Source organism: Tinamus guttatus, unplaced genomic scaffold (assembly GCF_059628265.1).
Source record: "Tinamus guttatus ecotype Peru unplaced genomic scaffold, ASM5962826v1 Tinamus_guttatus_pri_ptg000349l, whole genome shotgun sequence".
Lineage (NCBI taxonomy): Eukaryota > Metazoa > Chordata > Aves > Tinamiformes > Tinamidae > Tinamus > Tinamus guttatus.
In genome coordinates, this window is record NW_028288883.1 from 11,996 (window position 1) to 147,382 (window position 135,387).

At 60.8% G+C, this 135,387-nt stretch overlaps 7 protein-coding genes across 14 annotated transcripts in view; 4 read left to right on the forward strand and 3 right to left on the reverse strand.

Moving 5' to 3' along the window:
- IL18BP (interleukin 18 binding protein) overlaps window positions 1-3,541 on the forward strand; it is a 3,611-nt gene extending 70 nt beyond the window's left edge. The window contains exons 2-5 of the mRNA XM_088529823.1: window positions 154-216; window positions 1,860-1,982; window positions 2,058-2,187; window positions 3,385-3,541. Of these exons, the coding sequence (XP_088385949.1) occupies window positions 154-216; window positions 1,860-1,982; window positions 2,058-2,187; window positions 3,385-3,541 (473 nt within the window). The remainder of the gene's footprint in view (window positions 1-153; window positions 217-1,859; window positions 1,983-2,057; window positions 2,188-3,384) is intronic.
- A 6,749-nt stretch (window positions 3,542-10,290) lies between these two features.
- ART1 (ADP-ribosyltransferase 1) lies at window positions 10,291-11,463 on the forward strand. Its single transcript, XM_088529816.1, has 3 exons — window positions 10,291-10,970; window positions 11,249-11,287; window positions 11,364-11,463. Exons 1-3 carry the CDS (start codon window positions 10,295-10,297, stop codon window positions 11,441-11,443), a joined length of 795 nt encoding a protein of 264 aa, XP_088385942.1. The 5' UTR covers window positions 10,291-10,294; the 3' UTR covers window positions 11,444-11,463.
- Window positions 11,464-16,976: 5,513 nt separating this feature from the next.
- On the reverse strand, window positions 16,977-19,316 carry CHRNA10 (cholinergic receptor nicotinic alpha 10 subunit). 4 transcript variants are annotated; one of them, XM_088529820.1, is made up of 4 exons: window positions 19,179-19,316; window positions 18,118-18,227; window positions 17,514-17,910; window positions 16,977-17,437 (listed from the first exon to the last, which is right to left on the reverse strand). In XM_088529820.1, exons 3-4 carry the CDS (start codon window positions 17,788-17,790, stop codon window positions 16,977-16,979), a joined length of 738 nt encoding a protein of 245 aa, XP_088385946.1. In that variant the 5' UTR covers window positions 17,791-17,910; window positions 18,118-18,227; window positions 19,179-19,316. The 4 variants fall into 4 exon arrangements, with proteins under 4 accessions (XP_088385946.1, XP_088385945.1, XP_088385944.1 ...); XM_088529819.1 differs by having other exon boundaries at window positions 17,514-17,907; window positions 18,118-18,272; XM_088529818.1 differs by having other exon boundaries at window positions 18,118-18,272.
- A 3,771-nt stretch (window positions 19,317-23,087) lies between these two features.
- NUP98 (nucleoporin 98 and 96 precursor) lies at window positions 23,088-56,903 on the reverse strand. The gene is made up of 32 exons (XM_088529824.1): window positions 56,803-56,903; window positions 56,057-56,158; window positions 55,787-55,966; window positions 55,048-55,187; window positions 53,942-54,049; window positions 53,148-53,331; window positions 52,088-52,251; window positions 51,288-51,428; window positions 50,687-50,774; window positions 49,096-49,188; window positions 48,450-48,590; window positions 47,474-47,607; window positions 46,878-47,065; window positions 45,984-46,100; window positions 45,146-45,450; window positions 43,900-44,013; window positions 43,131-43,269; window positions 42,617-42,794; window positions 42,178-42,342; window positions 35,401-35,568; window positions 34,513-34,666; window positions 33,555-33,972; window positions 32,090-32,319; window positions 31,165-31,434; window positions 30,585-30,742; window positions 30,229-30,372; window positions 29,176-29,318; window positions 28,048-28,269; window positions 26,714-26,955; window positions 25,835-25,989; window positions 25,068-25,179; window positions 23,088-23,315 (listed from the first exon to the last, which is right to left on the reverse strand). Exons 1-32 carry the CDS (start codon window positions 56,873-56,875, stop codon window positions 23,104-23,106), a joined length of 5,382 nt encoding a protein of 1,793 aa, XP_088385950.1. The 5' UTR covers window positions 56,876-56,903; the 3' UTR covers window positions 23,088-23,103.
- Window positions 56,904-60,143: 3,240 nt separating this feature from the next.
- PGAP2 (post-GPI attachment to proteins 2) lies at window positions 60,144-69,519 on the forward strand. Of its 2 annotated transcripts, none has more exons than XM_088529821.1 (5): window positions 60,144-60,325; window positions 62,193-62,445; window positions 64,588-64,694; window positions 69,205-69,313; window positions 69,383-69,519. In XM_088529821.1, exons 1-5 carry the CDS (start codon window positions 60,161-60,163, stop codon window positions 69,511-69,513), a joined length of 765 nt encoding a protein of 254 aa, XP_088385947.1. In that variant the 5' UTR covers window positions 60,144-60,160; the 3' UTR covers window positions 69,514-69,519. The 2 variants fall into 2 exon arrangements, with proteins under 2 accessions (XP_088385947.1, XP_088385948.1); XM_088529822.1 differs by having other exon boundaries at window positions 64,588-64,682.
- Window positions 69,520-71,856: 2,337 nt separating this feature from the next.
- On the reverse strand, window positions 71,857-72,459 carry RHOG (ras homolog family member G). The gene has a single exon (XM_010211478.2). The coding sequence runs from the start codon at window positions 72,449-72,451 to the stop codon at window positions 71,876-71,878; it is 576 nt and encodes a 191-aa protein (XP_010209780.1). The 5' UTR covers window positions 72,452-72,459; the 3' UTR covers window positions 71,857-71,875.
- A 10,299-nt stretch (window positions 72,460-82,758) lies between these two features.
- Window positions 82,759-134,846, forward strand: STIM1 (stromal interaction molecule 1). 4 transcript variants are annotated; one of them, XM_088529827.1, is made up of 13 exons: window positions 82,759-82,767; window positions 97,416-97,546; window positions 101,752-101,866; window positions 104,728-104,839; window positions 106,381-106,496; window positions 112,048-112,225; window positions 117,052-117,229; window positions 122,581-122,748; window positions 123,937-124,037; window positions 124,395-124,630; window positions 125,703-125,783; window positions 128,316-128,715; window positions 134,287-134,846. In XM_088529827.1, the coding sequence occupies exons 2-13, from the start codon at window positions 97,499-97,501 to the stop codon at window positions 134,834-134,836; spliced, it is 2,283 nt and encodes a 760-aa protein (XP_088385953.1). In that variant the 5' UTR covers window positions 82,759-82,767; window positions 97,416-97,498; the 3' UTR covers window positions 134,837-134,846. The 4 variants fall into 4 exon arrangements, with proteins under 4 accessions (XP_088385953.1, XP_088385954.1, XP_088385951.1 ...); XM_088529828.1 differs by having other exon boundaries at window positions 128,316-128,382; XM_088529825.1 differs by lacking the exon at window positions 125,703-125,783.
- Window positions 134,847-135,387: the final 541 nt, after the last annotated feature.

Genomic DNA, 135,387 nt, shown 5'->3' on the forward strand with positions numbered 1-135,387 from the left:
CGGGGGGGCTCGGGACAGCCCGGGGGTGGGGGGAGAGGGGGGGTCTGGAACGGGGGGGACCCCCGGGGGTCCCGGGACACGGGGGGACCCCCGGGGGTCCCGGCCCCTCCGCAGCCCCCGGGGGCTCCGGCCCTGAGCCCCGTTCGGTCTCAGGGCTCCGCGTGCGGCTGCTGCTGCCGCCCCTGCTCTGCTGGGCCCTGCTGCCCCCCGCGCCAGGTGAGCGACGTCCCCTCCCGGGACCCCCTGTCCCACCCGGGACCCCCTGTCCCACCCGGGACACGGGATCCCCTTGTCCCCTCCCGGGACCCCCTGTCCCACCCGGGACCCCCTGTCCCACCTGGGACACGGGATCCCCTTGTCCCCACCCGGGAGCCCCTGTCCCACCCGGGAGCCCCTGTCCCACCCGGGATCCCCTTGTCCCCTCCCGGGACCCCCTGTCCTACCCGGGACACGGGATCCCCTTGTCCCCTCCCGGGACCCCCTGTCCTACCCGGGACACGGGACCCCTTGTCCCCACCCGGGAGCCCCTGTCCCACCCGGGACCCCCTGTCCTACCCGGGACACAGGATCCCCTTGTTCCCACCCGGGACCCCCTGTCCCACCCGGGACACGGGATCCCCTTGTTCCCACCCGGGATCCCCTTGTTCCCACCCGGGACCCCCTGTCCCACCCGGGACCCCCTGTCCCACCCGGGACACGGGATCCCCTTGTCCCCACCCGGGACCCCCTGTCCCACCCGGGACCCCCTGTCCCACCCGGGACACCCTGTCCTACCTGGGAGCCCCGGTCCTACCTGGGACACGGGATCCCCTTGTCCCCTCCTGGGACCCCCTGTCCTACCCGGGACACGGGATCCCCTTGTCCCCACCCGGGATCCCCTTGTCCCCACCCGGGACACCCTGTCCCACCCGGGACACCCTGTCCCACCCGGGACCCCCTGTCCTACCTGGGAGCCCCGATCCTACCTGGGACACGGGATCCCCTTGTCCCCTCCTGGGATCCCCTTGTCCCCCCCCCAGGATCCTGCTATCCCGCTGTCCTACCTGGGACATGGGATCGCACTGTCCCCTCCCCAGGATCCCACTGTCCTACCCGGGATATGGGACCCTTTTGTCCCCCTCCGCCCTGGGACCTTTTTGTCCCCCCCGCCAGGTTCCCCCCAGGATCCTTCTGTCCTACCCGGGATATGGGATCCCGCTGTCCCCTCCCCAGGATCCTGCTGTGCCCCCAGGACCCCACTGCCCTATCTGGGATACAGGATCCTGCTGTGCCCTCCCCAGGATCCCACTGTCCTCTTATCAGGACCCCACTGTCCTATCTATCTGGGATATGGGATCCCATCGTCCCCACCCCAGGATCCTGCTGTCCTATCTGGGATATGGGATCCCGCTGTCCCCTCCCCAGGATCCTGCTGTGCCCCCAGGACTGCCCTATCTGGGATACAGGATCCTGCTGTGCCCTCCCTAGCATCCTGTTATCCTATCTGGGATATGGGACCCTGCTGCCCCCCCAGGACCCCACTGTCCCCCTCCCCAGGACCTTGCTGCCCTATCTGGGATATGGGATCCCACTGTCCCCTCCCCAGGACCCCGCTGTCCTATCTGGGATATGGGATCCCACTGTCCCCACCCCAGGACCCCGCTGCCCTATCTGGGATACGGGATCCCGCTGTCCCCTCCCCAGGATCCCACTGTCCCCTCCCCAGGACCCCGCTGCCCTACCCGGGATATGGGATCCCACTGTCCCCTCCCCAGGATCCCACTGCCCTCTCTGGGATATGGGATCCCGCTGCCCTATCTGGGATATGGGATCCCGCTGTCCCTACCCCAGGACCCCGCTGTCCTCTCTGTCCCCACCAGCCCACGGGACCCCGCTGTCCCCACCAGGACCTGCCACCGCAGCCCCCGCTGCGTCCCCCGGTGCCACCGCCCTGGAGCTCAACGTCACCGTCCTGGGGGACCCGTCCGAGCCCCCCCGCCCGGGTGAGCGTCGCCGGGGGCCGCGGGGGGTCCGGGGCCACCCCGTGTCCCCCCGCGCTGACCCCGCTGCGGCCGCAGGCGCCGGCGTCACCGTGTCGTGCCGGGCGCGCGGCGGCCGCCCCGGGCTCACGCTGCTCTACTGGCTGGGGAACGGCTCCTTCGTGGAGCGGCTCTACCCCGACGGGGCCGTGCGCGAGGGCGCCGTGCGGTGAGTGCGGGCGCGTGGGGCTGCATGGGGCTGCAGGAGGGTGCATGGGGCTGCATGGGGCTGCAGGAGGGTGCATGGGGCTGCGGGGCAGCAGGAGGGTGCGTGGAGCTATTGGCTGCAGGAGGGTGCATGGAGCTATTGGCTGCATGGGGCTGCAGGAGGGTGCATGGGGCTGCGGGGCTGCAGGAGGGTGCATGGGGCTGCAGGAGGGTGCATGGGGCTGCGGGGCTGCAGGGCGCATGGGGCTGCAGGAGGGTGCATGGGGCTGCGCGGCTGCGGGAGGCTGCATGGGCCTGCAGGAGGGTGCATGGAGCTATTGGCTGCAGGAGGGTGCATGGAGCTATTGGCTGCATGGGGCTGCAGGAGGGTGCATGGGGCTGCGGGGCTGCAGGAGGGTGCATGGGGCTGCACGGCTGCAGGAGGCTGCATGGAGCTATTGGCTGCAGGAGAGTGCATGGAGCTGCAGGAGGGTGCATGGGGCTGCAGGGTGCATGGGGTTGCGGTAGGGTGCAGGGGGCTCTAGCTGCAGGTTACAGGGTACGTGGGGCTGCAGGAGGGTATAGGGGGTACAGGGGGCTGCACGGGGTTGCACGGTGCAGGGAGTTTCGTGGCTGCAGGAGGGTGCATGGAGCTGCAGGAGGGTGCATGGAGCTGCAGCATGCATGGGGCTGCAGGAGGGTGCATGGGGCTGCAGGAGGGTGCATGGAGCTGCAGCATGCATGGGACTGCAGGAGGGTTTAGCGGGTGCAGGGGGCTGCACGGGGTTGCAGGGTGCATGGGGCTTCGTGGCTGCAGGAGGGTGCATGGGGCTGCAGGAGGGTGCATAGGGCTGCAGCATGCATGGGGCTGCAGGAGGGTGCATGGAGCTGCAGCATGCATGGGACTGCAGGAGGGTTTAGCGGGTGCAGGGGGCTGCACGGGGTTGCAGGGTGCATGGGGCTTAGTGGCTGCAGGAGGGTGCATGGGACTGCAGGAGGGTGCATGGGGCTGCAGGAGGGTGGATGGAGCTGCAGGGTGCATGGGGCTGCAGGAGGGTGCAGGGTGCATGGGGCTGCAGGAGGGTGCATGGGGCTCTAGCTGCAGGTTCCAGGGTGCACAGGGCTTTGGGGCGCCCCTGCGCTGCACCCCAGGGCTGAGGGGGGGTCCCCCCCGTCCGCGTCCCCGCCGGGGTGTCGCTCACGGCCGCCTCCTGCGCAGGGAGGAGCCGGGGGCCGCCCTGCGCCGCGAGCTGCACGTGGGCGCGTGGGGCGCGCGGGCGCTGAGCACCAACTTCACGTGCGTGGCGCTCAGTCCCTGCGGGCACGCGGCCCGGCCCGCGCGCTGGCCGCCCGCCTGGGCCCCGGGCCTGGGCTGAGCCCGCGCACCGGGCACGAGCGGCCGCGTCCCACGCCGGGGACACCGCGGGGGACCCCCCGGCTGCGCCCGGAGCACCGGCCGCCCACGGTGCCTTCGTCCTCACTGTCTCCATCGTCCTCATCGCTGGGCCCGTGGGGAGCACCGGCTGCCCATGGTGCCTTTGTCCTCAGCGTCTCCATCACCACCATCGCTGGGCCCATGGGGAGCACTGGCTGCCCACGGTGCCTTCGTCCTCAGCATCTCCCTCGCCACCATCGCCGGGCCCATGGGGAGCACTGGCCGCCCACGGTGCCTTCGTCCTCAGCATCTTCATCGCCACCATCGCCGGGCCCATGGGGAGCACCAGCTGCCCACGGTGCCTTCGTCCTCAGCATCTTCATCACCACCATCGCCGGGCCCATGGGGAGCACCGGCCGCCCACGGTGCCTTCGTCCTCAGCATCTTCATCACCACCATCGCCGGGCCCACGGGGAGCACCGGCCGCCCACGGTGCCTTCGTCCTCAGCATCTTCATCACCACCATCGCCGGGCCCACGGGGAGCACCGGCTGCCCACGGTGCCTTCGTCCTCAGCATCTCCATCACCACCATCGCTGGGTGCACGGGGAGCACCGGCCGCCCACGGTGCCTTCATCCTCAGCGTCTTCATCGCCACCATCACCGGGCCCATGGGGAGCACCAGCTGCCCACGGTGCCTTCATCCTCAGCATCTCCATCACCACCATCACCACACCCGTGGGGAGCACCGGCCGCCCACGGTGCCTTCGTCCTCAGCATCTTCATCGCCACCATCGCTGGGTCCGCGGGGAGCACCGGCTGCCCAAGGCGCGGAGGGAAGCGCTGCCGCCCGCGGGGACGTGTCCGTGTGTCCGGCCCGTGTAGCTCCGTGCGGGAGGGCGGCCCCGGGCAGCCCTTCCTGGTGCCGGCACCTTCCACCCAGTGGCAAATAAAGAGCAGGGAACGGCCCCGGCCGCGTGTGCTGCGTGCGCGGGTGCACCCGGAGCGGGGACCTGCAGAGAGCGGGGACAGCGGCCAGGCACGGTCCATGGAGGAGCCTCGTGCAGCCAGGGCTGCGCTGGAGACTCCTGTGTGTCGCGGCCCCCGGGCATTCCCGGCAATCCGGGTCCTGCGTCATAGAATGCTCAAGGTTGGAAGAGACCTCTAGGGATCACCCAGTCCAACCCCTGCACACGCAGGGTCACCTAGAGCACGTGGCACAGGACTGCGTCCAAGCGGGTTTGGAGATCTCCAGAGAAGGAGACTCCACAACCTCTCTGGGCAGCCTGTTCCAGGGCTCTGGCACCCTCACTGGGAAGGAATTTTTCCTTAAGTTCCTGTGGAACTTTTGGTGTTTCAGTTTGTGGCTGTTTCCTTTAGTTCTGTCGGTGGCCACCAGTGAAAAGAGGCCGCCCCATCCTCCTCACTGCCTCCCTTGAGGTACTTCTAGACACTGCTCAGGTCCCCTCTCAGCCTTCTCTTCTCCAGCTGAACAGGCCCAGCTCCCTCAGCCTCTCCTCATAGGGCAGATGTTCCAGGCCCCTGATCATCCTCGTAGCCCTGCGCTGGACTCTCTCCAGCAGCTCCACATCCCTCTTGTACTGTGGAGCCCAGAACTGGACACAATACTCCAGATGTGGCCTCACCAGGGCTGAGTAGAGCGGCGGGATCCCCTCCCTCGACCTGCTGCAGACGCTCTTCTTAATGCAGCCCAGGATCCCATTGGCCTCTTGGCCATGAGGGCACACTGCTGCCTCATGGTCAACTTGTTGTCCACCATGACACCCAGGTCCCTCTCCACAGAGCTGCTCTCCAGAAGGTCGGTCCCCAGCCTGTACTGGTGTCTGTGGTTATTCCTCCCCAAGGCTTCCCGACATCCTTTGGGCCGGCAGCTCCCAAGGAGGCTCCTGCCCGGGAACGCAGCCCTGGCTGCGGGAATGCTGCCGAGCCTGGTTAGAGCCATGGACTATTATCCCTACATATGGGAAGAGAAGAAGCGGTGGCGCGCAGCCTGAGGGCATTGACAGGGACTCTAGGGAATTGGGGCAGACCCTCGGGAACTCGGGCACGCAGGTCATGTTCTCTTCCGTTCTTCCCAGTGCAGGCAGCAGTATAGAAGGTTGGATACCTTCTATATCACAAGAAGGTGATACAGGAGGATACAGTCCATCAAGATGGGGCTCCGTGGCTGGTGTCACCGCCACAACTTTGGTTTCTTTGGGAGCAGGAAGCCTTCCATGGCACCGGGCATGATGGAATCTGATGGGATCCACCTTTCCCAAAGCGGGAAGAGAGCCCTGGGACACGAGCTAGCCGGGCTCATCGAGAGGGCTTTAAACTAGATCCGAGGAGGACGGGGGTATCATCGGGAAGCAGGTTATGGGGCAGGCGATGGCCTGTCATGCCACTGGCAGCCACCTAACTCCATAGGCTCTGAAGGGCGCCCTAAGCTTGAAGAAGCTAAATGACAAAATATGAGAAGTTCTGAAGGCCACGTGGTCATGTTCCAGCTGGGGCAGCTGGAAAGAGAGGCCAACTCAAATGCCTCTATGCAAACACATGCAGCATGGGGAATAAACAAGGAGAGTTGGAGACGTGTGTGCGATTGCAGGGCCATGATCTCATTGCAGTTGCTGAGACATGGTGGGACAGCTCTCATGACTGGAACAAAGCCATGGATGGCTTTAGGGTTTTCAGGAAGGTGAGGTGGTGGAGCTGCTCTTTACGTGACAGAGCAACTGGAATGCACAGAGCTCAGCACAGGGGAGGACAAAGCGCAGGTCAAGAGCCTGTGGGTGAGGATTAAAGGGCAGCCAACAGGGGCGACACTGTCGTGGGCATTTACTACAGGCCTCCTGACCAGGGGGAGGAAGTGGATGAGGCCTTCTACAGGCAGCTGCAGCAAGCCTCAGGATCCCAGGCCCTGGTCCTTTCATGGGATATCAACCACCCTGATGTCTGCTGGGATGATCTCACAGCTGGGAACAGACAGTCCCGGAGGTTCCTGTAGAACATTGCAGATGATAACTTGTTGATGCAGATGGTTGAGGAGCCAACAAGGCGGGGGGCGCTGCTAGGCCTGATACTAACAAACAGAGATGGTCTAGTGGGAAACGTGAAGGTTGGGGGCAGTTTTGGCTGCAGGGACTATGAGGTGTTGGAATTCACGATCCTGTGAGGAGGAAGCTGGGGAAGAAGTAGGATTGCATCCCTGGACTTCAACAGAGCTAACATGGCCCTCTTCAGGGAGCTCCGTGGAGGAATCCCCTAGGTCAGGGTTCTAGAAGGAATAGGGGTCCAGGAGAGTTGGCTAGTATTCAAATACCACTTTCTCCAAGCTCAGGATTGGAGCATTCCTATAAGAAAGAAGTCAAGCAAGGAGGGCAGGAGACCTGTGTGGATGGGCAAGGAGCTGTTGGGTAAACTTAATGAGAAAAAGAGCCTGTACGTAATGTGGAAGAAGGGCCCGGCCACATGGGAAGACTATAGGAACATTGTCAGAGAATGCAGGGATGGAACAAGGAAGGCCAAGGCCCTTTCGGAGTTAGAGTTAGCGAGAGATGTGAGGGGCAGCAAGAAGGGCTTCTATACAGACATCAGCAGCAAGAGGAAGACTAGGGAAAATGTTAGTCCCCTGCTGAATGGGGAGGGCACCTTGGTGACAGGGGCTGCAGAGAAGGTCGTGTTACTAAATGGCTTCTTTGCCTCAGTCTTTACTGCTAAGGCTAGTTCCCATGAACTACAGAGCCCAGACACAAGAGAGAGAACCAGGAGAGAGGAGCACTTTGCACTGGTTGAGGAGGATTGGGTTAGGGCTGATTTAGGCAAACTGGACACCCATAAATGTATGGGCCCACATGGGGTGCATCCAAGAGTGCTGAGGGAACTGGTGAGGCTCATGGCTCAGCCGTTCTCCATCATCTTTGAGAGGTCATGGAGATCAGGGGAGGTGCTGGAGGACTGGAGGAAACCAACATCACTCCAGTCTTCAAAAGGGCAAGAAGGAGGACCTGGGAAACTACAGGTTGGTCAGCCTCACCTCCATCCCTGGGAAGGTGATGGAGCAGCTCATCCTAGAGACCATCTCTAGGCATGTCAAGAAAAAGAAGGTGATCAGGAGTAGTCAGCATGGGTTCGCCAAAGGGAAGTTGTGTCTGACAAACCTGATGATAGACTTCTAAGATCACCGAATCCCAGAGTGGTTGAGATTGGAGGGGACCTCTAGAGATCATCTAGTCTAATCCCCCTGCTCCATCGGGGACACCCAGAGCATGAGGCATCCAGGCTGGTTGAAGATCTCCAGAGCAGGAGACTCCACAACCTCTCTGGGCAGCCTGTGCCAGGGCTCTGGCACCCTTAAAGTAAAGAAGTTCTTCCACATATGGATGTGGAACTTCCTGTGTTTCAGCTTACACCCATTACCCCTCTCCTGGCATCGGCCACCACTGAGAAGAGCCTGGCCCCATCCTCCCTACAATCACCCCTCAGGTACTGGAACAGGTTGATCGGATCTCCTCTCAGCCTTCTCTTCTCCAGACGAAACAGGCCCAGCTCGCTTATTCTCTCCTCATATGACAAATGCTCCGGTCCCTTCAGCATCTTCGTGGCTCTGCCCTGGCCCCTCTCCAGCAGCTCCAGGTCCCTCTTGTCCCGGGGAGCCCAGAGCTGCCCCCAATGCTCCAGTGCGGCCTCCCCAGAGCTGAGCAGAGGGGCAGGATCCCTCCCTCGCCCGCTGGCAACGCTCCTGCTGCAGCCAGGAGCCCATTGGCCTTCTTGGCCACCAGGGCACGTTGCTGCCTCATGGGCAACCTGGTGTCACCCAGGACTCCCAAATCCCTCTCCGTGGAGCTGCTTTCCAGCAGGTCAACCCCTAATCCGTGCTGGTGCCTGGGGTTATTCCTCCCAGGGCAGGACCCTGCACTTGTCCTTGTTGAACCTCATGAGGTTCCTCTGTGCCCAACTCTCCATCCTGTCCAGGTCCCTCTGAATGGCATCACAGCCCTCGGGAGTGTTGGCCACTCCTCCCAGCTTGGTGTCACCTGCAAACTTGCTGAGGGTGCCCTCTGTGCCCTCATCCACATCATTGATGAACAAGTTGAAGAGCCCCAGGCCCAGGACTGACCCCTGGGGGACACCACTGGCCACAGGCCTCCAACTAGACCTGGCCCCATTTATCACCACCCTCTGGGCTCTGCCATCCAGCCAGTCCTCAGTCCACTCATCCTGAGCTTCCCTATGAGGATGTTATGGGAGACGACGTCGAAAGCCCTGCTGAAGTCAAGGTAGACAACATCCATGGCTCTCCCATCACCCATCCAGCCGGTCACCTCATCGTAGAAGGCTATCGGGTTCATCAGAGACGACTTTTCCTTGGTGATCCTGTGCTGACTGCTCCTGATCACCTTCTTCTCCTTGACATGCCTAGAGATGGTCTCTAGGATGAGCTGCTTCATCACCTTTCCAGGGATGGACGTGAGGTTGACCGGCCTGTAGCTTCTTGGGTGCGTGCAGCACAGCATACACCATGGCACGCACCATGGCACACAGCATGTGCCGTGGCATGCAGCATGGCATGCAGCACGGCACGCACCATGGCATGCACCACAACATGCACTACAGCATGCAGCACGGCACGCATCACAGCATGTACCGCAGCATACAACATGGCATGCAGCATGGCATGCACCACAGCATGCAGCACAGCAGAAGGCACGGCATGCAGCATAGCATGTGCCATGACATGCACCATGGCATGCAACACAGCACAGAGTATGTCACGCAGCACAGCATGCAACACAGCATGCACCATGACACACGCCATGGCACGCACCACAACATGCGCTACAGCATGCAGCACGGCACATACCGCAGCATACAGCATGGCACACAGCACGGCATGCACCATGGCATGCAGCACGGCAGAAGGCACGACATGCAGCATAGCACACACCATGGCATGCAGCATGGCATGCACCAGGGCACACACCACAGCATGCACCATGGCACGACCACAACATGCAGCACGGCATGCAGCACAGCATGCACCATGGCACATACTACAACATGCAGCACGGCATGCAGCATGGCACGCACCATGGCACGCAGCACAGCATGAACCATGGCATGCAGCACGGCACGTAACACGGCATGCGCCACAGCACAGAGCACAGCATGCAGCACAGCATGCAGCACAGCATGCGCCATGGCGCTCAGCCCAGCGTGCTCTACCTCGCTGCACCTCAGCTGCCCGTGCACTGGCAAGGGGCGCAGCGGCCCCGCTCTGCTCCTGGACGGCCCCATCTGCGCTCCTGTCTTCAAATAAATCCATGGCGATGCAGCAGGAGCGGGGCAAGGCCAGGAAGGGGCACTGTGGACCCGGGATTCCCAGCGGGGCCGGTGCCATTTCCCATCCTGGAGCCTTGTCCCGCATGTGGACCCATTTCCCACACCTCACCTCCCTGCTCCTGGGAAGCACCCTGCTCCGGATCCCCGTTAGGACTTTCCAGGTGGCGTTAGCAAGGGCAAGTCCCGGAGCTATTCCGGGCAGGGTATAAATAGCCCTCGAGGATCAGGTCCAGAGGGGGTGGACCGGGGCCGGTGCGGCTATAAACAGCGCGGGCCGGCACCGCTCATGGCCCCGGTGCGACGGCCGCCAGCACCCCGACATGCAGCGTCATGCGCCGGCTGCTGCACTGCTGCTATTGCTGCTGGTGCCCGGCGCGGCGCAGGAGCCGCCGCAGGAGGTGCCGCTGGACATGGCCCCCGACGCCTTCGACGACGAGTACTGGGGCTGCGCCGGCGCCATGGAGGCCGAGCTGCCGGCGCTCAACCGCTCCGAGATGGCCCGGAACGATGTCTACGCCAAGGCCTGGGCCGGCGCCGCGGCGGCGCTGCGCGAGCGGCGCCCGTCGGGGCCGCGGGGGCTGACGGCGGCGCAGGAGACGGCGCTCATGGCCTACACCATGCAGGGCCCGCTGTACGGGGACTTCAACGCGGCCGTGCGCGCGGCGGGCGCCTCGCCGCAGCGCTACCGCGACGCCTTCCACTTCAAGGCGCTGCATTTCCTGCTGAGCAGCGCGCTGCAGGCGCTGCGCGACGCGCGGCCCCGCCGCTGCCTCCGCGTCTACCGCGGCGTGAGCGGCCTCCGTTTCGCCGCCCGGCCTCGACAATCCGTCCGCTTCGGCCACTTCGCCTCCTGCTCGCTGAGCGCCGGCGACGCGCGGCGCTTCGGCCGCGACACCTTCTTCTCGCTGGAGACCTGCCACGGCGCCCTCATCCACAACTTCTCCTACTTCCCCGGCGAGGACGAGGTGCTGGTGCCGCCCGCCGAGGTCTTCCAGGTCACCAACGTGAGCCGCAGCAGCGGTGCCGTCTTCATCGAGCTCCGCTCGCAGGGTCTCAACAGCTCCTACAACTGCGAGTTCCTGCAAGGTGAGGCTGCAGGGCGGCGTGTTACAGCAGTGGGCTGCATGCTGTAGCATGATGCAGCGCAGCACGGTGCAGCTCGCTGAAACAACACTGCTGCGGGCTGCAGCGTGATGCAGCATGCATCACGGTGCAGTGCGTTGCAGCACTTCGCTGCATGCTGCAATGCAGTGCAGAGGGGTGCAGCTCCTTGCAGCGCACCGTGCAGCTCCCCTCCTGCACCGGGGCAGCGTGCGGGACGCGCTGCCCCGCTGCTCCGTGCACATGGTCGCTTTCTTTGGCAGAGAAAAGATGCGAGGTGCGGCCGTGCGTGTTCAGCACAGGTAAAGGGACCCGACTCTACGGACCCCGCTCTGCACCTCGTTGTCCATCACTGACCCCCTGTTCCCACATTCCCAGGCTGGAGCAGCCCCGGAGGATCCCAGCAGCTCTGGGTGCTGCTGCTGGCACTCAGTGCTCTGATGGCAGCAGGACGCTGATGACATCTGCAGCCTGGCACTGTGACAACAAGTGGCTCAGCAGGAATAAATATCCCTGGGTATTTTTAATTGGTGAGCGTGTGGTCAGCCCGGCTAGGGCCATGCTGAGCGCGTCCCGGGCCATGGCTGCAATAAAGATCTTCCTTGGGGATGGTGGCGTCCAGATGTGTTTGCTGATGTGCCGGTGGTAGCGAGGGCGCAGGACAGCCCGGGCCACCCCCTGTGTGCCCGCGGCAGCCAAACCTGCCGAGTGTCCCAGGACCAGCACCCTTGTGATCTGCACCCCGTGCCCGTGCAGGCAGTGAGGACCTGACTGCATCCGTCCTGCAGCTCTGCAGGGACCTGGGGCTGAGCGGGAAAAGGGGGAAGGAGCAGGGACAGGGGATGAGCAGGGACAGGGATGAGCAGGGACAGGGGGATGAGCAGGGACAGGGAGATGAGCAGGGACAGGGGGATGAGCAGGGACCAGGGGATGAGCAGGGACGGGGGGATGAGCAGGGACCAGGGTATGAGCAGGGCCAGGGTATGAGCAGGGACCAGGGTATGAGCAGGGATAGGGGGATGAGCAGGGACAGGGGGATGAGCATGGACAGGGAGATGAGCAGGGACGAGGGGATGAGCAGGGGCCGGGGGATGAGCAGGGACAGGAGGATGAGCAGGGACAGGGGGATGAGCACGGACAGGGAGATGAGCGGGGACGAGGGGATGAGCAGGGACCAGGGGATGAGCAGGGACAGGGGGATGAGCACGGACAGGGAGATGAGCAGGGACAGGAGGATGAGCAGGGACCAGGGGATGAGCAGGGATGGGGGGATGAGCAGGGATCCAGGGATGAGCAGGGACAGGGAGATGAGCAGGGACAGGGGGATGAGCCAGAACCCGGGGATGAGCAGGGCCAGGGGATGAGCAGGGACCGGGGGGGAACCACAGCTCGTATGGAGCAGGCAGGAGAGATCGTGATGCCTAGGACTTTGCGGCAGGAGGTTCCTGCTGATCACAACACCCCCGGCGGGTCTTTGCCAGCCTCTGCAGACACCTCCATGACGCTGACCATGCAACACACACATCCCCGCTCCCTTCCCGTTCGCGGGTGCCTCCAGCCCAGCACCAAGAGGAGCAGAGCACCCTCCATGCTGAGCTGAGGACAATGAGGCCCTGCGTTTCCCTGCGAGGTGTCCACTGGGCCATGGGACGCAGCGGGCGGATGGCAGGGCACACACCAGGTTTATTCCCCGTTCTGCTTGCTTTGCTCCCGCCTGGGATCGGTGTCATGCCCTCGGCATTGCGCTGGGCCGGGCCTAGCTCTCCCACCGCCCAAGCTGCCCTTCTCATATGCCCTTACCCACCATCTCCATCTCCAATGACCTGGATGAAGGCACAGAGTGCTCCCTCAGCAAGTTTGCTGATGATACCAAACTGGGAGGAGTAGCCGATACCCCAGAGGGCTGTGCTGCCATCCAGAGGGACCTGGACAGACTGGACAACTGGGCGGTGAAAAACCTCATGCAATTCAACAAGGCCAAGTGCAAGGTCCTGCACCTGGGGAGGAATAACCCCAGACACCAGTACAGGCTGGGGACTGACCTTCTGGAGAGCAGCTCTGCAGAGAAGGACCTGGGTGTCATGGTGGATGATAATTTGACCATGAGGCAGCAGTCTGCCCTCATGGCCAAGGCCAATGGCATCCTGGGGTGCATTAAGAAGAGCGTCTCCAGCAGATCGAGGGAGGTGATCCTGCTCCTCTACTCAGCCCTGGTGAGGCCACATCTGGAGTATTGTGTCCAGTTCTGGGCTCCACAGGACAAGAGGGATGTGGAGCTGCTGGAGAGAGGCCAGCGCAGGGCCACAAGGATGATGAGAGGCCTGGAACATCTGCCCTATGAGGAGAGGCTGAGGGAGCTGGGCCTGTTCAGCTGGAGAAGAGAAGGCTGAGAGGGGACCTGAGCAGTGTCTAGAAGTACCTCAAGGGAGGCAGTGAGGAGGATGGGGCGGCCTCTTTTCACTGGTGGCCACTGACAAAACTAGAGGTAATGGCCCCATACTGAAACACATAGAAGCCTTCTCCTGGTGTCAGTTGTGACACCAGGCCGAGCAGCTCATCCACCTGTTCCCAACTCGCACAGGGGTTGTCTCTGCTGCCCCTGGTAACACTGAGACACTCAGGCAATCCCTGAGGCCAGAGGGCTGGACCCCTGCATGCAAGTGTGGCAGCTTGCTCTGTGTTGCCACAGTGTTTCTGGTGTTGTCGGTCTGCTAAGTAAGTCCAGACCAGGGCTGCGGAGGGTTCTTCGGAGAGGGCGATGACCACAGGGAGAGTCTTCTCCTGAGCCAGGAGGAGGACTGTGCCCTGCCTGTATGCCCTGCTAGCGCCAAATACTGCACTAAGAGCAGCACTGCACCTGACTGAGGAGCCACACGCTGTCTGAGGGGCCACGACCTGACTGAGGAGCCACAAACTGACTGAGGGGCCATGACCTGACTAAGGAGCCATGACCTGACTGAGGAGCCACGACCTGACTGAGGAGCCACGATCCGACTGAGGAGCTATGACCTGACTGAGGGGCCACGACCTGACTGAGGGGCCATGAACTGACTGAGGAGCCACGACCTGACTGAGGGGCCACGACCTGACTGAGGAGCCACGACCTGACTGAGGGGCCACGACCTGACTGAGGAGCCATGACCTGACTGAGGAGCCACGACCTGACTGAGGAGCCACGATCCGACTGAGGAGCTATGACCTGACTGAGGGGCCACGACCTGACTGAGGGGCCATGAACTGACTGAGGAGCCACGACCTGACTGAGGGGCCACGACCTGACTGAGCGGCCACGAACTGACTGAGGAGCCATGAACTGACTGAGGGGCCATGACCTGACTGAGGGGCCACAAACTGACTGAGGGGCCACGACCTGACTGAGGGGCCACAAACTGACTGAGGAGCCACAACCTGACTGAGGAGCCACGAACTGACTGAGGGGGTCATGCACTGACTGAGGGGCCACGAACTGACTGAGGAGCCATGACCTGACTGAGGAGCCACGCACTGACTGAGGGGCCACGACCCGACTGAGGGGCCACGACCCGACTGAGGAGCCATGACCCGACTGAGGGGCCACGACCCGACTGAGGAGCCACGCACTGACTGAGGGGCCACGCAGTGACTGAGGAGCCATGACCAAACTGAGGGGCCACAACCTGACTGAGGAGCCACGACCCGACTGAGGAGCTACGACCTGACTGAGGAGCCACGCAGTGACTGAGGAGCCACGAACTGACTGAGGAGCCACGACCTGACTGAGGAGCCACGCACTGACTGAGACGTCATGCACAGGGTGGGACCCAGGCAACTGGCGACTTGCCAACGTGATGTCCATCTACAAGAAGGGTCACATGATGAATCTGGGGAACTACAGGCCTCTCAGCCTGACTTTGGTATTGGGGAAAGTTCTGGAGCAGATCATCGTGAGGGCGATCACACAGCCTGTACAGGACAACCAGGGGATCAGTCCTGACCAACATGCGTTCATGAACGGCAGGTCCTGCCTGACTGACCTGATCTTCTATAATCAGGGACCCACCTAGGGGGTGAGGGAAAGGCTGTGGATGTTAGACTTCATTAAGGCCTTTGACACTGTCCCCCACTGCCTTCTCCTGGAGAAGCCGGCAGCTCCTGGCTTAGACAGGTGGACTCTGCGCTGGCTGAGAAACTGGCTGGATGTCCAGGCCCATATAGTGGTGGGGAATGGAATTAAATTCAGCTGGCACCTGGTTACGAGTGGTGTTCCCCAGGGGTCAGTGTTGGGGCCAGTCCTCTTTCATATGTGCATCCATGATCAGGGTAAAGGGATTAAGAGCCCCCTCAGCAGCTTGGAGGAGGACACCAAGCTGGGAGGAAGAATTGATCTGCTTGGGGTCTGGGCAGGCTGTATCGATGGGCTGAGACCAGACATATGAGTTTCAACATGACCAAGTGCCGGGCCCTGCCCCTCGATCACAAAAACCCCATGCAGTGCCACAGTTTTGGGGCAGATTGGCTGGAGAGCTGCGTGGCAGTGAAGGAGCAGGGGGTGCTGGTCGACAGGTGGCTGAATATGAGCCAGCAGTGCCATGGTGGCCAAGAAGGCCAAGGGTGTCCAGGTTGGTATCAAGAACAGTGCGGCCAACAGGACCAGGGAAGAGATCGTCCCCCTGTACTCGGCACTGGAGAGGCTGCACCTTGAATACCGTGCTCAGTTTTGGGCCCTGCACTACAAGAAGGACCCTGAGGTGCTGGAGCATGTCCAAAGAAGGTCAGCGAAGCTGGTGAAGGGGCTGGAGCACAGAGCTTATGAGGAGCGGCTGAGGGAGCTGGGGTTATTCAGTGTGGAGAGGAGGAGGCTCCAGGGAGACCTCATCGCTCTCTACAACTACCTGAAAAGAAGCTGTAGTGAGTTGAAGGCCAATCTGTTCTCCAGAATAACTACCCATAGGACTAGAGGAAATGGCCTCAAGTTGCGTCAGGGGAGATTCAGTTTGGATATTAGGAAAAAAATTCTGCATGGAAAAAGTAGTCCAGCATTGGAACAGGCTGCCCAGGACAGTGGTGGAGTCACCATCCCTGGTAGCGCTCAAGAAACGTGTAGGTGAGGCATGTTTAACAGGATGGTGTTGATGGGTTGTGGTTGGACTTGATGATGAAGGTCTTTTCCAACTATAATGATTCTGTTATTCTGTGATTACAGCCATCACCCCAATTACCATCACCACCACCAGCATCTCCATCACCACCAGCATCTCCATCACCACCATCACCGGGCGCGCGGGGAGCGCCGGCTGCCCAAGGCAGGGAGGGAAGCGCTGCCGTCCACGGGGACGTGTCCGTGTGTCCGGCCCGTGTGGCTCCGTGCGGGAGGGCGGCCCCGGGCAGCCCTTCCTGGTGCCGGCACCTTCCACCCAGCGGCAAATAAAGAGCAGGGAACAGCCCTGGCCGCTTGTGCTGCGGTTCCCGGCGATCGGATCCTTGCATACAAGGGCCAGGACACATGGAGTCACATGGAGTGACACAGGTCTGCAGCAAGCACCAGGGACCGTGGGGTGTGAGCAGGCACCAGGGGTGTGAGCAGGGACCGGGGAGATGTGCCAGGGACCGGGAGGATGAGCAGGGACAAGGGGGAAGGAGCAGGGACAAGGGGAGGAGCAGGGACAAAGGGAGGAGCAGGGATGGGCTGGTTCCTGCTGCCTGGGGCTTTGGTCCCGCTGACCCTGGATTTTCACCACCCCAGGAGGATCCCTGCGGGCACCTCCATTCCGGTGCCCGTGCGGCACTCGCACCTCTGCTCCCTTCCCGTTCCTGTCCGTAGTGCAGCCGAGCACCCTCCGTGCTGAGCTGAGGCCACCGCGTTGCCCCTGCATCGTCCAGGATGACCCAGGAGGCCTGGAGGTGACATGGGACGCGGGAGGCAGAGTGCGGGGCACACGCCAGGTTTATTCCCCGTTCCGCTTGCTCTGCTCCCCACCGGATCTGCGTCACCCCCTCGGGATCCTGCCGTCGTCACACGGCCTTGCCCACGATGAGCGCGCTCATGAGGAAGACCATGACGAAGAAGACCCACATGAAGAAGCGGTCCATGACCTTGGCCACCCTCTTCCAGTCGCTGGCGCGGCGCTGGGCCGCGCGCTGCTCGCGGAAGCACCCGGCGATGTAGCCCACGCTGCTCAGGAGGCTCCCGTGGGGGCAAGTGCAGCCCCGTGCCCCGGCTCGCTCCTCCGCCCTGCCCGTCCCATTGCCGGTGCCACCGGGCTCCTCCGTGTTGGCTCTTGGGGGACGGGGACCCTTGCAGCTCTCGCCCACCTCGTAGACCAGGAAGACGCGGGCCATGTAGTGCAGGATGAGCCTGCGGGCCCAGCGCGGCACGGGCCGAGCGCCGGGGCCGCAGTGGTGGATGCTCATGACAAAGATGGTGAGCGCCGTGGAGGCCGTGATCATGGTCATGGTGGCGATGTAGTACTTCCCTGCGGGGCGGCAGCGCGACGTGACACGGAGGCCGGGGCCGCGCGCCCCGATGCCCCGCGCCCGGCCGGTGCTCACCGATGAGCGGCACGCTCTCGGCCGGCGGCATGCTCTCCGCCACCAGCAGCTGGAACACGGTGAGGGCCAGCAGCACCGTGACGCCCAGCGAGACCTTCTCGCCCGAGTCGGCCGGCAGGTAGAAGCCGAGCGGCGCGAGGAAGGAGATGAGGATGCAGGGCAGCAGCAGGTTGAAGATGTAGAAGGACGCGCGGCGCTTGAGCAGCAGCGTGTAGGTGACGTCGGGGTAGGGCTCCGAGCAGCAGCCGTAGGTGACCACGTTGCGCGTGGCCGGCATGCCCAGCACCTCCCACTCCACGTTCTCCACGAAGTCCGTGAGGTCGCCCGCCTCCAGCCGGTGGTGCAGGTCCACCTGGTTGCCGTCGTAGGTCCAGGAGCCGAAGGTGAGGCGGCACTGCTGCCCGTCGAAGGGGAAGAAGGACACGTCCACCTTGCAGGAGCTCTTGGTGATGGCCGGCGCGTCCCACACGATGCGCCCGTCCGAGCGCAGCACCACGTTGGTGTCCGTGGGGCCGCTCAGCTGCTCGTCGGCCCTGCGGCGGGAGGGCGCCCGTGGGCCGGGGGTGCCGCGCGCGCCCCCCGCTTTGCCACCATTGCCACCCACTTGTTGTAGAGGACGATGTCCGGGCGCCACACGTAGCTGCTGGGCACGCGGATGCTGTCGATGCCGCCGTAGGCCTCCTTGTCCCAGGCGAGGAAGGCGTCGAGCCAGGCCTGGCGCACCCACAGGTAGGACGTCAGCACCTGGTTCCGCTCGTCCTGGCGCGGGGCAGAGCCGCGCGTGGGCGCCCGGGCCCGGTCCGGACCCCCGGGGTGCCCGATGGCGCGCGGGGACGGAGCGGGGACAGCGGGGCCGGGGGGCTGAGCGAATCGGATCCGTCTAGGCTGTTTGGGGAGGTCTGAGCCAATCTGGGGACGTTTGAGCTGGTTTGGGGGCATCTGAGTTGGTTACTTAGCAAAATTACAGCAAGTTTGGGGCATTCTGAGCTCCTCTTTGGGCTGGGGGGGATCTGAGCTGCTTTGGGGGGTTGTGAGCTGGTTTAGGAAGTCCAGGCTGCTCTGGGGGCCTGTGGTGCCTTTGGGGGCTCTGAGCCGCTTTTGGGGCATCTGTGGCAATTTTGGGGGGTTCTGTGGTGCTTTGGGGCAGTCTGAGCTGGTTTGAGGGGTTCTGTGGTGCTTTTGGGGGGGTCTGTGGTGATTTCGGGAGTTCTGAGCTGGTTTGAGGGGGTCTCTGGTGCTTTTGGGGGGTTCTCTGGTGCTTTTTGGGGGGTTCTGTGGTGCTTTTTGGGGGTTCTGTGGTGATTTCGGGGGGTTCTGTGGTGCTTTTTGGAGGGTCTGTGGTGATTTCAGGGGGTTCTGTGGTGCTTTTTGGGGGTTCTGTGGTGATTTCTGGGGGGTTCTGTGGTGCTTTTTGGAGGGTCTGTGGTGATTTCAGGGGGTTCTGTGGTGCTTTTTGGGGGTTCTGTGGTGATTTCGGGGGGGTCTGTGGTGATTTCGGGGGGTTCTGTGGTGCTTTTTGGGGGGTCTGTGGTGATTTCGGGGGGGTCTGTGGTGATTTCGGGGGGTTCTGTGGTGCTTTTTTGGGGGGTTCTGTGGTGATTTCGGGGGGGTCTGTGGTGATTTCGGGGGGTTCTGTGGTGCTTTCGGGCGGCCCGGCTGCCTCACCATGTCGATGATCTGCGACAGGGTGATCTGCAGGGTGACGTTGAGCGCCCGGTCCGTGTCCTCCACGGGGCGCAGGGCGCTCGAGTAGTTGTCGAAGAGGTCGTGGAGCAGCTTGTAGGCCAGTCTGCCCTGCGCCGCCCGGCAGCCTGCGCAGGGCCGGGGCTGCGGCGCCGCCGGGACCGGCACCGGGACCGACACCGAGACTGACACCGAGACGCAGCCGCCCGGCCCGGCCCGGCCCCATCCCTGTCCCCATCCCCATTCCCGTCCCTCTCCCCATCCCTGCTCTCCCCATCCCCATCCCCGGCCCTGTCCCCATCCCCGGCCCCAGGCCTGGCTGCATCCTTGTTTCCGTCCTCATCCCCATCCCCATCCCTGTCCCTGTCCCTGTCCCCATCTCTGCTCTTCCCATCCCTATCCCTGCTCTCCCCATCCCCATCCCTGTCCCCTCTCCCCCCGTCTCCGTCCTGGTCCCTGCTCTCCTCATCCACGTCCCCATCCCTGTCCCTGCTCTCCCTGTCCCCATCCCCATCCCTGTCCCCATCCATGCTCTCCCCATCCCTGTCCCCACTCTCCCCATCCCCATCCCCGTCCCTGCTCTCCCTGTCCCCATCCCCATCCCTGTCCCCTTTCCCCCCGTCTCCATCCCTGTGCCTGCTCTCCCCATCCCTGTCCCTGCTCTCCCTGTCCCTGTATCCATCCCCGTCCCCTCTCCCCCGGTCTCCATCCCTGTGTCCCTGCTCTCCCCATCCCCGTCCCTGTCCCCATCCCTGTCCCTGTCCCCGTCCATGCTCTCCCCATCCCCATCCCCACTCTCCCCATCCCTGTCCCTATCCCTGCTCTCCCTGTCCCTGTCCCTGCTCTCCTTGTCCCCATCCCTGTCCCCATCCCCATCCCTGCTCTCCCCATCACCATCCCTGTCCTCTCTCCCCCCGTCACCATCCCTGTCCCCACTCTCCCGTCCCCATCCCCGTCCCCATCCCCGTCCCCGCTCTCCCCGTCCCCGCTCTCCCCGTCCCCATCCCTGTCCCCGTCCCTGCTCTCCCCATCCCCATCCCTGTCCCCACTCTCCCCATCCCCATCCCTGCTCTCCCTGTCCCCATCCCCATCCCTGTCCCTGTCCCCATCCGTGCTCTCCCTGTCCCCGTCCCTGCTCTCCCCCTCCCCATCCCCATCCCTGCTCCCCCTGTCTCCATCCCTGTCCCTGTCCCCGTCCCTGCTCTCCCTGTCCCCATCCCCGTCCCTGCTCTCTCCCTCCCCATCCCTTTCCCCACTCTCCCCATCCCTGTCCCTGTCCCCATCCCTGCTCTCCCATCCCCGTCCCCACTGCAAGTTTCACGAGCGCTATCGCGTTTCGCGGGTCCCGCAGGGCTCCCCGGCCGCCCGGGCTTTGCGGCTGAGCCAGGGGCAGCACCAGGGCCCCTTCCCGTGCCCAGCGACCCGGGGAAGCGGCCGCGGGCGCCGCGCGCTCACCTGGGGCCAGGAGGGCGCCCGCCGCGCACAGCGCCAGCAGCGAGCGGGGCAGCCGCGCACCCGGCGCCATCCCCAGCCGGCCCGGCGCCCGCGGGGACTCAGGCGCCCGGCGCGGGGGACGTGGCCGGCGGCCCCGCGGGGTGCCGGGACGTGGGGATGATCCGGGATGTGGGGATGCTCCGGGATGCGGTGATGCTCCGGGATGCGGTGATGCTCCGGGATGCGGGGATGCTCCAGGATGCAGGGATGCTCCGGGATGTGGGGATGCTCTGCAGCTCAGGGATGCTCTGGGACGCGGTGGTGCTCCAGGATGCTCTGGGATGCAGGGATGCTCCGGGATGTGGGGATGCTCCGGGCCACGGGGATGCTCCGGGATGTGGGGATGGTCCGGGATGAGGGATGCTCCGGGATGCAGGGATGCTCCGGGTTGTGGGGATCCTCCGGGTTGCAGGAATGCTCTGGGATGGGGGATGCTGCGCAGCTCAGGGATGCTCTGGGATGCAGGAATGCTCCGGGATGTGGGGATGCTCCGCAGCTCAGGGATGCTCCGGGTTGCAGGAATGCTCTGGGATGGGGGCTGCTGTGCAGCTCAGGGATGCTCCGGGACGTGGGGATGCTCAGGGATGCAGAGATGCTCCGGGATGTGGGGATGCTCCGGGATGCAGGAATGCTCCGGGATGGGGGATGCTGCACAGCTCAGGGATGCTCCAGGACGTGGGGATGCTCAGGGATGCGGGAATGCTCTGGGACGGGGGATGCTCTGCAGCTCAGGGATGCTCCGGGATGTGGGGATGCTCCGCAGCTCTGGGATGCTCTGGGACGTGGGGATGCTCTGCAGCACGGAGACGCTCCGGGATGCGGGGATGCTCCGCAGCTCAGGGATGCTCCGGGATGTGGGGATGCTCCGGGATGCAGGAATGCTCCGGGACGGGGGATGCTGCACAGCTCAGGGACGCTCCGGGATGCTCCGCAGCTCCGATGCTCCGGGACGCGGCGATGCTCCCTCCGCCGAGAGCCGCCCGGGCGCAGGTGGAGCCCTCCCGCGCGCAGCGGCTCCCGCGGGACGGGGAGGGATTTCGTGCCTCCGTTAAGGCCCCGGGAGCAGCGGGACGTCAGGGCCGGCGCCGCGCGGCGTCTCCAAGCAGGGGAGCGGCTCTCCCGGCTTCTCCGAAGGGCCTGTCCCGAGCGGCCCCCAGCAGCGGGGGCTACCGGGGCCCACAGGGGCAGCGGGAAGAGCCGGGAAAAGCCGGGGCTGGAGCCTCCTGTTTCCGGAGGCAGCTCCTGTTTCCAGGCGGTGAATTATTCATCCCGCAGGCGCTCGGGCCCCGCGCGTGCCAGGTGGGGTTGCAGAGACGCAATTACCCTAATGGAGCAGCCGCCGCGGTGTCACGTTCCGGGTGCCGGGGCTGCAGGTGGAAGCAGAGCCCGGCTTCCCATCCCGGCAGGTGGGAACGGGAGCCCAGGACACCGCGTCGCTCCTCCCGGCTCCATCCCTTCCCTTCCCACCTCCCTACAGCCCTCAGGGATGGACGGAGGCTCCACGCGCTCCCTGTGGACCCTTATCCCAGGTTTGGCCCCCTTCAGCGCATGAGGAAACGCTTCTGCACGGGGAAGCCTCTTCTCCAGAGCAGCACTCTTTAAAAAGCAAGGAAAACTGTGGGAATACTATAAACATTTTATTTATTGTTTTCAAAAAGACAGGAAAATAATCTAGAGCATTTATTTATATTTTTAATAAAAACCTTTACATAATCCTCATGCATAAAGACCTTCACAGAGCCGCCGTGGAGCAGGAGCGGCCGCGGCGGCTCCGCGCGTCCCTCCGAACCGGGCGCAGGGGACGGGCAGGCGCCGGGGGGCCCTCGCGCACGACACGGAAGCTGTGGGTGACACGAAGCGACGCGGGGGACGGCGGCGCATGCAGCGCTGCAAGGGGCCTCGGGACGGTGCCGGGCACTAAGGCCCCACTCGGGAAGCAGCTTCCTTGTGTTTCGGCGAGGGACGACGGAGCCGCGAGCATCAGCGCAGGCAGAGGACGCAGGAACCGACCCCGCTTCAAAGGGGGTCTCGTCTCCTCCGCTGCCCCCAGAACAAACTTTGAAAATCAACCTGTGTCTGAACGCGGTGCCGGAGGCTCCTTGGTTTAATGGCCCCGTTAGCGTCCCCGAACTGCCCTCCCCGGCCTCGGCGCTGCGAGGAAGGAGCCCGAGCGCCCACGGTGGCCCCCGCACAACGGCACCTGCAGGCGGCTCTGCAAGAGGCGCTTTATTGAGTCGAGCAAAGTGGGTGGGCGAGGGGCGCCCACGGGGGTGGGCAAAGACACCCGCGTGGGCAACGGGCTGCAGCCCCCAGGCACCTCCACGGAAAAGCTCCAGGGGCTGCTGCCGCGGGGACGAACGTCGGCCCCACAACAAGGGTAACTCAAGGAGAGGGGCGCGCGGGGCCGCGCGCCTCACTGCGTCTCCACGGCGAGCTCGCGCAGGTAGGACTGCGTGAGGCCGCGCAGCTCCTCCAGCGCGTAGTCCTCGGGCAGCGGCAGGCGGCCGATGTGCGGCGCCAGCAGGCGCAGCGGCACGCGCTGCACGTCCGCGTCGGCGCCGGCCTCGGCGGCGCGCTGCAGGCTCAGCACCACGCGCAGCAGGTTGGCCGTGCGCTTGGCCATGTCTGCGGGGAGCGGGGGTCAGCGCCCGCCGCGGGATCGCAGCCTGCGCGCGCCCCACGGTCCTGCCCCACTGCGCCCCACGGTCCTGCCCCACTGCGTGTCCCTGCCCGCCCCACGGTCCTGCCCCACTCCATATGAGCACCCACCGTGCACCCCATGGTCCTGCCCCGCTTCGGGTGCCCTCCTGTTCTGCATCCGCTCCTGCCACGCGCCCCACGGTCCTGCCCCACTCCAGGTGCCCTCCTGCTCCGCATCCCCTCCCGCCACACGATCCTGCCCCACTCCGAGTGCCCTCCCGCCGTGCACCCCGTGGTCCTGCCCCACGGTCCTGACCCACTCCGTGTGAGCACCCACCATGCACCCCATGGTTCTGCCCCACTCCAGGTGCCCTCCTGTTCCGCATCCGCTCCCACCGTGCACCCCGTGGTCCTGCCCCACTGTGCCCCATGGTCCTGCCCTGCTCTGTGTGTCCTCCTGCTCCGCGTCCACCTCGCGATCCTGCCCCGCTTCGGGTGCCCTCCTGCTCCGCATCCGCTCCCGCCGTGCACCCCATGGTCCTGCCCCACTCCGTGTCCCTGCCCGCCCCACGGTCCTGCCCCACTCCGTGTGAGCACCCACCGTGCACCCCATGGTCCTGCCCCGCTCCGGGTGCCCTCCTGCTCTGCATCCGCTCCTGCCACGCGCCCCACGGTCCTGCCCCACTCCAGGTGCCCTCCTGCTCCACATCCCCTCCCGCCACGCGATCCTGCCCCGCTCCGAGTGCCCTCCCGCTCCGTGTCCACTCCCGCCGTGCACCCCGTGGTCCTGCCCCACGGTCCTGATCCACTCCGTGTGAGCACCCACCATGCACCCCATGGTCCTGCCCCACTCCAGGTGCCCTCCTGCTCCGTGTCCGCTCCCGCCGTGCACCCCACGGTCCTGCCCCACTCCGTGTGAGCACCCACCGTGCACCCCACGGTCCTGCCCTGCTCCGGGTGCCCTCCTGTTCCCCATCCGCTCCCGCCGTGCACCCCGCGGTCCTGCCCCACTGCGCCCCACAGTCCTGCCCTGCTCCATGCCCACCCTGGGGTCCTGCCCCGCTCTGTGCTCCCTCCTGCTCCGCGTCCGCTCCTGCCACATCCCATGGTCCTGCCCCACTCCGTGTGAGCGCCCACCGCGCGCCCCATGGTCCTGCCCCACTCCGTGCCCGCACCGGGGTCCTACCCCACGGTCCTGTCCCACCGTGCCCCATGGTCCTGCTCTGCGTCAGCTCCCACCACGCGCTCCTGCCTCGCTCCGTGTGCCCTCCTGCTCATCCATTCCCACGGCACATCCCGCATCCCACGCGTCCTCCCACTGCGCGCTTGGCCTCCTCTCCCACTCCAGTGCTCCATATTCCGTGCTCCCTCCCGCTCCAGCGCTCCCTCCCGCTCCGGATCGCTCCCCAGGGGACTCCTACAAGCTCTGCCTCTGCGGGGCAGGAATGTGACCAGGGACACAACAGGGGAGCTTTGAGCAGCCGCCCGGGCCTCGTCCTCGTCTCTGCGCTCAGAGCTCCTCTACGAGAGGCACCAGCACCGCCCTCGGGCCGGGTTGGAGCTGGGACGCCGCGTGGGGACAAGGCCCCGCACTGCTGGGCAGCCCCGATGCCAACGGGGCAGCAGAACCGCCCGCGAGCTCCGAGCGCAGCCGGCTCCGCCGCCGCAGCCTCCCCTTCCAAGGGGCACGGGGAGCGGCGAGGCCCGGGCCTCCCCGGAGCCTCCGCGTCGCCCTACCTGACTGAGCCAGGCGGTCCTTGGCGCTGCGACACTGGAGCTGCTCGATCCTGCTGCACAGCGACGTCACCTTGGTGTGCAACCGCTCCAGCTCGTACGCGGAGCAATCCAGCTGGCGGCACAAGGGGAGGACGCTGGGCCAAGGGAGGCCAAGGGAGGCCAAGGGAGGCCAAGGGAGGCCAAGGGAGGCCAAGGGAGGCCAAGGGAGGCCAAGGGAGGCCAAAGGGAGGCCAAAGGGAGGCCAAAGGGAGGCCAAAGGGAGGCCAAAGGGAGGCCAAAGGGAGGCCAAAGGGAGGCCAAAGGGAGGCCAAAGGGAGGCCAAAGGGAGGCCAAAGGGAGGCCAAAGGGAGGCCAAAGGGAGGCCAAAGGGAGGCCAAAGGGAGGCCAAAGGGAGGCCAAAGGGAGGCCAAAGGGAGGCCAAAGGGAGGCCAAAGGGAGGCCAAAGGGAGGCCAAAGGGAGGCCAAAGGGAGGCCAAAGGGAGGCCCTCCGAGCTGCCCGAGGCTCGTGTCTGAGTGTGCAGCGCTTGGGGGGGAAGCGCTCATGCTTCTCAAAGCGGATTAAAGGGAAAAGGACCCTAAAGGCAGCCCCGTTGCTCGTCTCCTTCCCCCCGTGGCTCCGGGGGCACCCGGAGCTCCACGGCCTTCCCTGCCCACCAGCACCCACAAAACGCCCACGACGCCGAGCACCAAGGAAAGGGTTTCACTAACAACAGGAGCCCAAGGGTCCGAACTGCGGGAAAGGAAGGCCAAGCGCTTGGGCCCGTTACCTGCTGAATCCTGTCGAGCATCTCGGTCACGCGGATGTAGTCGAGATAGACCAGGCCGGCCACCTCCCAGTCCTGAATGAGCGCGCTGCGTTCCGGAGGGGAGAGGTCCTCCAGGAATCCCTTCAGGTAGCTGTAGTTCTCATTAATAATGGCATCTAAAGAGAAGGAACAGGTTAAGAAGCCCCTCTGCTCCGGAACACATCAGTCATTCCCATCGGGAAGGGGAACAGCCGCCGACCGCCTGTGCCCACGGGGCCCCTTGCACCTCGGGGGCTCTGTGGGAAATGCCCAAGATCCCAAGACCATCCCACTTCCGAAGCAGGGAGAGCAGCAGGACGGGGACCCCGTGCCCCTTTCTGCCCTTCTGGGCCGGAGTTGCCTCAAGGGACATGAGGAGGGTTAAGTCAGAGCCCTCAATGGGGCAACGCGAAGCCGTTCAGGATTGGCCCACGACTTGTTATTGAATCATAGAATGCTCAAGGCTGGAAGGGACCTCTAGGGATCATCCAGTCCAACCCCCTGCACACGCAGGGTCACCTAGAGCACGTGGCACAGGACTGCGTCCAAGCGGGTTTGGAGATCTCCAGAGAAGGAGACTCCACAACCTCTCTGGGCAGCCTGTTCCAGTGCTCTGGCACCCTCACTGGGAAGGAATTCTTCCTTAAGTTCCTGTGGAACTTTTGGTGTTTCAGTTTGTGGCTGTTTCCTCTAGTTGTGTCGGTGGCCACCAGTGAAAAGAGGCCGCCCCATCCTCCTCACTGCCTCCCTTGAGGTACTTCTAGACACTGCTCAGGTCCCCTCTCGCCTGCTCCTCTCCGTGTTGTCCCCTTGTCCCTGTTGTGCCAAGGACAGGCCGGGGAGGGGAAGGAGCATCCTCACCTGAGGCCAGGTGCCTGACGACCAGCTTGTGGCACTGGTTCCAGTGGCCGGCCCTGAAGAGGAACAGGGCCTCCTTGTGCGTGTCGCCCTCGGCGCGCGCCCGCACCGCCTTGGCCTCGTGCAGCCACTCCGGGGGCACGCGGAGCCGCTCCGTGAGGAACGCCTCCTTGGCCCACGACTCCGGCGTCTCGGCGGGGACGCAGTGCCGGCTCAGCAGCTCGCGCACCGCGCGCTCCCGCGTGCTGGGGACAGGGGACAAGGCGTGAGCGGCGCCGCAACGCGGGGGGACCGCGCCGAGCCGGCCGCCCTCCCTGCTCCGAAACGCGGGAACGGCTCTGGAATGAACTGAATCACTTCAGCAAAAGTCAACCTCTAAGCAAGGTTTTCGCTAAAGTTCTGAGGATTTTGGGTGTTACACGTGATGTTAAAATTGATTCAGGCCCCTAAAGGGCCCCGTTGCCTCACTCCTTTCTGTGCAGTTCCGGCCCAAAAGGAACCGTTGGGACTTCCTGTCTTAACGATGCTCTCGGGCTGACTCACTGAGCCAGAGCCAAGGCGAGCAGCACGAGGGAACCAAAACAAGAGACCTCCTTCCACAGGGGGAAGGAGGTTAAAAAATAACATCATGCCATTTAGCATGGAACAAAGGTCATTAAGCAGAGCCGCCCATGCCACTTTGCAGTCCTGGCATAACAGCTTTAATTATTTGAAGTTATTATGATTTACATTATTTTAATATTAAAATATTATTTTAAAATATATTTAAATTGTATTTTATATATTCTAAAGTTTAAAATATTTTATTTATATATACAAATATATATTTAATTCATATATTAAAAATACACAAATAATATATATTTTTATAAAAATATATAAATGTAAATATTTTTAATTTATATAAATTATAAATTATACATTTTTTATATTTGTATATATAAAAATATATATTCTAAAGTTTTAAATATTTTATTTCCTATATTAAAATATATAATTATATATAATTTATATATAAATATATAGTCTTAATTTACATAAGTTAAAATATATAATTGAATATATTTTATAAAAAATTCTAAAATTTAATTATATTTTTAAATTAAAATTTTAATAGTTTTACATTTTAAATTTAAATTTAAAAATTAAAATTTAAATTTAAAAATTAAAATTTAAATTTAAAAATTAAAATTTAAATTTAAAAATTAAAATATTTCCAACTGCGCGATTACAATCGAGCAGGAGAGGCGCCCTAAGGGCACAGAGGGCAGGTCTGTAAGCCCCAGAACACACGTCCTCCTCGAGGCCAGGCGGGACGCGGCGCCGCGCGCACTCACCGCGCGTCGGGCTCGTGCAGCAGGACGAACACGGCCCATTCCCAGAGGCCCTCGGCCTCGAGCTGCGCCGCGTAGCTGCCGTTCAGCACCCCCTGGCCCTGGCGCTGCAGGTGGCTGTAGTGCAGCGCCCGCAGCATCTCCCACAGGTGCCAGCTCAGGCGGTAGTCCAGGGGGTCACACGTGACGCTCCGGGGGTCCAGCAGCTGGTTGAGGTCGTAGTGTCTGCAGGAAGAAGAGGAAACGGCAGCTGAAGGGCTCGTGGTGACCACGGAACAAAACCAGAGACTGCTGCCCCTCAGCTCTGTTCTCCTGGCCCTTCCCGGCCCCTCTCAAATTCAGCTATCCACGAAGCTAAGACTGCAACAACTTCAAATCCTTCTGCTCCTCTTCTGCATTTGCACCCAGACTGTCACAGTTCTGTTTCTTGCAGGCACCTCCTGCAGATCCTCAAAGCCTCAGAGACAGCCATGGTGGAAACGGGCTCTCCAGGAACAGGGATTGTGCCAGAAAAACACTCCTGCTGCACAGCTGGACTCAAGGGTAACATCTACATCCGCATCTTAAATCCCAGCCCAAATCTGAGAGAGCCACAAGGATTTGTGCCCCTCGCCGGCCTTCGGACACGCCGCTCATTTCCCAGGCTGAAACAAATTCCCTCTGAGGATGCATCTATTTTGCATCCCTTCCCTCAGGAGCAGCAGCTTAGTGAGCAAAGAGACCTAGGGAATCACTCTGGGGACTTTTAGTTGCCTCTTTCCCTAAGGGGAACATTAGCACAGGTCTCAGAAGTCCTGAACCTTTATTTTTTTTTTGTAGAATGGTCAGGCCTTGAAGTAACGAGGTTCCTTAACTGTCTTTTGCCTAAATGGAAAACACAGTAAGGAAGGAGGTGCAGGGAGAGAGACGTGTTCCAGAGGGGCTCCTAAGCTCAGGTTTAGGCAGCTACAGCAGCCCCATGTGTGTAAGGCCACGTGTGGAAGGCAGATGGTGACTACTCTAAGTGGCTCCACTCCACACTGAGGCTGATCTCAGCACTGGTATAGCAATCCTACCTGCACGATACTCCACAGCTGCAGCGTAACAAGCCAGATCATCAGAATTTTCCCAAATGGCTCAAATCCCGCTTACCTGTCACTGTAGAGCTTTAGCAGGTGGAAGCAGACATCCCTCAAAGGCCTTCCCGTGTTATCGTCTTCCTCGAGAACGCAGCCAGAATCTTCCAGGTAGGGAGGCAGGGGACAGCAGGCGTATTTTTCACACTCTGGCGTGTTCTAAAGAATAATTTTAGGAGCAGGTTTAAAGACAACATCCTGAACAAAACCAAACTGCTGCTACAAAAGGCCTTTTGAATCCCACTCAGCTCCCACTCGAGAGCGTGATTTCTGCCTCCGAGCAGCACGCTTGCATTTAAAACGTGCCCAGGAGCTGCACACCAGCACGGTGCTGAAGAGAGAAAAACGTCTTGGCAGGGTTACTTTTAAGAGCTCAGTGTGCAATTAAATTATCTGAGGGGAAATACGGTCAGTTCTCACAGAAACCCTGTGTTGCCAAATACTTTCGCAACAAAAAACACTACTCCACTTTTCCCGTTCATCAGGCAGCAGGAAACCGCCCCCCAGCAATCTAGGCTAGGGGAGCAGCAATATTTTAAGCTCACATCATGATAAAACTGAAACTCAATTTGAAGTGATGAACTCTGACACGCTCCATTCAAGGAGCACACTGAAAATATTCCTGCAGTGCTAAATGTCCATGTTAAAACTCACTAGAATCACGGCTGTGCTCGAGGCCGTCTTCAGACGGAGAGACCAAGAGCTAAGTTATGGTTTCTGAGTGAACACTGTATTTTTTTCAGCAGAATCCCTTGTCTGTTGGCATATGGGGCTGCCTGCAAGGCTCACATAATGTTCACATCCACGTGCTGCCTGGAGGACAGCTGTATCTGCTGGGAATATGGTACGTGGAGCAGACAGGGTAGATATTAAGAGAAAAGGACATTTTACAACCCGGGAAGCTGAAGATAAAGGGAAATACTGTGTCCCTCAGCTGTCTGGTGACAGCTAACCCAGTCAAACAGCTTCTGTGCCTGGTGGCCACTACCCGTCTCCCTAGTTTTGCTCCCACCGAAGCCCTGGAGACTCGGGGGCAGTGGAAGAGGCTTCTGCACAGGGACGGACCTACCTGAAACGCCGCCTCGTACATGGCGAGCGCTCTGGAGATGGAAGCTGTCGGTGGGAGCAGGTACCACAGGTGGACGGCCACGCAGCGCTTCCAGTCCAGCTGCGAGCACACGTTGACACTTCTCCGCTCGGATAACTGCCACACCTGGAGAAACAAGGCCAAGTTTGGAGCCAGCACATCGAGAGCAGCGGTCACCACGGGAGCGCAACGCAACACGGGTGGGTTCCATCAAGGGGTAGAGAGCAGGTCAACATCTTGTGCTCCACCGAGAGCCACATGCTGAAATGACAGATTACGGCTTGGCAGCTCGCTGCTTGCAGAAGGCAAATCAATGAGAAGAGAGCAGCAGGACGTACTGGTTTCCCTGCGAGCAGGGCAAAGATGCGGAACCGCTCCTCCTGGATGAAGCCGTCGGCCTGCAGCCTGTGCCAGTCCACCAGCTGCATGGTGAGGAGCTCTCGGATGGGCTGGCTCCCCGCCAGCTGGGACAGGAGCAGAGCCAGCCTGTGATCCCCTGGAACGGGAAACAGGAGCACGTCAGGCAAACGGCCGAGCAAAGGAAAGCCTTGAAGAACTGAGCTGGAAAAAGCTTGAAGAGCTGATAAAAAAGACAAGAAACTAGAAGAGGAGATGTACAAATATAACTGGCTTAGCAGCAGCTTGTTGCAGTCAACGCTCAAGGGAGTTGGCATGCAAAAGGTCGGTTCCAAACACTCTGACTTCACATCGTAACTCAAAAAGGGCTCACGAGGAAGCCGGAGGACAGGAGACTTGAGCAGAAGTGGACAAGATGCCCTCCTGTTAACAACCACCCCACACGGGAAGCCCAGTACTCGGAGTGGCCAACGACACAGTATGAGAGCGGCCAAAGCCCGCGTGTTCTGCGCTGCCTTCCCATCCCTGGAACAAGGAAAAAAACCCTGGAGAGCTGCTCACCCGCCTGCTGCGCCAGCTTGCAGGCCTCGCCGATCCTCCTGCCCGTGAGGCAGCTGAACACGGCGTCCACGTGGGCGTCGTGGCGGGCCAGGGCCACCTCGCCGTCGACGCGCGGCGCCGCCGTGCGCGCCAGCCAGCGCGAGAAGGCCCTGCGGCGCTCCAGCGCCAGCGCGTACTCGCTGGCCTCCTCCAGGCTGGCCTCCAGCTCCCGCAGGTTGCCCCAGATGGCTTCGCACAGCGTCCACGTCAGGAGCCAGTGCTGCACCACCGCTGCTGGGAGAGAGGAGCGGTCACACGGGAGAGGGGACGGCTATCGGCATCGAGCGCATCCTGATGCTAGAGCACACGGCCAGGGCAATCAGCCATGTCCCTGCCTTCGGAAATGCTGCTGGGGAGTACAGACAATTCATAGAATCACAGAATGCTCAAGGTTGGAAGGGACCTCTAGGGATCATCCAGTCCAACCCCCTGCACACGCAGGGTCACCTAGAGCACGTGGCACAGGACTGCGTCCAAGCGGGTTTGAAGATCTCCAGAGAAGGAGACTCCACAACCTCTCTGGGCAGCCTGTTCCAGGGCTCTGGCACCCTCCCTGTCAGGAAATTTCTCCTTAAGTTCCTGTGGAACTTTTGGTGCTTCCGTTTCTGGCCATTTCCTCTAGTTCTGTCGGTGGCCACCACTGAAAAGAGGCCGCCCCATCCTCCTCACTGCCTCCCTTGAGGTACTTCTAGACACTGCTCAGGTCCCCTCTCAGCCTTCTCTTCTCCAGCTGAACAGGCCCAGCTCCCTCAGCCTCTCCTCGTAGGGCAGATGTTCCTCTATTTTACCCACGTTTCATGGCCCTGATGCAACCTGAAGTTAGGCTGACCTGGACAGTTCTACAGCTTCACTTTTACCACTACGAAGAGAATTATTCAACGCTCACTTTCTGTTTCCGCAGGGTCATCAGATGCCTTTCGAACCCAATCAGCATAGTCATGAATAACAGAAACTCCGGGATTGGGTGCTAGAAGAGGACACTGTTCATCCATATGGACAGTGCTGTGCTTCAGCTTGATCTCGAGGGGGAGGAGATAGAGTTGTTTGTCTCTCCCCATCTTCCTTTGTTCTAAGCTCAGCTTCTCCACGTGAACCTTGAAAGAAGATTCTGCGAGTCTGGAGATGACAGAAAAGCCACAAAACGAATCAGCAAAGAGAAGTTTGAGTTACTTTCCATGCAAGCAAACGGCACCCACAGCGGCGTGGCTGCATCACGCTGCCTGCCCTGGATTTTAACAAAGTGACAGCGAGACACACGATCCACAGAGCAGCAGCTGGCTCTGAAGGATCTGGTTACCTGCCAGGGGATCCACAACCAGAGTTCAGCAAACCTCACCACACCCCAATGCACCCTCAGAGCAAACCTTGTTCTCGCCCAAAGGGGACGTGTTGGGAAACATCTACTGATCTTAGAAGACCTGAAGATGAAACACCTAAGTCCAGGGAAGCTTAGGTATGCACAGCTCAGGAAAGCTTTATATGCTGCTGTAGCAAAACTGAAGGCATCTGAGAATTCCAAAGTTAAGCAAGAAGCTCCCTGTGGAGACGTCAGCAGTTGAGTAGAGGCTTCCAGGACAATCACCAGCCTTCTCTTTAATCCTCTGCTGGATCACGTGGCTATTTCCTTATTCTATAAGACTGCCTTGTATATGTGGATATTGCAGTTATGAGATGTGGATTGTTTATAAAGCAGCAACCTGAAGGAAGTCTCCATGGCTAAATCTTACACCCTGCAGCTTACCTGAAAGAATCATAGAATGCTTAGGGTTGGAAGGGACCTCTAGGGATCACCCAGTCCAACCCCTGCACACACAGGGTCACCTAGAGCACGTGGCACAGGACTGCGTCCAAGCGGGTTTGAAGATCTCCAGAGAAGGAGACTCCACAACCTCTCTGGGCAGCCTGTTCCAGTGCTCTGGCACCCTCACTGTCAAGAAATTTTTCCTTAAGTTCCTGTGGAACTTTTGGTGTTTCAGTTTGTGGCCATTTCCTCTAGTCCTATGAGTGGCCACCACTGAAAAGAGACCAGCACCGTCCTCTGCACTCCCTCCCTTGAGGTACTTCTAGACACTGCTCAGGTCCCCTCTCAGCCTTCTCTTCTCCAGCTGAACAGGCCCAGCTCCCTCAGCCTCTCCTCATAGGGCAGATGTTCCAGGCCCCTGATCATCCTCGTAGCCCTGCGCTGGACTCTCTCCAGCAGCTCCACATCCCTCTTATACTGTGGAGCAGAATATCCCTCCACATCCCTCTTATACTGTGGCAGAATACTGAAGAGACTTTCCAAAACAAAGCCCCACCATTCGGAGGGCTCCTTCCCAGGGCAGAGCCGGTCCCAGGAAAAGGCTACTCACGATTTGGGTGCCACGGGGGTCGGCAGGAAGCCGAACTCCACGTGCTCGCCCCGCGGATCCTCCGCGGCGCCCGGCGCGCTCAGCTCGTCGCCGCTGTGCGCGAGCGTCCAGTTGGGCCCCCAGCCGACGCGGAAGGAGCGCCCCATGAAGAGCGCCATGTCCATGAGCATCTTCCCCTTCCCGAAGGCGACGGACCTTTCCAGAGGGACCAGCCCCTGCTGCCGGCGCACGCCGACCGTCTTCATGGGCACCTCGGGCGCCGCCGAAGGCACCGCGAAGGCGGACGCCAGCGGGGACGTCACCGACCAGGGGGCAGCAGGAGAGGGGCTGCTCAGAGCCCGGGGACCCTTGAGCTCTTGAGGGGGGCTCGGCTGGTGGAAGAACACACTCGCAAATTTGGACTGCAACAGGCCACCGACTGCAAGGGAGAAGAAAGGCAAAGAAAATACTTAACCGATCAGCGCACTCGATTTTCAGCAATGCGTTTCTGATATCCTAAAGATATTAGTATTTCCCAAGCAGACAGTGAAAACAGTTGCTGCGGTCCACGATGGTAATTCAATGTGATGGTCTGCAGCAGCAGAGCCCCTCGTGCACGTCCCACTGCGTGACCCAGAACAGACACGTGGGGCTACCCCAGAACGGGACACATGTGATGAAAACACCCCCAGACCTGCCGCTTCCAAAGTCATCGCTAATTCAGCTGATGTTGTTGTAGGGACTGTTGGAACTGAGGCATCTCGGGACTGAAACTGTTCCCATGGAAATCTCTCTCATCTGCCCATTTAGCCCAGGAAGCGCCTCCTACACCTGCTGTCATGTATAAATGTATATATTGCAGCTGAAAGCAGCAGCCAGCACGCAGCTCTTCTGCCCAGTATTCAGCCACAGACAGGCTCCTGCCTAGCAGTGCAGGAATTCAACTCTTCCTTGCACTGCAAGCGGTTTCTCGTGATACCTGAGTGTTTTTTATGCCCTTGCGATGCGGAAATAGGGAGCCTCGGAGAGCAGATCTCTTGAGAAGTGTCCATTTTTGTAAGCTGCTTCCCAGGATAAGGATCCAGGATCAAATCCATGTCGTCCTCATCAGCGAGCAAGGAGGCTTTCATGATCTAGAGATGATAAGTCAAGCCTGGTCAGTAATGATCACCTGGTAACGGCAGCTACCTGACCTGCTCAGCTCCTTTCCCAACAAAAATAACTTCCAAACGTTGTGCATGACCAAAGCGTGGCACGAGCCTCAGACAACAGCTAAGGCACGTGATTCAAGCTCATCAGCTCCTGATGCTCTTAGACAAGCTAACTGTTAAGTCAGGACTACTTCACGCTTATCCCAATCCTCCATCAAAAAAAAAACCTTAAGATCTTACTAATTCTGTCACTTTAATTTACCTAATGGTCGAGAGCTCCAGGTTTATGTTTGCTTACAAATTAGAAATCTAGGTAGAAGCACACGAGTGTTCAAACTGCTCTTTTTCCACATGAAAAACACCCCAAACCAACACGGTCATCCTTCGTGGGCTTGTGCGAACCGGCTGGTCAGGCAGCTTAATCATCCCCGGAACCCAGGCAGTTCTGACTAGTTCTGGCTCATTAGCCGTTTAATTACCACTTCTTACATCCTGCAGGATTTTAAAGTGTGACTTCTGGTTCCAAGACGCGTGGTATTTCTGTGTTAAGGTCATAAAGGCCCCCCAAAGAAGCGGGAGAGCCTAACGCTCGAGGCAACCGTAACGCACGGTCTGGTGGAAACTGGTAGGTGCGCGCGGCAGTGACGGCAAGCCGGGATACGAGCGCTTCCCAAGGGCCTCGGGGGCTCCCCAAGGGCCTCGGGGCGCTCGCTCACCTGCAGGACGTGCGGGTTGATGCCCAGCGCCGACGCGATGTGCGTGGAGGCCGGCACGGCCTCCGGCTCGGGCGGCTCCCGCGGCGGCTCCGCCGGCGCCTCCTGCGTGATGTCGGCCATGTCGCTGTCCAGCTCCAGCACGCGGCCCAGCTGCTCCACCGCGGGGCTCTGCGGGGACAGGCCAAAAGCCCACAGTGAATTCAGACATTAACGGCCCGTTTGCTCCAGAATCGGGACGCGGCAGCGCAAGCTGAAGTCAAGCAGAAGGCAGAGCGACCTCGTTCTGCCCTCCTGAAGGTTGCCACCACCCTGGGCAGCTGCTGCTGTCCCCAAGGAGAGTTTGGGCACGGCACCTTCCCCAGGACACAACCACGTAAAGCCAAGTCCACCCTCACGCGGGACACGGAGCCGCACGAGCAGCCACAGCGCTCTGGAAAGGGCCACGGTGCAAGCGGGAGCCCACGGGAGGCAGCTTGGAGCCCGCAACACGGGCCACCACACGGGACAATGGCCCTGGGGACACCCACAGCCCTCAGAGGGTGACAGGGTGCACGAGTACACGCAGGTGGATGTTTTCCTGTTAACCGGGATACTGGAAGCTGTGGGTCTCACACTGACACTCTGCTGACCTCCAGCACAGCAGCTGGCAAGCTGAATACTGTAGTCTGCATTCGATCCAAGGTTAAGTTTCTCCTCTGTAGTGCTGCTCCAAGGCAGGAGGAAAAGCTCATTTGTCATTCTTCCAGAGAGCCACACGTCAATAGAACAAGTCATTAAGGAAAAGTCTCTGCTTTTAGAGGTTTGTGTCTCCTTTACTAGAGCTTGGTATCAACTGGCTCATCTTCCTGGTGGAGCTGAGATGACTTCGATGCCCCTGCAGTAACTTGAGGCCGCAGCGGGGACTGGAGCTCCGCGCCGGAGCGGGCAGCGCTCGGGCAGGAAGAACATGGAGCAGATGGGGCTGGAATCCTGGATCCGCAGCTGGAGCCACCTCTGCTGCAGCCTTGCTGGATGGGGCAGACAGGGACACCCGGACCAGGGCACCAAGCAGACGACAGCAGCAGGAGTCCCTCCCGCACCAGCACCATTCCGGAGGACGGGAGCGGCAGGGAATGCTGTCCAGGGAATGGTAACGGCTCAGCCGCCATCCCGCACAGCGCGGGCGGCACACGGGGCTCTGTAACCCCGGGCTGGGCTCCTGGTCACAGGGTTTGCTCTGGCCGGTGGCAACCCCGGGTGCTTGGGGACAAGCGTCCGTAAAGGCCTCACGTGCCATCGCTCACAGGCTGCTCCGGGGACAGAAGCGCAGGACGGCCGGCTCGGAGGCGCATCCGCAGGCTGCCCGCTCCAGGGAGCCCATGGGTGGCATCCAGGGAGCCAAGAGCATCTCCAACACCAGAGATGCCCCTGTCTGCTGGGGGGTCCCCTGCTCGGCAAGCCAAGAGGATCCCAGAGGGGCTGAGGGTGGCAGGGACCTCCAGGGATCCCCCCGTGCAGCCCCTGCCCCAGCAGGGACACCCAGAGCACGGGGCACCCGGGCGCATCCAGGCGGGTTGGAGATCTCCAGAGCAGGAGACTCCACAGCCTCTCCGGCACCCTCACACCAAGGAAGTTCTTCCTCACATGGACATGGAGCTGCCTGGGCTTCAGCTTGGCCCTGGCACCCCTTGTCCTGGCACCGGCCACCACCCAGGAGAGTTTGGCCCCGTCCTCCCTGCACTCTCCCCTCAGGTCCTTGTCCATGTTGGTCACATCCCTCTCAGGCTGCTCCTCTCCAGGCTGGACAGGCCCCGCTCTCTCAGTCCTCCCTCATCCGATGGCTGCTCCGGTCCCTTCCTCATCTTGGTCACTCCCGTTTTCCTCTGTTCAGCAGGAGCTCCCTGGGCTCCAGCGGTGCCTTCCGCCTCATCCCATCATCGGCCATCACGGAGAAGATCCTGCACCCGTCGGCCTCTTCGCACCCTCTCACGGGTATTTACACACATGGGGAAGATGCCCCCAGCCTCGTCTTGTGCACTGGTCCACGGGCTGCTTCTCTGCAGGGGCAGGACTTCATATTCCCTTGTGCTGAATTTCACCAGGTTCCGCTCTGCTCGTGTCTCCCAGCTGCAGGAATCCCCAGATCAGCCGCAGATCCCCCTAGTGCAACAGCCCCCCTTCCCAATTCCCATATTCCGCGCCTTGCCAAGGGCGCATCCAGACCCGGTCGCTGTGTCAACCTCCACAGTATCGACCCTGAGGGACAAAGCTGGTCCCCAGCTGCACTTGTGCTGCTGACCACGACCCCGTCAAGCTCAGGCGTCCTTCGCCATCCCGACCATCCAGCCTGCAGCGCATCCGTGTGCACAGGGGGACGTTGCAGGAGGCAGCGCCAAAGCCCTGGCTGAAGCCACCAGCGTCCTCCAGGCTGCTCCTGCCCTGCCACGTCCTCTCTGTGCCCGAGTCATAGAATCACAGAATGCTCAAGGTTGGAAGGGACCTCTAGGGATCATCCAGTCCAACCCCTGCACACGCAGGGTCACCTAGAGCACGTGGCACAGGACTGCGTCCAAGCGGGTTTGAAGATCTCCAGAGAAGGAGACTCCACAACCTCTCTGGGCAGCCTGTTCCAGGGCTCTGGCACCCTCACCGTTAAAAAAATTTTCCTTAAGTCCCTGTGGAACTTTCGGTGCTTCAGTTTCTGGCTGTTTCCTCTAGCTCTGTCGGTGGCCACCAGTGAAAAAAGGCCGCCCCATCCTCCTCACTGCCTCCCTTGAGGTACTTCTAGACACTGCTCAGGTCCCCTCTCAGCCTTCTCTTCTCCAGCTGAACAGGCCCAGCTCCCTCAGCCTCTCCTCATAGGGCAGATGTTCCAGGCCCCTGATCATCCTCGTAGCCCTGCGCTGGACTCTCTCCAGCAGCTCCACATCCCTCTTGTCCCGTGGGGCCCAGACTCTGGAGTCCCCCCGTGCGGAGCAGGGTCAGGGAACATGAAGCTTCCTGCAGCCCCTCACAAGCCTGACCTGATCCTCCTGCTGACCCCGTGGCACAACCTGCTCCTCGTTGGCCCTGCAAGGCCACCCCCTGCTCACACACGGGGACACATGTGTCACAGCAAGGGAGCAGCCCGCGGGAGGTCATGCCAAGGGGGTTAAATCCACCTCATTCCTTCAATTTTCATCACAATCGGCCAAGAAACATGATAGAGGCTATCAGGTTAGACGGATAAAATTAAAGCAGGAGACCCGAAAAGACTGAGCTCACTGCCAGGCCCGCAAGCAAAGGTAACCAGTTACATCTCCATGTGTTTACAGCACAGCAAACAAATTTACAAGTCAAACGTGGTCAGACACAACAGTTCACTGCTTCCCTCATTGTGCTTTAATGCAGCAAGGTCCCCGGTGTGACCTTGCCACACTAACAAATTCATTAGCACCCCAGTTAGCAAGGGACAAAAAAACCTCTACATCCCAAACACTTACCTTAGACCCACAAAAACCATTTCCAGGTGCTTTACACACCAAGGCTTTGGCACCTTCACAAGCCATGCTAACGTGTTGCCATTGTTTTTGGGAACAGAGCTGGACACTTTGTGCATTTGCATAATGAAACCTAATGGTATTCAAGTTAAATATGTTATTTAATGGCCTGGACACGTTTTGGCTAAACATATTTGAGTCTACATGAAAAGCCCAGGTGCGCCCTGCATGTTCCCAGTATTTTTCACTGCTGGAAACATCAGCCCTGGTAGAATCATAGAATCATAGAATCATAGAATGCTTAGGGTTGGAAGGGACCTCTAGAGATCATCTAGTCCAACCCCCCTGCACACGCAGGGTCACCTAGAGCACGTGGCACAGGACTGCGTCCAAGCGGGTTTGAAGATCTCCAGAGAAGGAGACTCCACAACCTCTCTGGGCAGCCTGTTCCAGGGCTCTGGCACCCTCACTGGCAAGAAATTCTTCCTTAAGTTCCTATGGAATTTTTGATGTTTCAGTTTCCGGCCATTTCCTCTAGTCCTATCAGTGGCCACCACTGAAAAGAGACCATGACCATCCTCTGCACTCCCTCCCTTGAGGTATTTATATACACTGATTAGATCCCCTCTCAGCCTTCTCTTCTCCAGCTGAACAGGCCCAGCTCCCTCAGCCTCTCCTCATAGGGCAGATGTTCCAGGCCCCTGATCATCCTTGTGGCCCTGCACTGGACTCTCTCCAGCAGCTCCACATCCCTCTTGTACTGTGGAGCCCAGAACTGGACACAATACTGCAGATGCGGCCTCACCAGGGCTGAGTAGAGGGGCAGGATCACCTCCCTCGACCTGCTGGAGACGCTCTTCTTAATGCAGCCCAGGATCCCATTGGCCTTCTTGGCCACGAGGGCACACTGCTGCCTCATGGTCAACTTGTCGTCCACCATGACACCCAGGTCTTTCTCTGCAGAGCTGCTCTCCAGAAGGTCAGTCCCCAGCCTGTACTGGTGTCTGGGGTTATTCCTCCCCAGGTGCAGGACCTTGCACTTGGCCTTGTTGAATTGCATGAGGTTTTTCACCGCCCAGTTGTCCAGTCTGTCCAGGTCCCTCTGGATGGCAGCGCAGCCCTCTGGGGTATCGGCTACTCCTCCCAGTTTGGTATCATCAGCAAACTTGCTGAGGGAGCGCTCTGTGCCTTCATCCAGGTCATTGATGAATAAATTGAACAGGACTGGACCAAGGACTGACCCCTGGGGGACCCCACTAGCCACAGGCCTCCAACTAGACTCTGCACCGCTGATCACCACTCTCTGGGCCCTGCCATCCAGCCAGTTCCTAATCCACCTCACTGTGCACTCATCTATCCCACACTTCCGGAGCTTGCCCAGGAGGATGTTGTGAGGGACGGTGTCAAAAGCCTTGGTGAAGTCGAGATAGACGACATCCACCGCTCTCCCCTCGTCTATCCAGCCGGTCATTTCATCATAGAAGGCTATCAGGTTAGTCAGGCAAGATTTCCCCTTGGTGAATCCATGCTGACTACTCTTGAGCACCTTCTTGTCCTCCATGTGCCTGGAGACAACGGCCAGTATGAGCCGTTCCATCACTTTTCCGGGGACGGAGGTGAGGCTCACTGGCCTGTAGTTGCCTGGTCCCACCAACCTCATCAAGAAGCTGGGAAGGGGATTGGGAGGAGGCTGTAGACACACACGTGCTCCACTAACAAAACAGAGCAGCTTAAGGAACCTTGTTTTACAGAGCAGCTCCACAGAGCAGGGTGGACTTAACTGTGCAATGAAACGATAGCAACAAGAGCCATTAAGTTCCATTTAGGAACTTAAGGAAGAATTTCTTCCCAGTGAGGGTGCCAGAGCCCTGGAACAGGCTGCCCAGAGAGGTTGTGGAGTCTCCTTCTCTGGAGATCTTCAAACCCGCTTGGACGCAGTCCTGTGCCACGTGCTCTAGGTGACCCTGCGTGTGCAGGGGTTGGACTGGGTGATCCCTAGAGGTCCCTTCCAACCTTGAGCGTTCCATGATTCCATGATTTCCCATGGCCGGGGGGGCTGCCGGCTGTGCGGGTCCACGGGCCGGCCCAGGAATGCGGCTGTCTCTTTGGAGTGCTAGTCCGGCACCGGGAACGAGTGTTCCGCACCGAGTGTTCCACCCCGTGCCCTGGAGGACTCCATGGCCCGGTCCTGGAAGCTGCTGCCTCCCTGCTTGGACTCGGGACACCAGGAACAGCCCTGCCCATCCCGGGCCCAGCTCCGGGATGTCCCTTCGGCGCAGTGACAGCTCGTGGGAGGGTGCAACAGGCAGCGGCCCAGAAACAACAACCAAAGCCTGGCCGCGAAACAGCCCCTCCCGCACACCGCGACACCGCCTGTCACCGCCCGTCAACCAACAACCTACGGGGCTTTGGGGAAAACACCTTCTGCTCCCCGGACTCACGTCCTGCTTTACAACAAGTCGTTTAAAAGGTACAGGTAGTTTGAGGATCACTTACCATCAACCCTAGCATAAAGGACATGTTCTCTCCCCAAGTGCCACTATTTTCCTACCCACAGCAAAGCAGGTCCTGATTTAACTGACGGTGCCTGTACTAACTAAATGTGGAAGCTGGAGAGCATTGGCTGCCACCAGGTTACCCCTTAGACACCTGTGAAAGTCCAACTGAACTGAGGGAACACAGGACATTAAGTGGTTACCAGGGAAAGGATGAAATCCTTCCCTCTAAGGCTCAAATGTTCTCACAAATTCCTGCAGTGAAGGTTTTCTGAAGCTCCAGGAGCTTCCAACCACGCTCAACCCCGACACGCTTAAAAGCTACTCCTTTAAGGCTGGCCATATGCTGGATTTTTAGTTAAAATGGAGCACGTTCTTAAAATATAAAGCACACAGTCTTGCATACTAAGTGATGTATTGAGTCATATTATTGCACAAAGTCACTTTCAACGTAGGCACAGCAAGGGGTTATAGTTATATAGCATATCATCAATCATCACAAGAGCACTTTCCCCACAGGTGATGTAAATATGCTAGATTCTCCCTAGACCCCATTTAGACCCCCATCTAAACAGGAAACGAGGGTTTAAAGCCCTCCCTGTCCCACCCTTACATTCTCAGGACGAAGTTTCAAGTATATTAATGAGAAAGAACATGCAAACACTTATTTAAGAGCCGGAAGAGCGACCAAGGCTGAAGTTTATGTAAGGTTTTGCTCTTCTGTTTCCAGGCTACTCGCTCCATTAACAACCCTGCCCTAGGCAATGAGCTAGTCGTCAAACTCCGCTTTATCAATTCGCTTTTAGTCATCATCCTCCTTCTACCTGGGATGGAGGTGTTGGCTTGCCGTTTAAGGTCATTTGTTGGGGCGGCAGATGTCCCGGGGGTGGCACCGGGGTGGTTTTGAGCTTCTTGGCGTCCGCTTTGGAAGGGTGCTCCTCCTCTTCCTCATCGGAATCTTGCAAGCCGTACTTGGAGAAGTGTGCCACCTGCGCAACAAGAAGGGTGAGTCTGGCACTGCTCGGAGACGGGACGGCAGCTGCCACCGCTGCCACCTCCGCACAGCGCTAAACCCAACCTCGTGCAGAGCCAGAGGTCTGTACCACTCTGGTTAGCACAGCCTGCGCTGCACTTGAACTTGACTTGAAAAGCATTTAACAAATTGAGTGATTTTTTTTGGAACTAAGTTCTCAGGAAAGCCCAACTTGCAGAAAATCCTAGCGGCCTGAAGTCAGTTCGTAACTAGGAGGACACAGTCGTTACCTTAAACACCCAGGATCCGGTCTCCGGGCGGTATTCCTTGAACCGAGCTCCCTGTTTCCGAGACACAGACTCCAGTCTGCCTTCGTAGTTCATCTCTGCTAATCGTTCAGGGCTTTTGATGAGGCAACGAGACGTTTTATCCGTAGGCCAAACTCCATCTAGCGTAACTTCAGCTCGTCTGGGAAATACGGAAGCGTAGGGAGAACACAGAGTTTTGAGGCAAAGCTCTTACAGCGCACACACAGGAGGAGAGAACTGAACATAGGGGCTCAAATACTTTTTACATTGACTTCCACTTCAAAAACTGCAATTACTCTGCTTCAAAAACTGCAGAAACTCTGCAATAGTGTAGTGAAACTCTGCAATAGTGTAGTGTGAAAGTCTACCCCCAGAACTGCTTCATCCACACCTTTCGGGAAACACAGGCAGCGAGACATTCTTACCCTGTCTAGGCAGTAAATTAAAAAAAATCCCCCCTACCATCCCAAAAATCCCACCCACAACCCCTAGTTACCTATTTAATCCTTCACCAATGGGTGGTTTCCTCTCATCATCAGGGTAAACAATAACCTCTTTCCTACGGATATGCACTATGTCATCCAAATTCAGGTTAGTCAGGTTCACTTCTCCTTCAAAGTAAATTGATCCGTAACCTGAAATAAGAAAAAAGGGAAGTGTGGCCAAAGTCCCATGTGCACACGCCAGCTGTCACTAGAAAACCTCGTCCCCAGCTGCCACCCAGCTTTGCCATGTCTCCAGGGCAGGCTATGAGGGACGACTCCTTCAGGGTGAAAATACTGAGGATTTATCAACTGTTTTACAGTCAGCACGGAGAGTAACAAAAAGCTGTTTGGCTATTCACATTGCCAATATGACTAGAGAGCTATACCCTCAGCTTTACAACACATTTGGAGTATGTATACAGATTTTTAAAGCTCATTATGTGGTTTTTGTAAACCCAGTAAAGCAATGGAGAACACTGTTCAGGTGGGGGACTCCTCACTACAGCTCAGGAAGCACCAATAAAGGTGGCAGCTGAGCTCAGTTTAGCACCCACACTCCAGCACCTTTCAGTTCTGCAATTTTCGTGTTTAATGACAAGTATCCTAAAAGCTGCAGCAGCTTCTGGAAAGCTCAGGCGTGGAGGGAACATACGGGCCCGTAACAGAGGTTGGAAAGGGGGCACATCTGTACAAGCCCAGGTCCCTGGTGCTTGTCCCCCAACGCGCCGAGGGCAGGAGCCGGGACGGGCTCCGGGGCTTTCCCGGGAAGCGGGCGCTTGCCTTTGCGGCCGATGGTGAAGTCGGTGACGACGCACTCGTTCCTGTCGCTCGTGAGGCGCGCCAGCTCCTCCATGGATGGGATGGTGTAGTAGCCAGCTCTCGTCAGCACGATGCCTGCGGGACACGAGGGGCTGAGAACTCCACGGCAGCAAAATTACCCACTTGGGACATTAAAAAAACCTCATTCCGTTTCTTTTGAACACCTAGACAGCTGAGGACTCCAAATGATCAGTGCAGGGTAACCCAAGGCTATTAACTGCACAAACTGCAGGCATAGCTGGTGCCAGCCCATTCCACACCAGCAGGATCGTTGCTCTGCTGTGCTCAGAGGCAGCAGACGAGCAGGAAGCAGCTCCCACAGCAGCACGTGGCACAACCACTCTCTTAGCTTTAAGGGCTGGAAGCTCAGGCACCTGCTGACTATGATGCAGCATCTTCTCCCTTTACCAGGCTCCAAAGCTGTCTCATCTGTTGATTCGGTGAATGATCTAACGATTGGATTAATAATTTAAAACATAATTAAGCTTTTTACATCCACTTGTCAGTGGAGCATTAGGTTAACTGACATTCATGACGACAGATGTCTTCTGAACGTGACACTTGATAATTTCAGCTGAGGCCTCACGTTACCTGAGGACAAACCACCCTCTCCACCTTCTCCAGACCACTCACGACCAGCACGCTCCCTCAGCTCTTCTCCAGCCATAATATCTTAAAGTTATTCAAACCTCCCATCACATTTTCACACTTCTCCATCTATATCCTGAGACTAGAACTGAGCAGAAATACTGAGGTGTAGGTGCAAAATGGGTCTGTACAGTGGCATAGCCCTAGTCTGTATCCCATTTCTTTTTAGGAACTTCTGATGTGCAGTTTGCATGTTGATAACTACTAAGCGCTGCAATTTTAATGGATTTATAACCCTAAGATCATGGGCTTAGCTGGTAATCCACCACCACAGCACTATTACACAATGGTTGCTCTCCTCATCCCTTGTACACTGCACAATGTAACATAACAGCAGCTGAGGAAATTGGATTGCTCAGTGTTTCGTAAAAGGATTTTCTGCACTAGGCAAGAGACTGGGAAGCAAGATATGGGCTCTGAAGAAAAGGAGAAAAGGGAAAGGAGGGACAGGAAAGCTGAGGGTCAGACATGGTAAAAAAACCTTTAAAGAAGCAGACGTGAAGAGCCAGCTGAAACCATCCCCCTGCACAGAACTGCTCCCAGCCCTGCCCACCCTCACCTGCGGGATGCAGGTGATGCACCGTTTCCGCCTCCTCGTCGCGCTCATCCTGCAGGGAATCATCGGGGAACGAGGCATCCTCGCTGCTGCCTTCCAGGCCGTTCCGCAGGGCCGCCCGCATGTTGAGGGCCACGATGGTGTCGTCCACGCTGTTCTGGTGCCTGTGCGCGGCGCTCTCCGGGGTCTGCGGGATGGGCTTGGCAATGGGGTTCGTGTAAAACCTGGTCACCTCGTGCTGCTCCTCCTCTTCCTCGCGTTCACCGTCTTGCCTGTGGTTTTCGTCAGGAGGCACCGACAAAAAGAACCTAAAGAAACGAAGAACAAAGCTTAGATGCTTGGGAGACTGAAGACCCACGGGGACCTAGACGTGTCTTGAACCCCAAGTTTCTTCCCATATAAGCAGCAGCCGGCACCATCACCTAAGGTGCAGTGCCAGCAGGCCGAGGGAAGCAGCGATTCCCCTCTACTCTGCACTTGTCTAAACACCTCTGGAATTCTGCATCCAACCAGGGATTCTCAATACAAGGCACTGAAAAATCCAGGGGAGGATTTTTCACTTTGCTTCTCATTACAGGCAACGCAGATACATGCAGAAAGGCATCCCTCAATTCCTGCAGGAAAAGGACTCGCTCCTGACCTCCCAGGAGGAACAGTTCAAGGGAAGGGAATCTCCCACAGTGAGTGAACTCACTTTTAATGAGCAGCTCTCATTCCTTAGGAAAAATAACCACCTATTTACTCAAAATAATGCAGACAAACACAACCAGACTGTATTTACTCAAAATAATGTAGACAAACACAACCAGCCTGTATTTCTCATGAGTGTGAGTCAACATACCGGTCTCCGTTCTCGGGATACTCCGACGGAGAAGCCAGGTCTTCGTTTTCGCGACTCACAGGTGAAAACAGGTTGCTATTGTTGAGGTTTTTCAAAACCAATTTTTTGATACTTTTCCTAAAAACAAGAAAAGAGAAGTTTAGACAAATCCACTGTATAAGCACATCACAGTTGATCTGACAGTTCCAGTGACTGTTGCCACAGTCATAATGGATGAAGTCTGAGCACTGCAATAGGTGTCTTACTAAAATAAAAAAACCTTATTTTTTAGAAGGCCATTCAAGGCATTGACTTCTGAATAGGCTTAATACAGACAAACATATGAAGAACCAGCGTTAGGTTATGAAAATATCAGAAACTGCCTTCGTACTAAACTGCACTAGCAAACTTGATGAGCCTTTGGTTTCAGAAACAAGAAGTGTTCCACTGGATCTTCATTCTTCCTAATAATTTATAGCTGACCTTATAGGCAGCTTCATTCCAGTCACAGGCTGATCTCAATTAACAGATTAACTAAAGCCAACAATTAAAGCTGACCATTTTCAACCTCTCTGCAATAAACACTTGTCTCCAGATTACACAAACCCAATTTTGCTGTTCAGATTTGAACCAGGTCAAACACTCCCCTGTGGTCAGAGGACACAGTAAAGGAGTTTACTTGGGGTGGTCAGAGCCTCAGAATAGGATATCCAACCTGACCAGGAGTTTCAGGTGAAGCTGTAATTTTTGCCCATACTCGTCTTCACATAAATGAATCGGGAGTCCTCATCAGCTAACAACCAACCAAGGAGAACAAGGGGCAGAAGGATATTACGTGAAGGCACTTTTCAGTGCATCATTAATCACACAGCTGTTCTCACACCCTTCCCTCCGAGATGCAGGAAAGCGACTTACTTGGGCATGAAGGCCCCGTTGGACAGGGAGGGCTCGTCATCATCGAGCCCATCGAAGAGCTGGGACTTGGCAGAGCCGGCCGTCTGCAGGGCCTTGGGGCGCACGCGCGTCGCGGGCCGCGGCGTCAGCTTGTAGTGCGTGGGGGTCGTCAGGGCCTTCTGGGCCGCTGGGTTGGTGGGCTTCAGCCTCTGCAACAACAAGACGCACCGCTGAACCGTCACCCCATCTGAAGCCTGAGCAAGGATTTCATTTGTTTTAAAAGAAACTGGCAGGACAGAAGGTGTCTTTGTCAGAATGACAGCTCACATTAGCTACTAAAATAATTCCGAGTTAATATAGACGACTGCACACCTTTATTCTCAACTAGCAGCAGTAAGCACAAGAATTCTGAAGCTCAGGCTTCAACATTGCCAAGAGTGGCAGGGGAAACCACAGCACACGCAGTTTCAGGGTCCTGCAGAGCATAAAAAGGCCCTGCAGCAGCGTATGCAGGGCAAAGCACCGAGCTGCTCACTGCTGCTCAAGTGAGGATCCGATACAGGGCACAACATGTCAGTGTCAGCTAAATCCACCCCGTCGGTGCAGCGTGTGCTCACCTCTTCCTTCTTCTTTGGGTCTGACATGGGGTTTCTGAAGAGCGGGGAGTCGCCGAAGGGCGAGTAGGTCAAGCTGTTGAGATGCTGCTGCAGGACGGCCTGCTGGGCAGCCGACGCGTTCGGGTCCGTCAGCGCTACGAGAACGTCAGCGTTAGCAAAATGAATTCTGGAGTCCATACAAACAGACCCTAATTTCACTACTAGAACTAACAGAAAAGCCACGTTCCCCAGAGACTTCCTTAATGAATTCCGATTCATACGGAGACCTCAGGATTCTTCCCCTGGCACTTGAGTCACCATTTCTACATAACACTGGAGGAGGACAAGGTCCTTCCAGTCCTCTTGTGCATCCCAATCTGCACCCGTGCTCAAGAGGGCCTGAGAGTGAAGAGCCTCAACAGCAGAGGAGTCTGGGCGAGCAAGGGGGTAGTTCTGGGGTGTTCCCCCCACCTTTGAAAATTGTTCCCCTGACGTAACAGCCTTGGAGCTGGAGCAGTAAGTCTACACACACCATTCAAAAGGTCCAGATCTGCCAAAAATGAGGGCAGCTGGAGAGGTACCCAGCCTGTAGAAGAAACTAAAGAGCACTCATTCGGCCAACCGAAGAGCACTTCACTAATCAAATCCCTCTAAGTGGCCAAGTTGGAACTATATAAGCAGCTAATAACACCATGCTCGTCCTTTTTTGTTTTGTTTTTTTGTTTTTTTTTTTCTTTTGCTGCCCCACACGCAGTTTGGAGAAATCTTTTAGTGATTTTGAAGATGCAGCTCTAAAACGGCTGCAACTATTAGACAGGTACCACCGAACTACTTAGAAGATCAGCAGCATGACCAGGTTGTCATGAACATGGTCTATGTTGCTGCTGGAGACAACAGCAGCCTCAGGGCCTGCTCAGACATTCTGCTTTCTCTCTACAGGATCTGGTCTCATGTTTAGACAGGAAGCAGCAGTGACACTGGGGTCAGCCACACTTACCTACAGCAGGCTGAGGAGCTCCAAACCCCAGAGTAGCTGTTGATGTATTGAATCCTGGCGCTCCGAACGCTCCTGTTCCTAGTGTCCCACCTAGTTTAGGCTGGGTATTCCCAAATAAAGAAGTCTGTCCAGCCCCAAGAGCTAAAGGGAAACAGAGAGGTGTTATTTTGTGGAGTCTCCTTCTCTGGAGATCTTCAAACCCCCTTGGACGCAGTCCTGTGCCACGTGCTGTAGGTGACCCTGCGTGTGCAGGGGTTGGACTGGATGATCCCTAGAGGTCCCTTCCAACCTTGAGCATTCTGGGATTCTATGATTCTATTTACCACAGAACTGCAGAAAAAGTCTAGAAGCCAATTTGTATCACAAGGAAAATCATCTGCTAGGTGGCAAGAAAGACTCAGGCTGCTCGTGCACATGACAGCCGCCAAGGCCAGAGGAGCACATTCCCAAAGAGGGATGAGCAGGGAGCCTGCAGGCAGCACGCCGGGAATGCCGGCAGCTTTGGGAAGCAGCAGCCAGCGCTGCCAGCAACGCTGCTCCTGCCACGTTCCCACAGGGAGCCCGGCTCCGGAGCGAGGGGACACCCGGGCATGTCCCCACCAGCCTGCTCACCTGTCCCCAAGCCTGTCCCCACCAGCCCGCTCACCTGTCCCAAAGCCTGTCCCCAGCCCGGTGCCCAGCGTCCCCGTCGCGGGCTTGTTTCCAAACAAGCTGTTTCCAGCGGTGTTGGCACCGAATCCTGCAAGGACAAACAGTTCGTTAATCCAAAGACATGAGAAGAGCAGAAAGGGGAAATTCTCTAGAGCTAGTAAGAAGCACTCGCTCACAGACAGCTCTATCATAATTAAGCTCATATTTCATATGCCATTTCCAACAACTGCGGCTCAGCCCGAGCAAACGAGAGGTTTTCAATGGTATTGCAACACATTTTGACCTATGGATGTAGTACTGAAAAAACAGGCAGAGAAAAACACTTTCTTGTCTTTTTAGACACCTGTTTAAGACTTCAAAATTTTACGGAAAGCCAAAAAGGACATCACGGGTCTGCATTTGGCAACAAATCAGATGCATGAAAGTTTCTGAAATGGGAACGAGTCCCACTTTACACTGCTTATACTACACAAACGTGTCTGATTCTTACTGACAAAGCAGTTAGATCCGTAAGAGTGCACAGTTCAGTGCACTGTTTAGTGGTAATAAAGTGTGATGCTAGTCTAACACTAGAGAGATCGCTTAAATTGAAGCTTGTGAAACCATCCAATTACAGCACTGATTAGTACACAGACTAAATAAAACCAGAAAACTGCAGAGACGGACTGACATCAGAAATACCTCTGAGCAAGCGTCACTTCTCTGCAAGGGAAAACAAGTCCCTGGAATCCCTCTCCTTCAGCACTAAGGGGTGTCGGGGGTGTCTTAGCCACGAGCAGGACATGGGACCTGCAAGCGACTCGCTGAAATTAGAGCTGTGCTAATGGACTGTCTGAATTGGACACCACAAAACTGTCTCCTCTGAGATGCTCCCACAGGGATCTGGACAGTTCCCCCCTTCCCTTTCATGGGAGGCTGCTCCAGCAGGGCAGCTGCTTTTTGGACCTTTTTTTTTTTTTTTGAGATATTAAAACAGATGCCAATACCTTAAACATTCATAAAACAGCTTTCAAGAGAAGCCTTTAAGTGCATCACTGACTCGAACCATCAGTGCCTGTTTCTCCTGCTTGACCACATTCCCTCCCTAACAGGAGGGCCGGGGGCAACAAAACACCAGGCAGTTCCTGAGGAGCTTCTGACTCGTCACATTCTTGGGAAGGATGACAGCTACCAGCTACAAATCACACAGGCAGTTCCAACTTGCTCCAGTGCCAGATTTCCTTGCACTCTGCCACCCAGCTACAGGCACCATTATGAGCATTTTTGCCCCGTTTCCTTCAGTACTCCTTTGCAACCACAATGAATCCTTTGCAGTCACAGGTTGCAACTTTTTCAGCACTACCCAAAATAGTGACACTTTTAACTCAACCATCTACCTGCCACGCCAGGGTGCACTGGCAGGAGCAACGGCCCAGCCCGGGGCATTTACCCAAGCATTTGGGCATTCACAAGCATTTGGCATACCATATTCAGCAGCCTGCTGTGTGGTATATGCAGTGCAATTTAAGTGATGGAATGCCACTTTTTATATGTGCCAAAATTGCAAGTGTTTGCATTGGTTCCTAACGTCAGGGTTGGTTCGTTACCAAAGAGGCCGCCGCCAGTGGTTGTGCCGAAGGAGGGAGCGCTGGTCGTGGTGGTTCCGAATCCCGCGGGTTTGTTCCCAAACAGCGTCTGAAAGGAAGAGAACTTCAGTTCAACACCGGGTGGACTGACAGCAACAACCAGTCACGGTTCATTGCCGGCAAGAGAGCTGAAGCAGAGCAAGCACAGCTCCAATCCCACCGCGGGGTGTTATCTGCAAGCCACATGCACTAGCACTGCACGACAAGCGCCTTCCAGAAACGAGTATTCCATCTCCTTTACCCAGCTCCACAAAGCACAGCAAAACAAAGACTCAGCCTCAACGTTAATTTTGGATAAGTATTACAAACACCTGCATTTCCAGCCCTACAGCACTGACAGATGTTCACTCTCGCTGCCTCCAGTCAAGACAAGAGTTTGTTTATCTCTTTCTGCAGTACCAGGAACTGCATCCTTGACTTTACAAACCCTTCTGCTGTTGCACCCTAGACAGGGTTATTCTTTCGACCACGTCACTTTGGCAGGTCACACACAGCACAGTGCTCCAGAAGCAGGAGCATGACGTTTTTATTCTTAGCTTTCATCACCAAGGCACGGACGTACCGAACCGCCAACACCAAATCCTCCCGTGTTAGGCTGTCCAAAGAGACCAGTTCCAGTCCCAAATCCAGTACCAGCATTTGTATTGGCAGCTGTTCCAAACAGACCTCCGGGTTGGGAGGGCTGGGTTGCCCCAAAGAGACCCTACAAACATAAATTACGTTTAAAAAGCACCGCAATATTATAGACAGTGTAGCACGGATGATCTGAACAGAGCCAGGACACAAAGTCAGTTAACAAAATGATGACAGTTATTTCCTTCTTGACATGGGGGAGAAGAGGCTTCAATCAAAGAATTTACGCTTCAAGTTTGACAGGATATTGGTGCTCACCACGCTGGAAAGGAGCATTACGGACAGAAGGCACGGAATGTTCAGAAAGGAGAACACAGCACGCTTGGAGCTGAAGCCTCTGGCTATGCACTGACATTACAGGGACCACCTTTTAATCAGAAGAACCCCAAAATGCTGCTCTTCACTCATAAGAAACTTCAAAACACGTGGTATGAATTCCCCCAGAACATTACTAACTAAGCAGTATGAATGTGATTGGGAATACTGAGTTAAAGAGAGCAGTTTGCTTAAAAAAGGGAATGCAAAACACGCTCGCTAAGCACCATGTTGCTTTCCATTCATCACAAAACTTTTCCCGATTGTAATTTTTTAGCTTAGTCCCTAGTTTCATGAAGCTGTACTCCAGTCTAAAGGGAATTTCTCAGCCTCTATATCCAACCTTCCCCATCTACTTGGAAGGGTAACTCCATCCCAGCTTGCACCCCGCAGCGTTTGGGGTGTTTTTCTTACCATGGTGTTCGTGTTGGGCTGCCCCAGCGTGCTGGTGTTCCCAAAGGAGAAGCCGGTGTTCTGCGTCGTCGTGGGCTGCCCGAAGGGCTTGTTGAACAGGCTGCTGGTTTGAGAGGGCTGCCCGAAAAGGCTCCCCGTCGTGCCCGTTCCAAAGCCCGTTGTACCTACAAGGGGCAGACAAATTGGTTACGAGGCCTCACTATTCATATCTCCATATTCAGTACGTTCAAACCTGAGAAAAGATGCTCTAGAGTCCACTTATTTTAAACAGCAGTTGCAAAGTGCAGAGGGTCACAGACACCCATACACTGATCCTGCCAAAGACACCTTAGCTCAACCTGCAGGGGCCTCCAGCAAGCCCAGAGATGGCAGTGCAAACCCAAATGCAACCATTTCAGAGAAAAACAGGACACATTTCATCATCTCAGGAACCTCTGTTTTACACCAAGCCCACAAAGGTCCCCTAACTCGCCTGCAACCACCAGACACACAAGTATTTTATAAAATACAAGCGAGTTATTTCACACGTGGCACTCCTGGTCTAAGGACATCAAGGCTGCCCAAGGTTTAACAGGTCTTTATAGCATCCCTGATTGACTTGTGCAAAAAGTTCCTGGTAAAGCCTAGTCAGGCTGCTATAAATTAACAGCTCCATTTCCAGGGAACTCACCTGCACTCTCCTTAGCAGTAGGATCTAGACTTCACCTGCAGACAACTGATTCTAGCACTACAGCAAACAGCACAACCCTCTAATGTTGTATTTCAAAGGGTTTTACTGGCTTACATTACCCCATGAGCTGTCCTGGAAGTCAAGATGCACTAATGACCCATTATCCAACACGATCTTTGGGAAACAGAGGATGGGGAAGTTTAGTACCACCTCTAAACACTAAGGAAGCACAGCTCTCTATGGCAGAGAGCCCAGCTGCTGAATGGCAGCAACAATCAGACAAATCATGGGCTTGTTCTGCTGTTTTTTCACTGAATTTTAAACACATTGCCTACTTGCATTTCTAAGAATGAGGAACAACAGTGAAGACAGCAGACAGGCATTACTTACTTGTCCCAAAAGCAGTTTTGTTCTGCACGTATGAAAAGCCTGTGTTAGTGGTAGAAGAGCCAAAAAGTCCTGTGGCTGTACTCGACGTGGCCGTGGAGGACCCGAACAACCCGGCGGGGGCTCCTGCTCCCACTGGATTCGAGGGCCCCTTCCTGTTTGCCTGGTAGTCCTCTAAGCGAAGTTCCTGGGAAAGGAAAACCCGGGTCTCTTTACTCATCCCGTGTAAGGTTAGAAACGTGTTCTTAGCGTGTTTACACTTGACTGAAGTTTGCTCAAGATGAAGCACTAAAAAATTGTAACACTTAATAAAAAAGGAGGCCGGGGATGCTATAAACAGGACCCAAAGTTTCTGGCGTGCTCCAGTACATACTTGGGAATAGATTTTAGTTCTAAGAGCTTTTTCAGATCTTTTCATTTGAAGGCCTCTCTTGAAGCATCCAATGAGCTAACTTCAGAAAGGCCTTGGGGTCCTAAACTAATGTTTCTAAGGATCTCAAAGCTGGGAGGTTTGGAGTGTGCAGGATTGCTCCACCAGGATAGCTCCTCTAGAGTACACTGAAATAAGAATTCCAAGTCTCCAGAAAGAGCAGCATTAACTATTAAAGGCAAAACCAACTAATAATGCTGAATGATTTGCTTGATGCTGCCTCTATTTGGTGGGTGATGCAGATATTGTGCATCACACTCATACTAACATGCGTCAGAAGTGCTCAGCACAGTCAAAAAAAGTTCTGCTATAACAATGCTAGGTAAGAGCGAAGCAAAACAGCCACATTTAAACATTATCGACTGACCTCAAGGGATTTGCTCTCATACTCCTTCATAGCAGTAATGCACTGATGCTTGGTACTGATGTTGGTGCTAACTCCAGATTTTACCATAGTATCCGACCCAGTTGGGGGCTGCAAGAGAAGAGGTTAACACAGCAAGTTTACCATCCCGTTTCTCAGAGTCTGTTAAAGCCTAAATTTAGTGCAGGAATAGTTTTAGCACTATCCATACAGCTGTGATCTCACCCAGCAATCAACAGTGGAATTCACCCTGGTAACACGCAGGGAACAATCCGGTTTCATTTCCAAAGGAGGTTCCCCAAGGGTGTGACACGGATCCTCCTGTTACTCGGGGACTTTGTTATTGCCCCCAGTACCTCTTACTACCCTCAACAGCCCCCGACAGCCGGCACGGGGGCATCAACTCTGCCCACACCCAGCAAGGACCAGCAGGAAACCTGCACCGGCCGCATCATCCCACACAAGACTCAGCCCTCTCCTCCTACACTGAACAGGTATTTCAGGAAAACGATCCCCCTGGTCACCAGTTACCCCAGTTCCATGATAGCTCCTTTTCCAGGACATCCTTCGCTTGCAACTGCCAAAGAACCTTCAAGTTTTGTTATTCTACTCTTCCTTAAAGGGAACTCATACAGCAAACAGAGGCAGTAGCTCTGCAAGTTTCGGTTTCTCTTTCTAGATCTGGGTTAACCGAAGGATTACGTCTGGACTCGCACTCCAAAGGGGCTTTAGGCCCTGCTGCTGCTGCCAGTGTTTATTAACCCTGATCACACTGATTCTGTCCCACATCCAGCCCTTTGGAGGAGGTTGGACTTTCAGGGCTGGCTGGATGTTGCACTGAAGCTGCAGAGGGGAGTGTGACAAGTCTGGCCAGGGCACTGCTTCAAAGGGCTTGAGCAGGCTCAGAATGAAGAATTCTGTCACCGTGAGCGAATTCAGGAGGAGTTAATTCTACATGCCATCTCCCTCTGCTAAGGGCCATGTTTCCAAGCGATTTTACAGCACTGCGCAGTTGCATATGGATTAGCTGTATTGTAATTTACCCCAAGATCTATAAAATTTAATGTTTCCCATAATAAACAGGTTAGATTCAGACAGACAAAACTTACATTAAACTTAATAGTGGTGCCAGTTGGAGCAGCTGTAAAACTAGTTGGGCCAAAAAGAGATCCAGATGTGCTCCCAAAAGGATTGGAGGTCGTGTTAGTGGTTCCAAAGAGACCTCCGCTGCTGGTACTAGTCCCAAAGTCTGATAGAAAAATGGAAACACACGAGAGCAAAACTTCAGATATTCTATTCAAATTAGAAAATAGCTGGAAAATGAAAGAATCTGCTCCTAAGCACTTACAGCCATGCAGGAAAGCTAGAGCAGAACGCTGGATTTGCGGGCCCAGCTCATACAACCAAGCTGCACAAACCAGGTTTCACTCTGCTCCTGACACCAGTGCCAAGACAATGATGCGGATACAGGGAAGCAGGGAGATGGTTTTCCATCTTTTCCCTGCTCGGAAGGGTTTGCAAGGAGTTGCTTCCGTTTCAGGGAATTACAGGAGGATTTAAGAGGCATTTCATACATCTCAGGGCCAGAAGCAAGCCCGCTGTAGGATGACCAGGCCCAAAGGCAACGCTGGCCATTTGCAGTTTATTTTAAAACTCTTTTCTAGAATTGTAGCTGCTGATTTTGCAGCATATTGGTTCAGTTTTGCAGACTGTGGATAGACAGCAAGCACAGTCAATATATCCTTCAGGGAGAGGGCACAGAGGGACTCACATTAACACCTGTCTTGAACCTACAAACGTGGATTTGAAAGCAATCAGAGCTCACAGAAACACAGCACTTCTACTCACTTCCAAAGCCAGCTGGCTTATTCTGGGCAAACGCATTATTCTGCGAGGAGAAGAGCCCTCCGCCGGTGCTGGTCGTTCCAAACAGGCTGTTGGACGTCCCGGTGGACGTCCCGAACCCAAAGCCGGTGCTCGTGGAGGAGGTAGCCGGCTGGTTAAAGGTAGTGGAACCAAAGAGCCCTCCTGGAGGCAGGAACAGACCGTTAGCGTTCGCACAGACCCCTCGGGCTTTGCTCTTTGTGCCCCGCGAGCCCCCCGGGATCGCGGTCACACCTGGCTTGGTCTGCGTGCTCCCGAAGAGGCCTCCAGTGTTGTTGTTGGAGCCAAAGGCCGACGTTCCGAACGCCCCTCCGCTCGTCGTGCCAAAGCCAGCATCTGGGGAGAGCAGCACAGCTTGGAGCAAGGCTTGGAGCACCGGTACTGCCTTCGGGCTTGGGAAAAGGAGCGCCCACAGCTGGGAATCTCACTCTCACGCACATTAAGGGCCACGTTTAACATCTGCAAAGCTCTTAAGGCAAAGGGCTACAGTGGCTAGTGCCAGCAGGAGGCAAAGACGGCCAGTTCTGCTCATCTGCAAGGCCTCCACGACCAACTGCAGCGCCCAAATGGTGGTCTTTTTACCCGTGTTTGGGAACCGGATTAAGAGCAGCAAACACGTATTGTAAGTACCACCGCAAACCTTTACCCTTAGAGCAGACTGAAAATAAATTAGTGTATCTACCCTATATATTAGGAAGGAAATACAGTAGTCCTGTAGCTCCAGGAAGGACCCTGACTACATGCTTTTTCCATCCATGTCTTCCCAATGTATCCCAGTCCTGATGAAAGGATCTTCCCCCAGGACTCCCTTCATTTAAGCACCTGAGCATCCGCTCCATTTAGAAAGGAAAGTTTCCCTGACCACACGCAGAACTCTGCTACCCACCCAAACTAAAAGCCTGGGCGAGCAGAGAGGCCTGGGACTGCCCAACCCGAGGCACCCTGAAAGCCCCACGGCAAGCTTAGAACTTACTACTTACTTTGTCCAAAAGTTGAAGTTGTCCCAAAGCCGGTGCTGCCTCCAAACGGAGTGCCAAAGGATTTGTTAAACATTTTCAGGATGCGTTAGTTCTTTCTATACCTAGAAAAATGAATTCAACAAAGTCACTGGGAAAGTCCTTTCTCATCTGCCCCACTGAGGATGCGGGCAACCCGAGTACTTAAAGCACGAGGGGCAAGAAAGCGAGATTTAAGCTCACGCGGACGGTCAGGACTTTAAATACTCGAGGGCACTAATGATTTAGTAGCATCGGTATCAGCATCCTTAAATCAATCCTTGCAGAAACCAACCAGGAAGCCAAGCCAAGGAAACCGTGAGCTGAGCAAGGGCAGGTCCCCGGCGAGCTGCTCGCGGGCCGGTTCCGACCCAAACGTGGTCCGGAGCGAGGAAGGATGGGACAGCGAGCGCCGGCTCCGACCCGAGCGCAGGCAGCGCAATATTGCTGATCCCTGGGTCTGAGAGTGTTGAAAAAGCTAAAATCACAATAAATCCTCAACCACGACCTCGGCGGTACCATCTCTGCAGCCAGAGCTACTGGATGTTTTTAATTACTCCACCACTGAAGATACCAGTATTATCTAGGAAAGTTTTCACTGCTGGCAGCTTAAGCTAAGCTACAGCAGTGCAGAACTGCCCTGTTTTCCCTACAGAAAAATGTAAAACATGGCCAAGAAAGTTTACAAAGCAATGCTCGCTATTCATACTTAGTGCAATGGCACACTAACCTTTTGCATTTCAGCTTAAAAATAAAAATTCCTTTAAGATTCTCAGGAGCCGTAACACCCAGGATGGCAATATAGTGCTTGGAAGCATTCCCTGGTCACCAACAACCGAAATCAGACACTGAAAACATGTTTATTTCCTTTGGATCTTCTAATATGAATGGAATACACACCCCAGAGCGCTTGGTTGCTCCAGCGTAAGCCACTAAACCCACCTGCCTGCTCCTGAGGTTAGATGTGCCCTGCAAAACACAGTCGATAGGTTTTTAGGGAAATGCTTCACAAAAAACCGGCTATTCCCTGTTTTGGGAACAGCCAACGGGGATTTGGAACAGTCGGAGCCCCTCGTCCTTCTGCAGCACCCTAGTACCAGTGGGGACTAGCACAAGAGCAAAACAGCATCCAGCTCCTGTATCACACAGGAAAAAGGCAGATATTTTGGGTAATCAACAACTACTCAAAACCCTAGTAAATGCAACAGTACACTGGATTTCTGCAGCGTTGAGAAACTTCCCTCACACACATGAAATTTTACTTAAATTGTCTCACAAAGCCAGTAAAACAACTGTGAAATCAATCGGGTAAAGCTCATTTGCAGAAGTATTAGAAACTTCCCACTAAAACCGGCCTCCTGGCACAGCGTGCAGCTCCTATCAAGGCACCTGCAGAAGGTCCTACCCGTCCTCTCGGGTGCGGATGATCCGGATTCCCACCCGGAATGGGCTGGAATTTTACGTCTGCCTTGAGCACCTTCGGCTCCTCTCCGGTACTTCCCTCTCACCTTGCGCAACATCCAGTTCTTTGGGGAGCACATACAGAGTATTCACCTGGTTTTCAGGCCACATCTCGGTTATTTTAGCTCTCAACTTTACTTTCATCTCACAAGACCCTCCTGCTTTCACCGTTTCCCTCAGTTATGCCATTATTTCTGCAAGGCTCAATGCACTAAGGACCATCCATGAAGTTTTTTCGTGCTCCAGAAAGCAAAACAAGCTTCGCAAACCCCAAAACTGCCCCTCCAGAAAGCAAAACAAGCCAAACTCAGCTCTCCCAGCCACACCGAAACTTCCTCCTTCTCCCTCGGCGCCTCCTTCTTCCCGGCTCGGCTGTGAGAAGCTACCACAGAAGCAGAGCCCCGGTTTTAACAAGTGACGAACGCTCCTTCGCGGCCGCGGAGCTGGCTCGGCGCTGGGGCAGGGCCCCGCGGAGACACCCCCGGGACGCGCTTAAATCCCGGCCCCGAGCGGCACCCACGAGACACGGAGAGCGGCAACGCGGTCGGAAAGGGGGGGGTTTGTCCCCGCAAGCCCCACGCGCTGCCTCCATCCCCGGCGAACGGGCCGCACGCGCCGTTCCAGGAGCGAACGCGAGCCCCGAGCCACGTGCGAGCGGCGCCCCGCGGGGACCACCGGGCCACGCGGGGCGGCCGTGGCCGCGTCCCGGCCGCCCCGCACGCGGCCCTGCCCGCCCCCCACCCGGGCCGGCGCCGCCCAACAAAGGCCGCGGGCGCCGCCGCGGGGCCCCTCCGCGCTGCTCACCGCGGGCGCGGGCCGCCGGGGCCGGGAGGACGCGGGGCCGGGGCGCGGGGCCCGGGCCGCTCTCGCCGCCGCCGCCGCCGCCGCCGCCGCCTCACAGGGGGGGGAATCTGCGTCACACTCCGCTCCGCGCGCGCCTCCCAGCCGCCCTTGCGCGCGCCCCGCCGCGCCCCCCATTGGCCGCCGCAGCCGCCGCGCCCGCGCCGCCGATTGGCTGCCGCGCTTTGAAAGCGAGGCCGGGCCCCGCCCGCCCTCGCGGAAGCCGGGCGCTGATTGGCTCGCGGCATCGGCCCGCCGCGGATTGGCCCGGCGCAAGGAGGAAGGGGGAAGGGCTCCCACCGCGCCGCGGCGCTTCCCCACATCCGGGGCACTTTGGAGGGCGGGGCTTCGCCCCCCCGGCCAATCAGGCGGCGCCGCCCGCGGAGGGCGGGGCAGGGAGCCTTAAAGGGGCCGCGGGGACGCGCATGCGCGGTCGGCCGGTGAGGGGCGCCCGTGGGCGCGGGAGGCGGCGGCTCCCGAGCGCCCCCCGTGGGGCTGCCCCGGAGCCGCCCCGGGGGGCCCCGCGGGACCGGGCGGGAAGAGCCGGGGGGGGCGGCACCGGGGAACGGGGGGTGTAACCGGGAGGAGCGGACACGCTGGGGGGGTGACACTGGGAGGACCGGGGGGCGCTGGGACAACTGGGGAGCTCGGCGGGAACGGTGCAGTCCGGGGGGGGCACCAGGATAACCTGGGAGCTGAGGGGACACCGGGAGCACCGGGGAGCCGCGGGGGGCACTGGGGAGCCGGGGCGGGGGGACAGGACGGGACCGTTGGGAGGAGAGAGGAGCTGGGGGGCACCGGGAGGACCGGGGGGGGCACCGGGAGCGGTGAGAGGGCCCCGGGGTGACGGGGAAGCTGCAGGGGACCCTGGGGAGCACGAGGAGGAGCGGGGGGACGCGGGGCCCCTCGTGGGGCCGTGGGCTCCGGGGCCGAGGGGGGCGGAACGTGGGACCGGGGGGTCGCGAAGCCTCTGGACGCGGCCGCCGCTCACGCGGCCCCGCGCGCCGCCGCGTCCGCTCCCGGTGCCGCCAGCTCCGCCAGCATGCTGGAGGCGCCGCTGCCCCTGGACCGCGACGGGGTCCTCGTCCGGCTGCGCTTCACCACGCTGGCCCTGGGCACCGTGTTCTGCCCGCTCTTCGGCTTCCTCTTCTGCGTCGGCTGGTCCCTGCTCTTCCACTTCCAGGAGACGACGGCGACGCACTGCGGGGTGAGCGGCTGCCCCGGGGGATGCACGGGAGCCTCCCCGCTCCGGGCGCTGCCGCCGGCCGCGCTGGGGACGTGGGACGTGGTCCCTGCTCCCGCTCCGGATGCTCCCACCGGTCACCCTGGGGCACTGGGATGTGGTCCCTGCTCCCACCGGCCACCCTGGGGACCTGGGATGTGGTCCCTGCTCCCGCTCCGGATGCTCCCACCGGTCACCCTGGGGACCTGGGATGTGGTCCCTGCTCCCATTGGCCACCCTGGGGACCTGGGACGTGGTCCCTGCTCCCACTCCGGATGCTCCCACCAGCCACCCTGGGGACCTGGGACGTGGTCCCTGCTCCCACTCCGGATGCTCCCACTGGCTGTGCTGGGGGTCTGGGATGTGGTCCCCTCTCCCACTGGCCACCCTGGGGACCTGGGACGTGGTCCTGGCTCCCACTCCGGATGCTCCCACCAGCCAACCCAGGGGCCTGGGATCCGGTCCCAGCTGCCATTGGCTGCGCTGGGGACCTGGGACGTGATCCCTGCTCCCACTCCGGATACCCCCACTGGCCACCCTGGGGCCCTGGGATGTGGTCCCTGCTCCCACCAGCCACCCTGGGGACGTGGGACGTGGTCCCTGTTCCCACTGGCTGTGCTGGGGACCTGGGATGTGGTCCCTGCTCCCACTGGGGACCCTGGGGACCTGGGATGTGGTCCCTGCTCCCGCTCCAGATGCTCCCACCGGCCACGCTGGGAACCTGGGACGTGATCCCTGTTCCCACTGGCTGTGCTGGGGACCTGGGACGTGGTCCCTGCTCCCACTCCGGATGCTCCCACTGGCTGTGCTGGGGACCCTGGGGACCTGGGACGTGGTCCCTGCTCCCACCGTCCACCCTGGGGACCTGGGATGTGGTCCCTGCTCCCGCTCCGGATGCTCCCACCAGTCACCCTGGGGCCCTGGGACGTGGTCCCTGCTCCCACCGTCCACCCTGGGGACCTGGGACGTGGTCCCCTCTCGCCAGCCCTCGTGACGGGTGTCGAGGTCCGTGCAGAGCAGAGCGGGGCTGGCGCTCCGAAGGGCTGCAGTCAGGAAAGCCGCAGGGAGGAGCTAGCCCTGCCTTGGATAAGGATTCCCTCTGGGAAGCAGCAGAAGAAAGCAGCAGAAAGCACAGGGAGGTGGTGGAAAAGCACAAGGGGACGTTTGGAAAAGCGCAAGGGGACGTTCAGAAAGGAGTGGAGCGGAGCAGGCAGCGTCGGTGCCGGTGTCGTGGCCAAGACGCGCGTTGAACCCCAAACGGGAGCTGTGTAGAGGAGCAGCAAGGGGACGAGGGAGGAAGGGCCACAAGGATGATCAGGGGCCTGGAACATCTGCCCTATGAGGAGAGGCTGAGGGAGCTGGGCCTGTTCAGCTGGAGAAGAGAAGGCTGAGAGGGGACCTGAGCAGTGTCTAGAAGTACCTCAAGGGAGGCAGTGAGGAGGATGGGGCGGCCTCTTTTCACTGGTGGCCACCGACAGAACTAGAGGAAACGGCCCCAAACTGAAGCACCAAAAGTTCCACAGGAACTTAAGGAAAAATTCCTTCCCAGTGAGGGTGCCAGAGCCCTGGAACAGGCTGCCCAGAGAGGTTGTGGAGTCTCCTTCTCTGGAGATCTCCAAACCCGCTTGGACGCAGTCCTGTGCCACGTGCTCTAGGTGACCCTGCGTGTGCAGGGGTTGGACTGGATGATCCCTAGAGGTCCCTTCCAACCTTGAGCATTCCATGATTCTATGATTCTTTGAAGGTGACGAGGGAGCTGAGTACAGGACGGAGGGATCAGGGCTCCGAGTCGGGGAGGCCGGGGTGGAGGCTGCTCCGTGCCCGCCGCCGCCAGCCGCTCTGTCCCCTCCAGGTCCCCAACTACCTCCCGTCCATCAGCGCGGCCATCGGGGGCGAGACCCCGCAGCGCTACGTGTGGCGCCTCTGCATCGGCCTCCACTCGGCGCCCCGCTTCCTCGTGGCCGTGGCCTACTGGAACCACTACCAGAGCTGCCCCTGCGCCCACCCGCGCTACCTGCGCCTCTGCCACGTCAACCTGCTGCTCAACCTGCTGGAGAACGGCGCGCTGCTCGTGCTCACCTACGTGTCCTCCTCCGAGAACTACGGTAGGGGCCTCGTACGCGGCGCCCGCGAGCACGTTTGGGAAGCGGCCGGTTTGGAGGGGAAGAATCCATAAAAATAGAGCGGTTGTGTTCAGAGTTGTGAGCCCTGGCAGAGCTGTGGCAGCTGGAGCGCTGCTCCCTGCGCCCTCGGCCCGAAGGGAATTTTGGGATCAGGGTTCCCTGCGTCCCTGCTGAGCCCTGGTCGCACTGGGAACGGGGAGGCTGCTGGGTTCCCATTCCTGCTCCCAGCTGGGCTGTCCTTCCCAGCTTTCCTCCAGCCCACACCGCCCTGGCAGCCCGGAGAGTATCCCAGCGCAATTCCGGTGGGATTCCCTCGGGCTGGCTGTTGCGGAGATGGGATGCCCACGGGGCCGGCGGCTCCGTGTGCTCACGGCGCGTCCCCTGCTCCTCGGGGGAGCAGCCGGTCCCGGCTCTGCCGCTCGTCCCGTGGCTCCGGCTCCCGCTGGGATGAAGGACAGAGCCCGGGGACCTGCCCTCCGCCCAGGGCCGCGGCTGCTCCCCAGCGCCCTGTGAGCTCAGGCCCAGGTTCAAGCAGTGCCCGTGGCCAAACGCCGGTGCCAAGGAGGGGGCTGCTCCCTGCGGATGCGTCTCCGGGGCACCTTGTGCCCACCGAGAAGCCGCTGTCTTTTTCTGCCCCTGCTTTGCTGAGAGCCACGGGCAGCTAAGAGCGGCGGAGCCCCTGGGGTGCCTGGTACTTGGGGTGCCACATGCAGAGCCCACGGATCCCTGCAGTGTCCCTGGGGCTGCAGTGCCCAGTGTGGAGCCCGCGGGTCCCTGCGGTGCTTGATGTGAAGCCCACGGGTCCCTGTGGCACCCTTGGAGCTGCAGTGCCTGATGCAGAGCCCGCGGGTCCCTGCAGTGTCCCTGGGGCTGAGGTGCCCAGTGTGGAACCTGCAGGTCCCTGCAGTGTCCCTGGGGCTGAGATGCCCGGTGTGGAGCCCATGGGTCCCTGCGGTGCCCTTGGAGCTGGGGTGCCTGGTGTGGAGCTGGGGTGCCCGGTGTGGAGCCCATAGGTCCTCACGGTGCCCGGTGTGGAGCCCACGGGTCCCTGTGGTGCCTTTGGGGCTTGGGTGCCCGGTGTGGAGCTGGGGTGCCCGGTGTGGAGCCCATAGGTCCTCACGGTGCCCAGTGTGGAGCCCATGGGTCCCCATGGTGCCCGATGTGGAGCCCGCAGGTCCCTGCTGTGTCCCTGGGGCTGCGGTACCCGCTGCAGAGCCCACGGGTCCCTGCACTGCCCGATGTGGAGCCCACGGGTCCCTGTGGCACCCTTGGAGCTGCGGTGCCTGGTGTAGAGCCTGCGGGTCCCTGCAGTGCCCTTGGGGCCGAGGTGCCCGATGTGGAGCCCATGGGTCTCTGTGGTGTCCTTGGAGCTGGGATGCCCGGTGTGGAGCCCGCGGGTCCCCACGGTGCCCTTGGGGTGGGGGTGCCTGGTGTGGAGCCCATGGGTCCTTGCAGTGCCCAGTGTGGAGCCCACGGGTCCCTGCAGTGTCCCTGGGGCTGCAGCGCCTGGTGTGGAGCCCGCGGGTCCCTGCGGTGCCCGATGTGGAGCCCGCGGGTCCCTGCAGTGCCCAGTGTGGAGCCCGCGGGTCCCTGCAGTGTCCCTGGGGCTGTGGCACCCCATGTAGAGCCCGCGGGTCCCTGCAGTGCCTGGTGTGGAGCCTGTGGGTCCCTGCAGTGTCCCTGGGGCTGTGGTGCCTGGTGTGGAGCCCATGGGTCCCTGCAGTGCCCAGTGTGGAGCCTGTGGGTCCCTGCAGTGTCCCTGGGGCTGTGGTGCCTGGTGTGGAGCCCATGGGTCCCTGCAGTGCCCAGTGTGGAGCCCGCAGGTCCCTGCAGTGTCCCTGAGGCTGTGACACCCAGTGTGGAGCCCGCGGGTCCCTGCAGTGCCCGGTGTGGAGCCTGCAGGTCTCTGCAGTGTCCCTGAGGCTGTGACACCCCATGTAGAGCCCGCGGGTCCCTGCAGTGCCCAGTGTGGAGCCCGCGGGTCCCTGCAGTGTCCCTGAGGCTGTGACACCCCGTGTGGAGCCCGCGGTCCCCGTGCTCCGCTCGGAGCCGCTCCGTTGCCCTCGCGCTCCCGGCCGCGTCCGTGCCCGCGCTGACGGGGCCGCTCTCGCCTTGCGGCTGCAGCGGTGCACGAGAACGCCTTCATCGTGTTCATCGCGGCGGCGCTGGGCCACATGCTGCTCACCTGCGTGCTCTGGAGGATGACCAAGAAGCACACAGTAAGTCCCCAGGTACAGCCTCCCTGCGCCAGCGCCGCCGGGCGCGCGGGACCCCCCGCCGGGACGCGGCTCGGGGGAGTTACGGGCCCCAGAACGGGTGGTTTGACCCAATTTACCGGAACAAAGCGGGGAGGAGGGTTGGAAGTTTTGGTTTCGCTTTGAGCCGATGTTTGAATCTGCGGGTCGCGGTCCCGGTCCCCGCTGGGGGCTGCGGCCGTGGGACCGGGTGCCCGGGATTCTGTGCAGGGGGACGGGTCCTGCCCCGCTCCGTCCGCTGCTTCGGTGCTGCCTGGGGCTCTGCTGCTGGGACCAGCCGGGCTGGGTGACTGGGACCAGCTGGCCTGGGTTACTGGTTCCTGGTACCACCAGCCCGGCTGGGTACTGGTTCCTGGTACCACCAGCCTGGCTGGGTACTGGTTCCTGGTACCAGCCCAGCTGAGTTAGGCTGGGTTGCTGGTTCCTGGTCCCAGTCCCAGCTGGGCTGGTTCCTGGTGTCAGCCTGGTTGGGTTCGTGGTCCCGGTCCCAGCTAGGCTGGGTTCTTGGCGCTAGTCAGGCTGGGTTCCTGGTCCCAGTCCTAGCTGGGCTGCTTCCTGGTCCCGGTCCCAACCCAGATGGGTCCTTGGTGCCAGCCGAACTGGGTTCCTGGTGCCAGCCCAGCTGGGTTCCTAGTTCCTGGTGCCAGCCCAGCTGGGTTCCTGGTTCCTGGTGCCAGCCCAGCTGGGTTGTTGGTGCCAGTCAGGCTGAGTTGCTGGTTCCTGGTGCCAGCCCAGCTGGGTTCCTGGTTCCTGGTGCCAGCCTGGTTGGGTTTCTGGTCACGGTCCCAGCCCAGGTGGGTTCCTGGTCCCAGCCCAGCTGGGTTCCTGGTTCCTGGTCCCAGCCGGGCCGGTTCCTGGCACGCTGCCAGCGCTCGGAGCGGGTGGCCTCGGAGCAGCCCAGCAGTGGCACTTGGCACCTCTCCCACGAGCTGCCTCTTTCTTGCCACCCGCTCCGAGGAGCGGCACGGAGCTGCACCAGCACCGTGGCCACCGCTCCAAGGGGCTGCACGGAGCTGCACCGGTGCCATGGCCACCGCTCCGAGGGGTGGCACGGAGCTGCACCGGCACTGTGGCCACCTACTCCGAGGGGTGGCACGGAGCTGCACCGGTGCCATGGCCACCGCTCCGAGGGGTGGCACAGAGCTGCACCGGTGCCATGGCCACCGCTCCGAGGGGTGGCACGGAGCTGCACCGGCACCGTGACCACTGCTCCGAGGGGTGGCACGGAGCTGCACCGGCGCCGTGGCCACCGCTCCGAGGGGTGGCACGGAGCTGCACCGGTGCCGTGGCCATCGCTCCGAGGGGCGGCACGGAGCTGCACCGGCGCCGTGGCCACCCCGCGTGCCGGCAGCGGCGCTTGCACAAGCCGGGCGCTCGCGGGCGCGTGGCGCAACCTTCCTGCGCGCGGGGAGGTGCTGCGGAACCGGCCGCCATGGGGAAGCCGCGCGGTGTGGGCCGGCGCCGCGCGCTCGCACGAGCCCTCTATAAATACCCCGGGGCGGCGGGGACGAGGGGCCGGGGCGCACGTAGCACCGTGTCCGCGACGCGTCACCATCCGGGTGCCAGCGGCCACGTCCCTCCGCTCGCTGCGGCTGCAGCTCAGCCCTGCTGCTGCTCACACACTCACACATATATATACATATACTTTTTTATATATATATATGTATTTATGTGTTTGCCTGTGGTTTTCGGGCCCGTGGGGCCGGCTTGTGGGGAGCCTGCGAGCGCTGGGGTGACACACAGGGCCCGGCTCCATCCCCACGGCATAGGGTGCAGCGCAGCGGTGAGCAGTGCAGTGCCATGCAGTGCAGCGGGCTGCAGTGCCACGCAGCGCTCTGCAATGCAGCAGGGCAGGGTGCCGTGCAGAGCAATGCAGTGCGGTGCAATGCAGAGCCGTGCAGCACAGCAAGGTGCAGAGCTGAGCAGTGCAGAGCAATGCAGCATGCTGCAGTGCAGCAATGTAGTGCAATGCAGCATGCTGCGGTGCAATGCAATGCAGTGCAATGCAGCGTGGTGCAGCACACAGTGATGCAGCGCAGCGCCACGCAGTGCTCTGCAATGCTGTGCACAGCAGCAGGGCAGGGTGCCGTGCAGAGCAGTGCAGCGCGGTGCAATGCAGAGCCGTGCAGCACAGCATGGTGCAGGGCTGAGCAGTGCAGAGCAATGCAGCATGCTGCAGTGCAGCATGCAGCAATGTCATGCAATGCAGCATGCCGCAGTGCAATGCAATGCGGTGCAATGCAGCGTGGTGCAGCACACAGTGATGCAGTGCGGCGCAGTGCCACGCAGTGCTCTGCAATGCTGTGCACGGCAGCAGGGCAGGGTGCAGTGCAGAGCAGTGCAGTGCGGTGCAATGCAGAGCCGTGCAGCACAGCAAGGTGCAGGGCTGAGCAGTGCAGTGCAGAGCAATACAGCATGCTGCAGTGCAATGCAATGCGGTGCAATGCAGCGTGGTGCAACACACAGTGATGCAGTGGAAGGCAGCATGCTGCAGTGCAGTGCGATGCGGTGCAATGCAGCGTGGTACAGCACACAGTGATGCAGCGCGATGCAGCATGCTGCAGTGCAATGCGATGCGGTGCAATGCAGCGTGGTGCAGCACACAGCGATGCGGCGCGATGCAGCATGCTGCAGTGCGGTGCAATGCGGTGCACCGCAGCGTGGTGCAGCACACAGTGATGCGGCGCGATGCAGCATGCTGCAGTGCAATGCAATGCGGTGCAATGCAGCGTGGTGCAGCACACAGCGATGCGGCGCGATGCAGCATGCTGCAGTGCAGTGCAATGCGGCACACCGCAGCGTGGTGCAGCACACAGCGATGCAGCGCGATGCAGCATGCTGCAGTGCGGTGCAATGCGGCGCACCGCAGCGTGGTGCAGCACACAGCGATGCGGCGCGGCGCAGTGCCGCGCGTCCTGCGGCGCAGTGCAAGGCCGAGCGCTGCAGCGCGGCGCCGTCGGGCCGGGAGCCGCCGCATGGTTTCCGCTGCGGGGCCCCGCGTGCCGCGCGGGGGGTGCCCTCCTTTTCCGGCGCCGGGTGGGAAGCGCGGCGGCGTTTCCTGCGCCGCGACCGCCCTCGGGCAGCGCCGCTGGCCCGGCCGGGGAGACCCCCCTGCGCTGCAGCTGCAGCCACAGCGGTGCCACCGCCCTGGGCAGGCCCTGCTGCCCGTCCCCGTGTGCAGGGGGTGCTGCAGCCCCGTGCAGACCCCACCACCCATCTCCACGTGCAGGGGGTGCATTAGCCCCCATGCAGACCTCCCCTCCATGCAGACCCTCCCCGTCCCCATGCAGGGGGTTCCAGAGCCCCATGCAGACCCCACCACCCATCTCCATATGCAGGGGGTGCATTAGCCCCCCTGCAGACCCCCCCATCCCCATGCAGGGGGTTCCAGAGCCCCTTGCAGACCCCACCACCCATCTCCACATGCAGGGGATGCATTAGCTCCCATGCAGACCCCACCCCATACAGACCCCCCCATCCCCATGCAGGAAGTGCCAGAGCCCCCGTGCAGACCCCCCATCCCCGTGCAGTGGATCCAGAGCCCCATGCAGGGGTTCCAGAGCCCCTTGCAGACCCCACCACCCATCTCCACATGCAGGGGGTGCATTAGCTCCCATGCAGACCTCCCCTCCATGCAGACCCTCCCCATCCCCATGCAGGGAGTGCCAGAGCCCCGTGCAGACACCCCATCCCCATGCAGGGGGTCCGGAGCCCCTGTGCAGACCCCCCATCCCCGTGCAGTGGGCACCAGGGCCCCATGCAGACCCCACCACCCATCTCCACATGCATGGGGTGCATTAGCCCCCCTGCAGACCCCCCCATCCCCGTGCAGGGGGTTCCAGAGCCCCTTGCAGACCCCACCACCCATCTCCACATGCAGGGGGTGCATTAGCTCCCATGCAGATCCGCCCCCCTCCATGCAGACCCCCCATCCCCATGCAGGGAGTGCCAGAGCCCCTTGCAGACCCTCCATCCCCGTGCAGTGGGCGCCAGGGTCCCGTGCAGACCCCACCACCCATCTCCACATGCAGGGGGTGCATTAGCTCCCATGCAGACCCCCCCATCCCCATGCAGGGGGTCCGGAGCCCCCGTGCAGACCCCACCACCCATCTCCACATGCAGGGGGTGCATTAGCCCCCGTGCAGACCCCCCTGTCCCTGTGCAGTGGGTGCTGGAGCCCCATGCAGACGCCCTACGCATCCCCATGCAGGGCATGCTGCAGCCCCCGTGCAACCCCTGCCACCTATGCCCACATGCAGGGGATGCCGGAGCCCCCATGCAGAGCCCCCATCCCCGTGTCGGGCGTGCTGCAGTCCCATGCAGACCCCCCCGTCCCCGTGCAGGGGCTCCTGCAGCGCCATGCAGCGTCCCCGTCCCCGTCCCGAGGGTGCCGGAGCCCCCATGCAGACCCCCCTGTCCCCGTGTCCCCGCGCAGGGGGTGGCAGCGGGGACGTCTCGGCGAGCGGCGCCTCCGTCTCTCTCGCAGGAGCGCAAGTCCTACAAGTGGAAGCAGCTGCTCTTCTTCTTCACCTTCATCACCTTCTCCTTCGCCGTCTGCGTCTACTTCCACCACAACTGGTACTGCGGCCCCGGAGGTGAGCGCGGCGGCGGTCGGCGGGCGCGCGGGCGGCCCGCGGCGCCGCTCACGCTGCCGTCCCCGCCAGTGTACACGGTGTTCGCGCTGCTCGAGTACCTGGTGGTGCTGGCCAACATGGCCTTCCACATGACGGCCTGCTGGGACTTCGGCAACAAGGAGCTGCTCGTGAGCTCCCTGCCGCAGGACAAGCACTTCTAGGGGCGCCGGCGGCACCGCGACGGCCGCTGCCGCCGCATGGGACGGGTCTGCGCGCCGGTCCCGGAGCGCCCCGCGTGCCCTGGGGCGCCGCACGGCCCTGGGGGTGAGCGTGGAATAAAGCACGGGGTATTTTTGTGATGGGGCCGTGGGTGCTGCGGATGGGGACGCGGAGCTGGCGCGGGGAGGGGGGTCACGGGTCCCAGCGCAAGGCTGGGGACGGGGCGGGCGGATCCAAGGCCCTGGGATGAGGGATGCGGGATGAGGGATGCAGGATGTGGATCCCAGGCTCTGCTGCTGGGGATGAGGGTCCCACTCTGGGACTGGGGATGTGGATCCCGCTCCCTGGTGCCCGGGATGTGGGACGTGGATTCCCAGTGCAGGGCTAGGGATGTGGGATGCAGATCTTGGTGCTGGGGACAGGGGATGCGGACCCTGGTTCAGGATGGGAATGTGGGACGTGGATCCCAGTGCAGGGCTGGGGACGTGGGACGTGTGACGTGGGATGTGGATCCCAGGGCAAGGCCGGGGGGATGCGGAGGCGCATCCTGGGGCCCGGGAGAGCCCGGGAAGGGGCTCCTGGGGATGCGGAGGAGCCGCTGGCAGCAGAGCCAGCCGCCCGGTGCATCCCGGTCTGCATTCACGGCCAGGACCCTCTGCCCACCGAGAGGCCACCAAGACGGGGCTGAGCGGCCCGGAGCCAGAGCGGGCGTGCTGGAACTGACCGCGTTGCTGGGGGGACCTGGAGCTCCTCCCGGGAGCTGCTCCGGGACCGCGCGGGGCTGCATCCCGCATCCCGCCCCATCCCGGCCTCCGCCAGCGCCCGCTCCCGCTGGCAGCATCCCCGGGATGGGGAAAACCACCCCGGCTCCGTCCTTCCTGCACGAAGCCCTGGCCACGGCTCCGGGAGCCCCGTGCAATGTCCCCGTGTCCCCGTGTCACCCCCATGTCCCTGCCCACCCCGGCCGCGCGGAGCAGAGCACGGAGGCGGCGGCGCGAGGCTCTTTATTGGGAAAAAGCAGCTCGGGAGCAGCTGGGGCCAGGCAAGCTGCAAGGTCCCCCGGGACCGCGGCGGGGGCTGCGGGGACGCGGTGGCACCGGCCACCACCCGCCTCCCTGCGGCACCCCGGGCCATGGGGACATGTCCCGTGTGTCCCGTGTGAGGGGACGGGTCCCTGGGGACACCCAGAGTGGTGGTGGCAGGTCCCTGCGTGGTCAGGTTCCCCGGTCCCTGTGAGCCAAGTGTCCTCCGTGATGGTGGCAGGTCACTTGGGCACTGTGGATGCCCAGGGCAATGGTGGCAGGTGCTGGGGGACATTGGACACCTGGGGCATTGGTGGCCGGTCCCTGCAGAGTCAAGTGTCCAGGATGATGGTGGCGGATCCCTGGGACACCATGGATAGCTGGAGTGCTAGTGACAGGTCCCTAGGGCACCAGGGACATGCAGGGTGCAGGTGACGGGTCCCTGGGGCACCACAGACAGTCAGGGCACAGGTGGCAGGTACCTGCATGACCAGGGTCCCAGAGCGATGGTGGCAGGTCCCTGGGGCACCATGGACACCCAGGGCGCTGGTGGCAGGTCCTTGGGGTCACTCAGGTGTGGGTGGCAGATCCCTGAAGTCGCTCAGGGCGCGGGTGGCAGGTCCTTGGGGCACCAGGGACACCCAGGGTGCGGGTGGCAGGTCCTTAGGGTCACCCAAGACGCAGTGGCAGGTCCCTGGGGTCACCCAGGGTGTGGATGACAGGTCCCTGGGGTCGCTCAGGGCACGGGTGGCAGGTCCCTGGGGTCACCCAGGGTGTGGGTGGCAGGTCCCTGGGGTCACCCAGGGCGCAGTGGCAGGTCCCTGGAGCACCAGGGACACCCAGGCCACTGGTGGCAGGTCCCTGGGGTCACTCATGGTGTGGGTGGCAGGTCCCTGGGGTCACCCAGGGCGCAGTGGCAGGACCCTGGGGCACGAGGGACACCCAGGGCACAGTGGCACTTCCCTGGGGTCACCCAGGGCGCTGGTGGCAAGTCCCTGGGGTCACCCAGGGCACAGTGGCACTTCCCTGGGGTCACCCAGGGCGCTGTTGGCAGGTCCCTGGGGCACAAGGGACCCCAGGACGCAGTGGCAGGTCCCTGGGGCACAAGGGACACCCAGGGCGCAGTGCCAGGTCCCTGGGGTCGCCCAGGGCGCAATGGCAGGTCCCTGGGGTCACTCAGGGTGTGGGTGGCAGGTCCCTGGGGTGGCCCAGGACGCAGTGGCAGGTCCCTGGGGTGGCCCAGGACGCAGCGGCAGGTCCCTGCAGGGCCGGGCGCCCCCGGCCCGTCCTCCTCGGCAGCGGGCGATGCGGCGGCAGCGGGGCGGGCGCGGGGCAGTCCGCGTCACAGCAGCACGCAGGGCTTCTTGGGCTTGGCCGGCGCCGGGTTGAGCACGGCCCGCACGGCCTCCGTGAAGACCTCCTTGATGCCCTCCTGGTTGAGCGCGGAGCACTCGAGGTACTTGACGGCGCGGATCTGCTTGGCGAGGCTGGCGCCCTGCTGCGCCGTGATGGGCGCCTGGTTCTGCTCCTTGAGCTTCTTCATGGTCTCCGCGTTGCTCCGCAGATCCTTCTTGGTGCCCACGAGCAGCACGGGCACGCTGGGGCAGTGGTGGCACACCTCGGGGTACCACTTGTGCTTGACGTTCTCGTAGGACGGCGGGCTGGCGATGGAGAAGCAGATGATGAAGACGTTAGTCTGGGGGTAGGAAAGCGTCCGCAGGCGGTCGTACTCCTCCTGGCCGGCCGTGTCCCACAGGTTTAAGTTAATAGTCCTGCCGTCCACCGTGTTCTGGGCGCTGTAGTTGTCGAAGACGGTGGGGATGTACTCCTTGGGGAAGGCGTTGGTGGTGTAGCAGATGAGCAGGCAGGTCTTGCCCACCGCGCCGTCGCCCACCACCACGCACTTGATGCTCTGCATCCCCGCGGCTCCGCGTCCCCGGCGTCGCCCTTCAGCAGCCTGCGGGGCGAGAGGCGGTCAGGAGCGGCGCCGCGCACCGGCACGAGGGACACGGGGACGCGGCGGCACCGGGATATGGTGGCACCGGGACGTGGTGGCACCGGGATGCACGGATGTGGTGGCACCGGGATGTGGTGGCACCAGGACACAGGGACGTGGCAGCACCGGGACATCGTGGCACCGGGATGCACGGATATAGTGGCACCAAGACACAGGGATGCAGCGGCACCAGGACACACGGACACAGCAGTACTGGGACGCAAGGACCTGGTGCATCGGGATATTGTGGCACTGGGATGCACGGACGTGGTGGCACCAGGACGTGGTGGCACCGGGACACAGGGATGCGGCGGCACCGGGACACACGGACACAGCAGTACTGGGACGCATGGACCTGGTGCATCGGGATATCGTGGCACCGGGATGCGTGGATGTGGTGGCACCGGGACGTGGTGGCACCGGGACACAGGGACGCGGCGGCACCGGGACGTGGTGGCACCGGGATGCATGGATGTGGTGGCACCGGGACGTGGTGGCACCGGGACACCGGGATGCGGCGGCACCGGGACACACGGACACAGCAGTACTGGGACGCAAGGACCTGGTGCATCGGGATATCGTGGCACCGGGATGCACAGATGTGGTGGCACTGGGACATGGTGGCACCGGGACACAGGGACGCGGCAGCACTGGGACACACGGACACAGCAGTACTGGGACGCATGGACCTGGTGCATCGGGATATCGTGGCACTGGGACGCATGGATGTGGGGACACTGGGACACAGAGACACAGCAGTACTGGGATGCATGGACCTGGTGCACCGGGACATCGTGGCACCGGGACGCACGGATGTGGTGGCACTGGGATGTGGTGGCACCGGGACACAGGGACGCGGCAGCACTGGGACACACGGACACAGCAGTACTGGGATGCATGGACCTGGTGCACCGGGACATCGTGGCACTGGGACGCACGGATGTGGTGGCACTGGGACACAGAGACACAGCAGCAGTGGCACATAGTGGCACCGGGATGCATGGACCTGGTGCACTGGGACATCACGACACCGGGACACACGGATGTGGTGGCACTGGGACACAGAGACACAGCAGCACTGGGACATGGTGGCACCGGCACACACGGACTTGGTGGCACCAGGACACAGGGATGTGGCGGTAGCGGGACGCAGGGTCACAGCGGGACCGGGATGGACAGACACCATGGGACTGGGACACATGAACACAGTGACACCAATATGGATGGTCACCATGGGACCAGGATGGATGGACACCATGGGACCTGGACGCACAGGCACCATGGGACCAGGATGCATGGACACTGCAGCACCAGGACACATGGATGTAGGGACACCAGGATGCAGAGATGCAGCAGCACCGGGATACCACAGCATTGGGACACATGGATGCAGTGGCACTGGGATGCACGGCTGCGGCAGCACCGGGACACATGGATGCAGTGACACCAGGATGCATGGACACAGCAGCATGGGGACACATGGATGCAGTGGCACCAGGATGCATGGATATGGCAGCACTGGGACACATGAATGCAGGGTCACTGGGACACATGGATGTGGCAACACTGGGACACATGGATGTGGCAACACTGGGATGCATGGACACCACAGCATCGGGACACACGGATGCAGTGGCACTGGGATGCATGGCTGCGGAAGCACCGGGACACATGGATACAGTGACACCAGGATGCATGGACACCACAGCATTGGGACACATGGATGCAGTGGCACTGGGATGCACGGCTGCGGAAGCACCGGGACACATGGATGCATGGACACAGTAGCATGGGGACCCACAGCCGCTGCGGCACCGGGATGGCCGGACACCGTGGGATGGGGACGCACGGACACCACGGCCCCAGGTGGTCCCTCCTGCAGCTCCCGCTGCAGTTTCAAGCCGGGGCCACATCTGCTCCCGCTCGTGCTGAGGCTGTGACGGAGCCGAGCGCAGCCACCCAGCACGGAGGGGACCGCGGGGACACTGCGATGGGGACACAGGGCAGCGTCACGGAGCACGCAGCATCCCTGCATGGGGGGCACCGCGGTGGCACCGGGGCCCCGGTGCAGGGCGTCGTGGCCCGGGTTCCCCACGGCGCAGGCCGTGTCCCCATGGCACGTGCTGCGCCCCGGCACGTGCCCTGCCTCAGTTTCCCCTTGCGGACGAGCTGCTGGCGCGGGGCCAGCGCGGGGCCGGGCGGTAACCACAGGAGCAAAGTGACCGGAGCCGAGGGGACACTGCGGAGGGGACCGGGGCGATGGCGCATCCCGGTGCCCGGGGTGCAGCGAGCGGCCCCGGGCTCAGCGGGGCTGGGGCTCCGCGGCCCAGCCCCGCGCAGGGGCCTTAGAATCATAGAATAGAATCACAGAATGCTCAAGGTTGGAAGGGACCTCTAGGGATCATCCAGTCCAACCCCTGCACACGCAGGGTCACCTAGAGCACGTGGCACAGGACTGCGTCCAAGCGGGTTTGAAGATCTCCAGAGAAGGAGACTCCACAACCTCTCTGGGCAGATGTTCCAGGCCCCTGATCATCCTCGTAGCCCTGCGCTGGACTCTCTCCAGCAGCTCCACATCCCTCTTGTCCTGTGGAGCCCAGAACTGGACACAGTACTCCAGATGTGGACACAATACTCCAGATGCAGCCTCACCAGGGCTGAGTAGAGGGGCAGGATCACCTCCCTCGATCTGCCTCGATCTGCTGGGTGTCCTTGGGGACACCCGGGCTTCAGGGGACAGCCCGGCCCCGGAGCGGCGCTGGTGGCGGCGGGGGGGCCGTGGGAACGCGGCTGGGAACGGGAAGCGCCCGGCTGAGTCAGGGCTGCGGGAGGCCCGGGGAGGCCTCGTGCCGCTTACGGCACCGGCGCCGCGCGGCGGGGAGCGCGGGGAGGCCGCGGGAGCCGGCGCCCCTCACCGCAGCGTCTGGGCTGCCCGTGTCCCTGCCCCGCTCCGCCGCCCGCAAAGCCGTTCCCGGGAACGCCGCTTCCGGGCTCGCCCTGCCCGCGGGATTTGCATCCCCGCGTCCTGCAGAGGCATCTCTTGGAGCTCCTCGCTGCGCGTCCCACAGCACAGCCCTGCTGTTCTGCACTGCACCCCGCACTGCACATCTGCGCTGCACAGCCCCATCGCACACCCCGCTGCACACCACACTGCACCCCTGCACTGCACAGCCCCATCGCGCACCCCGCTGCACATCTGCACTGCACAGCCCCATTGCACACCCCCTGCACATCTGCACTGCACATCTGCACTGCATAGCCGCATCACACACACCCCTGCACATCTGCGTTGCACAGCCCCATCGCGCACCCCGCTGCACATCTGCGCTGCGCAGCCCCATTGCACACCCCATAGCACACCCCTCTGCACTTCTGCACTGCACAGCCCCATTGCACACCCCGCTGCACCCCACACTGCACCCCTGCACTGCACAGCCCCATCGCACACCCCTCTGCACATCTGCGCTGCACAGCCCCATCGCACGCCCCTCTGCACATCTGCACTGCACAGCCCCATTGCACACCCCCCTGCACATCTGCACTGCACATCTACACTGCATAGCTGCATCGCACACACCCCTGCACATCTGCGATGCACAGCCCCATTGCACACCCCGCTGCACCCCGCACTGCTCCCCCAGGGGAGCGCAGCCCCACAGGGCAGCCCCGCAGCCTGCAGCAGCCCCCGGGGACGAGGAAGAGGAAGAGCCTTCGTCCACGCGGGGACACGGCCCCACGGCCTCCCTCCTGGCAGGGGGTTCTGCCCAGGGCTGGGCCATGGGACCCCCCTCGGGTGCCACCGGGGCCCTCGCGCTGCCGCCCTCCGCCGGGAAAAGCGACTCAGCTGCGGCTGGGTGGAAAAGGGGAAGCAGCCGCAGGCTGGCGGCCCCGCTGCAGCGGGCCGGGCTGCACCGCGCTGCGCTGCGCCGGGCTGGGCTGCACCACGTCGTGCCAGGCTGCCCACGCGGCCCCTGGGGACCCTGGGCGCCCACGCACCCTGTGCCTGCACTGTGCATCCACCTCCGTGCACGCCTGAACATACCGTGTACGGTGCACTGCACCCTGCGCCTGCACTGCGCGTCTGCCTCCGTGCATCCCTCCATGCACCAGGCACTGCACCCTGCACTGCGCGTCTGCCTCCGGGCACCCCTCCATGCACCGTGCACTGCACCCTGCGCCTGCATTGCGCGTCTGCCTCCGTGCATCCCTCCATGCACCATCCACTGCACCCTGCACTGCGCGTCTGCCTCCATGCACCCCTCCATGCACTGCACCTTGTAGTGTGCGCCTGCCTCTGGGCAGCCCTGCATGCACCGTGCACTGCACCCCACACTGCGCGTCTGCCTCCGTGCATCCCTCCATGCACCATGCACTTCACCCTGCAGTGAGCGCCTGTCTCCGGGCATCCCTCCATGCACCATGCACTGCACCCTGCACTGCACGTCTGCCTCTGGGCACCCCTCCATGCACCCTGCACTGCACCCTGCACTGCATGTCTGCCTCCGGGCACCCCTCCATGCACCGTGTGCTGCACCCTGCACTGTGTGTCTGCCTCCATGCACCCCTCCATGCACCGTGCATTGCACCCTGCAGTGAGCGCCTGCCTTTGTGAACCCCTCCATGCACCGTGCACTGCACCCTGCAGTGAGCGCCTGCCTCCATGAACCTCTCCATGCACCGTGCACTGCACCTTGTAGTGTGCGCCTGCCTTCATGCACCCCTCCATGCACCGTACACTGTGCCCTGCAGTGAGCGCCTGCCTTTGTGAACCCCTCCATGCACCGTGCACTGCACCCTGCACTGCATGTCTGCCTCTGGGCACCCCTCCATGCACTGTGCACTGCACCCTGCACTGCGCGTCTGCCTCCATGCACCCCTCCATGCACCGTACACTGTGCCCTGCAGTGAGCGCCTGCCTCCGTGAACCCCTCCATGGACTGTGCACTGCACCCCACACTGCGCATCTGCCTTCATGCACCCCTCCATGCACCGTGCATTGCACCCTGCACTGCACCCTGCATTGCGCATCTGCCTCCGTGCATCCCTCCATGCACCGTGCACTGCACCGTGTGCACCCAGGCCATCCCCACGCTGCACCCCGTCACGCTGCACCCCACGGCAGCGGCACCCTGGCCCTGCTGCAGCCCCCTCCGGGCACTGCAGTTCAGAGGCCCCCACATGCAGCGCCACATCCGCAGCTCAGCCCTGCAGCTCTGCACCCCGGGGCCGGAGGGGACCTCGGCACGCGCTGGGGACCCGGCCAAGGCCAGTCCTGGGGACTGGAGGGCTCTGGTGGGAGAAGAGCAAACGATGGGTGGGTGGGTGGATGAACAAAGAGATGGATGGATGCGTGGATGGGTGGATGGACGGATGGATGGATGGACGGATGGACCAAGAGATGGGTGGATGGGTGGATGGATGCGTGGATGGATGGATGGATGAACAAAGAGATGGGTGGGTGGGTGGGTGGGTGGATGGATGGATGGATGGATGGATGGATGAACAAACAGATGGATGGACGAATGGATGGATGGAGGGATGGATGGATGGATTGATGAACAAATGGAGGGATGGAGGGACAGATGGATGGAAGGACAGACAGACGGACGAACAAACAGATGGATGGATGGATGGATGGATGGATGGATGGATGGATGGATGGATGGATGGATGGATTGATGAACAAATGGATGGAGGGATGGATGGAGGGATGGATGGATGGAGGGCTGCCTGGCCGAGCTAAAGGACAAAGTCTGGCCCTGCAGGGCCCTATAAACCCTCCTACCACATGAGCGCCGTCCCCGTGCTCCCACGACGGCGAAGAGGAAGCTGCTAACGTCTAAAAATAACGGCGCGAGAGGCGGCGCAGCGGCAGGGCGCTCCCAGCCGCCCCGGAGCCCCCGGCCGGCGGCATTCCTGCGTCCCCGCTCCGCTCCCGGAGCGCTCCCGGACGGAGGAGGCCGTGGGGCGCAGGCCTGCCGGGGCGCTGCCGTCGCTGCGAAAATCACTTCCCTGCTGAGTCTAGGATTTCAGTTTTCCTCCTTTTTCGACAGCAGGCGCTTTCTGACTAATTTCCTCATTTTATTTTTGTCGCCTTCCCTCCCTAGGGGCAGTGGCTTTCAAACCGCCCTGGTGCTGCGGCACCAACGTGATCCGGGGTCTCCTCCCGCAGCCGGGAGGTTTCCAATGGGCAGCAGGGACCTGTGCCGGGAGGCTCCCAAGGTGGATGGGTGGATGGATGCAAGGGTGGATGGATGGAAGGGTGGATGGATGGAAGGGTGGATGGACAAGCAGGCAAATAGATGGATGTCTAGATATATGGATGGGTGGGTGGATGGGTGGGTGAATGGATGGATGGATGGATAGACTGATGGCTAGATGGCTAGATGGATGGGTGGGCAGATGGATGGATGGATGGATGGATGGATGGATGGATGGATGGATGGATGGATGGATGGATGGATGAGTGGATGGAAGGGTGGGTGGAAGGGTGGGTGAATGGATGGACGGATGGACGGATGGATGGATGGATGGGTGAATGGATGGATGGATGGATGGGTGAATGGATGGATGGATGGATGGGTGAATGGATGGATGGATGGATGGGTGGGCAGATGGATGAGTAGATGGCTAAATGGATGGATGGATGGATGGCTAGATGGATGGGCAGATGGATGGGTGGGTAGACAGAGAGAGGGTGGATGGATGGATGGATGGATGGACGGACAGATGGATGATTGACAGAGCGGTGGATGTCTGGGTGGATCCAGCCAGGCCAGGCCAAGCTGCCCAGCCTTGGGACAAGGCAAGAGCCGAGGCTGCCCAGGATGGCAGCAGAGCGGCACCTCCGGACACTCCGGGACAACAAACCCCTCTGGCTGTGACATGGGCCCAGGGGCTGCTCGTGGTCCCCCGGCCCCATGCGCCTTTCCCAGCTCCTGGAGCCGCCGGCTCCTCCCCAGCGTTCCCAGAAACCTGCCAGGGCCCATGGGGCTGGAGCGCCCGGATACCCGGGATGCCCCCCTTGGCAGCACCACTTCCATGCCCAGCTCGCAACACCCGGCCCCACACACCCCGCACTGGCAGCAGGAACAACGCAGCTGGGTACGATGTGATTGGGAACTATGCAATGGGGAAGGATGGAGCTGGGAACGATGCACCTGGGGATGATGCAGCTGGAAAAGCGGGATGCAGCCGGCGGAGACACGAGTGGGAAAAGGGGGCAGCCGGGGAGCAGCCCACGCAGCAGGGCCGGGCCGGCGCGGGGGCCGGGCGCACGCGCGGCCGAGCGCAGCCCCCGCCGCACCTGGGCCCCGGCGCGGCCCCTTCCCGGGAAAGGAGGCGCCGCGCGCCCTCGTTTTCCGCTATGCAAATGCCGGCGCCCGCCTTTGAAGCCGGGCAGGATGTCCCGGCGCGGGTGTTGCCCGCGGCAGGGCCGGGGCCCTGCTCGCGTCTTGCCCACGGCACCTTGGCAGGGAAAGGCCCCGCGGGCCGGGACACGGGGGCGTCGCGTGTCACGGCCCCGCGTGGAGCGCCGGGCGAGCTCCGTGTGCGAGCGCCGGGCGAGCTCCGGCGGGTGTCGCGACGCGGGCGGGCGCAGCGGCTGCTGCAGCGCGCGCCGTGCGGGGGCAGCGGCTGTGCCATGCTCGGGGTGCAGCGTGCAGCGCCCTGCGGTGCGGAGGGTGCTGGGGCCGCGCAGGGTGCGGGTGCAGTGTGTGCAGGGGCTGCAGTGCATGCAGTGGTTGCAGTGCATGCAGTGGTTGCAGTGCATGCAGTGGGTACAGCGGGTGCCTTGCATGCAGGGGCTGCAGTGCATGCAGTGGTTGCAGTGCGTGCAGTGGGTACAGCGGTTCCCGTGCATGCAGCGGCTGCAGCGTGCGCAGTGCCGGCGCCCTGAGGGCACCGCTGCCCCCCGCCCGCCTCCTCCTCCTTCCTCCCGGCGCCGCTTCCCCCCGGGGCTCGTGCGGCGCCTCCGCCCCGGGCGGCTCCTCCCGCCGCCGCCGCCGTCCAGGCACCGTCCAGGCACCGGGGGCAGCGGGACCCGCGCGCGGCGGGACCCCGGCGCGGGCTCCCCCCTCCCCGGGACACGCGACGCCGCGGGGGGCTCAGCCGGGGGGTCCCCGCGGCCTCCGCCTCCCTCCCCCCCCGCTCCCCGCGCTCCCGCTTCCTCCCCTGATTCCCGTTTCCCTCCCCGGCGCCCCGGTGCCTCCCCGGGTCCCCGGCGCCCCGCGCTGCTCACCCGCACGCATGGCCCGACGGCGGCAGCGCGGCGGCGGCGGCGCGGCTCGCTCGGCGCCCGAGGAGGAAGTGAGCGGGCCCGGAGGAAGCGCGGGGCCGCGGCACGAGGAAGTTCAGCCCCGCGCTGCCCCGCCGGCCCTGCCCGCCCGGCCCGGCCCGGCCCGGCCCGGCCCGACCCGCTGCGCGACCCGGCGGTCCCGGCGGGGCTGCAGGACCCGGCGGTCCCGTCGCGGGGTGCCCATCCGAGGGTCCCGTTGGGGGATGCGAGTCCCTGGGGTCCCGTCGCGGGGGTGCCAGACCCTCCTTTCCGCCTCTCTCCGCCCCCTCCTCGGGCCGCCGGCTGAGGACGGGGCTGCCGGCTGCAGCTCAATGCACTGGTGGTGGAGGCGGGAGCAGCCCGGGATACCGGGTGCCGTCGGGGTCGCGGGGGGCTGCAGCACCCAGGGCCGGGCTGGGATCCAGGCCTGGAGCTTCCTGACGCCCAAAAGTGACAGGGCCGGGAAGGAGAGTGCTGGGCCGGGGGTCCCAGGATCTCCAAAAATGAGCTTGCATGCGCCAAACGAGCTTACATGTCCCGAATGAGCTTGCACATCCCGAAGGAGCGTGCATGCTCCAAACGAGCTTGCACACCTGAACTGGGCTTGCACATCCCGAAGGAGCATGCATGCTCCAAACGAGCTTGTGTGGCCCAAATGAGCTTGCACACCCAAACTGGGCTTGCACATCCCAAAGGAGCGTGCATGCTCCAAACGAGCTTGCACACCCGAACTGGGCTTGCACGCCCTAAACAAGTTTGCACTCTCTGAACAAGCTTGCACACACTGAACAAGTTTGCACCCTCCAAATGAGCTTGCATGCTCTGAACGAGCTTGTACAGCCAGAAACGGGTCTGCATACTCCAAATTAAGTTGCACACTCCACTTTGCCTGCAAACAGGCTTGCAGACACGGCCCAAATGAGCTTGCACGCTCCAAACAGGCTTGTACGCCCTGTATGACCCCAACTTAGGGCTGTGAGGATGCTAGAAGGGCCCCACCCGGACGTGGAGGGTAATTCGTTTCCGCCTGCCGACAGCCTCGGGCCACCGGGGGCAGAGAGGCGCCGCGCGAGGCAGTGTCGAGCCCCGTGACGGCGTTCAAGCCCCACGCGAGTCTCCCATCCAGGCCCCAACTGGGGCGGGCCCTGCTTAGCTTCCGCGCCCCGCCGCGGCGCCTCCCCGCCCCCGCCCGCCAGGGGCCGCTGCGGCTCGGCGGCAGGGCGCGAGAGGGCGTGGCCGGGCGCGGGCGGGGGGCGTGTCCAGCGGTTCGACTCCGTGATTGGCGGGGCGGCGCGGAGGCCCCGCCCCGCGGCGGGCCGGGACGGGCGCCGCGGCCGTTGGCTCCGCCTCCTGTCAGAGAGCGTGCGGCGGCTGAACCCGGTGCGGAGCGGAGCGGAGCGGGGGCGGCGGGACCGGGACCGGGGCTCCGCTGCGGCGGGGGGGGGGGGAACCGAGCGGAGCGGCGGGGCCGCTGCTGGCGGGGGGCAGCGCGACCGTCGGTAAAGGAGGGGGGAGCCGGGAGACACCACTGCTGGGGGGGGGGGGGCGGGAGGAACCACGGCGGGGAGCGGGGGGGGGGGCCCGGGAGGAACCACCGTGGAGAGCGGGGGGGGGCCCGTAGTAACGGGGAGCGGGGGCGGGGGGGGCAGGACTGGCCCGGGAGGGACCATTGCGGGGGGGAGGGGGCATCCGCACCGTTTGGGGCCAAACCGCGCGGTTTCGGCGCTGCCCCGAGGCCCCGCTTATCGCCCGGCTTTAAGCTAATCCGGTGTCGGAGCGCGGCCGTCCCATGGCCTAAACCCCGGCGCGGCCCTTCCCTCCGCAGGCTCCGGAGCGGCCGCCATGGGGCCGCGGTGGCGGGCGGCCGCCCTGCCGCTGTGCGCGCTGCTGCTGCCGCCGCTGCTGCTGCTGCTGGTGGCCGCGCCGCGCGCCCGCGCGCACCCGGACGACGCGGCCATCGCCGGTAAGGACGGGCCCTGCTCGGGGACGCGCCGGGGGCGCCGCGTGCGCCGCGACGGGGACGGGCCGGGGGCACCGAGACGGGGCCGGGCCGGGGGCACCGAGACGCGGCTGGGCCGGGGGCACCCGGCGGTACCGACACGTGGCCGGGCCGGACCGGCGGCACCGAGACGCGACCGGGCCGGAGCACCCGGTGGTACCGAGATGGGGCCGGGCCGGGAACACCCGGTAGCACCGAGACGGGGCCGGGCCGGGAACACCCGGTAGCACCGAGATGGGGCCGGGCCGGGAACACCCGGTAGCACCGAGACGGGGCCGGGCCGGGAACACCCGGTAGCACCGAGATGGGGCCGGGCCGGGAACACCCGGTAGCACCGAGACGGGGCCGGGCCGGGAACACCCGGTGGTACCGAGACGCGGCCGGGCCGGGGGCAGCCGGTAGCACCGAGACGGGACCGGGCCGGGGGCACCCGGTGGTACCGAGACGGGACCGGGCCGGGGGCACCCGGTGGTACCGAGACGGGGCCAGGCCGGGGGCACCCGGTGGTACCGAGATGGGGCCGGGCCGGGGGCACCCGGTGGTACCGAGATGGGGCCGGGCCAGGGGCACCCAGTAGCACCGAGACGGGGCCGGGCCGGACCGGCGGCACCGAGACGCGACCGGGCCGGAGCACCCGGTGGTACCGAGATGGGGCCGGGCCAGGAACACCCGGTAGCACCGAGACGGGGCCGGGAACACTCGGTAGCACCGCGATGCGACCGGGCCGGTGGCGCCGCACGTTGCCGGCTGCAACTCTTGGCCGTTCCGCGGTGCCCCGGTCCCCGCAGGACCCCACGTAACCCGTCTGCCCCTCGGGCCGGGCCCAGGCGCTCTGCTAGTCTGGATGTTCCGCCGCTCGCCTGGCATCGCCGCTCGGTTTGGGTAGGAAATGGTGGTGTTTATTCGATGTGTTTTTAAAGACACCCCGGGCAGGGCACGGCGCTGGGGTGGGCGTCCCGCGCCAGCCCTTGCGTAATCCGCGCGTGTCCCTGCGCTGGGAGCTCCGGGAAAGACCCGGCAGCTCCTCTGCCTTCCCTGCTTCGCCCTTGCATCCTTCCCCGCCATCACCAGAAAGCCTAAAATCAAGCAAAAAAACAAGTGAAACCCAAAAAAACCCCAAGCAAACAAATCAAAACCCCCCAAATGGAGCCCTCCGGACTCGGGTGTCTTGGGTCCAACTTTGTCCCGACTCGCTGTTCCAGCGTTAGGGGAGAGGTCAGGACGGGGGACGCTGCCCCGTGCCGTGTCCTTGCGGCAGCGCCCTCGGGTCGGAACCTTTAATGACACGAGCTGCTTTTCCTGGCCGCGGCCGGGCACAAATCCCAGCGGAATTCTCACGTGCTCCCGGGAGGGGGGAAATAACAAGAAAAGGTAAAACTGCCTCTGGGGAGCCCTGCAAAAATGCAAAATCTCCCCCTGCAAAAGGCTGAACCGCATCCGTGTGGATGGGGTGTCGACTTCAGTGCCGGGAGCAGCTGCCGGGCAGGTTTGCGCTCTGATTCCAGAACTGGTTTGGAATAACAGGGCAAGGCCCTGGGCTCTTCCTATCAGCGGCGCGATCAGGAACTCGCTGTTTGAGTCCTGGGCAGGGAGCTTGTTTCACCTCAGTGATATGCTGATTTATTTCATGCTTTTTTTTCTTTTTAATAGCAGCTGCCAACTAGCTGGCCCCACTACTAACTTCCATAGGAAGCTGCTTTTTATATTCTTGAAGAGTTTCTGAATTCTTCGGCCGATTCTTATCCAGGCTGCTCCGTTACAGAAACTGGATCTGCGCGGCCCGTTTGGGGAAGCAAGGTTTGTGCCTCCAGGGAATTTTCGGCCGGGTTATTTTTGGAGGCCCTGCGGCGATGTGGCAGCCCTGGTGATTCAGCTGCTGACTCGCTTTCCTGCCGAGGCAGCGCGGTGCAGGGAGGGGAGCAGTGCACGGACCCCGGCCCGTTGTGCCGTTGCAGGTAGGTTTTCCTGCAGGGGAGGCGTTTTCGTGGATTGCGGCCTCCTCCCGCTGCGGTGGCAGCGGGAAGCCGCGCGGGTTGGAGGGCAGCCCCGCGCCGGGCTCCTGCGGGAACCTGCTCCCGTTTGCAGGAAAACTTCATCCCGTCGCTTGGGCCTCCTCTCCCCACGGCCTCGGGTGCTGCCTTGGCCTCCCGCCGCTCTCCGCAGGCGGGAAACGAGGATTGCGGCGTTGGAAGCGGGATGCAGCCTTGTGCGGCGGCAGCCGGGGCGTGAGGGATGTTGAAAGCGAAACCAGCCCTTTCCTGCGCCCCGTTTCCCTGCGCGGGAGCCGGCTCTGCCGCAGCGTCGGCAGCGGGACGCGGGGGAAACGTGCGGCTTCCCGCACGGAGCGAGGCCGGCGCCGGGTTTCCTGCTCGCGGTGCCGCTCTTCCCGCCGGGATCGGGCCATGCGGGAGCCGGCGCGGAGCAGCGGGCAGCGACCCGCACGTTTCGAGGCTTCCAAGGCGGGAAGGACGATGGATAACGGAGCCGCGCGGCCCCGGTCCCGCGCGATGTTCTCCCCTCGCCCCGCGGTTATTGTTTTCACCCACTTGCGCTTATTTTTAGCCTGAATTTGTCTTGCTGCCACTTCCAGCTGTGGGATCTCATTTCAGCCTCCCCCTCGCGGTTCCCCGTCCCCCCTCCCCGCGTGGATGTCTTTGTAAATATTCCTTTTGGGAGACTCCCTCTCCAGTTCGTGCGTTCCCTGTCCCTCCGTGCAGCCCATTGGAACCAGGCTGGGATGGTCTCTGCAGGCCGGAGCACCGTTAAGGAGGTGGCGGCTGCTCCGTGCGCTCCGCGTGTCCCTGCTCCTGTTCCCGGACTTCCCGTCCCCGCAGCAGGAGCGGGAGCTCTGGATGGTCCCTTTGCTCCGTCACAGCGATGCTGCTGTCGGGGGCGGTGGAAAAGGGCGTTTTGTGGAAAATCTTGTGCTTTGGGATCCCTGAAACGGGCCGGTTCTGCTCGCGCTGGGAACGATCTCCTCTCGCTTGGGTCCTTTATCCGGCATTATTTGGGCAGACTGGCGATTCCCTTTGGATTCCCCCTTGGATCGCAGAGGAGGCGCCTGCTTGGGAACGTGTAGCTCGCCCGCCCGCAAGGCGCTGTGCCCGCGCGCGCATCCCGGATCCTGGCGTGGGAATAGACCCTCCGGAAAACACCGGGGCTCCGGGAGGGAGTCACGTTGCTGCGGTGCAGGGGACCAGGGACCCCATGAACCCCAAAGCCTGTTCCCATTTCCTGGAACAGGGACTCCCTGTTCCTTTCTCACTCTCCGCGTGCCGTTCCCTGCCCTCCTCTCGCCATTCCCAGTGCTGCCATCGTCTTGGCTTGCGTCGGCACCGCCTTTAGCACCGGGGGTCCCAGCTCGGGGGCCGCTGCGTCTTTACAGAGAGCAAACAGCAAAATATTTAAAAACACTAAAGCATTATCAAAAGAAAACGCAAAGCAGTCGCTCGAAGTTAATGCACCTGCTTTGGGCGCTTTGTTTCCCTCCGTGTGGAGCTTCGGTTCAATGATTAACAAAACAAGCCCGGGGAGGGAGGCAGGATCAAACAGGGATTCGGATAGCGTTCCGTTTGATCCAGAGCGGGACAGAAGCTCTTTTAACTCCTGGCTTGTTTGGCCTCCTGCTCCCGAACGTGCCGTGTCCGCGTGCCGTGGGCAGGAGCTCCTGCCGTGCAGGATTGTCTGGGATGCTCCCGGACCCTCTGGATGCTTCCAGGTTGTGCCTGGAAAGGAGAGGCGGGAAAGGCAGATCCCGGCGCAGCAGCGTTCTCCGGCGCGATGCCGCGCGGCACCCGGCTTCTCCCAGCGCGCCGGTTCCGCATCCCGACACCCGAGGCCGTGGGCCCACGGGGGCTGTGCCCCATCCAGGGCCTTGGATCGGATCCAGGGCCTCGGAGCGGATCCAGGGCCTTGGATCGGATCCCGGGCCTCGGAGCGGACCTCAGCGTTCGGAGTAGATCCAAGCCGGCCGCGCTCCGAGGGCGTCCCGCGGGCAGGGAGCAGCTTTCCCGGCCGCGTTGTCCGGAGCGGGACCCTCGGCCTCCCCTGGATCCGCTGAGCTGGAATGAGCAGGGCAGGAGGCCCCTGTGCCCTCATCCTGCCCCAAACGGGGCCTCCTGGGCTTGCGCTTCCGAGAGCAAGCAGGGATCCGTGCGCGTACAGTCCGAAACGTGGAGCAGGGAGCCTCTGCCGCCTGCCCTTCCCCTGGGAAGGGAATCCAGGAGTCAATCCCTGAGGAAGGAGCAGTCCCGTCCCCTGGAGCCCCGCTGGAAGGTCTGGGCTGCTCCGGTGCTGACCATGGGGATGCATCAAGAGGAGCGTCTGCAGCAGGTCGAGATGATCCTGCCCCTCTGCTCAGCCCTGGTGAGGCCGCATCTGGAGTATTGTGTCCACATCTGGAGTATTGTGTCCACATCTGGAGTATTGTGTCCAGTTCTGGGCTCTACAGGACAAGAGGGATGTGGAGCTGCTGGAGAGAGGCCAGCGCAGGGCTACGAGGATGATCAGGGGCCTGGAACATCTGCCCTATGAGGAGAGGCTGAGGGAGCTGGGCCTGTTCAGCTGGAGAAGAGAAGGCTGAGAGGGGACCTGAGCAGTGTCTAGAAGTACCTCAAGGGAGGCAGTGAGGAGGATGGGGCGGCCTCTTTTCACTGGTGGCCACCGACAGAACTAGAGGAAACGGCCACAAACTGAAGCACCAAAAGTTCCACAGGAACTTAAGGAAAAATTTCCTGACAGTGAGGGTGCCAGAGCACTGGAACAGGCTGCCCAGAGAGGTTGTGGAGTCTCCTTCTCTGGAGATCTTCAAACCCCCTTGGACACAGTCCTGTGCCACGTGCTCTAGGTGACCCTGTGTGTGCAGGGGTTGGACTGGATGATCCCTAGAGGTCCCTTCCAACCTTATGGATTCTGGGATTCTATGAGCTGGGTTGGGGCTCGGCTCGCTGCTCCCTGTGCCCCTCTGGATCGGGCCATGCTCTGGGCCGAGGGCTGCGTTCGCGGGTCACTTCGGGTCGTTATTTCAGGGCTCCCGGGGCACGGGAACGCCATGAGCGGGAGAAGCCGACGGATGTGGAGCCGCTCGCTCCCTGGGCACGCTGCTCCTTTCCATGCCGAGCTGAGCCTTGTGTTGCAGCACAGGGAGGAATAATCCAGGATTTAAGCTGCTAAGCAATAAGTGTGTTTAGGTTTGTGAGAGTGCCAGGACAAAATTAAAGTTTTGATAAAGCAGGAAAAAAAATCCATTGGTATAGACAGATAAAACCTGATTTGGGGAGCCGGGGGGCAGCACTAGTTTCTCAAAACATTATTTTCCACATTGCAGCTGGTATTGCTGCCCTCTGAGCGTGCTTCATCCCAGCTGCTTGGCAAAACTCTCCGTGTGGGAACACGTGGTGGGTCAGTCCCCCCGCTGCCATCAGCTGCTGCCAGCCGGGATTTGAGCCCAAAACGCGGGAGCTTCTGGAAGCCCTGCAGGGATTTCATCAACGCGTGGGTTCGGGAACGGCTCTCGCGCCAGGGGGAACAGCTTAATTAAAGGATCGCAGGAAGGTCGTGCGCGCAAACGCCGAGGTGTGAAACGGGAGAGTGGGAAGTTGCCTTTGGAATGAAGACGTCGCTGCGGGAATTCTGGTGTTAATGAAACGAAATCCCCCCTGCAGACGGCGGGTTTGCTGGGCCGGGCGGGTGGAAGGTGGCGCGGCCGCTCCGTGGGTCGCAGAGGTGACGGTCACCTTGGGGCTCGCGCTGGCCCCGGGCCTGGCCGGGGCTGCTCGGGAGCCCGGCCGGCTGCACCAGAGCCACCAAGATGAGGAAGGGACCGGAGCAGCCATCGGATAAGGAAGGACTGAGCGAGCGGGGCCTGTCCAGCCTGGAGAGGAGCAGCCTGAGAGGGATGTGACCAACATGGACAAGGACCTGAGGGGAGAGTGCAGGGAGGACGGGGCCAAACTCTCCTGGGTGGTGGCCGGTGCCAGGACAAGGGGTGCCGGGGCCAAGCTGAAGCCCAGGCAGCTCCATGTCCATGTGAGGAAGAACTTCCTTGGTGTGAGGGTGCCGGAGCCCTGGCACAGGCTGCCCAGAGAGGCTGTGGAGTCTCCTGCTCTGGAGATCTCCAACCCGCCTGGATGCGCCCGGGTGCCCCGTGCTCTGGGTGTCCCTGCAGGAGCAGGGGCTGCACGGGGGGATCCCGAGAGGGCCCTCAGGCAGCAGCTCCCCCTGCCCACGCGGGGTGCAAGGAGCCCCCTTCGGAGGCGCCCGTGTCCCGGCCTAGGCCACGGGGCAGCTTCGACAGCTGGCGGCAGCTGAGAGCGGCCCGGGGAGGTGACAACAGATGGCACTTGCCCCCCTGCAGCTCCATGCACGGCGGCGCCGGCTCCGCTCCGGGCCGCTCCGCGCGCCCACCGCGGCGGTACCGTTTGGAAGCGGCCGGCCGGGTTATTTTTCATCCCGCGGCTATTTTGGGCGGCCCGGCTTAGCAAGGTGGGATGGCTGGGATGCTTCCCTCTTCCCTGTGACCGCGCTATTTGAGGAGGCGGCGCCGGGGCTGCCGCAGCGCGAGCAGCAGCACAAGCGGCTCCGCAGGGATTCACCAAGCTCACTGCTGCGCTCCGTGGGCTGCCCGGGGTGGCATTCCGGAGGCTGCAGCTCCCGGCACGGCCCTGCCGTGGGTCCCGGCGGATGGGCCGGGCCGCTGCCGCGTGCCTGTTTTGGTGGTGGTGCCCGCAGCCCCGCGCGGAGCCCGGGCGATGCCGCAGCCGCCCTCTTCCTTCCTCCCCGGCCGCGAGCGCTGCGAGCACCACGTGGACCGTGAGCACCATGAGCACCACGAGCGCCAGGAGCACCACATGCACCGTGAGCGCTGCGAGCACCACATGCACCACGTGCACCAAGAGCACCACATGCACCGTGAGCACCACGAGCGCCAGGAGCACCACGAGCACCACGTGCACCGTGAACACCACGAGCACCAGGAGCACCACATGCACCACGTGCACCAACAGCACCACGTGTGCCGTGAGCGCCGCGAGCACCATGTGCACCATGAGCACCGTGAGCGCCACGAGCACCAGGAGCACCACGTGGACTGTGAGCGCCGCGAGCACCACGTGCACCAGGAGCACCGTGAGCACCATGAGCACCACGAGCACCATGAGCATTGTGAGCGCCATGAGCACCGCGAGCACCACGTGCACCATGAGCGCGATGAGCACCATGAGCGCTGCGAGCACCACATGCACCATGAGCACCAAGAGCACCGTGAGCACCATGTGCACCACGAGCACCACGAGCACCAGGAGCACCACATGTGCCATGAGCACCATGAGCACCATGTGCACCATGAGCACTGTGAGCGCCACGAGCACCGTGAGCGCCATGAGCACCATGAGCGCCGCGAGCACCACGTGCACCACGAGCGCCATGAGCGCCATGAGCACCACGTGCACCGTGAGCGCCACGTGTGCCATGAGCGCCACGTGTGCCATGAGCACCACGTGTGCCGTGAGCACCACGAGTGCCGCGAGCACCACGTGTGCCATGAGTACCACATGCTCTCTGTGCCACCCACGCACTCGCGTGGCTGCTGTGGCGCTGCTGGCCGCCCCCCTCGGCGTCGGAGCCGTGCGCTCACACAGATAAACAGGTAAAACCGGAGCTTGCGTCTTGGTTCCGGACGGGCAGTAACGCTGTGCGCAAGGATAGCGCCGCAGGCGCCCGGGTGTCTGCGGGCACAGATTGCCCTGCACGTTGGATGCTTCGGACTCGCCGTCAGCGCGGTGCCTCGCGGTCCCTGCGGGATGGAACCGTGCCACGTGGCCGGGCTTGTGCGCGTGGCAGCAGCCGGAGGGTCGACAAGCAGCAGCATCCGGAGGGTTGACACACGACATGATCCAGAGGGTCATCACGCAGCAGTGTCCGGAGGGTCATCACGCAGCAACATCCCCAGGGTCATTCTTGCTGATGCTGCAAACAGGTCCCTGTGGTCCCTGTGCACAGTCAGAGGCTGCACTGGGGCTTTTTCCTTGCTTTTCCTATTGAGTCAAGTATGGAACATTGGGAGGAGACTCAACTTGCTGCACCTCGTTCCTCAGAACCCGTGCGTTTGCGCCAGGATTTTGCAGGGAGTTTCACTGCAAGCCAAATTTACGCAGTTAACAGCTGCAGTCCTTCATCTTAAATGTAACTAACACTAAACAGTGGTTCGGTGTAACCCAACCCGGTGCAGCGAAACAGAAATTACCCAGAATTTTCAGCACTGACATAAAATCTTTTAGCTTTTCTCTCCTCCTCTCCGGTCTTTGGAGACGTTAGTAGAAAAGCGCTTCCCCGAGAGAGCTGACAGGGAGTTACCGCCCGCCAACAGCGACTTTAAAATGTGGAATTCAAAGCCCAGAATTAAACACGCAAATAGTGACTCAAAATCCTCCCGCTGGTTGCGGGGTGGCACTGGAAAGGCCGGAGCCTCCGCGGTGCCTCCTGCCCCTGGCGCTTGCTGTGCGTGTCGGAACAGGGAGCCTCGCAAGGGCTCTCCTTTCCCTTATTTATAAACATCTGCCTTAAATAGTGTCTTCCACTGTGCTGTGCTGGGCTATAATTAGCTTAAGCATAAATTAAGTGTTTTCAGAGAGAGCCGCTAATGGCGCTTATTAAGAAGGGCCAATTCCTCGTGGTGCTGGAGAGCGAGGCCGGAGCGGCCCCGTTCCTGCCGTCCTGCCGGCCTGGGCGGCTCCAGGAAGCCGGCCGGGAACGCGCCGCTCTCCTGCTTTCCAGGAGCTCGTGCTCCGCGCAGGTGTCGGGCAGGTTGTTGCTCCTAATGGGAATAACCTTTGCCTGCTCACGGATCTCTTCCTTTCCTCCTCCTTGCTGCTTTTTTGGTTCTGCTGTGCGAGTACCCGGGACTGGTGACTGGGAGGAAGTCCCAGGGCAGGCGGAGGCAACGGGAATGCGCAGGGAGCCTCTTGCCAGGCACCTCCTGCTTGTCCCGGGTTTCCAGAGTGAAACCTGACGGCTCCGTGAGCACCCAGCTCCGCTCTCCATGGAGCTGCGGCCTCCTTCCCCTGCTTCCCCTTCTCCAACCGCTTCCCGGTCGCCTTCTCCCTGCCCGTGTCCCGGCATTCCCGCCCGGGGGTCTTCCCGCAGGATCGCTGCCCTGCGGCTCCTCTTCACCTCCCTCCTGGTTCTCACAGGCACCTTCTATCATCTGAGCCCCTTCTCTGTTTCCGTATGGAGAAATAGGAGGATATTGCAGGGGATCAGAGCAGAAACAGGAGGATATTCCAGGGGATCATAGGAAAAACAGGAGGATATTGATGAGGGTGAGTGCTCTGCTCTCCGGCTCACGAACACGTTACCATCCTTTAAAAACGCTTCCCATCCCTCTCCTTCCCAGCCTGGGATTGCCCTTCCTGCTCCTCAGGGAGCAGTGAATGGATGCTGCACGGAAGCGCCGTGGGAATGTCGGGATCCGCGTGCACCACCCGGGCAGGGAGACACCGGGATCCGGACTGCGCCCCGGCATCCGCGGACACGCACGGGCTGTCCGCATGCAGGGAGCTCCCTCCCCAAGGGCTTCCTTAGCTCTGGGAATTCTGCTTGAGCCGAGAGCTGGGAGCCTTCCCGGCGCTCCTGGTTCTTCCCTTGGACGTTCCTGGCTTTTGGGAGGAATCTGTGGCTGTTTTCCCACCCTCACCCCTTCCCGGGCAGCGCGTGCGGCGGCAGGGCCGTGTCCCGGAGCCTCTTGGCGAGGGCTGGAGGCGCCCGCGGCTTCTCTTATCTTCTTTTGTCCACGTCCTGCGGAGCTGAGCGGCAGATAAGCGAGGAGAGACGGGCAGATAGTTTCTATGGAGCACGTGTGGCAACGGCACCGCTTCCTGGCCGTGACGTCCAGCGGCTCCGCTCCATGCGGGCCGGGAAGCAGAGCCGCCAGGTTAGCACACGGAGGCCATTCCAAAAGCATGGATCGTTTCCATACGAAATGAGGTTTTCACTGCGGCAAGTCAGGACAAGGTGTTTTCAACAGTACAAACAGGTCCCTGAATTGCCCCGGGGCGGATATAGGGAAGCCAGAGCCTGGCTTTTCTCAGGGTTTTGCGAGAAGGGGATGAAGGGCCTCGAGGGAGACGCTGCCCACACGTCGGGAATGCGGGAATGTGTCTGTAGGGAAGGGAGCCGCACGCCGAGACGGGAGCTCGGAGAGGCCGGCGGCTCCGTGCCAGGCTGGCTGGGCCCGGGCGGGCTTCCCTTCCCGCCTGGCGCTTCCCGCGGGACAGGGAGATCCTGCAGACGGAGCGTCCCGGCGTTCCGGCGCGATTCCCGCGCGCGGGGCGTCCCGGCGCTCCTGCCGCTGCAAGAATGAGCTGGGAGCTTCCCGTCCGGAGCACCCCAGGAGCAGGGGGCTCTTCGCACCGGGGGTTCCGTCTCTTCCCAGGGTTTTCCACTCGGCCCGGTGTGCGGGAAGGCGGCAGCTCCGCAGGCATCCACTCAGCTCATTCCCACACAGGCCGTGCAGGGAGCCGCAGGACACAGGCTGCTTCCTGCAGCTCCTCTCGCTTTGCGCCGTGTCCGGCGCTCGCTCCGTCCTCGGGCTCCGCGAGGGCCCTGGGCGCCGCGCGGTGCCGGGGGCGCCGCAGCTTTTCCCGTGTCCCGGCCGCCCCGTGCGCGGCTTTGGGGAGCGCTTGGAGCCGGCCGCTCCGCCCCGGCGCTCCCGGGCGCGCTGCCACCCGCGCCCTCCCGACGGGCACCAAAAGTTCCACAGGAACTGAAGGAAAAGTTTCTTCCCAGTGAGGGTGCCAGAGCCCTGGAACAGGCTGCCCAGAGAGGTTGTGGAGTCTCCTTCTCTGGAGATCTTCAAACCCGCTTGGACGCAGTCCTGTGCCACGTGCTCTAGGTGACCCTGCGTGTGCAGGGGATGGACTGGATGATCCCTAGAGGTCCCTTCCGACCTTGAGCATTCCATGATTCTGTGATTCTATGAGAAAATCCGGGTCGCGCGTGCGCGGGGAGAGCCCGGGAGATCAAACGGGAACAACCGGAGCCACCAGGAACCCCCGGCACCTCCTCGGCCTCCCTGCGCCCCAGCCCAGGGCTCGTTTCTGCCCATATGTGAACATGGGAAGGCAAAAACACCCGTGCGAGGCTAAAGCAGGGGCTTTAGCACAGCGACACGGTAGCCACACACGGCGCCTTGTGCAGAGAAAGGAAAGATCTCGGGGCAGGGACAGGCTTTTTCATGTTGAAAAATTTGCAAGTTAATGAAAAAGAGTCAGTTTGCCTCCCCGCTGATGATAGTTTCCTGGTTCAAGGTTTTCTACTAGGAAAAACCGGTTGGGTTGTTGCTTTGCTCAGAGGAGGACCCGGGTTCTGGACCTCGAAAACAACTTGCGGTGCCTCAGGAAAAGGAGAAGTGAGAAAACGAGTGGATTTCCATGGAAGCGTGAGCCCTTCCCGAGGGCCTCGGCAGCTCCCGGCTCCGCAGGGATCGGGGCTGCTCCGTGGGGACACGGCGGGACGGGAGCGCTGCCCAGGAGCACCAAGGCTGCACCGGGTGCGTGGGTGGCACTGGGAGAGCAGATGTCACCCGTCCCTGGCGTGTCTGCAGCCGGGAACGCTCCCTGCTCCGCTGCTCCGGGACATCGCCTTGCAAAAACCCCTCGGAGTGCTGATATTTAGTGTGTTCCTTACAGTTATTAAGAGTTCTTGATTAATTATTTTTTCATTATGCAAAATTGTGATTGTCTGTTGGTAAGCGGGGGTCTAGGGGAAGACCAGCGGTTCCTGCGGGACAGGGAGCGCAGAGGTGCCGATGGAGGCAGGAATACGGCAGGAATACGCGATGGAGGCAGGAATACGGCAGGAATACGTGGCAGGAATGCGCCGCCCGGAGCAGGGCCGGAGGAAGGGGTGCAGGGATGGCATGTGCTGATGGCCCCGCGTTAGCGGCTCCTCAAGGTGACAATGGAGTCCCCTGGCCCCAGGCTGGGGAGAGGGACATTCTTCAGGTGAGGAGTTGATGGGAATGTCGGGGCGAGACTCCTGGGAGCGGAGATAACGGAGATGACGGGATTGATTGGAGCCATCAGACACCCATAGCGGGAGACAACAGGGTTGGAGCCATCAGACACTGCTGATAGCAGGAGATAACGGGGAATTGGAGCCATCAGAGCCCAGGTGGGGAGACAAAGGAGGCCCCTGACTCACTGGGATGGGCTGGGGGACAGGGTGACCATGACAGCCCTGCCCTGTCCCTGCTGCAGCCCCGCCACGTCCCTGCCATAGAATCACAGAACCACAGAATGCTCAAGGTTGGAAGGGACCTCTAGGGATCATCCAGTCCAACCCCTGCACACGCAGGGTCACCTAGAGCACGTGGCACAGGACTGTGTCCAAGCGGGTTTGAAGATCTCCAGAGAAGGAGACTCCACAACCTCTCTGGGCAGCCTGTTCCAGTGCTCTGGCACCCTCACTGTCAGGAAATTTTTCCTTAAGCTCCTGTGGAACTTTTGGTGCTTCAGTTTGTGGCCGTTTCCTCTAGTCCTATCAGTGGCCACCACTGAAAAGAGGCCGCCCCATCCTCCTCACTGCCTCCCTTGAGGTACTTCTAGACACTGCTCAGGTCCCCTCTCAGCCTTCTCTTCTCCAGGCTGAACAGGCCCAGCTCCCTCAGTCTCTCCTCGTAGGGCAGATGTTCCAGGCCCCTGATCATCCTTGTTGCCCTGTGCTGGACTCTCTCCAGCAGCTCCACATCCCTCTTGTCCTGTGGAGCCCAGAACTGGACACAATACTCCAGATGTGGACACAATACTGCAGATGTGACCATGTCCCTGCTGTGTCCCTGCCGCAGCCCTCCCGTGTCCCTGCCATGTCCCTGGAGACCCTGGGGCTCCGGCCAGCTCTGCCCCAGCTCCAAAGGAAGGGCAGAAGGAGCAAGTTCTTGCAGGCAGGAGACACCCAGATCCACCTCGCGGGTTGTGTTGGGGCATCCCGAAACGTCGATACAAGCCTGAGAACTTCCTTGCAATTAAAACCGTCCGAGCATGCGGGTGGAAACCTCCCTCAGCCCTGGGAATGTCTGGGAATCTGGCAGGAAAGAGGCGGCCACGCTGGGAAAACTGCAGGCGTCACGAGGCTTGGGAGAACGGCAGGAAAATGGGATCTTTCCCACCCGGAGCCGGGAGAGGTGCCGGAGGCTGCGGAGGGGCCGCCCGTGCCCTCCCGTTGCCGCCGGCTCCTGCTTCGGGCTGCTCTGTGCTGCCGTGTCTCATCCCAGGTGGGCGCAGAGGCTCCGGGAATCCCGCGGATCCGTGCGGTGCCGGCGCCGCTTCCCAGGAGCGCGGGGCCGGGCAGGAGGGCAGCTCCCCGGCGCTGTCCTCATCCTCCTCCGTGAATGAATGCGGAGAATCCGAGCTCGGACGGAGCCTGCGCCCCGTCCTGCCCGCGTTGGAGCCGCCGTGTCCGCCCGCAGCGCGGGGCCCTTCCTGCCTCCACCGGGGAACGTTCCCATCCGGAACGGCTTCCCGGCGCGGGCCGCAGGGAACACGCTCCGATCCGCTGTGCCCGAAGCACCGTTTGTCACAGAAGCCAACAGGCTCCGTGCGCGCAGGAGCGGCTCCGTCCCGGGTTTCCCTGCGCCGTGGGGAGGGATTATCCGGGAGCAGCCGGGCCGGGACCGGGTTGTGGCCTTGCTGCTTGCGCCCCTCGATGGCAGGACCGGGGGGACCCGCGGGGTGGCCCAGGACAAGGGGAACCAGCACCAGAACCCTGATCCCGGACTCGCGGGGAGCTTTGCAGGAGAATCCGAGGAAGGCAGCGGTCTGCTGGGGATGAGCGAGGTTGAGCGCACGTCCCGATCCCCATCGATCTCGGGGGAAAGTCATGGAGCTTTTCCGAGCTCTCCCAGCGAGGCCCATGTGCTGCCTTGCAGCTTTGCCCTGTGTCCTGGTGCCACCAGGATGGGCTTCCCAAACCCATCCGGGTTCCCGGGCCCGGGGCTCCGTGGTTAGAGCCGCCGATGTCCCTGTTTCCCGATGGGCAGCGGCTCCTTGGGGAGACTCTCCATCTCCCGCGCCGACCGAGGGGATTTGGAGCAAGGCAGGCAAAACCCGTGTGCTCGGACCTGCTCCGTGTTGGAATTCCTTCCTTCCTCGCGGGGTTGGTGTGGGATGCGCTGTGATACCGAGAGAGGTTCAATGGATGTGTGTGAGCTCAGTGCCGAGCAGCCCTTGGTGTAAGGGACGGCGCGGGCTCCGCGGGACGGCGCTTCCACAGGATCCCAAAGGGTTGAGCTTGGCAGGGCCCACATTCCGTATTTCCACACTGCTGGAGGCAGCGGGTTTAGCAGCAGGAGAAAATCCCTCTGCTTTCCCTGTTGTGTGCCCAGGGACCGTCTTGGAGCTGGGTTGGATGCGGAATCCCGCGGAAGGGGGTTCTCGGCGCGCGCCCGGGGCCAGGCCTTGGCCTTGGTGATGTTTGAGCCTCAGGATGTGGCAGAGCCCCTGGAAACAGAGCCAGGAGCAAGGCCGGCGCTTTAGGCCGGCGCTTTAGGGAAGGCCGGGCTGCTCTCCGGAGGCGGCGCGGCGCGCGGGCGCGTGGTAACGGCGCTGCTCCCCCCGCAGAGTTCTGCCGCATCGACCAGCCGCTGTGCCACGACGAGGACGAGCAGCTCAGCTTCGAGGCCGTGCGCAACATCCACAAGCAGATGGACGACGACGCCAACGGCAACGTGGACGTGGAGGAGAGCGACGAGGTCAGTGCCGCCGGCGCGGCCCCGCCGCCGCGCGCGGGTGCCGCGGTGCAGCCGGCGGTTCCTCCTCTTTGGTGCTGCCCTGGTCCGGGTTTAGTGCGGGATTTTTTCCTTGCTGCATTGCGTTTCTGCCCACTTAATCCTTTTTTACACACAAAATATATCAATTATTTCTAACAACAAAAGACACCAGCAGATCTGCCACCGTGAGGGGCTGCTGCTGTCACTTTGTTCCTTTCTTTTTCCGTCCTGGGCTGGGAAGCACATCTGACTCCCAAGTTTGCTGCCTGTTGTCCCTTCACCCTAAGGGATTTGTTAACACTCGTTGTCCAGCCCAGCTGGAAAAGCCCCAGCCCGTTTCTGCATCCTGCAGAAAAGGAGCGTCTCTGGCGTCTTGGCCTTTGAGATTTTGCCTGGAAACTGCACGAAAGAGATAAAAAATTGACAAAGGAAGTTGCTTTCTTGCATGAGGGTCAATAGAAGTAGTGACTAATGCAAAAGAGAAAGCTATTTATTACTTTAGCTGTAGTTCACATGCATTGGATACACATCTGCGAGGCCCTTTGGGATAGGGAATTCTGTGTGGGCACGAACTTGAGATAAGAAAATCCCCGTGCTGGGAGTGACAGCAGAGCAGCCTGGGGAGCGACGTGCCGAGAGCCGGAGCGCCTCCGTGTCCCGGGCTGCTCCGGGCCCGGAGCTTGGGAAAACCTGCAGCCAGCGGGGGCTAGAGGGAGCCTAAGGAAGAGCTTGGAGGTGGAGTTTGCCGTAGGAAACGGTAAAAGTTGGTGTTTGAGCTGCCCGCTCCACGGGGCGCCCAACGGAGGAGCCAAGTGCGCGGCCGACGGCGCCGGGACACGCGTCGGGAACGATTCCCGCACGGCACCTGCGCTCCCCTTCCTGCCTACCTGCCCCGCGTGCGGGTGACTCACCCACCTCGGCGGTAAAGATGGAAAAACGTCGGCGAAGCGTCGCGTGAGTCACCGCGCGGCGCACGCGGCCGTGCCCAGAAGCGGAGGGGTTTTCCCCGGCTTGGCCCGCGGTGCCGCGGAAAGTCCTGCCCGCCGACTGGGGCTGCGCAGCCACCGGCAAACAGGAGCTGGGGCCGTTGGACGGGGGGAAACGAGGCGCTGGGGCGGCCCCCGCTGCGGTTGTGGTTTCCTGTGCTCGTGCCGGGCCCCGGCGCGCGGCTCCGTGCGGCTCCGCGCTCCCTCCTGCCCTGCCGAGCTCCACACAGCTCCACGTGGCTCCGTGCGGCTCCGCGCTCCCTCCTGTCCCACCAGGCTCCAGCTCCACATGGCTCCATGCAGCTCCGTCCTCCCTCCTGTCCCACCAGGCTCCAGCTCCGCATGGCTCCGCGCTCCCTCCGGCCCTGCCGAGCTCCGCACGGTTCCACGTGGCTCCATGCGTCTCCGCGCTCCCTCCTATCCCACCAGGCTCCAGCTCCGCGTGGCTCCGCACTCCCTCCTGCCCTGCCAGGCTCCGACTCCACACAGCTCCGTGCTCCGCGTGGCTCCCTCCTGTCCCACCAGGCTCTGGCTCCGCGCAGCTCCGCGCTCCCTCCTGCCCTGCCGGGTTCCAGCTCCAAGCGGCTCCATGTTCCCTCCTGCCCTGCTGGGCTCCAGCTCCATGCGGCTCCATGCGGCTCCGCGTTCCCTCCTGCCCTGTTGGGCTCCAGCTCCATCCGGCTTCGAGCTCCCTCCTGCCCTGCCGGCCTCCGGCTCCGTGCAGCTCCGTGCTCCCTCCTGCCCTGCGGAGCTCCAGCTCCACATGGCTCCGCGCTCCATGCGGCTCCGCACTCCCTCCTGTCCCACCAGGCTCCGGCTCCCGGCCGATCCGCGTTCCCTCCTGCCCTGCCGGCCTCTGGCTCCGTGCGGCTCCGCGTTCCCTCCTGCCCTGCTGGGCTCCAGCTCCATGCGGCTCCATGCGGCTCTGCGCTCCCTCCTGCCCTGCGGAGCTCCAGCTCCATGCGGCTCCGCGCTCCATGCGGCTCCATGCTCCCTCCTGCCCTGCCAGCCTCCAGCTCCCGGCTGCTCCACGCTCCCTCCTATCCCACCAGGCTCCAGCTCCATGCGGCTCCGCGCTCCCTCCTGTCCCACCAGGCTCTGGCTCCATGCAGCTCCATGCTCCCTCCTGCCCTGCCGAGCTCCAGCTCCATGCGGCTCCATGCAGCTCCATGCTCCCTCCTGTCCCACCAGCCTCCCGCTCCCGGCTGCTCCGCGCTCCCTCCTGTCCCACCAGGCTCCGGCTCCCGGCCGCTCCGCGCTCCCTCCTGCCCTGCCGGCCTCTGGCTCCGTGCGGCTCCGCGTTCCCTCCTGCCCTGCTGAGCTCCAGCTCCGTGCGGCTCCGCGCTCCCTCCTGCCCTGCCAGGCTCCGGATCCACATGGCTCCGCGCTCCCTCCTGTCCCACCAGGCTCCGGCTCCGCTCGGTTCCGCGTTCCCTCCCGCCCTGCCGAGCTCCAGCTCCATGCGGCTCCGCGCTCCCTCCTGCCCTGCCGGGCTCCGGCACACGACTCGGCTGCCGGAGCTGCTCCTCGCAGGAATGCAGGAGGCTCCATCTTGAGCCTTTTATGTCTCTCCCGTTTGACATTCCCTCGCACTTGCTTCCTCGGCGATCGCAGCTCCTGCAGCTCCGGCAGCGGTGCGTCCAGGTCCCCCTTTCCGCAGCCTCTGCGGAACAGGTTGGAGCGGCCGCGGGACGAGCGGCGCCGGGATGGGGTGGGATGTGTCCCGGCCGGCGCAGCCCGTCGGTGGCAGCAACACGTGCGGGTGTCCGGAGCAGCCCCCGCGCCTCGGGCCGACGCGCTGGAGCCGTCTCCCTTTTACGTGGGAATTCGGCCGGGGCCAATGGAGGGGTGGGGGGACAGGGACCGCGTCCCTTGGGCGCTTCCCGCGTCCCTGCGGGTCAGTGGGCGCTCGGGTCCCCTCCTGTCACCCGGCCGCGGTGCCGAAGCGCCGGTGGGAGCCGGGTGGGCGCTGGGGTGAGCGGGGGCACCGGCTGGTACCGGGGCCGGGCCTGGGCGGCCGGGCAGCCCCCGTCCCGGAGCGGATGTTCCGGGGGGGAATGGGGCGGCTGGAGCGCTGCCCGCGCCGGGCCGTGTCCTGCTGCCAGCCCTGTGCTGCCGGCAGCGCCGCCATGGCGCTCCGCACTCATCCTACCCCGCACGCATCCCGCTCCGCACGCATCCCGCTCCGCGTGCATCCCGCTCCGCGCGCATCCCACCCCGCGCGCATCCCGCTCCACACGCATCCCGCTCCGCGTGCATCCCGCTCCGCGCGCATCCCGCTCCGCACGCATCCCGTTCCATGTGCGTCCCACTCCATGCACATTCCACCCCGCATGCATCCCGCTCCACACACATCCCGCTCCTCACGCATCCCACCCCGCATGCATCCCGCTCCGTGCGCATCCCACTCCATGCACATCCCACCCTGCGTGCATCCCACCCCGCGTGCATCCCACCCCATGCGCATCCTGCTCCACACGCATCCCGCTCCGTGCGCATCCCACCCCGCATGCATCCCACCCCGCACGCATCCCTCTCCGTGTGTATCCCGTTCCGTGTGCATCCCGCTCCATGTGCATCCCGCTCCATGCGCATCCCACCCCAAACGCATCCCACCCCGCACACATCCCACTCCATGCGCATTCTGCTCCATACGCATCCCGCTGCACACACATCCCTCTCCGCACACATCCTGCTCCACACATGTCCCGCTCCATGCACATCCCTCTCCATGCTTTCCTCCCGCCGCTCCCGCCTAAATATCCCGTGGGAGAACTGAGGCCGCCCGTGACATCGCCACCGCGCCGAGGTCACCCGCGTGGCCGGGGACGCCCGGCCTCGTCCCCGCTGGAGCATTCCCTGTGTTCGTCGCTTCCCGGATGGATGCGGAGCATTCCCGCCCTGTGGGGCGCTGCTCTCCCTGCTCCTCTGCTTCCCGCTCCGCGCCGCAGCCGGCCCTTCCCGGGGAGGCTGCGGAGGCTCCGTCCTTGGAGACGTTGGGAAGCGCCGGGAGTCGCTCCCGGGCAGCTCTCGGTGACCCTGCTGGAGCAGGGGGGTGCGTGGGATCATTCCTAAAGGCCGCTCAAACTAGGAATGAACCTCTGCTCATTGTGAGGAATGAGCCTCATTCACGACCGGCCGCGTTCCTGCTTCCCGAACAGCCGAATCCGAGAATAACCCCCCTGTTTGTTCCTCCCCTAGTTCCTGAGGGAGGACCTGAATTACCACGACCCAACGGTGAAGCACAGCACCTTCCACGGCGAGGACAAGCTCATTAGCGTGGAGGACCTGTGGAAGGCCTGGAAGACGTCCGAAGGTAAATCCCAAATCCCAGCCCCGGCAAAACCCAGGCGGGCGAACCCGGCCCCCCGTGCCCCGCACCCGGACGCGTCGCATCCCTGCGGTTTGCTGGAATTCGGGAAACCCGAGCGGGAGCAGCAGAGGAGCTGCCGGAGGAGCCTTCGGCTGCGCCCCTGCTGCCTCCCGCGGGGCTCATCCACCTTCCTCCAATGTTTTGTTGCTCTTGTTCCTTTTTCCAGCTGCCAGCTCAGCTGCTAACTATGGGAATCAGCCCAAGGCCGATCCAGCAGCGCCGTGTCCTCCCTTTAAACCTCCAGCCCCACCAGGGGCTTCCCTGGGCTGAGAGCATCCCGAATACTTGAGCTGCACGGGGGGGTTAGAGATAACAGTTTTCAGGACCTCAGGGACCCCAGACCTAGTGAAAAGAAGGAAAACCAAGGCCTGGAGCTGACAGCGGAGATGAGCACGGCCAGGACAGAAGCCGCAAGCTGTTAGGAAGTGGGGCTGTTCTCGCTGGGAAGCAGGGAGAGGTTCAGTCACTTTAGCCCTGAAACTTCCCCAAAGTCCAAAGTCCCTGAAAAGGCTTCTGGGCACCTGGTCCCGGGATTCTGAGATGCCGGGAAGGGCCAGGGAAAGGCCCGGCGGCTTCGGTGTTTCTGAACAGAGCGTAGAAATTCCTGTTTTGAGAGGTCTTGGGGTTGGTTTTTCTTCTATTTCTACTCCAGAAACTTTGCCCTCAAGTACTGGGCTTCGTACAGGATGATATTCTGAGCCAAGAGCACTAGTAATAACCAGAAAAATCTGAAATGCCCCGAAAAGAGGGGCTTGGGGAGACTCTAGGAGCAGCAGCCCCTGTTGCAAGGGGCTCTCCCGGGCGGTTCCGTTTGGACCCTTTGCTCTGCGGGGTCGGTTCTGTGCTCGGTGCCTGTCCGTGCCAGCGCCGGGGCTGCCTCCTCCTCGTGCTCTGCCTCTTCGTTATCCTGTGGCACCCGCTGCTCTGGGGACCCGGATCTTGTCACTTGCCAGGGTCCCTGTGCTCTGGTCTTTCCCCTTCCCTCTGTGGCCCAAAACAGGTGATTTTACCAGCAAATATCGCTTGAAAAACTGGATCCCGCCCTTCGCTTCATCGCCTCGGAGGCTGCCCGTTTCTCACCCAAATCCTCTTTCTTTTGTGTCCAATTTGTCTGTCCCAGACTGGGATTTTTCGATGGTCTCCAAGCGCCGTGTCGGTGTGTGGCGGGGTGTAGGTTATAATCCTCCTGATCCCGGAATTCCTAAACACATTCTCGGCTGCAGCCTTGGAAACGCCGCTTGCAAACCGGGCGGCTCTTGCTGCAGCCGCAGGGCCTGGCCAGCCAACGTGTTTGAAATCCCTGTCCGAAACCTCAGGATGGGGGCGCCAGGGCAGGCCCCGCTCCCTGCTGCCGTCGGCCTTCCCGCGGGTTGGGGGCCTGGATCCGCAGGAGTTTTCCTGAGCTTGGGCACTTTGCTGGCTTCGAGTTCCTCCCGCGGGGCTGGGAGTCGTCCCGGCACTCCCAGGATCACCCTTTCCTCCTTTTACATCTTGCTGCCTTTTACCTAACTCTTGGCTCCAGTTCGTGTCGAACAGCCAACACCCTCCTGCCCTCTTTCCTTGGAAACCTCGAGCTCCTTGGAGCGAGCCGGGAGCTGTTCCTCATGCTTGTGTATTGACTCACTGCTGGCGCTGAAGAAATTCCCGAAGAAATTCCCGTGGCACCTGTGAATTCCGTAACGGCAGGAGCCTCCGGGCCTCCAGATGGACCCGTTCTCCAGGGGCGCTTGGAAACGGTGCGGAAGATCCAGGGATCCCAGGCCGGGAGGATGGCAGGCCGGGATGCCTGTGCCTGGCTGTGGAGCGCAGAGCTCGGAGGCTATTGGGGAACAGGCGCTTGGCACAGAACTCCCCAAAATCCAGAGGCGGTTGCCCACATCCCGGAGGGATGACTCACCTGGCTGCCCCCAGCCTTCCCGCCCTGCGGATTGGGCTCGGGAGCGACTGGGAATTCGCTCTCCTTGTGTGCATTTTCATGGAGCGCTTCGGCACGGCCTTGGCTTCGGGTCTGAGCTTGTGTGGCCAAACGGTGTGGAGAATCTCGGAGCCACACTCATTGCCTGGAGGTGTCGTGAAGAAACGGGGTGGAAACAATCCCACTGGGACGAGAGAAGGTCGCACTGGAGCATTGGGGGCAGCTCTGGGCTCCCCGGGACAGGAGGGACCTGGAGCTGCTGGAGAGGGGCCAGGGCAGAGCCACGAAGATGAGGAAGGGACCGGAGCAGCCGTCGTGTGAGGAAGGACTGAGCGAGCGGGGCCTGTCCAGCCTGGAGAGGAGCAGCCTGAGAGGGATGTGACCAACATGGACAAGGACCTGAGGGGAGAGTGCAGGGAGGATGGGGCCAAACTCTCCTGGGTGGTGGCCGGTGCCAGGACAAGGGGTGCCGGGGCCAAGCTGAAGCCCAGGCAGCTCCATGTCCATGTGAGGAAGAACTTCCTTGGTGTGAGGGTGCCGGAGCCCTGGCACAGGCTGCCCAGAGAGGCTGTGGAGTCTCCTGCTCTGGAGATCTCCAACCCGCCTGGATGCGCCCGGGTGCCCCGTGCTCCGGGTGTCCCTGCTGGAGCAGGGGCTGCACGGGGGGATCCCGAGAGCTCCCTGCCACCCCCAACCATCGCGGGATTCTGTGAGAAACAACCCCCGAGGCAGCGGGAGCCGCTGGGCCCCTCCAGCGGTCGCAGCAGGGTTGGCTCCTGCGTATCAGTGTGTGCCGCCCGCCCGGGTTCGCGCCGTTCGCTCCGTCAGCGCGTGGCGGGTTCGGCTCGGTGCCGGCAGCGCCGCTGAGCTGCCCCCTTGTTCCCCGCAGTGTACAACTGGACGGTGGACGAGGTGGTGCAGTGGCTCATCACCTACGTGGAGCTGCCGCAGTACGAGGAGACCTTCCGGAGGCTGCAGCTGAGCGGACACGCCATGCCCCGGTGAGCTCCCGCATCCCGCATCCCGCATCCCGACGGGACCCGGCTGCGCCTGCCACCCCTCCGGGATGCAGACTGGAGGGAAGGGCATCCCCGGCTTCACATCCCACCCCTCTGGGATGTGGGCTGGATGGAAGGGCATCCCCGGCTTCACATCCCACCCCTCCGGCCAGCGGGAAGGACGTCCCTGGCTGCGCCTGCCGTCCCTCCGGGCCTGCGGCTACGTGTATAGGGCCAAAGCCTCGAGCTGGAGCAGAACAGCCCTGCGCTGCTTCCCGGCGTTGTCCTTGGCTGCTTCCCAGCTCTGCCCCATGCTGCTTCTCGGCTCTTCCCTGTGCTGCTTCCCAGCTCTTTCCTGTGCCGCATCCCGGCTCTACCCCACGTTGCTTCCCGGCTCTCTCCTTGGCTGCTTCCCAGATCTGCCCTGTGCTGCTTCCCGGCTCTGTCCACACTACTTCCCGGCTCTTCCCTGCGCTGCTTCCCGGCTCTGTCCCACGCTACTTCCCGGCTTTGTCCTTGGCTGCTTCCCAGCTCTGCCCCGCGCCACATCCCGGCTCTTCCCTGCACTGCTTCCCGGCTCTTCCCTGCGCCGCATCCCGGCTCTTCCCTGTGCCGCATCCCGGCTCTTCCCTGCACTGCTTCCCGGCTCTTCCCTGTGCCGCATCCTGGCTCTTCCCTGTGCTGCTTCCTGGCTCTTCCCTGTGCCGCATCCCGGCTCTTCCCTGTGCTGCTTCCCGGCTCTTCCCTGCGCTTCCTCCGCAGCCTGAGGGAAGTCCCGGATTTCTCCCTCCCTGCCCGAGCTCCTTGGCAAAGGCTCCCGCCCCGCTTTATCCACACAGATTCCCTGTTTACGGCTCCCCCGCGCCGTGTTCCCGCGGCGCCCGCGCTCGCATGCTGACCCGAGCTCGGCTAGAACCTGCCGTGCAGGCAGCTAAACCCAGGGCAGCCCTTTGGGGTCGGAGATCCCTGCGCTCACAACGGGCCTGGGGTAAAAGCAGGTGTTTGGGGCAGACGAGTGGGCCAGTTTTCCTTCCGTATGAGAAATATGTTCCTATGCACTGGAACAGGCTGTCCAGAGAGGTTGTGGAGTCTCCTTCTCTGGAGATCTCCAAACCCGCTTGGACGCAGTCCTGTGCCACGTGCTCTAGGTGACCCTGCGTGTGCAGGGGTTGGACTGGATGATCCCTAGAGGTTCCTTCCAACCTTGAGCATTCTATGATTCTATGGACCCTGAAAGGAGATGTCAAAAGCGAATGGTATAGATTTGATTAAAAAAAATGAAAAAGAGAAACTGGCTGGTACAATAGTAAACAGGTCGGTTTTGTTAGGAAGGCGGTAGCTGAGATTGTCAGGGTTAATTTGATAAAATGGCCTTGCTTTTTCCTCTCGATTTCCAGCTAATACATAACACGTGGCTCGTTACCGCCTTGGCAGAGCTCCCTCGTTGAGGGATTCCTTTGCCTTCACCCCGCAGGGTTCCCTGTGCTTCCCACATCACCCCTCTTTGGTGGCCGTGATGGTCACGCGTACGTCTTGCCGTGCAGGTTAGCGGTGAACAACGTGACCATGATGGGAACCGTCCTGAAAATGACGGACCGGAGCCACCGGCAGAAGCTGCAGCTCAAGGCCCTGGACACGGTGCTGTTCGGACCTCCTCTCCGTAAGTACCGCTGCGGACGCGGCCGTTCCTTTCTGGAAGAGGGAAGGTTCCTGCGCACGTGGTGTCGAACGGCAACTGCACGCCCAGGTCAACCGAGCTGCCCCCTGCTTGATGTCCTGCGGGTAAATTGTCACCAGGAGAAGCAGCGGAACAAAGAACTGAAGCACCAAAAATTCCACAGGAACTTGAGGAAAAATTCCTTCCCAGTGAGGGTGCCAGAGCCCTGGAACAGGCTGCCCAGAGAGGTTGTGGAGTCTCCTTCTCTGGAGATCTTCAAACCCGCTTGGACGCAGTCCTGTGCCACGTGCTCTAGGTGACCCTGCGTGTGCAGGGGTTGGACTAGATGATCTCTAGAGGTCCCTTCCAACCTGGAGCATTCCATGATTCCATGATTCCATCATTCTATGAACCCGGTGCCGTCCAGGCCAGCGGCGGCTCCGCTGGTTCTTCTGGCTCACCTGCGGCTCAGTGCCGGTTTGGCTGCTCCCCTCACGTTCATTCCATCCCTCCCCTGTCTCCTGGCGTTTTAGGTGATGCTCCTCCTGGTGTCTCTCCCACTTATTCATGTTTTCCTCATTAACTTTTGATGCTTTTGTGAGGTTAAACAGAAACCTTGCTCGACGGGGCCTGTTTTGCTAAGCAAGCTGCAAAGGTGCTGGTTTTTCAGCATGGGCCGTGTTGCCTGTACTTGCTTTCCCGTTGAAGGTGCCGCTGTGTAAGAGGCTGGAAACGAGCGCACGGGGCAAATTCCCAGGCCGAGCGCAGGGATCCGGAATTCCCGCATCCTCCACGATTGCGGGCAGCAAACCCCCTGTTATCTGTCTTTTACCTGTCCTTTACCCCCTGTTAGCTGTCCCGGTGACACGGGCCGCGGCGGGAGCGCTCGCTGCGTCTTCACAGGGCTCCTTCATGGAGTCTAAGTTATACGGGGAGCCGCTTCGCTTCCCGCCATCCCTGCGCGAGCGGGACGGGAACGCCGGAGCGCGGGTGACGGTGCCGGGTCCTGCTCGGGGACGAGGACACAGACGACTTGTGATGACCCGAGAGGAAAGTTTACGGGTGTAGGAGGTGCTCCCTGCCGATCCCTGCCGCTGTGCGGCTGTTGTGCCGCTGTGCTGGGAGCTCCTCCGTGCTGCCGTGCGGCTGTTGTGCTGCTGTACTGGGAGCTGTTCCCTGCTGCTGTGCGGCTGTTGTGCCGCTGTGCTGGGAGCTCCTCCGTGCTGCCGTGCGGCTGTTGTGCCGCTGTGCTGGGAGCTGTTCCCTGCTGCTGTGTGGCTGTTGTGCCGCTGTGTTGGGAGCTGCTCTGTGCCTGTTGTGCCGCTGTGCTGGGACCTGTTCCCGGCTGCCCTGTGGCTGTTGTGCCGCTGTGTTGGGAGCTGCCCTGTGCCTGTTGTGCCGCTGTGTTGGGAGCTGTTCCCTGCTGTTCCCTGCTGCCATGCGGCTGTTGTGCCGCTGTGTTGGGAGCTGTTCCCTGCTGTTCCCTGCTGCCGTGCGGCTGTTGTGCTGCTGTGCTGGGAGCTGTTCCCTGCTGTTCCCTGCTGCCGTGCGGCTGTTGTGCCGCTGTGCTGGGAGCTGCCGTGCGGCTGTTGTGCTGCTGTGTTGGGAGCTGTTCCCTGCTGCCGTGCGGCTGTTGTGCCGCTGTGTTGGGAGCTGCCGTGCAGCTGTTGTGCTGCTGTGCTGGGAGGTGTCGTGCGGCTGTTGTGCCGCTGTGTTGGGAGCTGCCGTGCGGCTGTTGTGCCGCTGTGCTGGGAGCTGCCGTGCGGCTGTTGCGCCGCTGTGTTGGGAGCTGCCGTGCAGCTGTTGTGCTGCTGTGCTGGGAGCTGTCGTGCGGCTGTTGTGCCGCTGTGTTGGGAGCTGCCGTGCGGCTGTTGTGCCGCTGTGCTGGGAGCTGTCGTGCGGCTGTTGTGCCGCTGTGTTGGGAGCTGCCGTGCGGCTGTTGCGCCGCTGTGCTGGGAGCTGTTGTGCGGCTGTTGTGCCGCTGTGCTGGGAGCTGTCGTGCGGCTGTTGCGCTGCTCTGTTGGGAGCTGTCGTGCGGCTGTTGTGCCGCTGTGTTGGGAGCTGCCGTGCGGCTGTTGTGCCGCTGTGTTGGGAGCTGTTGTGCGGCTGTTGTGCCGCTGTGTTGGGAGCTGCCGTGCGGCTGTTGTGCCGCTGTGCTGGGAGCTGTTGTGCAGCTGTTGCGCCGCTGTGCTGGGAGCTGCCGTGCGGCTGTTGCGCCGCTGTGCTGGGAGCTGCCGTGCGGCTGTTGTGCCGCTGTGCTGGGAGCTGCCGTGCGGCTGTTGCGCCGCTGTGCTGGGAGCTGTCGTGCGGCTGTTGTGCCGCTGTGTTGGGAGCTGTCGTGCGGCTGTTGTGCCTCTGTGCTGGGAGCTGTCGTGCGGCTGTTGTGCCTCTGTGCTGGGAGCTGTTGTGCGGCTGTTGCGCCGCTGTGCTGGGAGCTGTTGTGCGGCTGTTGTGCCGCTGTGCTGGGAGCTGTCGTGCGGCTGTTGTGCCGCTGTGTTGGGAGCTGTTGTGCGGCTGTTGTGCCGCTGTGCTGGGAGCTGTTCCCTGCTGCCGTGCGGCTGTTGTGCCGCTGTGCTGGGAGCTGTCATGCGGCTGTTGTGCCGCTGTGTTGGGAGCTGCCGTGCGGCTGTTGTGCCGCTGTGCTGGGAGCTGCCGTGCGGCTGTTGTGCCGCTGTGCTGGCAGCTTCCCGTGGTGCCGGCAGCTGCCTCGAGGGATTCGGAGCCGGCCCTGCTCGGCGCAGCCTTTGGCCAGGGCAGACCCGGGAACGCAGCCCGCGGGGATCCGCGGGGATGGAGCGTGTTTGGGAGGTGGCGGTTGTTCCCCGACCGGCAGTCGGACGCGTTTGTCACCAGTTTGTGCCGAGGTTGGTGGTGAGGACGTCCCCCTCGCGCAGGCGGCAGCGCTCGGGGCGCCGGGCGCCTTTCCAGCCTGCTCCCCTCCTGCAGACCGGCCTTCGCGCTGGCAGGGCTGCAGTTCTGGGGGCTGATCCAAGCAGGAGCATCCATCCCGATCCAGGAGCTGCAGGGATCGGCCTCTCCGTGCCCCTCAGGAAGCGGGAAAACACAGCGCTAGGTGAGGCAGGAAAGGGAGCTTAGGAAAACAAGGAGCAGAATGAAGAGCAAGTCAGAAATCCTCTTCCGTGGAAGCAGCCCTCGGATGTCCCTTCCATGCGGGGCCGGGACGGGCTCCTGCAGCCGGGAATGGTGCCGGGCACGGCCGGGCGCGCGCGGCTCCGCGGGGACCCCGCGAGGTCGGTGTTTCTCTGCTGCTCCCCTAAACCCCCTCATTTCTACTGGGGGTCATTAGTTGTTCTCGTTAGCATTGTGCCCTTAATTACCGCCTACCCGTGCTGGGCTCGGCAGAGGCGCGGGGCGGTCGCCTCCCCCGCACAAGGATGCGCTCGCGAGGGGATTTGGGAGCAAATCCCCCCCTTTGGCTTTTCCTTATGGAGCTGGGCGTCCCTCGCAGCAGGGTGCATTTCCTCCCCTCGTAACACTTAAGCCTATTTGAGAAGGCGCTTGGGAGCCCGTGGGACATTATTTGTTCAAAGCAACGGCGTTTCGTAACCGAATACCGGGTTCACTTGTCCCTGCGAGATTTACGTGCCCAGGAACACGTGGAGCTCCCGCGTCGCGCTCCCTTGTCCGCTCCGCGCCGGGCCGGCCGCTCCGTCCCGCTCCGCGGCCCCGGGGACGGCTCCGCTCCCAGCCCCTGCGCGAGGGGTTGAGGCAGGTTCCCTCCAAGCTGTTCCCACAGGGCAATTCCCGGAGATTCCTGGAGGTGTGGTCTTTACTGCTGGCATTTCCCCTCCCAACGGAGCGGGGTGGAATTTATGGGAGAAGTAAAATGTCTTTTGTTTTCTTATGAAAATTGCTATGAAATTTCCAACCATTTTTCTTTTTTTAATTGCTACTAAGTGAGGGCCGTGGCGGTGCCAGACCCAGCGCCATGGGGGCATCCGGAGCGGTGCTGCCTGCGGCAGCGGAACATCAGGAGGCTCCTCCCGGGATGCAGGGAAGGAAGAGCATCCCGGGAGCGGCCGAGGGGACGCTCAGCGGTGCCAGCTCCGGAACAGCCCAAAGCTTCGGATTATTTGAGGATTATTTGCGATTATTTATTTACCATCCCTTGACTCGCGTAGCTGGAGGCAGCGACAAAGATCTCAGAGGCTCCAGCCTGGCAGACTGGATGCTCCTGGTGGGTGACGGAAAGGGAGGAATCACAGGTTTAAAGCAGGTGGATTGTGTGTGCTCTGGGGCTCCCTCCTCTTTCTTGGCCCCTTTCCCTCAGATTCACCCCTGCTTCCTCTGCTTTCCTTCCCACCATCACAGACTTGGAGTCCTGCTCCTGAACGGAGGCTGCAGAGAGAGGTCGGAAGACAACCCGAGCGCCTCGTGTTTGTGTCCTGCTCAGGGGCACTTCACTAGTAGCTCATACGGGATCCTGCAGAGCCTCTGCTGTGGCTACAGGACCGTACGACGGTCCCCCCTTTGCAAGGGACAACAGCGTTTCCCTTTGGAACCTCCTCGTGCTGATTGTATTTTAATGTAGCACGGATGAACTCACGTCCCTGGGGGGCTCTTCCGTCTCCACTGAGATGCCAGGGAAGGGGGGGACATCGCTGCGAATGCAGTCAGAATTTGGCATGGCTCGTGACACACTGCTCTGCAGGGCTCCCTGTGGGGCATCCCAAGCTGTTTATCATAGAATCACAGAATCATGGAATGATTGAGGTTGGAAGCGACCTTTCGAGGTCATCTAGTCCAACCCCTGCACACGCAGGGTCACCTAGAGCACGTGGCACAGGACTGCGTCCAAGCGGGTTTGAAGATCTGCAGAGAAGGAGACTCCACAACCTCTCTGGGCAGCCTGTTCCAGGGCTCTGGCACCCTCACTGGGAAGAAATTTTTCCTTAAGTCCCTGTGGAACTTTTGGTGTTTCAGTTTGTGGCCGTTTCCTCTAGTTCTGTCAGTGGCCACCAGTGAAAAGAGGCCGCCCCATCCTCCTCACTGCCTCCCTTGAGGTACTTCTAGACACTGCTCAGGTCCCCTCTCAGCCTTCTCTTCTCCAGCTGAACAGGCCCAGCTCCCTCAGCCTCTCCTCATAGGGCAGATGTTCCAGGCCCCTGATCATCCTCGTAGCCCTGCGCTGGACTCTCTCCAGCAGCTCCACATCCCTCTTGTCCTGTGGGGCCCAGAACTGGACACAATACTCCAGATGTGGCCTCACCAGGGCTGAGTAGAGCGGCGGGATCCCTCCCTCGACCTGCTGCAGATGCTCTTCTTATTGCCACACAGTCATGTCTGCAAATATTATTGAGTTTCATATTTCTTTTAGACTTTTGTTTTGCTTTCCCTTGTTCAAAATGTTCCCAAGTTCCTTTCATTAACAAATATTGATGTCTCTCTCTCACATTCCTTGTGAAACCTGACTCGTAATTCTTCCCAATACTATCCTGAATTCCCACGTCCAGCTGTGGGTCGGGGGGAGAAGTGCAGAGTTCGTGGTGGTGTTTCCCATTGGAGTTAGACGGTGTCTCTGGCTCTCTTGCAGTGACCCGTCACAACCACCTCAAGGACTTCATGCTGGTGGTGTCCATCGTCATTGGCGTGGGGGGCTGCTGGTTCGCCTATATCCAGAACCGCTATTCCAAGGAGCACATGAAGAAGATGATGAAAGACCTCGAGGGCCTCCACAGAGCTGAACAGTCTCTCCATGACCTTCAGGAAAGGTAATTCCCTCCCTGAGAAGGACTCGAGTGGGGAACGCGGCGCGATGTGACCGAGCACGGCTCCTCGTGCTTGCTCAGAGCTGCTTAACGTGCACCTTCTTGTCCTTTCTACGTTGCTCCTATGTCTTTTATTTTTTCTTTGGTTTGCCTTCTGCTCTGATTTTCATTATGGGCCCTAAGAAACTGGCTTTGAGCTTCAGGGAGAGCTTCACTCGCTTCTGCTGCTGGCCCGCGAGAGCCCTTGTCCCCTCCTGCTCCAGCTGGAGCTCCTGTGCTTGAGAATCTGAGGATTTCGTTCAATCCTCCTTTGGGGCATTGCTTCAATTCGAGCTTTCTGTTTCTCTACCCCTGTGACAGTGATTTGTACTCCTTGTCCAACTGATACTGAAGTGTATCAGCATTCTCCTTTTTTTTTTTTTTCTCCTGTGAAATTGTGGTGGAAATCTGCACCTAAAAGGGAAAAAAATAGCCTTTTTTCCCCCTTTTAATTATTTATTTTTACAAGCCTTTTTTTAAGGCAGATCAGGCTGTTCCACCCCGTCTTTTAGCAGGGGACAAGTGCAGTGACGGAGCAGGAGCGGCTCCGCAGAGGCATCGCACCCCTGTGTAAATCGGCGGGCAGGCGGGTTTGCCAGAAAGGATTAAAAAGGAAACCATTTCTGAGTAGTAGATGTGAGTAGCCACAACCTGGGCACTCGCTGCTGCCGGGGTCTTTCCTTGGTCCCGCTGGGCAGAGCTCGGTGGCCTTGGCGAGGCTGCCCCTGTTGCAGGAGCGGCTGCAGCGGCGCTGCCTGTGTGGGAGGTCCCTGCGTCCAGGGAGCAGCGAGCGCCAGCCCCACCGGCCTCTCTCAGCACAGAGGTTTTCATGGAATCATGGAATGCTCAAGGTTGGAAGGGACCCCTAGGGATCATCCAGTCCAACCCCCTGCACACGCAGGGTCACCTAGAGCACGTGGCACAGGACTGCGTCCAAGCGGGTTTGGAGATCTCCAGAGAAGGAGACTCCACAACCTCTCTGGGCAGCCTGTTCCAGGGCTCTGGCACCCTCACTGTCAGGAAATTTTTCCTTAAGTTCCTGTGGAACTTTTGGTGTTTCAGTTTGTGGCCGTTTCCTCTAGTTCTGTCGGTGGCCACCAGTGAAAAGAGGCCGCCCCATCCTCCTCACTGCCTCCCTTGAGGTACTTCTAGACACTGCTCAGGTCCCCTCTCAGCCTTCTCTTCTCCAGGCTGAACAGAAGAGAAGGAGCTTTTCCTTAAGGAGTTTTATTTAAGTGTAGCTGTAGCCGGCAGCACAACCTTGCAGGCCTGGGCTCTCTCAGTTTTTAGTTATTTTCAATGCAATCTTCTGCGCTGGTGGTGCCAAACTGGGCCGGGTGCCGTGTCCGTGACACGGATACGTGATCCGCTTCCTTTTGCCATGAAGACAGGGAAAACCACCCTGCCCGTCAGTCCACGGAGGAGCCAGTTCTAGCAAGCAGGTTGCTCCGCAGAGCTTGGCCTCGTGTCACGTTACGAGCTGGAAAGCGCCCAAGGGAAGAGACGGTCCCACGGCCAGAAGGGCCGTGCGGATTCCTGCTCGGAGCTCCGCTCCGGGGGGAGTTATCCCCGGGCCGCAGAGCCAGGATGGAGCCCAGGATGAAGGAGCTGCTGGGAGCAGTTGGCGGCCGCAGCGATTCCGCACGCCGGGAATGACCTTGGGCGCCGTTGCCGAGGGCAGGACAACATAAACACGCGGCTGTGCCCAGCGAGGGAGCTAATGCCGCAAAGCCGGGGCCGCAGGAACAGCCGCCCGCGTGCGCCGGGCACCGCAGAGGGCACCGAGCGGGACCTCCCGCTCCCTGCAGGGCCCAAATTGCTCTAGTTCTTCCCTAAATGGGAAATTGGCCTTCGCTCCTCCACCCTGGCCTCCCGGGAGCTCCCGAGGGAGGGAATTGCAGCAGGGAATAGTGGTTAAAAACCTGCTCGTGGCCGGGCGACAAAGTCATTCTGCAGCTTTTGTCCCCAAGCAATGTAGGAAACTGCAGGGGTGCTGTTAGGGGAAAAACAGGAGAAAGGGGAAATACACAGTGTGATGGAGTCCTAGGAAAGAACCGTGGGGATAAAGCTGCTTCCCTCCTGTGCATCAAAATACTGGGGAAATTCCCCTCTAAATGGAGGCATTTTGGTGCTTCGGGATTTTTCGGAGGCTGAGTATGGGAGAGCTGGAGCAGCCTGCGTGGGGCAGAGAGCGGGGGTTTATCGGGAAACGCGGAATGTCTTGGCAGGGCTCTTAATTTGGGAGCAAAAACATCTGAGTTTCTCAACAGAGCTGTAAATTGAAAATAAACATTTCCTAGCGCAGAGCCAGCACCATGGCCACCGCGAGGGCAGCCCGTCTAGATTTGGCTGGAGTTGCCGTCTGTATCCCAAAAAGCAGCCTGAATGACCGGGGCCCTGAGCAGTTGTGTCCACCGTGGCGAGGAGCAGCTTGAACCTTGATCCATGAGGCAGCAGTTTGTCACCACAGAGGTTCAGAATCCTGGAATGGTTGGGGGTGACAGGGCCCTCTCGGGATCCCCCCGGGCAGCCCCTGCTCCAGCAGGGACACCCGGAGCACGGGGCACCCGGGCGCATCCAGGCGGGTTGGAGATCTCCAGAGCAGGAGACTCCACAGCCTCTCTGGGCAGCCTGTGCCAGGGCTCCGGCACCCTCACACCAAGGAAGTTCTTCCTCACATGGACATGGAGCTGCCTGGGCTTCAGCTTGGCCCCGGCACCCCTTGTCCTGGCACCGGCCACCACCCAGGAGAGTTTGGCCCCATCCTCCCTGCACTCTCCCCTCAGGTCCTTGTCCATGTTGGTCACATCCCTCTCAGGCTGCTCCTCTCCAGGCTGGACAGGCCCCGCTCGCTCAGTCCTTCCTCACACGACGGCTGCTCCAGTCCCAAGGGTGGCCCCTGTATGTGAAGGCTTGGTTAAATCCTCTATATAAGAAAAGAGCAAGCACCTTCACTTGACCCATGGTCTGAGCACCTGCACTTGCGCTGTATGGAGCTGTATTCTGTAGTAACTGCTGCTTTTTTCCGACTCTATCCGTGTCCATCTGATCTGAACTGGAGCGGAAAGCAGAGCCCTTTCCAAGCAGGTGGGCAGCAGTGGGTTGGCAGGAGCAGGCGCTCTCCTCATTTCATTCCATGGAGATTCCCGCTCTGCAAAGTCCTCCTTACGCAGCTGGGTGGTGGTTTCTCGGTCTTTTCCAGGTGAGGGGAATTCAGCCTTGTTTACAGGACGGGTACAGGGAGGCCGGGGCCGAGTCCTGCTGTCCCCTCTCTGATCTGTCACTCCTGGGCGTCTCCCTGGTATTTTGCTCTCTGCTTTGGATCTTGAAGACCTGAAATGGGGGTAGATTTTGTCATTTGGACATACTCACTTCTGGCTAAAACGTTTTCACTGGTGGTTCTAAGCAGATTGACTGGTTTTCTTTCATTTTATGGGTAGTCCTACTCATCCTCTGAAACCTCTATGCTGTAAAACACTTTTGAGAGAGAAGTTAATGCCTCAAAGGTGCAACGGTCTGTTAGACTGGTGAAAAAGCCATAACATCATTGTACTCAATCCAATAGCTAGAAGAGACGTTCTAGAAATTCCTCTCCTCTCGATTTGAAGGTACACAAAGATGGAGTCTCCACGTGCCTCAGAACCTTGATCCTGGCTTTAGCTGTGGCCACGTTTTCCAAAGAAGGATCTTTACTTTTCATGGGAATCACTTGGATTCTAGCTGCTGGTTCTTGCAAAGAAGGAAACCCTGTAATATTCTGTTTTAAGAGTAGTACTTAGCATGATTTTTCAGAACCTCGATTATGAAGTGAACCGCTTCATTTCAATTGAGTATTTGCCAAACCTTATTTTCTTCTCGAATTTTGCAGTTTTTATCCCTAGGGAAAAAAGGGAGGGAGGTGAAATCTGTTTCAGAGAGGCCCAGCTAACGCTGAGCCGTTGCTGCGGTGGGAGCTGGAGCCCTTGGAGTCCCCTTGGAGCGCTCCGGCCTCAGCAGGCCGGGTTCACCCCGGAGGCTCGTCCAAGTTCAGGGAAGTGGTGCCGGGGTTGTGTTTCCGCTGCTCCGGCTCCCAATGATTTACGCTCCCGATTTTCCTTTCCCTGGAAGGTTGGCACATCAACGTGCTGTATCCAAAAGAGGCAGCAAATTGGCAAATTGGCCGGATTCCTTTTCCACCTCCCACAAAACACAAGCGTAGAAGGAGCTTTGCAGCAGCCGTTGTGGCTGCAGAGCTGTGTCCGTTCCAGGCTGCCACTGCTTGGGGCTGCCGTGCGGAATTCCATGATTTAATCCTGTCACAAATAAAAATAATCACTTCCGAGCAGGACTGTGGCATGTCTAAATTTGAACACTCTTGGAAATGGAGCACACAGACATCCTATCTGTATAGTCATACCTGCCCAGGCATAGCATTTTTTTTCTCCCTCTCTCTTTTTTTTTTAAGGCAAAGGTCTTCATTTCTGTAAAAGTATTAAAAAATTAAAGGATTTTGGAGGTTATTTAAGAAGACCTTGGTTTGTGTACTTTGGATAATTAAGAAAATAACTATGGAGTGTTTTAAGAAAATAACTATGGAGTGTTTTTAGAAAATAACTAAGGCTGGGTATTTGCGGCTGACAATTTAATTTCTTCTCAGGCACGGTGAACTTTCGCCTTGGCTTTTCCAATATGCCTCTGTTGACATGAACACAGAGTAAATAAAAGCCGGGTTTGGCTGGCGGGACCGCGTCGCTGCCGGGGCCGCGCGTGGGCTGGTGGCAGCCCCGCGCCGGGCGCTCTGTGTGTTGCAGGCTGCAGAAGGCGCAGGAGGAGCATCGCTCCGTGGAGGTGGAGAAGGTGCACCTGGAGAAGAAGCTGCAGGACGAGATCAGCATCGCCAAGCAGGAGGCGCACCGGCTGCGCGAGCTGCGCGAGGGCACCGAGAACGAGCTCAGCCGGCAGAAATACGCGGAGCAGGAGCTGGAGCAGGTGAGGGGCCGCGGCCCGCGCTGCGCCTGCGCGGAGGGCACCTCGCCGAGGGGTAGGTGCCCTCGTGAACGTGCACACAGGCTGTGCCAGCAAGGTGTAGGTGCCCATGTGTCCGTGCACACAGGCCATGCCAACAAGGTGTAGGTGCCTGTGTGTCCCTGCACACAGGCTGAGCCAGCAAGGTGTAGGTGCCCATGTGAATGTGCACACAGGCTGTGCCAGCAAGGTGTAGGTGCCTGTGTGTCCCTGCACGCAGGCCGTGCCAGCAAGGTGTAGGTGCCTGCAGTGCACCTGTACACAGGCCATGCCAGCAAGGTGTAGGTGCCCACGTCAATGTGCACACAGGCTGTGCCAGCAAGGTGTAGGCGCCCGTGTGAACATGCACACAGGCTGTACCAGCAAGGTGTAACTGCCCATGTGTCCCTGCACGCAGGCCGTGCCAGCAAGGTGTAACTGCCCATGTGTCCGTGCACACAGGCTGTACCAGCAAGGTGTAGGTGCCTGCAGTGCACCTGTACACAGGCCGTGCCAGCAAGGAGGAGGTGCCCATGTGTCCCTGCACACAGGCTGTGCCAGCAAGGTGTAGGCACCCGTGTGAACATGCACACGGGCTGTACCAGCAAGGTGTAGGTGCCCGCGGTGCCCCTGCACACAGGCTGTGCCAGCAAGGTGTAGGTGTCCACGTGAATGTGCACACAGGCCGTGCCAGCAAGGTGTAGGTGCCCATGTGTCCCTGCACACAGGCCATGCCAGCAAGGTGTAGGTGCCCACGTGAATGTGCACACAGGCTGTACCAGCAAGGTGTAGGTGCCTGTGTGTCCCTGCACACAGGCCATGCCAGCAAGGTGTAGGTGCCCGCAAGAACGTGCACACAGGCTGTGCCAGCAAGGTGTAGGTGCCCGTGTGTCCCTGCACACAGCCCATGCCAGCAGGGTGTAGGTGTCCACGTGAATGTGCACACACACCGTACCAGCAAGGTGTAGGTGCCTGCAGTGCCCCTGCACACAGGCTGTGCCAGCAAGGTGTAGGTGCCCATGTGTCCCTGCACACAGGCTGTGCCAGCAAGGTGTAGGCACCCATGTGAACATGCACACAGGCTGTACCAGCAAGGTGTAGGTACCCGCGGTGCCCCTGCACACAGGCTGTGCCAGTAAGGTGTAAGTGCCTGCATGCCCCTGCACACAGTCCATGCCAGCAAGGTGTAGGTGCCCCTGTGTCCCTGCACACAGACCGTTCCAGCAAGGCCGGGGACAGCAGCTCCCTCAGCTTCACCCTGCTGACACGGCCAGGGGGGCTCTGCCTGTAGTGCTCCTTCACCTTTGGTTTTTGCTCCCCTCTGGGGAGAAGAGGCCCACGTGTTTCCCTCCGCGTGCCGTCCCGCTGGCCCCGTGGAGCAGCGGTGCCCGTGGGCGCTTGGCAGGACGGTGCCGGTGCCGAGCCGGGCTCGACTGCGCTGCCACCTTGCATCTCCTCCGCTTACCGTAGCCTTCAACCCCACATCCAATCCCTAAGCTCCCTCTTGCTTTCTTTTCCCCTCTTGCACCCTTTCGTGCCTTTGGGAGTGCTTGAGAACAGCTCCGGTTGTTCTTAACCGCGTTTTGTTGTGGAGTAGAGGCCGTACGAGCTCAGCTGCGAGCGCAGCCCAGCTCCGAAATGAAGCCCCAGATCAGAGTCTGCAGGGGTAGAGTTCATAGAATCATAGAATCATAGAATCATAGAGTGCTTAGGGTTGGAAGGGACCTCTAGAGATCATCCAGTCCAACCCCCTGCACACGCAGGGTCACCTAGAGCACGTGGCACAGGACTGCGTCCAAGCGGGTTTGAAGATCTCCAGAGAAGGAGACTCCACAACCTCTCTGGGCAGCCTGTTCCAGTGCTCTGTCACCCTCACTGGCAAGAAATTTTTCCTGAAGTTCCTATGGAATTTTTGATGTTTCAGTTTCCGGCCATTTCCTCTAGTCCTATCAGTGGCCACCAGTGCAAAGAGGCCGGCACCATCCTCTGCACTCCCTCCCTTGAGGTACTTCTAGACACTGCTCAGGTCCCCTCTCAGCCTTCTCTTCTCCAGCTGAACAGGCCCAGCTCCCTCAGCCTCTCCTCATAGGGCAGATGTTCCAGGCCCCTGATCATCCTCGTAGCCCTGCGCTGGACTCTCTCCAGCAGCTCCACATCCCTCTTGTCCTGTGGAGCCCAGAACTGGACACAATACTCCAGATGCGGCCTCACCAGGGCTGAGTAGAGGGGCAGGATCACCTCCCTCGACCTGCTGGAGACGCTCTTCTTAATGCAGCCCAGGATCCCATTGGCCTTCTTGGCCACGAGGGCACCTGCTGCCTCATGGTCAACTTGTCGTCCACCATGACACCCAGGTCTTTCTCCACAGAGCTGCTCTCCAGCTCAGAGTTCATCCGCAAATCCCCAGAACGGTCACCCTGAGTCCCAGGATACACCTGGAAGAGGCCTGCGAGAGCGTCTGTAAATATCTGCAGATGTTGTGGCCACAGTGAAACCTGTGTTTGGTCCACAAGGTTGTACAGAACGTTTGTGTGGTATTAAAATAACTGATCAGAGGCCACAAAAGACTTTGCAATCCTATACCTAAACCCCCCAAATTTAAAATAAAAGGCACAAAAGCTTTAATACAATGGATTAAAAAATGTAAATCAGGGCTATGCTAGTGGTACCTGTTTGCAGTAGCAGAGGACAAAATAAAAGCATCAGGTTTCACCTCAAAACTCTGTTTTGTCTAAAAGGAAGTCCTGCGAAGGAAGTCCCCAGAATGGTTCCTATTGCTCCTTCCTATTTTACCCGTGGGAACTTGAATATATAGATCAGTTTAAACTGAAATTGTGCAAGCCAGAACTGCCCGAGCCAAGCAAGCCCCTTGGATAATGTCGGGCCGTTCAGCTTCTCCTCCCACCCACCTGCCCAGTCTGGTTTGCCACCATGGAGCAAATGAAACAGGACCCTGGCATCTGCATTGACAAGGGCACAAACATCTGTCCTGGCCCTCCAGTAATGCATGAGTCCCGGTGCACGATAGCCTCAAATATAGAGACAGTCAACAAAGAGCAAGTGGCCTTTTGCCTTCCTTTCCCTTCCCTTCCCACGTGGAATACTGACACTCCATCCACAGACTCCTTTTGTAAGCTTTGCTTTCTGGATCCTCGGTCATTCCTATCTTGTCCTGCAGACACCCGTAAACTCATTGAGCTCCATTTCAGAACGTGCATTTGGACATAGAATCGTAGAACCATTAAGGCTGGAAAGGACCTTTGGAGATGATCTAGTCCAACCCCTGCACACGCAGGGTCACCTAGAGCACGTGGCACAGGGCTGCGTCCAAGCGGGTTTGAAGATCTCCAGAGAAGGAGACTCCACAACCTCTCTGGGCAGCCTGTTCCAGTGCTCTGGCACCCTCCCTGTCAATAATTTTTTCCTCAAGTTTTTCTATATTTCCATTAAAAAAGAGAAAGAAATTCAATCATTTGGTGCTGTGGGCCGTTCAGTGAGGACGTGTAAGCTTTCTGCTGTGGCGCTGAGCCCTTGTCCTGACCTTGCAGAGAAGGCAGAGCCCCATCCTTTCCACTTTCCTCCTCCACTTTACACGTGCTGTGTGGGAAAGGGCAGAGCTGACTTACCCACTCTGTCGTTTCCGGGGAGCCTGCGTGGGGGCTGCGCTGGAGGGTGAGTATCGGCTGTGCCCGCCTGTCCCACACCGCGTGGTTGTAACCGTCACCACCGCAGGGAGCTCCGGACACCGACACCATTAACCCGTCACTCCCCCGGCCTCGGGACTCGGCAGCCTCTGAGATACCCTGGGGTCGCAGACTCAAATCACAGCATCCACTGAGAGCTGTTGCTCAAAAGGCACCGGAGGGTTGGGAATCTCCTGCTGGAGTCCAGCTGCACATGGACCGCGCCAGCAAGGTGGAGGTGCCCATGTGTCCCTGCACACAGGCTGTGCCAGGGACACGTATATTAGAAAATAATATATTGCTGGGTCCATTTGTACTGGGCTTTATAGGGTCCTTCTGCCCCTGAGCCAGGAGCCCAGCCCGTGCTACCGGCCCGAGTTGCTCCGAGTGCTCGGAACGGGATCCCGGCAGGTTTTGCAGGAGAGCCCCGGCTGCTCCGGGCACCGCTGCCCTCCGCGGAGCTCCCGGACACCTCGTTCCCATGTGTGTTTTGAGCACCCCTCTCCCCTCGGGGCTAATGTCTGCTTGGCCTATTCCCAAATCCCAGGCCCTTGTCCATGGGAATTCGAGTTTCCTGGGCAGCGAGAGGAGAGGTTGGAGCGGATGATGTCGAAGGGAAAATTAAGGCCTTCCTGTGAACGGTGATGCCAAGTTTGTAAATTTGTCACCTATTCAGGCAGCGTTTCGCTTGGGTCACAATGTGCCCCGAGATAAAAGAGGAAATTTCCAAATAATTGGTGCGTTTGACATGGCTAAGCCAGGACGGATTTAAATTGGAGCGAATTAAATAGCCCACTAAGGAAAAAGCTCCCGCTCTGAAGGGTGTTTTAAAAATGCCCGTTTGCAGCTAGCTCGAGGCTGCGCGATCTGGGAGGTGGGAATCGAGGTTGTGCCAGGTTCAACGTGTGCGACGTCCCCTCGCGCAGCGCGTGGTCAAGGGGAGCGGATGGTCCTTGGCCAGCTCTGGCGCTCCGGAGTCCTGCCCACGGTTTCGGCACCTTTGGCACCCGCTTTCTTGGCGTTTCATAGAATCATAGAATGCTTAGGGTTGGAAGGGACCTCTAGAGATCATCCAGTCCAACCCCCCTGCACACGCAGGGTCACCTAGAGCACGTGGCACAGGACTGCGTCCAAGCGGGTTTGAAGATCTCCAGAGAAGGAGACTCCACAACCTCTCTGGGCAGCCTGTTCCAGTGCTCTGGCACCCTCACTGTTAAGAAACTGTTTTGCAGCGGGATTGCTGGAGGCCAGGCCGAGCGCTGCCAACGCTCTTGCCTAAAGCGCAATTCCCCCGGGACTAACTCCGTGTCACCCCGTCGGGATTTATGGCTGGAGAGCGGCTGGTTTGTGCCGCGCTGGAGGAGAACGGGCCCTTCTCTTGCGGCAGCGGGGCAGGGATAGGGCGGACGAGCCGCGAGGAAGCAAAGGAGTCCGGCTGGGAATGCGGGAGCCGCTTCCCAAGGGAGCTGCGGGCTGCTCTGCCGTGCTGGAGAGCAAGGCCCGGGCCTCCCTGCCCCGGGATGCTCTCCCGCGTGCCGACCTCGGCTGCTCTCGGGAAGAAGAGGGAATTCCAGGCCGTCCCGCTCCGCTCCCCGGTGCATTGGGAGCGCCGGGCCGGCCGGGCCGCGTCCTCACGCTGCCGCTCGCTCCTAGGTGCGCATGGCCCTCAAGAACGCCGAGAAGGAGCTGGAGTCGCACTGCAGCTGGGCTGCGCCCGAGGCGCTGCAGAAGTGGCTGCAGCTCACACACGAGGTGGAGGTCCAGTACTACAACATCAAGAAGCAGAACGCCGAGAAGCAGCTGCTGGTGGCCAAGGAGGGGGTGAGAGCTTGTCCCGTTATCCCGCGTCCTCCCCAGCGTCCGCGTGTTCCCTTCCTCTCCGCACGCTCCGTCCGTGCCTCCCCTCTCCGTTCAGCCTCTCGTTTCACTCGGCTGCAATGAAGCGCAGGAAGGCTGAGCTCACAGCACGGCCGAGAAAATCATGCCGTGTGGTTGTGTCACTTTCCCAAGTGAAAGTCGTGCTGTAACGTCCTGATGGCAGCGTGTCACAGCACTCTCGCTTTGTCACCGCAATCGCCCTGCATCTGCAGCCTCAAAGCGCAGCACAAACTTCCACCAAGGTGCAACTGAGAACGAGCGTTTGTCCATCCCTGCCCTGCAGGGCTTGCCCTGGGAAGACCCATCGCGGTCGGGTCTAATTTTCATATTAAGGTTAACTAGGCTGAAGTCCGGGAGGATGCAGAGTGTTGGTTGTTGTCTCTGCTGGAAGCACTCAATAAACAGCAAAGTTTGCACCTTTCTCAGTAACGTTTTCTGCCAAGTGTTTCACCTGCAAAGGCAACAACCTTTCTAATACGCGCGTGTGATTTGCAGCTACGAATCACTTCTGCATTCCCAGTTGCTGAACATGTGGTTTGCCAACCGCGAAATAACAAGCTGCAGGGAAGCTGTTGTAACATGTACTCGTCTCGGCGGATCCAGCGCTGACGGCACAGAAAAATCTGTCCGTCTTGTTCTGGGTTTATTCCAAACATTTTCTCATGTCAGCGGTTTGCTTTCTGTTGAGGCAGGCACCGTGTTCACGGCCTTGGTTTGTCTCAAGTTAACCCACCCCATCTTGTGAGCCAAAGAGCTGAACTCCAAAGGGAAGGTTAAAACACCCGTAGGGCATTAATGTATTCCTTGGATAATTTACCCAAGAGAAAGACAAAATAAGCTTCCTAAGACAGTCATTGAACGTAGGAAGTAGCTCGTTCAGTCCCCGGAGACTGTTTGGAAATGAGGAGAAGGGGAGCTTGAGACCCGCAAGCTGCTTCCTCTGCTGCTGGTGATTCCTGCTCGGCCGCGTCGGGGGGAGTCGCATCCTTCAGCAAAATGACAATTCCTCCGGCCTGCATGTGTGAAAACAGCTGCAGGGCTATTTCTGTCACGGCCCATTCAGGATGTTCTTGTCCTGCAGGAAACGTAAGGTCTTGTTCTTCCTGTGACCTTTCTCTGTTAATATTCCAGGCTGAGAAAATCAAGAAGAAGAGAAACACCCTGTTTGGAACATTTCACGTTGCTCACAGCTCGTCTCTAGATGATGTTGATCATAAAATCTTGACGGCAAAGTAAGTAGCTACTTTATATCTTCCCTCATTTCTCCCTTCCTTCCTGTAATCCTACGACTTTATATTGCTGGGATTAAAATTGCTCCTTTTAGCTAAAACTCCTTTAATTGTATATGCATAAAACTGAAATCATGATTGTGGGGAGCAATTAAAAATCCCATCCAAAGGGATGTTCCTGAGGAATCAAGAAGCTGCAGTGTTCCCAGCGCTTTCCCCCGTGGCTCCGGGGATCGTTGCTGTGTCCCTGTGGAGTGACAGATGTCTCAAGTGTCAGGACATGGAGCTGCACGACCCGTTTTGGGCGGTTTATTGCGTTTCTCTTTCGTCACCTCTCCCTCGTTTGGCCCCCGCTTGCAGACAAGCTCTGAGCGAAGTGACGGCCGCGCTGCGGGAACGGCTGCACCGCTGGCAGCAGATCGAGATGCTCTGCGGCTTCCAGATCGTCAACAACCCCGGCATCCACACGCTGGCCTCGGCCCTCAACATCGACCCGAGCTGGATGGGCACCCCGCGGCCGAACCCGTCCCACTTCATCATGACCGATGACGTGGACGATCTGGATGAAGAGCTCGTGTCTCCCATGTCCATACAGTGTACGTATCCCCTCTGAGTCCCATGCCGGGCTGTGACAGATGTGGAAAAGTAGTTGGAAGGTGTGAGGAGGAATTAGGCTAACTAAGCTGGCTTTTAAAGGATCAAAGAGCAGTTATTTATTAGCCGTGGAGTCAGAGACTGCTGATTGCTGCACACATAGACGTGATGGCAGCGCTGCAGGCAGACCAGGGCACGGGTTTTGATTCGTTTTTATCTAATCTTTTTTTTTTGCCTAGCCAATATGAAAGCCTTGAAAAAATAACCTATATAGGCTGTTTTGTTCAACGCACCGAATTTGAGGCTTTACAAGAAAGGCAAGAGGATAGAGAGGGCTGGAGTCACAAAAGTCATAGAGAAAATTGAAGTGCTTTTCCGCAGTTCCCCCTTAGTTTGAGCACGGGCTCAGGATGTAGAAAGACTTGAGGCTACCTCCTCTCCACGTGAGGTTTTGAACTTCCCTCCCTTGCCATTCCCGGGTCACCCCTGGATTAAGGATCAGCCCTTGGGTTAAGGAGCGGGGACGGAGCCCCGGGAGGAGCTGGGGCCGTGCGGGTTTGGAGCTGGCCCCGTGCGGGGCTGCCGGGGCCCGGGGTGTTCAAAGCATCAGGAGCTGGCGGTGCCTTCCCGGGCTCTCCGCGGGATTATCCGTTGCAGTGAAAAGCCAAAGCTCCAAAAACAAACTCGCAAAGGTGCAAGTGGAGCATTAGCGAAGCAGGGAGATCCTAAAGAAAAGCCCGGAGTGATCCGGAGCGCAGCCGGCACTGCAGGGGCTTCCCGGTGGCGCCTGGGGCAGCAGCAGGGACGTTTCCTGCCCGGGGCGCTCGGGGCAGCCCCGCGGCTCCAGCTCGGTGGGACGAGGCCTCCCGGGTGTCCCCGACATGGGGTGGCACGTGCTGGCCCCCGTCACTGTCCCCAGAGCGGTCCCAGGCCTCTCTCCCGCAGCAGCTCGCGTGCCCACATGAGGTTTTTGCTCCCTGGATGCGTGGGGAATGCTGCTCCGGTGCCCGTGACGGTTCCCCCTGTAAATGACCCTTTTTTCTCTCCCTTTCCACCCTCGCGGGCCAACCCCAGACGCGGCCTGGCTCTTTGGGCGCAGGTTCAGCGACCGCTCGTCCGTGTCCTCGGAGGATCAGTCCCTCTGGAAATACCCTGGTTTGGTTCTCTCTGATTTCTGTTGCCGGTGTTTTCTACCTGCTGCCCTTTCTCTGGACTAAAACCACATACGCAAACGTTCCACCTCTCTGGCACGACAAACTAATTCACCCTTCCTCACCGAGCCATTGGCGCCTGCACTAACCCCGGGCAGAGTCTGCTGGGATGAAGAAGAATCGCAGCCACCTGCTGCCCTTCGCGGGGCTTGGGGCTCGATTCCAAACGTGCCAGGCTGCTGGTTGGGGGGCAGCACCCGTGGGTGCAGCTGCCCGGAGCGGGACGGCTCCGCCGTGGATCCCGGCCCATGGTAGCGCTCGGGATGTGCGGGTGGGAGCCTTCCTCGCGAGGATGAGCAGGTCCCATGGATATGAGGGCCGCCGCGGCCGTGGCGGTGCCGGGGGAGCGGGACGAGCCCCGGCTCGGGGCTGCCGACCTGCAGCGTGTCCGGTGGGTAACGGAGCAGCGAAACACCTGGGAAAAAACATCCCCCAGGATGGAGAGACAAACTGTAGCAGAAAGCAGAGAGAATTCCCCCCAAGGAATCATTCTGCAGCGCTCGGATCCTGCCCGACGCGGGACTCCTCTGCCCTGGCCGTGCAGCAGGTCGGGAGCTGCTCCCGTCGGCAGGACTCTCGCAGGGATGCGGAGCGCACGGAGCCGGGAATGCACAGACGGGAATATTCCTTGAGTTGCTCCTCTTTGTTCCCTCCTCTCCATGCAAGATGTCCCAGCGCGATCCCTCCGATCCCCGGGCTGTTGCAGGAGACCCGTATTGACGAGGCCTGTGTTTTTACAGCGGCGATTTGCTGGTTCTTCGATTCCCGATAGAGCTCTCCCCCGGTTTCATTTCTCAGCTTTTCTATCTATTCACCTTTTTAACCGTTTCTTACTCATACATACAAGCCTGAACACCTTATCTCCTGCAAAAGAAGGAACATCTTGTGTGGAAACTGCATCCAGCAGGTTAAATGTAACCAGAGTCCCTTTTATCTGCAGTACGGTGATGCAGCCTAGTGGATACATAGGTTTCAGTGTATAATAATGATATATGCATTATATATGTGTAACATACTTTGCTTAATCTAAATGACCGTTCAGAAATCTCCTTCCCAGGAGAAGTGCCTGCCTTTCACTTGCTAGGGCTGGCTGCAACTGTGGGTATAGAGGATGCAGAGATATAGAGGATATAGAATGGACTGAGCTTGCTGGCCTAGGTCACCCCCGAGGGTGGCCAAAAGGCTGGGTTTGATCTTGGAATCCGTTCAATACCTGGTGACAGTGCAGGGAGGGAGACTCTCCATTTTGGTTCATGGAACCGAGGTGAATTTGCAGTTAAAATATTTTTCAAAACAGGCTTTTTAGCCATCAGGAAACTTAATTCTAAAGCAGACCAAAAGCAAATGTTACCACTTTGCGTAACCTGTAATCCCAGGTGTGTGGTACAATGAAAGGCAGTAGCCACCCGCTTAAGCCGTGTGTATAACATGTACCCCCGTGTCCCAGCCCTTCTGTCCTGTAGAGGAGGGACCAGGCTGGGAGGTTCCTGCTCTGCACAGAACCTGCCCTGCGCTTGAGCCCTGAGTGCAGCCGCATTTAGCCCTGGGCTTGCAGGTGGCCCTGGGCTGGCTCCCGCGCTCCGAGGGTGCCCTGCCGGCAGCGGGAGCAGAGCTGTGTCATGGAATCATGGAATCATGGAATGCTGAAGGTTGGAAGGGACCTCTAGGGATCATCCAGTCCAACCCCTGCACACGCAGGGTCACCCAGAGCACGTGGCACAGGACTGCGTCCAAGCGGGTTTGAAGATCTCCAGAGAAGGAGACTCCACAACCTCTCTGGGCAGCCTGTTCCAGGGCTCTGGCACCTTCACTGGGAAGGAATTTTTCCTTAAGTCCCTGTGGAACTTTTGGTGTTTCAGTGTGTGGCTGTTTCCTCTAGTTCTGTCGGTGGCCACCAGTGAAAAGAGGCCGCCCCATCCTCCTCACGGCCTCCCTTGAGGTACTTCTAGACACTGCTCAGGTCTCCTCTCAGCCTTCTCTTCTCCAGCTGAACAGGCCCAGCTCCCTCAGCCTCTCCTCATAGGGCAGATGTTCCAGGCCCCTGATCATCCTCGTAGCCCTGCGCTGGACTCTCTCCAGCAGCTCCACATCCCTCTTGTCCTGTGGAGCCCAGAACTGGACACACTGTCCCGGGCGCCTCTCGCCTGCCCGCCCCGGGCTGCCTGCGCCGGCACCGGTCTCCCCAGCTCCCGTTTTTGGCAGCGGGAAGGAACCTGCTTGGCGCCGAGGGCGGCAGCTCGGCGGGAGGGTTGGGCCCCCCGCGGCGTCTCGCGGCCAGTTTGTGTTTCCAGCAAGATGATCGGATAAGGCGTTCAGCACGCACCTGCATCAGCAGCGTCGAGCGCAGATCGCCACGGGCTGGCCATTAATCTAGCATGTCGAGCAGCAGCAGCAACGCGACGCTTCCTCCGCATCGCCGCGGAGCGCGCGGGCGGCGCCGCGGCCCCTCACCGCTCTCCCCTTCTTGTCGTTGCAGCTCCGGCCTTGCCCAGCTCCGTTCGCCAGCGCCTGGTGGACGCCCAGCACGCGCACGGATCGCAGAGGTTGGTAGAGGGTTACGCGCCAGGCCACAGTGAGGCGGGCCAGCCCGCCCACGTCCGGGCAGGCAGAGTGTCTCTCCGTCGAATGCACAGCCTCTCCTCCGGACAGTCTGTCAGTTCCGACCCGCACGGAACCAGCCCTCCATCCGCCACCACCGCCACCTCTTCCACCTCTTGCTCCTCATCCGCCACCAGCGCATCTGCTCCTGCTTGCCATGTCCACCCTCTCTGTTACCATCACACCACCTCCTCTTATTTCCTTCAGATGGACTCCACCCCCGATCTGCCCCCTCCTGATGTCACCTCTGGGATTCGCTGTCGCACTGAGAGCTTTGGGTATATTGCTGTTTCTTTTCTAGCTCCCTCTTGCCTGCCGTGTCTCAGAACTGGTGCTTGCTCGGGTGTCCTTTCTCTTAGATTCCTTGTGCCCTTTCCTTTGGGGCCTTTATTTCGTGATTTACCCACCTTTTGTTTCTTTAACCTCTCTCTCGTGCGAGCGGACCCTCTCGGGAATGCTCCAAGGTCCATTTCCACATCAGCCCCAGGGGATGGATAACCCAAGGGGGTGCCGTGGTTTAGCTGTGGCTGAACAAAGGAGAAGTCCTGGGCGCTCTGTGTCTCGGAATGAGGCAGTTTTTCACTTGGGTGATACACGAGCAAAGGTAACACAACTAATCACCACTGACCTTATTTGAAGCTTTGCCTCAATTGGGGTCTTCACGAGCAAATTGCAAAGGAAACACAGCGCGTGGGAGCTGCCAGCTCGTAGTCAGTGCTGCTGCCGGGGCGAGGGCTCGCGGGGACGTGCTGCAGTGCTGTGCTGATCCTTAGGGGTGGCGAAAAAGCAGCATTAGGAGCTTTCAGAGCGACTTTCACCTGTCCGCTTTGGTAGGGGACGAGGTGCGTTTGTGTTTTGGCTAGGGAAAGGCTCGGTAATAGGGATAGATGGTGAAACTTTTGTTTTCGGCTCATGCTTAATTTGCTCCCTGCAGTTGTCCCAGCCCCAGAGAGTGGCGGCTCTTTGGAAACCTGCACAAGAAGGGCCCGGGGACCCGCTCGGGACCTGCGTCTCCAGGTCGCGCTTCCCCTCCGGGCTGCAGGAGCACCGGGAAGGGCGACGCTGCCTCCGTGTCCGTCGGGATGCGGGGCAGGGATGCGCGGGCAGGGCTGCTCCGGAGGCGGAACGCGGGCGGCAGGGAAGGACGTCGGTGGCAGCGCAGGCTCCCCGCTCCGTGGCCTTGGCCGATCACTTCATCCTCTTTTCTCCTTTGTAAGATAAAAGCAGTCGCTATCCTCAGCATTAAGGAACGGTGTTACGAGGTAGGATGGATGTCCGTGGGGAATGAGGTAGGAGCAGTGTCCTTCCATGCTTGTTTATCCAGGCAGAAGAACGCACCAAGTCACTCCATGCTCATTCGTGCCGGCATGTCGCACCATCCTTCCCTTTCCTCGTAGGTGCTTCTCCTGGTCGTAGGCGCTCCCGGCATCCGCTGTCCTCCCCGCAGTCTGCTCCGTGTTCCCAACCCGCGTGCTAACCTCTGTGTCTCAAAGCAGGTCTGCCCGAGGGGTGTTTCGTGGAGCGGGGCAGCCCCAGAGCCGCAGGCATGTGGAAAACCATGCCCAATCACAGACACGTCCCGCTGCTTATCTGGAATATTTGGGGGGAAAAATTCACTGCATATGGTTCCTAATGGGCCATAAAGAGCAGCATCATAGCTAATGTAATAACATTTGGTTTTACGATGATAAGAAGCAGCGCAATTAAAATTCCGATTAATTACCGCTGCTGTAAATCGAGTCTCTCCCAGCCTGATAGATAAAGGCTGCGGGTGCTTCTCCTGGCAGCACAGAGCCCGTGTTTGCAGCCGGCCTCCGGCTGGGAAAGAAGCAGGGCTGGAGCATCCCCACATCCCGGCTGAGCCCTCTGCTCGGCGTCATTCCTGCCCGGCTGCAGCAGCAGAGGGAACGGGCCGTGATTTGGGGATCCCGATACAGAAGGTGACGATGTCTGGAGGTCACGAGGGGAGAATAACCAGTATTTTCTCCCCACGCTCCACTGGCGTTTAATAGCTTGTCAGGATCGAGTTGGTTGCTGTTCAGTGAAAGGTGGGTGCGCTTGCTTTGCGCTCCAGAGAAAAGAGCGCCTGTTCCTGCAGGATCATTATTATAGATAATTAAGGCATATTAAGAATTGGTCTTGCAAGGTTTGCTTCACCTGGGCATTAGCAGGTGACCCCAAAACCCCAGCTCTTTCATTCCCTATTCATCTCAGAAAACAGAAATGAAGAATTGAGTGCCCGAATGTGGTTCGTTGCATTCGACTTTTTGTCAAACCGCATCTTGAGCAGATCCCGCCCCAGCAAAACCCTGCCGTAGCGGCGAGCCCCAGCCCGGCAGGACATTGCTCTTCCCGTCTCTTCCATGTAACCCCCGAGCCCTTCCCGTGCCTCCCCGGAGCTTCCCGGAGAAGCGGAGGATGGAATGGGAACCGAGGCAATCCCGCTGCCTCGGTAGGAAGCGAGCGCCGCGGGCGGCCGCGTCAGCGGAGCCTCCCTTGTGTCCAGCAGATGTAGACGCTGACGGGACGCGCCGGGAGGGAGCTCCTCAACCCGCCCGTTCCCAGAGAGAGGGCCGAGCGTCGCCCGCGTTCCCCGCTCCGCGCGGCGCCGCCGCGGAGCCGGCCCCGGCGCGGAGGGCCCGGCCGCTCGCGCAACCTCCTCACTGTTTGCTTCTCTTTTGCAATTGGCTTCAGAGGATCCCGTGCGAATCAGGTCAGAGCCGCTGTGGTTTGGAGGCTGCCGGGGCGAAGGGGCCGCACGGCCCTGCGGGACGGGGGGAGAGGGTTGGAGGGCAGCGTCTGCACAGAGGTTTCTGCTCGAGGGGTCCCGGGGGCGAACGCGGTGCGGGGCGGGCGAGTCGCTGCGTCGGGGGCCCTTTTGCTGCGGCGAAGGGAGCCTGTCCCTAATCCCATGGAAAGGAGCAGCTCCCACAGAGCCAGGAGGGCTCGGAGCTGCCCTGGAGGGCAGGAGGCGGCAGCAGCAACACGGCCCAAGGAGGCAGAAGGACCGAGCCGTGGGGTAGGACGGTCGGTGCCGCCGGGCCGGCCCTGAGCCTCTTTCCCGGTGTTCTGCAGACAGATGGAGCCTGCTGGGAGAAATCCAAGGCACAGACAAGGGGCTGCAGAGTTGAGGCGCGATTCCTGTTCATCCTGAACCCTGTCCCCCTTCCCCGTCACGTCCCAGCCCCTCGGGCTGGAGAAGGGAAGAGTTTCCAGCCGCTGGTGCTCGGCTAAGCAGGAACTCGGCCTCCGACCGGCTGTCGCAGCAAGGGCTCTGTGGGCCCGGCTGCTTCCCCGGCCGCTCCGAGGGGCAGGAATGCTTTCCCGTGCGCCGAGCCCTCGTGCCGAGCGCGGGAGCGCCGGACCTGGCCCTTCCCGGGACGCCCGGCCGGCGTCAGGGATTGCAGCGCCCCGCCTCTGCTCTTGAGGAATTTATTTCTGATTTATAACTTGATAAATCACTAATAAAAGTGAATTAGCTTGCAGAATTGCAGGAGGATTGAGGTTGGCAGGGACTTCTGGAGAGGATCCAGTCCCGTTCCCTGCAGGGTCACCGTGGGCGCAGTGCGCAGGGTCGCGACCAGGCGCGTTTGGAGCGTCTCCAGGGAAGGAGGCTCCCGGGACAGCCTGTCCCGGGGCTCTGGACATGCAGGGCTCAGCACTGGGATCTGTGGGAACTGCCCTGCTCTTCCCTCGGTGCCTCCCCTTGCACGGTGCGCTCCGGAGGCACAAGCGGCTTCCAGCCGGGGCTCTGCTGCACGAGGAGCCGTCGCATCCCTGCCCTTCCCACGGGAATCGCGGCCTCCCGGCTCCTTCTTGTGGGCAGTGCGGCCAGGGAGGTCCTGCACGGCTCCCGGTGGCCTCCGGGAGGTCCCTGAGGCTCCAGAGGTGCCTCCAGAGGCGCCTCCTTGGAGAAGGGATGGACGAAGTAGGGAAAAGCGACACGGCCAAGGGGATGCGCGCGGGGTCCCCGTGCAGGTAACGGCGTCGCTCTTCGTGCCGGACCCAGGTGCCGGACCCAGGTGCCAGGGCGGTCCAGGGCAAACAGCGGTGCCGTATCCATGAGCACGGGCCGGCCGATAGCTCCGTGATAACGAGGGCCCCCGTTGCTGTGAGGATGCTCCCAAGAAGGAGCCGAGGGGCTGGGGATGCGTCGCGTGCCCGGGCTCCGCTCCCCAGCGGTGACGCGTCGCTCGCTCCCTCCTGCCCTCGTACGGTGCCAGCGCTCGGAATATCGGCTCTCCAGCGCGCGCGGTCCCAGCAGGATCCCCCTGCGCCCGAGCAGGTTTCTCCGTGTCCGGCGTCATCGTCTCCATGGGCTGCAATGACCGCGGCGTTGCTTTGGGATCCTCTTGGCTTAAGGACAGCGGGAAGCTGTGGGAGAGGGAGCGGAGTTCCCCCACTCCTGGATGGGGCAGCCCGGTTCCATGAGCAGAACCGGCCTCGTGCTCGTGCCAAGGGGGAAGAGGGAACTTCCCAGCTGTCTGTTGAGGAAATGACCCTCGGAACTCAGGGCCCTTCCAGAGGCCCTTCTGGAGCGGTCGCAGAGAGCCCTGGGTGTGCGGGAATGCCGGGAATCCCTTTGGTGGGGAACTCTCCGGGTGGAAGAACGAGGAATCCCCACCCGTGCGGAGGGGCAGAGCCGAGCTCGGCGCTGGCCGTCCCGGCTCTGCTCTGTGCTCCCTGCGGCTCCCCGGCCGCTTCCCGCCCTCCGGAGCTGCCTCGGGATCCTCGTGCTGAGCGTTTTGCTGCTCTTAACCCGCCTGCCCTGGTTGCCCTCAGGAAGCCCTTGGCCAGGCCGAGCGCGTTGGGATCCCGGGCAGGGTCCCGCTCGCCGCCGGGATTCCCGACCTTCCCTCTCTCCGTGGAGCTGCCAGAGCCCGGCTGCCCCAGTGCCTTGTCCTGGAGCCGTCCGCGTTGCCGCTGGAGCCGTGGGGACGGCTGGTGGATCCGGCCCTTCTGGAGCCGCCGGAGCCGCTGCCAATGACTGCTTGGTGCTGGTGGCTGCAGCGCTGCCCGTCCCGCTCCCTGTTTGCCACCTTCCTATGGGGACATCTCCTCTCCCTGCGCTCTGCACGGCCTCGCTCCTTATTTTTTCCCCCCTTTCCTGCTTTTCCCACGGTGCCGCTCCGTGGGGCAGAGCGCGGAGGGCGCCGCGGGCTGCTCCCGTGCCGGGCTCGCCGGGGCCAGCGCGTCCCCGTGCCCGCTGCGCTGCCTATTCCTGCTCCTGGCCCTGCACGTGCCGCGTCTCCCGTGTCCGTACCGCGTCTCCCGTGTCCGTGCTGCGTCTCCTGGGCCGCGTCTCCGCACCCATTGCCGCCGCACGGGGCAGCTGCCCGTTGCGGTGCTGCGTCCGCTCGCGGGGCAGGGAGCAGCGGAGCAGCCGGCGCTGGCGAATCGCCCGCCCTGGAAAACCCACGAGGAGCAGCCCTGGGGGCACAAACCGCTGTGCGGGGCGGCGGGCCTCGACGGCGCCGTGTCCACCGCCGGCAGGACGGGCTCCCACATGGGATGCAGCTCCCCGCGCGCTCCGGAGGCCGGGGGAAGGAATCGGGGCCGGTTCTGGGGAAGGGAGGGAGCTGCCCTGCAGCCGGACCGGGGCTCGGAGCGGATCCGCATCCGGAGGCGCCCGGCGCTGCGGTGCCCTCGCTGCCCTGCGCCGCGGCCCCGCGCGCCTCCGGCCGCCGGGCTCCCTGCGGAGCGGCGCTCCCGCCGGGACCCCCCCAAGGTCCCCGTGCGCGGGGGGCATCGGCCCGCGGCGCCCGTCCCGTCCCCGCGCGGCGCCGCGTCCGTCCGCGCGCGCGCCGGCCCCTCTAACGCTCTCCTCCCTCCGCCCTTTCCCACCGCAGAGACTTGACCCGCTGCGACTCCGACTCCTCCATCCCGCACCTGAGCGAGCCCCAGCGCGTGCCCGGCTCCGCGCCCAAGCTGCTGGCGGCCCGGCCCAACCTGCCGGGCCGCTCCGCGGAGGAGGCGGCCGCCGGCCACCCGGCCCCGTGCGCGGCCACCTCCAACGGCGGCGGGCGGCACGCGGAGGCCTCCTCGCTGGCGGCCTTGCCGGAGCGCCTCTCCGAGAGCCCCATGGTGATGAAGAAGATGATGATGGTGAACCACGGCATGGAGAAGTCCTCCAGCCTCGGGGAGATCAGCCAGCCGGCGGCCGGCAAGCACAGCCACTCGGATTCGTCCCGCTCGCACAGCCCCAGCTCCACCGAGCCCGACACCCCGTCCCCCACCTCTGACTCGCGGCCCAACAGCGTCAAGAACACGCGCATCCCGCAGCTGGCCGCCAAGAAGAGCCCGGGGGACGAGGACAGCGCCTTGGCGGGCGACGAGGCCGACCTGGGCCAGAGCAAGAAAAAGTTCCCCCTAAAGATCTTCAAGAAGCCCAAGAAATAGAGCGGGGCGGCAGGAGGAGGAGGCAACGCGAGCGCGAAGCCAACCCCGGCGGGCGGCACCGGGCGAAGGAAAGCGCCGGCCCCGGCGTCCCTGCCCCAGGACCCCTCTGCCTCCGCGTCCCGTCCTGTGACACCGGCACCGGGAGGAGCTATTTAAACTTATTTATTTCCTCATTTCCGAGAAAATGGAAAGGACTCCTCCCCACCCCCACGGAAAACGGCCGCCCTTTCTCCCCCTTCCAGTTTCCGTATCCCTGGCTTTGCTGTGCATGGCTTCCAGTTACTCCTGCCTCTGCTCGGCCGCACGGCATTTGGGTTTGGTTTCAATGCGGTTTTCTTCTTTAATTGTATTATTTCCAGGGGAGGGGGGGTGGCGGTTCTCCGCCTCCGCCAGCTCTTTGCGGGCGCCGTGGGGGCCGCTCGCGCCGGGGCCGGAGCGCGACGAGCACCGAGCGCCGCGGTGGAAACGCGACGAGCACCAAGCGCCGCGGTGGGAACGGGACGAGCACCAAGCGCCGCGGTGGAAACGCCGTGGGGCTGAGCCCCGCTCCG

Excerpts from the sequence above, each read along its gene's own strand:
- RHOG (XM_010211478.2), bottom strand. The coding sequence starts at position 72,451 with ATGCAGAGCATCAAGTGCGTGGTGGTGGGCGACGGCGCGGTGGGCAAG.
- PGAP2 (XM_088529821.1), top strand. The coding sequence starts at position 60,161 with ATGCTGGAGGCGCCGCTGCCCCTGGACCGCGACGGGGTCCTCGTCCGG. Across the intron at positions 64,695-69,204 it reads AGCACACAGTAAGTCCCCAG|GAGCGCAAGTCCTACAAGTG; the intron begins GTACAGCCTCCC and ends TCTCTCTCGCAG. Across the intron at positions 69,314-69,382 it reads CTGGTACTGCGGCCCCGGAG|TGTACACGGTGTTCGCGCTG; the intron begins GTGAGCGCGGCG and ends CGTCCCCGCCAG.
- ART1 (XM_088529816.1), top strand. The coding sequence starts at position 10,295 with ATGGCCCCCGACGCCTTCGACGACGAGTACTGGGGCTGCGCCGGCGCC. Across the intron at positions 10,971-11,248 it reads CAACTGCGAGTTCCTGCAAG|AGAAAAGATGCGAGGTGCGG; the intron begins GTGAGGCTGCAG and ends TTTCTTTGGCAG. Across the intron at positions 11,288-11,363 it reads GCCGTGCGTGTTCAGCACAG|GCTGGAGCAGCCCCGGAGGA; the intron begins GTAAAGGGACCC and ends CCACATTCCCAG.
- CHRNA10 (XM_088529817.1), bottom strand. Across the intron at positions 18,047-18,117 it reads GACATCGTCCTCTACAACAA|GGCCGACGAGCAGCTGAGCG; the intron begins GTGGGTGGCAAT and ends CTCCCGCCGCAG. Across the intron at positions 17,438-17,513 it reads CGAGAGCGTGCCGCTCATCG|GGAAGTACTACATCGCCACC; the intron begins GTGAGCACCGGC and ends GCCGCCCCGCAG.
- NUP98 (XM_088529824.1), bottom strand. The coding sequence starts at position 56,875 with ATGTTTAACAAATCCTTTGGCACTCCGTTTGGAGGCAGCACCGGCTTT. Across the intron at positions 47,608-48,449 it reads AGCTCCTCAGCCTGCTGTAG|CGCTGACGGACCCGAACGCG; the intron begins GTAAGTGTGGCT and ends ACGTTCTCGTAG. Across the intron at positions 35,569-42,177 it reads AGCCAACACCTCCATCCCAG|AGCCCCGCGGTGGAGCAGCT; the intron begins GTAGAAGGAGGA and ends CTGTCCCCGCAG.
- STIM1 (XM_088529827.1), top strand. The coding sequence starts at position 97,499 with ATGGACGACGACGCCAACGGCAACGTGGACGTGGAGGAGAGCGACGAG. Across the intron at positions 104,840-106,380 it reads AGCGGACACGCCATGCCCCG|GTTAGCGGTGAACAACGTGA; the intron begins GTGAGCTCCCGC and ends CTTGCCGTGCAG. Across the intron at positions 117,230-122,580 it reads CGGAGCAGGAGCTGGAGCAG|GTGCGCATGGCCCTCAAGAA; the intron begins GTGAGGGGCCGC and ends GCTCGCTCCTAG.